The sequence below is a fragment of the Sparus aurata genome, chromosome 4 (assembly GCF_900880675.1).
Source record: "Sparus aurata chromosome 4, fSpaAur1.1, whole genome shotgun sequence".
Lineage (NCBI taxonomy): Eukaryota > Metazoa > Chordata > Actinopteri > Spariformes > Sparidae > Sparus > Sparus aurata.
Window position 1 is genome coordinate 38002241 of NC_044190.1, and position 141484 is coordinate 38143724.

General features: G+C 41.8%; 12 protein-coding genes and 1 long non-coding RNA gene across 19 annotated transcripts in view; 9 read left to right on the forward strand and 4 right to left on the reverse strand.

Annotated features, from left to right (window-relative positions):
- drd4b (dopamine receptor D4b) overlaps positions 1 to 499 on the forward strand; it is a 14924-nt gene extending 14425 nt beyond the window's left edge. The window contains exon 4 of the mRNA XM_030414732.1: positions 286 to 499. Within this exon, the coding sequence (XP_030270592.1) occupies positions 286 to 488 (203 nt within the window). The 3' untranslated portion in view covers positions 489 to 499. The remainder of the gene's footprint in view (positions 1 to 285) is intronic.
- Positions 500 to 7979: 7480 nt separating this feature from the next.
- LOC115580425 (NAD-dependent protein deacetylase sirtuin-3-like) lies at positions 7980 to 13030 on the reverse strand. Its single transcript, XM_030414735.1, has 8 exons — positions 12548 to 13030; positions 12417 to 12468; positions 11375 to 11557; positions 11052 to 11284; positions 10863 to 10963; positions 9693 to 9854; positions 9125 to 9334; positions 7980 to 8901 (listed from the first exon to the last, which is right to left on the reverse strand). Exons 1-8 carry the CDS (start codon positions 12645 to 12647, stop codon positions 8878 to 8880), a joined length of 1065 nt encoding a protein of 354 aa, XP_030270595.1. The 5' UTR covers positions 12648 to 13030; the 3' UTR covers positions 7980 to 8877.
- Positions 13031 to 13034: 4 nt separating this feature from the next.
- LOC115580423 (26S proteasome non-ATPase regulatory subunit 13-like) lies at positions 13035 to 18692 on the forward strand. Its single transcript, XM_030414733.1, has 13 exons — positions 13035 to 13261; positions 14105 to 14183; positions 14916 to 14950; positions 15048 to 15103; positions 15199 to 15242; positions 15733 to 15819; positions 16214 to 16385; positions 16498 to 16577; positions 16666 to 16791; positions 17102 to 17164; positions 17388 to 17468; positions 17675 to 17791; positions 18360 to 18692. Exons 1-13 carry the CDS (start codon positions 13161 to 13163, stop codon positions 18453 to 18455), a joined length of 1137 nt encoding a protein of 378 aa, XP_030270593.1. The 5' UTR covers positions 13035 to 13160; the 3' UTR covers positions 18456 to 18692.
- Positions 18693 to 19520: 828 nt separating this feature from the next.
- LOC115580427 (uncharacterized) lies at positions 19521 to 23621 on the reverse strand. Its single transcript, XR_003983859.1, has 2 exons — positions 23492 to 23621; positions 19521 to 19680 (listed from the first exon to the last, which is right to left on the reverse strand). It is a non-coding gene; the product is annotated as an uncharacterized LOC115580427 (long non-coding RNA).
- Positions 23622 to 30563: 6942 nt separating this feature from the next.
- On the forward strand, positions 30564 to 47448 carry jph3a (junctophilin 3a). Its single transcript, XM_030414728.1, has 5 exons — positions 30564 to 32380; positions 40295 to 41075; positions 41420 to 41544; positions 43696 to 44939; positions 45624 to 47448. Exons 1-5 carry the CDS (start codon positions 31999 to 32001, stop codon positions 45702 to 45704), a joined length of 2613 nt encoding a protein of 870 aa, XP_030270588.1. The 5' UTR covers positions 30564 to 31998; the 3' UTR covers positions 45705 to 47448.
- A 4086-nt stretch (positions 47449 to 51534) lies between these two features.
- znf319a (zinc finger protein 319a) lies at positions 51535 to 56524 on the forward strand. Its single transcript, XM_030415147.1, has 2 exons — positions 51535 to 51907; positions 52980 to 56524. Exon 2 carries the CDS (start codon positions 53127 to 53129, stop codon positions 54903 to 54905), a length of 1779 nt encoding a protein of 592 aa, XP_030271007.1. The 5' UTR covers positions 51535 to 51907; positions 52980 to 53126; the 3' UTR covers positions 54906 to 56524.
- Positions 56525 to 57936: 1412 nt separating this feature from the next.
- Positions 57937 to 68699, forward strand: LOC115580160 (casein kinase II subunit alpha'-like). 3 transcript variants are annotated; one of them, XM_030414146.1, is made up of 13 exons: positions 57937 to 58214; positions 60450 to 60856; positions 61625 to 61736; positions 63269 to 63370; positions 63573 to 63623; positions 63822 to 63881; positions 64693 to 64776; positions 65035 to 65145; positions 65247 to 65348; positions 66186 to 66286; positions 66446 to 66594; positions 66782 to 66869; positions 68244 to 68699. In XM_030414146.1, the coding sequence occupies exons 2-12, from the start codon at positions 60750 to 60752 to the stop codon at positions 66853 to 66855; spliced, it is 1053 nt and encodes a 350-aa protein (XP_030270006.1). In that variant the 5' UTR covers positions 57937 to 58214; positions 60450 to 60749; the 3' UTR covers positions 66856 to 66869; positions 68244 to 68699. The 3 variants fall into 3 exon arrangements, with proteins under 3 accessions (XP_030270006.1, XP_030270007.1, XP_030270005.1); XM_030414145.1 differs by having other exon boundaries at positions 57938 to 58214; positions 60477 to 60856; XM_030414147.1 differs by lacking the exon at positions 63573 to 63623 and having other exon boundaries at positions 60477 to 60856.
- Positions 68700 to 70235: 1536 nt separating this feature from the next.
- Positions 70236 to 81030, reverse strand: kiaa0895l. 3 transcript variants are annotated; one of them, XM_030414142.1, is made up of 7 exons: positions 80808 to 81030; positions 79687 to 80470; positions 78745 to 78888; positions 77274 to 77406; positions 74783 to 75088; positions 74319 to 74416; positions 70236 to 73045 (listed from the first exon to the last, which is right to left on the reverse strand). In XM_030414142.1, exons 2-7 carry the CDS (start codon positions 80422 to 80424, stop codon positions 72884 to 72886), a joined length of 1581 nt encoding a protein of 526 aa, XP_030270002.1. In that variant the 5' UTR covers positions 80425 to 80470; positions 80808 to 81030; the 3' UTR covers positions 70236 to 72883. The 3 variants fall into 3 exon arrangements, with proteins under 3 accessions (XP_030270002.1, XP_030270003.1, XP_030270004.1); XM_030414143.1 differs by having other exon boundaries at positions 79687 to 80473; XM_030414144.1 differs by lacking the exon at positions 80808 to 81030 and adding an exon at positions 80600 to 80697.
- Positions 81031 to 83539: 2509 nt separating this feature from the next.
- On the forward strand, positions 83540 to 87183 carry LOC115579927 (beta-1,3-galactosyltransferase 2). The gene is made up of 3 exons (XM_030413662.1): positions 83540 to 83642; positions 85341 to 85391; positions 85604 to 87183. Exons 1-3 carry the CDS (start codon positions 83626 to 83628, stop codon positions 86751 to 86753), a joined length of 1218 nt encoding a protein of 405 aa, XP_030269522.1. The 5' UTR covers positions 83540 to 83625; the 3' UTR covers positions 86754 to 87183.
- A 2408-nt stretch (positions 87184 to 89591) lies between these two features.
- Positions 89592 to 93049, forward strand: LOC115579774 (beta-1,3-galactosyltransferase 2-like). The gene is made up of 2 exons (XM_030413442.1): positions 89592 to 90190; positions 90389 to 93049. Exons 1-2 carry the CDS (start codon positions 90156 to 90158, stop codon positions 91536 to 91538), a joined length of 1185 nt encoding a protein of 394 aa, XP_030269302.1. The 5' UTR covers positions 89592 to 90155; the 3' UTR covers positions 91539 to 93049.
- Positions 93050 to 97475: 4426 nt separating this feature from the next.
- Positions 97476 to 111883, reverse strand: LOC115579637 (interleukin-17C-like). 2 transcript variants are annotated; one of them, XM_030413188.1, is made up of 3 exons: positions 111745 to 111883; positions 101081 to 101292; positions 97476 to 100312 (listed from the first exon to the last, which is right to left on the reverse strand). In XM_030413188.1, exons 2-3 carry the CDS (start codon positions 101269 to 101271, stop codon positions 100078 to 100080), a joined length of 426 nt encoding a protein of 141 aa, XP_030269048.1. In that variant the 5' UTR covers positions 101272 to 101292; positions 111745 to 111883; the 3' UTR covers positions 97476 to 100077. The 2 variants fall into 2 exon arrangements, with proteins under 2 accessions (XP_030269048.1, XP_030269047.1); XM_030413187.1 differs by lacking the exon at positions 111745 to 111883 and adding an exon at positions 101384 to 101562.
- Positions 111884 to 123308: 11425 nt separating this feature from the next.
- nqo1 (NAD(P)H dehydrogenase, quinone 1) lies at positions 123309 to 129057 on the forward strand. Of its 2 annotated transcripts, XM_030413569.1 has the most exons (7): positions 123309 to 123324; positions 123916 to 124007; positions 126347 to 126514; positions 126782 to 126912; positions 127659 to 127772; positions 128393 to 128494; positions 128604 to 129019. In XM_030413569.1, exons 2-7 carry the CDS (start codon positions 124004 to 124006, stop codon positions 128928 to 128930), a joined length of 846 nt encoding a protein of 281 aa, XP_030269429.1. In that variant the 5' UTR covers positions 123309 to 123324; positions 123916 to 124003; the 3' UTR covers positions 128931 to 129019. The 2 variants fall into 2 exon arrangements, with proteins under 2 accessions (XP_030269429.1, XP_030269430.1); XM_030413570.1 differs by lacking the exon at positions 123309 to 123324 and having other exon boundaries at positions 123833 to 124007; positions 128604 to 129057.
- Positions 129058 to 130209: 1152 nt separating this feature from the next.
- On the forward strand, positions 130210 to 135633 carry LOC115580716 (gamma-aminobutyric acid receptor-associated protein-like 2). Its single transcript, XM_030415321.1, has 4 exons — positions 130210 to 130494; positions 132756 to 132811; positions 132907 to 133079; positions 135083 to 135633. The coding sequence occupies exons 1-4, from the start codon at positions 130461 to 130463 to the stop codon at positions 135171 to 135173; spliced, it is 354 nt and encodes a 117-aa protein (XP_030271181.1). The 5' UTR covers positions 130210 to 130460; the 3' UTR covers positions 135174 to 135633.
- The last annotated feature ends 5851 nt before the right edge of the window (positions 135634 to 141484 follow it).

Sequence of the window (141484 nt, forward strand, 5' to 3'; positions counted from 1 at the left end):
CGTCTTTGTCTCGTCTCGCTGCGTCTGCCGTGCGTGATGTGCTCTGATTGGTCCACATCAGTCTGCTGATGCTGGGAAATAACAAGAATCCAGAATTCACCTCAGATGCATCAAACTAAAGTAACGAGGCTGTTCTGAAGCTGTGAGGAGGAGAAAGTTCAGATGTTTTATTTGTACTTGCAGGATCGATAGAAGCAAGTCACAAGAACCAGAATCTTTCACTTTGTGTTAAAAACAAAGTCTGAGTCTAAAGTTCTGAATCTCCGTCTCCATATTTTCTTGCAGGCTGCTTCTTGTTCTGCTGGACTCCGTTCTTCGTGGTCCACACGACGCGAGCCTTGTGTCTGACCTGCTACATCCCTCCCGGGCTGATGAGCACCGTCACCTGGCTGGGCTACGTCAACAGCGCCCTCAACCCCATCATCTACACCATCTTCAACACGGAGTTCAAGAAGTTCTTCAAGAAATGTTTCCGCAGCTGCTGCTGACACCAGGTTTCCCTCCGCAGACATTGAAGCAACACGAGGCTCAGCTGATCCAGGATGAGTCTGACAGGATATACGCTGCAGAAGAAGAAGTCACTGGTGATACTTGTTGCATTTCTGGGTTTACCGACTCGATCCTCTGGGGTGACGACCCAAATAAAATGACGATATTTGTGTGGAAAGCTGCAGAAAACAGCTCGACACTGACACAAACTCCTCAGACTGAGAGGAGATTTCCACCATTTTCAGTTTTTCTGTACAGCACAGTGTTTTTTGTCAGGATTGTACATCAGCCGCGGTTCATGTTACGGTCTGCCAGCTCCGGTGACGACGAGGGATTTGTCCAGAGCTCGCTGCTCTGCCTGAAAGGATGCAGAAGAGAGAAGAAGCTTCAGCAGAGCCGAACGTCAAACAGCTGAAAGCAGCTTCACGACTAAAAGAAAATCCTGTAAATCAGACGTTTTCCTTCCGTTTCTCAGGTCAGCTGAAAGGAGCAGTTTGAGAAAATACTCACTCGCTTTCCTGCAGAGTTAGATGAGAAGATCGATACCACTCTTCTGTCGGCACGTTAAAATATGAAGCTGCAGGCTGAAGATAAGCAGCACATTTAGTTTTTAATTTGTAAAAGAATTGAAGTTTAAAATGCAGTTTCATGTTTTGTAAGAGGGTTATAGATCGAAACACAAGGTTTGTTAATTATAACTTCCAGCTAGAAAACTCCTGCATCACTCATCATCTTCAGTACAACTTAAAGGGATATTCCGGTGTAAGTTTAATCCATGGTCTAACACACCGTGAAACTGTGTTAGACTCCCTCTCGAGAGATCAAGTTAGCAGACCGCTAATTTACAGAGTTTTATCAACCTCAGAAACGACCGCACGACAACAATACACTGCAGTAAATGGATCCAAATATAAACCGCCACCAAAAAGCCACAAATAATGCTCAGAACAGCACCAAACTTCAGCAACAGTACAAATAGGGTCTCAGCACATAGTCCGGGGCATCTAACCTCCGCTAGCTTAGCTGGATTTCTACTGAAAAGCTGACTAAATTTACCACTCTTCTGCAGCAGCTTCCTGTTGACGGGAAGTCCCGACGAGTCGATTACCGAGTGCAGTAGAGTTCCGCAGCTCATGGATGAAAATGTATGATTATGACTCCATGGAAAAGCAATCAAAGTTCATATGTGTCTTACCTGCCAGTTTATAACAGTTATTATCGAGAGCGGACAGGGAAAAGAACGGAATTGAGCATTTCTAACCGCACTCGGTAATCGTCACGTCGGGACTTCCCCGACCCGGAAGCTGATGGAGGAGAGTTGAAATCTGTTTTTAGCTTCACAATAGAAATCCAGCTAAGCTAGCGGAGGTTAGATGCCCCGGACTATGTGCTGAGACCCTATTTGTACTGTTGCTAAAGTTTGGTGCTGTTCTGAGCATTATTTGTGGCTTTTTGGTGGCGGTTTATATTTGGATCCATTTACTGCAGTGTATTGTTGTCGTGCGGTCGTTTCTGAGGTTGATAAAACTTCGTAAATTAGCGGTCTGCTAACTTGATCTCTCGAGAGGGAGTCTAACACAGTTTCACGGTGTGTTAGACCATGGATTAAACTTACACCGGAATATCCCTTTAACTGTCATTTGTCATGATGTTACTCCAAAGTTTATGTTTATAATTCAGCTTAAATGCAGGTTTGATGCAGTCATCAGATCTGATATTCTGACAGCCCTAATATAAAGATTCTTTGAACGTACATTTACGGCACAAATAAACAAGTTATCTGACTTCATGTTCCTCCACCAACAGCACATTTTTCTACCCAGAAGTAAACTCTCACTCTCACCGCGGCGTCGTGGTCATGATTCAATCCACGGCGGGCATTTGTGAGCTGTGTTGCTATGGATACGTGCACTATACGCTTCCTGTCTGCTTGAAAGCATCGCAAACGTCATCAGACGCGGACAAACAAAAGACTCAACATGTTGAATCTGACCAAACATCTCCAGACAGCCGTGACACCAGACAAACAGCCGAGTTTGTCCGTGTTTGTTGGAGGATGTTTGCTCGGTGTTTCCACAGATCTTAGTGTCTAATACAGCGAGTATAATCGTCTCTTCCTCGTCTCTTTGAAGAAGATGCAACATTGCAACTGTTACTCAGGATTTGAGTTTAAGATTAGACTTGTTACTCATGCCTACACGGGAACAAATTTCAGCTGGTGCAACCTTTAAAATGTAAAAAAGTTGGAATTTACGTTCCAAACCATGTGCACGCTAGCTGATTCCATACGTTTCCAGTCTTTATGCTAAGCTAAGCTAAGGTGTGAGAGTGGTATCCATCTCTTCATCTCGATTTTTAGCAAGTAAGCGAGTGCAAATATTTCCTTAAAGGTGCCCTGTGAGCAGTGTTTATAATCGTGGGTCCACATTGTGATTTGCAAACGATCCTTCTGCTGGTTTAATGTTATTTTACTGAAGCTACAACGCTGAAGAACAAACCAGTGCCCTCAAAAAAGGGCAGTGAAGAAGAAGGACACCAAACACACCACAGGGCACCTTTAAATGTGGAATTATCCCTTTAATACGTCATGTCATGCTCACATCTGTCCTTGAAAGTCAAAAAGCTTGAAATGGGGAAATTGAAGGAAACCTGAAAATATCAAAACGCCTCAGGAATCTGAAGCAGGATGTGAAGAAGTGTGTCGGCTGGATTTACTCCTCCAGAGGAGCTGAAGGATTTGCTGCCAAAGCAACTTGAAGATCAGAAACATGAACTGACGAACCGACTCCTTCTACAAACTGTGTGTGAATCAGTATCAAGGTTCACAGAACAGATTCGGCTCATTTTAACATGTGTACTGATAAAAAAATCAACACTACCGAGTAGCAATATGCCTTAAATTCAAAGGATGTCTGAAGTGACAGAAGTGAAACATGAACAGCAGCACTGAGTCGAACAGATCATCAGGAACACGTCTGCTTTCAGATTTCATATTTAAAAACTTTGTCACTTTGTCGTGTTTGCATCGACTTCACACAACAGACGACCAGTTTGTTGCTTTCTCTGCTTTTTCCCTGAGTGACATGATTCATTCTAGCACTGAGAGGACGACGACGACATCTACGTTACAATAAATAATATAATAAATACAGCCAGAGACGAGGAGAAGCTTAATGTGATTGACGAATATATATTCACTTTCTTGTTAAGAGTAAGATAATTTTTTTTACTGCCACATACCAAATTATTGTTTACTTTGTTACGTCTTGTTATATGAAGAGTTTTCTCATTATTACCCATAATCAACATATTCTTCCACATGTCAACTTTCTAAACTTTTGCTGCAGACATTTAAGTTTCTCAGTAAGAAGTCAGTGAGACAAACACTGTTTACACATTTTATGTAAAAAGAAATGAGCAAATGTGCGTGATATGATAACGTAAAGTGAGATATTATTATAACAGAATGATTTAAGATATGATTTTTTAAGTAATAATGCAAAATATAGGTCCTTATAACGTGAAATATTTCCTGTTATATCATCACAGTAACACATCTGTCGGTTACAAGAATTTCCAGCTGTGAATTTTGTGATTTGTATTATTTTTGATACTTGAAACGCTCGTTATGATATTACCTGTTTGTCATTTTATTTTGGAAAAACTTACTTTCATGAGTGTTTATGATGTTGAATAATAGGAAACTGCATTGAAGTGAAGCATCTCCAGATTGTGTCTTGGTAACAACATTAGTTATTTTCCTCCTGTCGAGTTTTGTGTAAAAGTTGTTTTTATGTTTTGAAGCAGAAAGTATTCTGGACTGCAGGATGGCTTAAATTTGAGTGATATTGTCCTTTAAGCCTTTACTGCCTGTCACCACAGTGTGTATGTTTGGTTACTGACTGTGCCTACTGTTCGCCATATCCACGTTTTATGTGGAAACCTTTCTAATAAAGTGTCTCATGTATCTCAATGTTCTCGTGGCCTTCAGCTCAGTTTGTCGAACTGTTTTATTCAGCGATGACTTCATGTTCTTCAGACGCCGCAGCAGACAGACGGGATGTCAGGTGTGAGTTTAGTTTTCTAAATTCAGTCTCCATTTCCACACGGAGAGACTGCGAGACGCCGTGAGCTCCTGAGCACGAGCGTGTGAAAGGCCGACACCTCGACGACACGACGCAGGCAGCGGCTGCGCTGCCGTTTTGTGCGTTAATATAATTTATGCTTCTCTGTGTTTTCATTTTGTGTCTCCTTATGTTTATTTATCTGTCTATGTAGTTTCTTTGCGTCTCTTTGTGGTTGTTTTGTCTCTCTTGTTTATTGTGTCTTATTTCATGTCTCTGTGGTTGCTTTGTCTCTTTGTAGTTGTTCCATGTCTCTGTGGTTGCTTTGTCTCTTTGTAGTTGTTCCATGTCTCTGTGGTTGCTTTGTCTCTTTGTAGTTGTTCCATGTCTCTGTGGTTGCTTTGTCTCTTTGTAGTTGTTCCATGTCTCTGTGGTTGCTTTGTCTCTTTGTAGTTGTTCCATGTCTCTGTGGTTGCTTTGTCTCTTTGTAGTTGTTCCATTTCTCTGTTGTTGCTTTAAGTCTCTTTGTAGTTGTTCCATGTCTCTATGGTTGCTTTGTCACTTTGTAGTTGTTCCATGTCTCTGTAGTTGCTTTAAGTCTCTTTGTAGTTCTTCCATGTCTCTGTGGTTGCTTTGTCTCTTTGTAGTTGTTCCATGTCTCTGTGGTTGCTTTGTCTCTTTGTAGTTGTTCCATGTCTCTGTGGTTGCTTTGTCTCTTTGTAGTTGTTCCATTTCTCTGTAGTTGCTTTAAGTCTCTTTGTAGTTGTTCCATGTCTCTATGGTTGCTTTGTCTCTTTGTAGTTGTTCCATGTCTCTGTAGTTGCTTTAAGTCTCTTTGTAGTTCTTCCATGTCTCTGTGGTTGCTTTGTCTCTTTGTAGTTGTTCCATGTCTCTGTGGTTGCTTTGTCTCTTTGTAGTTGTTCCATGTCTCTGTGGTTGCTTTGTCTCTTTGTAGTTGTTCCATGTCTCTGTGGTTGCTTTGTCTCTTTGTAGTTGTTCCATGTCTCTGTGGTTGCTTTGTCTCTTTGTAGTTGTTTCATGTCTCTGTGGTTGCTTTGTCTCTTTGTAGTTGTTTCATGTCTCTGTGGTTGCTTTGTCTCTTTGTAGTACTTTTGCCTCTCTAAAGTTGTTTTGGGTCTCTTTTTGCATAAATTATGTCCCTTCATTGTCACTTTTTGTAGTCACTGGCCATGGCTTTGTTGTCATTTTGTGTCTCTGAAGTCATTTTGTGTCTCTTTGAAGTCATTTTGTGTCTCTGAAGTCATTTTGTGTCTCTGAAGTCATTTTGTGTCTCTTTGAAGTCATTTTGTGTCTCTGAAGTCATTTTGTGTCTCTTTGAAGTCATTTTGTGTCTCTTTGTTGTCTATTTGTCTTTTTTATAGTCCTTCTAAAGCAGTTTTGTCTTCTGTTTCGTGCTCCAGGTGTAGCAGGACTCTCAGGTGCTGCTGAACTGCACATTTTGTCCCAGACTTCAGAACTGACTCCTGTCTAAAGTTTCCTCCCACAGGAGCTCCACACTGACAGTCCTCACTGTAGATATCAGACTGAACTCTATGGTAAATAATGCACAGCCTGGTCCCCGCGGGGCCCCCCAGGGGTCTTCAGACCCCTCAGACGTGTGCCTGATAGACCTGTTAGTCATCCATTCATGCCTTTCAGAAGCCATGTAGTGCAGGGCTTCTGTCTCCCTCAGATAGTCAGCGACAAAGGACCAACATCAATGCTGCCGCATTAAAATGGGATTGATGAAGCTGAAAAAACTTTCTACCACAGTGAGACGATACACACTGAACAGGCCCCCGACTGAGATGTGCAAATTGGACATTAACACAGTCTGCTGCCTTCTCAACATCTTTTTCATCCGCTGTCTGTCTGTCTACTCTTGTATAGAGTCTCTTGTTCAGCTTCTTGTCCTTGATGACAAAAGACTGGTTTTGTCATATGAACGAACTATTTCTGATCAGAACAAGAAAACTGTCTCGGTGAACAGCGTCAGTATATCAAGAAATAACACGATCAGTGCTTCGTGATCTGCCATGTTGGAGTTTCGGTTGGATTTAACCAAAGTCCCCCGTGAAATGAGTTGTTCAGGAGAGAACTGCAGCACTGTGTTACTGTGAAATGTTTTCTGGATTACAAACTTCACCAGAGTGTCTCTGTACAGTTTTTGTGTGTGTCTCCTTTTTATGTAATTTATGTCCCTCTGTTGTCATGTTGCATGTGTTTGAGATGTTGTGTTCTTTGTAGTCATTTTGTGTCTCTTTGTCATCATTTTGTGTCTTTGTCATTTTGTGTCTTTTTACAGTCATTTTGTGTCTCTTTGTAGTCATTTTGTGTCTCATTGTAGTCATTTTGTGTCTCTTTGTAGTCATTTTGTGTCTCATTGTAGTCATTTTGTGTCTTTTAACAGTCATTTTGTGTCTCTTTGTAGTCATGTTGTGTCTTTACAGTCATTTTGTGTCTCTTTGTAGTCATTTTGTGTCTTTACAGTCATTTTGTGTCTCTTTGTAGTCATTTTGTGTCTCATTGTAGTCATTTTGTGTCTTTTAACAGTCATTTTGTGTCTCTTTGTAGTCATGTTTTGTCTTTACAGTCATTTTGTGTCTTTTAACAGTCATTTTGTGTCTCTTTGTAGTCATTTTGTGTCTCTTTATAGTCATTTTGTGTCTTTTTACAGTCATTTTGTGTCTCTTTGTTGTCATTTTGTGTCTCTTTGTAGTCATTTTGTGTCTTTGTTCACATTCTGTGTCTCTTTGTCATTTTGTATCTCTTTGTAGTCATTTTGTGTCTTTGTTCACATTTTGCGTCTTTGTTGTCATTTTGTGTCTCTTAACAGTCATTCTGTGTCTCTTTTTAGTCATTCTGTGTCTCTTTGTGGTCATTTTGTGTCTTCCACCCATGCTGATGACATTCCATCAGCATGGGTGTAATTAGACAACTAACTAAAACCTAATTTTTGGGTGAACTGTTAAGAATTGTTGTCCTTTAAGAGGCACCTTCATAAAAAGTGTCAAAACAGACGGATCTCGTATTTATTGCAAAAACAAACGTGTGTCAGCTGGAAGTCGTCGTCAGCGTCGCCTTCATGAGAGTGAAGCTGTAGATGATATTAACAAGATGTGATGAAACCATCTCTTGGTACAGAGACGTCAGCAGCTCTCTGAAAACACTTCTTTTTTTTTCTTTTTACAGAAGGGAGAGGAGGGAGAGGTGAAAATTGGAGCTGGGTGTGAGAGTTTAAAATACTGATGAAGGTGCTGAATATGATAAAAACCTGTAATAAGCTGCAGAACTCTGAACACCACGAGGCACGATGACGTCACTCGCTCTCAGCTGGAAATACTGATAGAACTTGCGAGGATACCGACACAAGTAGTACAACTTTTGCCTCCAACATGCAGTAGAGTGGAAGACTGAAGACTGAAGTAATGAAACATATTAGTGATTGACTTTATTGATCACTGAGATTTCTTTCTCCTCAACAACATCCTGAACTCTGCTTCAGCTTCAAGCATCCTAAAACCTCTCAGAGGACTCAGTCACGCTACACGTTGTCCTCTGGCTCCCTCTGCTGACCAAAGACGTGACATGATGCTGTCGCCAAATCTCATGTAAGAACAACACTGAACATGAACACACACACACACACACACACACACACACACACAGTCCTGCTGCCACAAATACTCACAACAGCACCAAATGTTGATAAATCCGCTGCTGAAAATAGTCCCTGACAGAGACACTATTTACTAAATCATCACCTGTGCAAATTCACCAACAGTTTTATTGCAGCACTCCTGACATTCAGCATCAGACTTCAGCTTGTATTACACATTATAATAATAAAGATATTAAATTCCACTGAAACCAGTGATTCTTCAGTGAATCTCAGTGGGATTCATTTCTGAATCGTCATTAGAAAACAAAGGCCATCATGAAGGTCGTTGTTGCATTTCTTTCATACAGATTTGACACATTTGAGAAAATTAGAGGCTCATAAATAAAATATAATATTCAAAATCTTTCTTTTTGGCTCAAGTTAGTCGACCAGCTGCACAAGAACATCTACTGTTCAACTATTTTTACCACTAAAAGCTTCTGTCGTTTGATTTTCCCCCCACTTCATCACTCACCGGCAATTTAGTGATATTTTACTGACAAAAAGTTCTGTTTTACTGTATTTCCAGTGGAGCAGTTCCCTTTTCTGGCCTCAGCTAGCAACCTCAGTAAAACCTTGTGCACAAAAGTCTCACATTGTTGGTGTTTTCATTACTGGGTGCAGTGAATAAAGTCAAACTTCCAGCGTGATGCAGTGAAATGTTCACTCTTCTGTCTTTGTGGCAGCCTGCAGATGAAAGTACAAACAACAACATAAGTGACGAAGCTCCACAGTTAGATCACAGACACTGAGGACAAGTTAATACAGTTAGAAATCAGGAAATCTAAATTAAACACATGCATGTAGTTACATAGTTTTGATGGGAACCACTAAGAGTTTTTCTTGTGTGTACTGTCGCCCTGATGAATACTGAAACCTAAGAACAGAACAGATGAGAACACAAACCCACTTTCTCAGCACCGGCCGCCATCAGAGCGTCCAGCTCCTGAGTCCAGCCGAGAGCGTCGACCAGAGCCTGCACGCCGCCCACCACGTCCCCCAGCTGCACGACGTCCTGAGGCCGGCGGCGCCAGGCGAACGGCCCCACCAGGTCCCTGTTGATGAGCAGACGAGGGACGGAGCCGCGAACAGCTCCTGCCAGGCTGGCGAAGGGCTCCACCTGCAGAGCAGAGAGTCGACGACAGCGGCTGATTTATAAACAATTCTCTTTTTGGTTTGTTGCCATTATTAAAGAGTTTACAGCTTAAACTCTGTTGATCATGAGTTCAACACTATTAGGAACTTCAGGGGTTTTAGGTGGGACTCAGAATAGTTTCATAACAACTTATGAATAGAGGTGACAGAATCTCATCCAGCTGTAATAAACATTCATATCGTAGCTAAATATCAACATTATAAAGTACAACTTTTTGACTATAAATACAAATAAGTATAAAGTTAAAAACATTGACTTTAAAAATTAAATCTTCACACATTGTTTCATGTTTCAGGGACATGATGAAGTCTGAAGCGCTCACCTCCAGCGACGTTCCCATGACGATCAGCAGGTCGGCCAGCGGGAAGTCTGTCAGGTACTTGAAGAAGTGACGTGGAAGCTCCTCTCCGAAAAACACGATGTCGGGCTTGACGACGCCCGTACAGGTGGGACACTTCGGGACCGTCCCGCTCATCACATCTGGCTGATGACACGCGGAAATTAGACGAATAAGACTTTTTAGATTCATATTAAAAGTGAGCCAGTAAAGTTTTAACCGAAGTGAAGTTTTATCTGACTTTTAACTACAAATTCAAACAGTCTTCAGCAGAACAACGAGATACAACGAGGGACAGCAAGCAAATCATATATCTGACATAGGAAACTTGGAGCTTAATATATAAAAATATTTTTGTATGAATGACAAATACTTTCAATAAGCACATACGGAGCAAAGAAATATAAGTAAATGTGTAGAGTTACAAATGCTGGGCTCAAAAATATCACTTAAAACGAGGAGATGCAGCGTTTCCTATAAAGATTCACAGGAGTCGTTGCATCGCAGTCGGACAAAACAACATTCACAAACTCATCTGATGTGAAACTCGTTTCTTATGTTCACAGGGGATCAGTGGAGTGAGGAATTACTTTACTTTTAACAAGACAATCAGTGAATCTCGTCACAATAAAGACAAATGGCTAAAATCTGACAATCTGCCAGTGAAAATTAATTATTCAACTTGTTCCTGCAGTCGAATCTTTTAGCGGATGATGTGCAGAGTTTGACACTAAAAGGCTGTTTTCACATTTATTGATAAAAGTGTCAGTTTTCTCTTTAAATCTGGAGTGGAGCCACGATTTGTGACAAGTGTTGTGTAGAAAAAGTGATGCCAAATGAACAAGGAGGCTCAGCTAATTAAGAGTTTGTCACAGACAGTGTTTCCAGAAGTTTACCAAGTTCCTTCTAACTCAACAACTCACAAAATCGAGTGATTTTATAATGAAGTCTGGGGAAGTTGCAAACCTTCTCATACTGAAATTACGTACTTGAAATTGTTGTTAATAAATATAATATATAAAATGACTTGTCACTCACGATTCATAATGACGTCATTATACAGACTGACTCCTGCGTCCCTGATAAGAGACGTCTTGTGTCCAGCAGTTAAACTTGTGATATTTAAAATATTTGCATATTCATATATAAACTCACTCGCAGCTCCTCTCCCTTGTAGTTCTTCCGGCAGACGGTGCAGGTGGCCGTGGCAAATGTACCGTGAGCCTCCACCAACATCTCAGGAGGAATTCCTGCCACTTACCACACACACAGACAATAAAGTATGATGACAGTAACATTTTTAGAAAGGCTGCCAAAAGAAGCTAGAAGATATAAAACACATACATCTTTCCAGCCCGTCGATGTTCTGCGTGTACATCCTGAGCAGCTGCTTCTTCTCGTGCAGCAGTCGCACAAAATAATGAGTCAGGTTGGGCTGATAGTTCCCCGGGTACAGCTCTTTGGCCAGCGCGAAGAACGGATTAGGGTTGTGACGGAAAAAGCCGATCTCGAATATGGCCTCGGCGTACGGCAGGTCGTACTGCTGCAGGTTGTCATAGAGACCGCTGCCTGGAGACCTGTGAGAGGAGATGACGTGCTGACAGATCCTCAGGACGCACCTGATAGTTCATAACACACGTTAATAAAATCATATCTGACCTTTGTACCTGAAATCTGGGATGCCACTCGGCGTGCTGATCCCGGCTCCAGCCATCACCACCACCCTCTTAAACTGCCGCTCTCTGATGTTCTTGGCGACGTCCTCCAGAGTCTGCTGCTCCTCGTCTGCACCGCCACCGCCACGGGAGAAAAGCCCCCGAGCCCCGATCCACCGGGGAGAGTGTGTTTGTCTGAGAGGGTGCAAAACAGACATGAAGATATTTCTGAGCAAGAAGAGTTCGTTCTGAGATGAGCATACATATTTGTTTTGTTTTAGTTTCAGTAAAAGTGTCACAGCCTCACTCCAATCACCTGTATCTCTACTACTCCACATCAAGTCTTACTGCTGCTTGACTTATTCATTTACAGATGCTACAGGTATAAAAATGTACTGAACTCTATTAAGCTAATGATCAATTAAAAGAAAAGTAGCTGGCAACAGTTTTGATAATTGTTTTCATTCCTTTTCTTTAGAAGAAAAATGCCCAAACTCTGGTTTCTGCCTCTCAAATGTGAATGTTTTGTGCATTTTCGAGACTTCTGCAATCGTAAAAGAATATCTTTGGACAGCTGGTCACCTTTGGAGGTTTTGTGGAACTGTGATAACCATCTTTCAAATGCTGATATAAAGTCAGGTGAAGTGTCGCAGTCCACAAAACATTTCTGGAGCTTCGCAGCAAAACAGAGCTGTGAGCTTTCTGCTATACAACTGAGACCGAAGAGCATGAATGTATTTGAAAAGATGTTATACACTGTGTGCTCCCATTACAGACTGGAATCAGATATCTCATTCCTCAAGTATGCACAGCTTAACTGATTGTGAAGTGCAATTAAAAGTGCAGGATTGCAAGTTTCCACTGGGATACATGACAGATGAATATCACAAAGTAGGTGACGTGTGCCCTTAAAATCCATGTTGGATTAATCTGCATGTAAAATACACTGCTGCTTACAGACAATGAACATTAGCTTGATTTAAGCCATTTTTATGTGACCCAAATGTTCAGTGACATTGATGCATGAGCAAGTGTGTCTCTGATGGTGGAGTACCTGCACAGAGCTGCTGCACCTGGAGCTGGACACACACTCCTTTGACTCAAGCCTAAAAAAAAAAACAAGGCACAATTACTCACTTCTTCTCACTGTCCCTTCTTTATTTCCGCTCTCTAATGTTCACTAACCGTTCACAGAGAGCGTCCTGCTGGCTGTCCAACACACACTGCGGTACACACAGCCCAGTCTGACAGGTGACATGACAGAGGAGCTCACTGAAGGAGCCATTTCACAGCTGTGACCTCAAAATAAAGCACCTGCAGCAGATTCCTGAACACAGACTGGAGCTGTTAACACATTTTATCCACATTAAATCAGATAAACTGATGTCTGCCTGCCTGCTCAGATGTGTTGTTGTCGTCCTTTGACCTCCTTATGACGAGGACAGCAGTACCGTAATGTACGATGTAGCCCGACTTTAGCTACACAGAAATAGCCCTATTGTTAGCTACCAAGCCTGGTTCCATAATGAGTTTAATTTAATTAATGTATTAATGAAAAACAAACCACAGGGTCTAACACACAGAGCGTGTAGCAGTCAAGAAATCAACATTCCTGAGCAAGAAAATTTTAGCTAACATTAGCTAGAAGTTTTAGAAACGCCCCCTTTATTTCCCATCATCCTTTGCGCTCAGCAGCCGAAGCAGCAGACTCACAACACTGAAGGCGACTTGACGTTAGCTGAAAATTCAACAACACTCATCAGTTCCGAATAAAACTCCACTTCAGTTCGTCGCCACAATGAAAGATGTTACCGGGTACCTCAAACAACAGCAGAGCAACAGCTCCACGCCGGAGATGGCGGCGGAGTGGCACATGTTGGAGGAATTTTACAACAAAAGGTGAGAAGCCGTGCATGTCTGCTAGCTTAGCTGCTAACGCTAGGCTAGCTGACGTTAGCTAGCTCATTCATTGGAAGTGCACGCTGAGTCATGGCCGGAGCTAGCGTTAGCTGAGGGTTGGCTAATGTTAGCCGCAAGTTTCTTCTTTAAGATCAGAGCGGATACTTGGTTTCTTTTATCAGTTTTAACATGTAAATACTTCATACTTCAGGAGACTAATTTAATTGGGTTGATGTCTTGAACCCAGCACCAGAAATGTGCTTGTGGAAGACAAAGTTTAGAAATCTGTCACAAGTTTTCCTAGCTGTTGGTGCTAGCTTGGATGCTATGGATGAGTCAGTGCACGGCAAGAACAGTTAAATGTAGTATAGTGCTGCTTTGTAAGTGCACATCACGATTTAGGTTAACTGTAAATAAGGCACTTTAAAGAATAATGTGTGAAAGTTCCTCTGTAATAAAGTTGTCTGTCATTAATTAGCATGACTTAATGGAAAAAGAAAGTGCTTATATGGCTCAACAAACAGCACAGAGACCCAGAGTATTCAGTAAAACTAGGGTTGGACATATTAACATGAACACCTTTTAGGATCAACAGTTACTAATGAATATATTTTATTCCATTTGGACCTTTTGTCTGTTTTTGTTTTACAACATTGGCACAAATTAGGTGTTACAGTTTGGATATCAGCTGATCAAATCATCACCGGACACCCACCAGCCATCACTGTCCATTTGGAGCATTTGTTTACCTTCATCATGTAGTTTTCTAGCAGACAGCTGTAGTGATGTACCGTGTTGTTGAGATGAGCTGTGACTATAACAAACACTGTTTTGTATCGACAGATTGTGGCATCAGTTGACTCTGAAGCTGACAGACTTTGTCAAAGATCCTTGCTTCAAAACAGGAGATGGCCTCATACAGGTAACTGCATGACAGGAACACCTTACGTACTTCCACCACAAAGTATGGGAGACCATAAAATACTCATGTATGTATTCGTGTCATCCCAAAGTTTTTTAGCATTATGATCCTGTTCAAAATATTTTCTGATATGTATTTATCACGATGAGGCAAATGCATGAACATTTAAACATAAAATGACGATGAAGCAAAGCACTGTGTTAAATTGGAACAATTGTTCTGTGTGTCATCAGAAACATTGATACTAGTTTGGTTTGTTTTGCAATGACAGCTCACTGTAAACATTCATTTGGGGGCCGTAGTTTGTAGAATGTAAAATTATGTCTGTCTCGTCATTTTTTATCTTTTTTTACATGGTTATAAACGGGGTTGTGACAATACAAAACAATGAACAACACATGCGTAATGCATTGTTGCCAGGCCAAACATCTCTGTATCTCATGCTGGTATAATTATATTTTGATTATCTATGTTCATAAAGCTGCATATTAGCCACTGTGATTGTCTGTTTTGGTCTGTAACAGAAGAAGACATTCAGAAAAGGCGCAACATGAATCCTCTGATGTTAAAGGATCAGTGTCATGTTCACAAAACTAAACTATGTACTGATATAAGAGGCTTTGTGGGATGTAAACTATAAACAATATCAAAATGCTATTTGTTTCCATTGAGATGAAAGTTAAACATTTTGGTATTTTCTGTGATCTAACATAACTTTTTGTTTTCTTAAAGCTTTATGACAATTTCCTCAGCGACTTTGAACACAGGTGAGATAAAAGTCTGACGTCGTAACACCTGCCGGTTCAGTATTTTCTGCTTGTTTGCCTGTTTTAATCATAATTTATTGTTTCTGCTCTCTGTCAGAATCAACCCGTTGTCCCTCATGGAGATTATACTGTATGTCGCCAGACAGATGACAGGTGAGAACAACATAAAGCAGCAAGGAGTGATTCTCAGCAGGAGACAGTTTAGGAGAATATATCACAGTATTTACAAAAAAGTTTTCTGTTTCTAGATCCTAAAGATGCCATCACTTTTCTGGAGAAGACCAAGGAGAAGGTACTTTAACTGATACCACACAGGCTGTGAAATATACACTCAGTAGTTTATTTATTACACCTCATCAAAGTTACTCTGGGCTAACACATGAATTATACCTTTTTATACCATTTTAAATTGAGCCCGTTTAGTTTCTGGTGCTGTTAAATTCTGTTGTATCAGACTGAGATGTGTCTTCAGCACATTTACCTCCCTGTTTATATCAGCATCAGTATATCAGGGTTGGCTCAATATCAAGAATACGTCTCTGTATAACACAAAACAATTAATTAACATTTAAACAAAATATAGCCTTTAATTATCCTAGTAAATTATATTAAACTAAAATTGAAGATGTTAACCTTCATGAAGGGAGAATTATCTGCAGGGTTGTTTTATTGGACTGCTTTAGTTTTAGGTAGGTGTGCATAATAAACTGGCACTTGAGTGTAAATAATGGACTTTTCTAAACTGTATTTCTGATGAAACTTTGTGTCTCTGTCTGTTTCAGGTGAAAAGCAGTGATGAAGCCGTCATTCTCTGCAAGACGTCCATCGGCAGTCTGAAACTGGAGATCAACGACCTTCCTGCCACAAAGGTAAAAGCTCCTAAACTCTTCAATCTGCTGTGACAAAAATAACTCATTCAGTCATAACCAGTTATAACACCTTCTGAGCATCAAGCTGCAGGCAGTGTTCACACTCGACGTGTCTGTGATGCAGAGCTGCAAACACCCACAGCTGTTTGAAAAAAAAAAACAAGAATAGTGAACTTCATCTCACACTTGTGAAATTCCTTTTCCTACTGAAATAACTCAATGGTTGCATCCAAACTCAGGAGAAGAAAACACAACAAGCATTTAAACACCCAGCAGAGATCTCGGCTCTCCCTGATTTGATGAAGCAACTCAAAAACTAGATTGCATCCAAGCATGTAAAGAGTTAAAGCAGTATAAGTAATCATGTATCTCCTTTTTGTCTGTACGCTTTCAGAAACTCATTGAAGACGTCGAGGAAATGCTGAATAACTTGCCCGGCGTGACGTCGGTCCACGGCCGGTTTTACGACCTCTCTAGCAAATATTACCGCATCATCGGGAACCACGCCTCCTACTACAAGGACGCTCTGCGCTACCTCGGCTGTGTGGACATCAAAGATCTTCCAGGTGAGCAGAGGCATGATGGGAAACGACTTCTGGACTTGATTCCAGGCGGATGGAGCTCAGAACATCACCCACTTTAATGTTTCAGTGATTTAACCTGTCGTTTCCTCCACAGAGACGGAGAAGCAGGAGAGGGCGTTCACACTGGGACTGGCTGGACTCTTAGGAGAGGGAGTTTACAACTTCGGAGAGCTGGTGGGATTTTAACTGAAATACACTTTGGTCATCGTGTGTTGTGTAACGTGGTCTGTCAGTGACGACGTCTGCTGTTGTGTCTCTGCAGCTGATGCATCCTGTGCTGGAGTCCCTGAGGAACACAGACAAACAGTGGCTCATTGACACACTATACGCCTTCAATGGAGGCAATGTGGAGAAATTCCAGGGCTTCAAGTCTGCCTGGGGCCAACAGGTGATTAACAACAATTAATAAATCAACTGTAATCAGCATGTGAGGACTAAATCGATGCTACCTGAGGGATTAATGCATCTTTAAATCTCTTCAACAATGGATTTCTGCCCTAAAACAACCCGTTTATGATAAATACAGAAATATCTATAATGCTCACTCTTTTTTATGTGTTCCCATGATGTAATGATTTAGTATTTTGAGTGTAGCAATGTCAGTAACATCAGTATCTGGGACCTGGTCAGAGGATTGTCACCTGGTTCTGTTCTGTTTTTTGGTTGCTGTCTGATGAATCTTTCTCTGTTGGTTGTAGCCGGATCTTGCAACACATGAAGCTAAACTGATGCAGAAGATCCAGCTGCTCTGTGTGATGGAGGTGAGTGAGATCAGCTCACTTTATATCTCTGTACACAGAACACCTTCAGCCCAGTTGTAAATGGATAAATCTCACTGCATATCAACGTATCGTAGACTTTATTGACACCTACTGGCCTGAGATGCATGTTTAAAAGTTCGGGATCTGCCTCATGTTGACTGACGATGTTGTCATGAAGGTTAAAAACAAGAATATTAACTCACTCACTCTCCTTTCCTTCCAGATGACTTTCACTCGGCCTGCAAACCACAGACAGCTCACCTTCACTGAGATCGCTCAGAGTGCCAAAATCCCTGTTAATGAGGTCGGTTGGATTTAATCAGCTCATCAATAAACGTCATTTAAAATCTATGGACTGTGATTAAAATGACTTTAATTACAAGAGAGATTCTTGAATTGAACTTCCTGTTGTAACGTCTGCACAGAGCAGATCTTTGAGCAGTTTTTTACATTTTACTTATCGAAGGTTTTGTTTATGAATCTGAACTGATGTGTGTTTGTCTCCTGCAGGTGGAGCTGCTGGTGATGAAGGCTCTGTCTGTGGGCCTGATCAAAGGTAACATTGATGAGGTGGACCAGAAGGTGCAGATGACCTGGGTGCAGCCCAGAGTGCTGGACCTGCAGCAGGTCAGTCCTCCTTTTGTTTTTACACATTTCAACGGAAGTGATTTTATCTGTTTCTGAAGAGATTTTATCAGCATATTGTTGAAATTGAATCTTTTTACAACTGCTAAATGTCTCATGGATTATGTTGTTACTCCTAACTGGTCTGTTTAAAGCGAGAGCTGCCGTTTCTCACTGTTCAATAATCAAGTAAAGGTATATTTGATCAAATCCCCCGAAACCAAACCAGTTTCTTCACCAACAGCAGCAGGAAATGGATTAAGATTTCTTAATTAAGGAGTGAGACTGTCAGTTTTTCTTCTCTTTGTTGTGAGACCTTAATCTGATCAGAACAGAGTTACACTCTCTTCTCTTGTGGTCGTCCAAGAGTGTGACAGAAGTAAGAAATCACAAACTAACACGGATCACACGTGTGAAAACAAAGCAGACTAAGACAGGTGAAATCTGCTAAACGAGCAAAAAAGAACATTTTGTCCCCTGCTGATCTTCACTCTACCTGCTGATCTTCACTCTACCTGCTGAACTTCACTCTACCTGCTGATCTTCACTCACCTGTCGTTTTCTGTCTCAGATCAAAGGTATGAAGGAGCGTTTGGACTTCTGGTGCGGCGACGTGAAGAACATGGCCATGCTGGTGGAGCAGCAGGCCCACGACATCCTCACCTGAACCAGCTCGCCTTCAGTCCACAGAGGGAAACCTCACTGCTTTACACCTACGTCTGTTTTTGTATTGTTTCTCTTTCTATCCGATGTTCATTCTTCTGTTACCGCCACCGTTTATTACCAACCTGTAAATCACACTGTGGTATTTTACAAATAAGCAATCGGTTGTAACATTTATCCTCAACGTATGGACAGAAAATATTGTCTAAAACATGAATAAAAATAACCAGAAAAAACATCATCATCGTCCTTGACAGTTATTATGTGTACAACTGTTTTGTTTAAAGTGTTCAACTCCAGGCTGTAAATTAAGATTCGTTATGTTGGTTTTAACTCCTCAGCTCACTTCTGGCTCCAGGTCTCTTCTGACAGCATTTACTAGATTTTTCAGAATTTTCATAATCCCCAAAATAATATAATTTATTTATAATATAATAAATAATGAACAATAAATATAAAAATGAGCCTCACCTCAACTAAAGCTGAAAAATAATGTTTTTATATGAATGCATGAGTCATCACAATGTTGTAGTGTTAGCAGAAGTCATACTTAAAAAGTATAGATATGTGTAAAGAATGAAAGAAAGAAGAAAGTCGCCCACACAAATAGTGCTTAAGTAAATTTAAATGTTCTGATGGATCAAAAGTAATTTTCTGGCAATAATGAAGGAAAATATTCAAAATTAAAGCTGCCAGCCACATACAGCGGGCTGTCCACTATGTGGCGCTAGATATCTATCAATTATATGTCATGTTGTTGTGTATGATGTGGAGAAAACAACCTGTAAATCGGATGATGCTAATGGCTGAGTAAGATAGTGCGTCAGTTGCCTTCTTTCAAAAATGTATTATGTGTGAGCAGAGGAACATTTTGAACTTACAGAAACAATAAAGCCCAAACACTATCAGTGCGAGGACCCTAATTATAATATTATCATATGTTTGTGTCTATAAATGTTTATCAAATGTAGTTAAAGCTTTGACACTGAGCGGATGCATTGGACTTCATCACAAGACTCGACACATTCTTTAAAAATCGGGTGAGAAGGATTAAAACCACAACAGAGTGTAATTTATAAAAATAGGTTTATTAAGTAAAGTCAACAGTAATCACTGTCTGAGCAGGTGAAACATGTTGTCATCAGAAGACACTCAGATACTCAGTTTTCCTGTTTCAGGCTCCTGTTGTTGCTCGTCTTGGTGATTCTTTCTTTGGACTCATTCATCACCTGCAGGAAGATAAAGAAGAGCAATGGTAGTTTGATGTCTATGTGGAGGTTTTGTGTGTTTGTGGAGGTTTTGTGTTTGTGGAGGTTTTATATTTTAAGAGGTTTTGTGTTTGTGGAAGTTTTGTGTGTTTGTGGAGGTTTTATATTTTAAGAGGTTTTGTGTTTGTGGAGGTTTAATGTTTTTTGAAGTTTTATGTTTGTGGAGGTTTTGTGTGTTTGTGGAGGTTTTGTGTATATTTGTGGAAGTTTTGTGTGAATTTGTGGAGGTTTGTAGAGATTTTGTGTGTCATTGTGGAGGTTGTATGTATATTTATAGAAATTTTGTTGAGTTTTTGTGCGTATTTATGGTTATTTTGTGTGTCATTATGAAGATTTTTAGTCTTTTTGGGGAGATTTTGAGTGTATTTGTGGAAGTTTTGTGTGTTTTTGTGGAAGTTTTGTGTTTATTTGTGGAGGTTTTGAGTGTATCTGTAAAAAGCATTGAACATGTGTATACACTGAGAGCCTCAACATTAGAACGAGTCACAGGTGAAATAAATAACATGGATCATTGTGTTCCAATGCCATGTTCGGCTGTGAAACCATGAGTCCTAGCATTCATGTGGATGTCTCTTTGACAAACACCAGTCACCCAAACACGGCTGCAGACCGAGTACACCCCCTCATGGCAGCAGCACTCCTTGATGGCAGTGCCCCCCCAGCAGGACAACACACCTGCAACGCTGCAAAAACTGCTCAGGAACGACCCGAGGAACGTGGGAAAGAGCTCAAGGTGTCAACCTGGCCTCCAGATCCCCCAGATCTCAATCCAGCTGAGCTTCCACTGGATGCAGTCAGAGCCAAGAACGATCCACGGGGGCCCCAACATGGATGGGAGTTGGTTCTGACTCATCCCATAGATGCTCAGCTGGATTGGAATCTGGAGAATGAGGAGGCCAGTTTGACACCTTGGGTTCTTTGCCATGAGGGGGTGTAGTTGGTCTGAACGGTGTTTGGGTGGGTGGTGTTTGTCAAAGAGGCTCCACAGAAATGACAGAACTCAAAGTTTCCCAGCAGAACATTTGATTGTAACAAGATGATCAATGCTCACTTCACTTGTTTTAATGTTTCGGCTGAACAGTGGAGATATACATGTTAAATACTTTTCATATTTTGCATAATTTGAGTTTTTATTGATTTTTATTTGAAGCTTATAAAATCAGTCAGCAACATAAATAAATGTTTGAACATTTACATTGATGTAAAATTATTCTGAACCCTCATTAAGGTAGTTTACTTGAGTTCAGTTTTGAGCTACTAACTGTCCCTGAGTATTTACATTTACTGCAACTTCAAACTAATTAAACTATAATAAACTATATTATTCATACTTTCACTGCACTTTGTCTAACAGCTTTAGTTACTAGTTACTTTGCTGATTTTGAGCCTCATTCTCAAGTTGTCAAATAACGCACTTTGTGGGCTATTAACAGGACTCATAGAGAGTCGAGTTGTTAACAGTGAGAAGACTATTATTATTATCATTATACATTTTATTTCAAGATATATTTTATATATATATTTTTGTGTTTATCCAGTAGCTGTAAAAACACTCCTTGAATCCTGTGGGTTTGAGGTGGGGCCTAAGTCTGCTCTGGTTGGTCGGTTCAAACAAGCCTGATAACCAGATTTCCCTGGCAGACCACTTACAACTGGATTGCTGTTTCTGAACTTTAGTGTCTAGAACTCTACAGAGGTGAACTGGTTGTTGTAGCTTACTGCGCTTAACATTGTTTAGCTAACACTGTTAGCCTGAAAAACTTTATACCCCGATGTTTCTTCAGCCAAGCAACAACTCCAAAAGCTTCATAATGCTTATCAAGCACTCTCTGAACACATTTGTACACTCGAGGGGAGATGTGCCTGAACTGAAAACAAATCTTCAATACACTCAGAAGGACGCAGACGAACTAACAACCGCTTGTAGCTATCAGTTCTCTGCACTTCTACTATGAACATGACCACAACAACTGCTTCCAAACAAAAAACATCACCACAGCACAATCGGATCGTTATTAGTGGCCTGCTTGGCAGTGAGGCCGAGGGCCCTGTAACAGCTTTATAATGATCTCTGCTTGGTGTTATCAAGCAGGATGCTGTTGTACACAGTTGCAAAGAAAATTAATTCCTGCAATTGTTTTCATTTTGTTTTCTCACAGAGGTTCAACATTATCTTCAAGCAAAGGCATCGCGTCCATGCTCACTGAACTCAGGTGGAATCGTCATGGACAGATGAGGGCAGAGACCTGAACCGCTTTGTTGGCGTCAACGTTGTTTCTGCAGCAAGACAGCAGCTTCAAAAGTGTATCAAGCAGTCTCTGAACACACAATTGAACACTCAAGTGGGGTGTACATCAACCGAAAGCCTTCAATTCAATCAGAAGGACAAAGACAAACTAACAACCGCTCAAGCAGAACCTAGAGGGGCAACCAAGGGCTGACCTCACTGTGACATCATGGTGGTGTCTGCCAACCACAAGTGTCAGTGTTCAACAACCTGTGAATGAGACTTAACTATCCTCCAGAATCATACTCATATTTATTATTTATTATTCATTAATAACAATACACTGTTTATAATTACATTGTTTATATTTGTACATATTATGTTAATACAATTATATATTCTATTTCTGCTCTGGTTCTTTCTCTTACCATTTTTTATTATATTGGTTTTTTTTTATTATTATTACTGTTTATAGTTATGTTGCACTGATTCTGATTCTGATCACTTACTGATCTCATCTATAAAATATTTAACATGTGTACATGCAACGATCCACCACAAGATTAAAATCAAAGACAGGTAAACTGAATAACATTGATCATCTTGTGACAATGTCACAGTCTGCTGGGAAACCTTGAGTCCCAGCATTCACATGGGCGCCTCTTTGAGAGGCACCACTCACCCAAACATTGTTGCAGACCAAGTGCAGCCGCTCATGTCAAAGACATTCCTCAATGGCAGTGGCCCCTCAGCAGGACAGTGCAGCTGCATCACTGTAAAAAGTGCTCAGGAACCACCCGAGGAACATGACAAAGAGCTCAAAGTGTCAACCTGGCCTCTGAATTCTCCAGATGTCAATCCAACTGGGCGTCCATAGGATGCATCATGAGCCCAGAACGATCCATGGGGGCCCCAACATGGATGGTAATTGGCTCTGGCGCATCCCACAGATGCTCAACTGGTTTGGGATCTGAGGAATTCAAAGTCCAGTTCAACGCCTTGAGTTCTTTGTCAGGTTCATCAGACCATTCCTGAGCTGTTTCTGCAGTGTTGCAGCTGCATTGTCCTGCAGGGGGGGCACTGCTATCAAGGAGTGCTGTTGCCATGAGGGGGGGTACTTGGTCTGCAACGATGTTTGAGTGGATGATACTCGTCAAAGAGGCGTCCACATGAATGCCAGGACTCAAAGGTTCCCAGCAGAACAATTGATTGTAGCAAGATGATCAATGCTCACTTCATCTGTCAGTGTTTCAATGTTTGGCTGATGGTGTATATACATGTTAAATACTTCATATAAAGAGATCAATAACATGCATTTAGTTGTTGTTAACAGCCTTACTGTTTTCCTTGTTATTTCTCCTATTGAAGTTACTTATAAATCACTTGTTTGGCAATTTGGAATCAGAGAGGAACATAAATTAAAGGCAAAGTACATTAGAAAATCTGATAAAAAGGCCTACTGTGACCTTGTTAAAAAGTGTCCCCATTTGTGGGACTAATAAAGGAATTTCTGATTCTGACAGAACCTCCATTGCAGGCACTGACCTTTGTTTGCTCTCTGAGAGACCTCAGAGGTCGCTCCACTTGAAGCTGCTTCTTCGTCAACTTCCTGCACAGTTCTGAACACTGAACTCAGCGCAGGGCTCACGGGAACACAGCAGACAAGTCCCACGTTTCACTGAGGGAGAGGAGGAGGAGGCACTTTAATATCACACCATGACCACATGAAGGTTTGAGAAGAGGACTCCTGTCCTGCTTCCACAACAGATTGCTGGAGTTTCTCTCACTTCACATGCACACACTTTGCAGTAAGATCCTAGACTTTATGTATGTTAGCAAGGTTTTCTTTGTTGTTTAAAACAGTGGTCCCCAACCACCATACTAGTTTGGTACCAGGCGCAGGGAACGAATAAATACGTTATTTTATTTCCGTTATATTGACGATCATACTCGGAAAATTGTTTTATTTTGAAAAACGGATTCTCTTATAACAACATCCGTCTGTTCCTCTTGGCGCGCTTGACACGTACCTGTTTCAGTCACGGACCGGTGTACCCTAAAAAATCAAGCTAGCTGAGATTAGTGGAAAACAAACGTCAAAACAAAAAAGGAAAAGGCCCAAAGATGAGACGGAAGAAGAGGGAGATGGACAACTGTACTGAAGTTGTTTGTTAAAGTGGCTGAACTGCAGCTGCTGGACGGTGAGTGGACAACTGCTATAATTTTATTACCGCGAATCACACGCGCGCAAAAAAAAGAAAGAAACAAAAACAAAAACGTTTTCCTTTGCTGTGATCACATAAAACATGTACACTAATATTCAAAGTTCACAGAGCATATTAAAGCTTGGATTGAATTAGCTGAAACCAAACAGGTGACGTGAAAGTGGAAAAAAGCATTCAGAGAAAAATCTGACAATTACTAGTGAAAGCTGAGGAGGAGCCTGTAAACTGTCCTGATTAAAACGCCTTTTGGATTTATTTCAGGTCCCGTTTTCTATTGTAATTTTATATTAATAAGTACTTAGTTTAAAAAAAAGGGGGTGCAGAGATCTAAAGTTTGAGATCTAAAAATCTTCAGTCAAATAAACCTTAGCTAACTGTGCTGTATTCAGAGCTGTTCCACATATTCAGCTCTACAGTGGTAATGTTAACTTCTCACATCAGAATCATGCTACATGCTAACACTCTCCTCGGCAGACACAAGGTTAGCTAACCTGTAAAGCTGTCTGTAAAAACACAACGACAAAATGACTCAGGTGTCTTTAAATGCTCATTATACTGTCAGTACCTGGTTCAGGTGTCGTGACCGGTTGATAAAGGAAGCTGAGCTGCTGATTTCTCAAACCCTGCAGTGCATCTGTGACAACTTTAAGTCAGCTAGCTAACAGCGATCATAGCCACCCAACTCTACCTTAACAGACAATGTTTGATTCTGTCTTTAAAAATCAATACATTAATCGAAGTTTCATGCCGACTTTACCAAAACTAGCGACTTGTATTAAGATAGAGTCCCAAACTGAACTTACTGTGGTATTATTCTGGTTATAAACACGACAGAGTAAAACCTTCAAAATCCCAATGAGGTTTGGTGCACCGAACAAAACATAGCGCTCATAATGGATTTATTTCGATGTAATGCGATGATTATGTCAATTAATTACAAAAGCTTACATGCCGAATTTGCCGAAAATATTCACTTGTTTCAAAATAGTGTCCCTAATTGAATTTACTGCGCATTGTTCTGCTTATAAACACGACAGAGAAAAACCCTTCAAAATCCCAGTGAGGTTTGGTGCACCGAACAAAACCTAACGCTCATAATGCATTTAATTCGATGTGGTTGAAGGATTATGTTCCGGCCGAATTTACCTCCACACTTTTCAGTGTAATGAGATGTCTCCAGCTTCGTGTTCAGAGTTAGTTCAGACACATTTAAGACAGAAACAAACTTCACAGACGCTGGTTCTCTGACTGTGCTGAGACAACACATGAAGGTTATAACTAGCTTAAACTCACTGATACATGACGGTAAGTAACATCAGTTAATTTCACCTGGAGAGAGACAAATAATAACTGATCCATACACACCTGAGTCCACATCCCACACAGATTAAACACACCTTTACTGAGCAGGTAACTGTATAAAACAAATACAGCAGATTAACACAGAATAGTTTACGCACCTTGTTAACGTCCTCTGAGCAGCTGTTCTGATCAGAGTGACATCAGACAGCCACATTTAAACTTTAGGAGGGAAAGGGGCTACCTGAGTCGTGGGCGGGTCTTATTTTGCGCGCCAAAATGAACGATACAGCACATTTTGGCGCGCACCATCTCCATTCGTCAACGAGTCTGTGGGCGGGACTTATAGACAGGAAATGAGTGGAACTGCACCTGAGTGACTGTTACCTGAATGATTGTTACCTGGGATGACACCTGAGAAATTTACATTTTTAAGTGATAAAAAGAGAAAATCCCTCCTGATTGCAGCTCCTAGCTTGTGACTGAAAGGTTGTGTCTGCATTTAAATGACTTGATTTCACTCCTGATGGTTATATTGGACAGATTATAACAAATCTACTAATTTTTACCTGTTGAAATACCTTTAAAGGGCCAATATAACTCATAAAGGGCAGTATTCCACCTATGAAAAGGTGATTACAGCTCCTACCTTGTGACTGAAAGGTTGTTTCTGCATTTAAATGACTTGATTTCACTCTTGGTGGTTTTATCGGACAGATTATACTCCACTCATTCCTTTTTAACTGCATCATATTCTTCTACATTAATGCGTCGGCTTCCATCAGTGGCCACTTTGCATAAGAGGATTTTTGGATGTAAAAACACACGTATAGCCGATGTTAAGCTTATTAAATATGGAACTACTCTATAATGTATGAAAAGCACTCTGAGATTATGAGAACAATCCACTCACAGGGAGGAAAGTTCAGTGAATTTAAACCGCTTGTGACAGGAAGTCGAGACAAAGACTTCACTGAGACTCACATTAAATCTTTTACGTGTTCTGGGACGAATGATAAAAACAGTTCTGTGAATTAAACTTTACTTTCCTGTGACGTGCACTAAAGAGCCAAGTTCAGTGTTGGAGTGCAGCTAAGTACATTTACTCGAGTACTGTGCTGTAGTACAGATTTGAGATACTGGATACTACATTTAACAGCTTTATTTGATTGTTACTTTCCAAATTAAATGTGTATTTTTTGCAGAATAAAACAACTAAAACTAAAAACACACAGCTGAAACAATTAGTCAATTAATCAACTGACAAAAAAGATAATTGGCAAGTATTTTAACAATCTTTAAGTCATTTTTCATGTAAAATGTTTCTTGGTTTCAGCCTCACGTGAAAATTTGCTGCTTTTAATCATTTTATTGTTGCTTTACTTTGAATACTTTCGTACATTTTCCTGATTACACCTTCACAGTATTTTTAGTGTGTTATTACTGCGCCTCTACTTAAGTAACACATCTGAATATTTCATCCACCTCCGCTGTAATTTACAGCACAAATCTAATTTTAGGCTTCAGCTCAGGTGTGATGTCACACTGCGTGTGTGTGTTGTGTGTCTTCATGTTGTCTTCACTCTCTTCACAAAGAGAGTTGTGCAGCTCGTTTAAGACTTCACCGTTATCACACAGGTGAAGAGCTCCTTTCATTGATGCATTAATGTGTTGATCACTTTAATGTTGACGCTGGTCGATGTGGAGCTCATTCAAATTTTGTTACATACTTTATCTGCAGGGTAGATTATCAGTTTCTCCCTCTATAATAATACATCCTAAATATCTTTTGTTGCTTAGTATTAATATGAATTTGTGAAGTAACTCAAATAAACATAGTGGAGTATGAAGAACAATGTTTTCCCTCTATTTTTTAATTATCGCTGCATTAAATGTACAATGGAAAAACTTGAGTGGAGCACAAATACCTGAGAGAAGTACTTAAAGGTACAGACCACCCAAAAATATAAATCTACTCATCTTCTCCCTCCACGCTGATGGAAAGTCAGTTTTATCGTCCACGAAACATTTCTGGAGCTTCAGCAACAAAAAAACACAAACGTGAAAACACAGAATGTCTCCATTCATCTTTCCAGATGTAATCAAAGACATTATTTACACCCTCAACCTGTTGTTAAGCTTCAGACGGGGTCCATTGATGTTTTTAGCGTACAGTGAAGGTTTCTGCTTACATCAGAGTGCAAATAACGTCTTTCCAAATCAATCTGAGAGACTTGGATTAATTCAGAGTAGGTTATGTTTTAAAACAAGTCCACAGCTACTTCAGATGTTTAGGAGATTTGTTGTCCAGCCCTGATTTGCTCACCAGAAGGTGATTTTAGCGTTCGTGTTTCCCTCACGTTGATCTTTTACTTGTTCTGTGTATTGATGTCTGCATGGAGCTGTCCGTGGTGCTGAAGCCACAGACCGTCTCGTCATTGTGCCTCTTTCTCTTGGACTCCACAGGTGATATAAATGATCTATGATGATTGGATCAACAGTTCAGTGTTGTTTTTTGTCGTCTACTTTTGTCGACTTCCTCAGCTTGACTTTCTCCTGTGGCTTTCTGCAGGTTCATGTTGGACAAATTCAATTAACTCAACAAAAAGATCCCTCTACAGTGCTTCAACGATTAACAGCAACAGATGGAAATTCAGTTTGCTACACGGTTTGGTTTCTTAAGTTTGTCCCAGCAGCTTCCTTCTGTGCAGCTGCAGGCTAATGCTAAGCTAGCTGCAGGCTAATGCTAAGCTAGCTGCGTCGTCTTTAAGGCGTTGTTCTTTAGGCGAGCAAGTTGGTGCTGAAGTGCTCATCTTGGTTGATTTTTTTATTTTAAAGTGAAATCATGACACCACTCTGTATCCTGTAACCTTCTAAACCGTCATGATCGAGGTGACGCGTGGCAGCGTGAGGTCGCAGAGACAAACTGCTGCCTGGAGAAATATATACAATATAATATTGCTACGGTCAGTTGAGACCAAGCTGCCTCTGTAATTAAATATTTCAGAGGAGACGTCTCCTGCTGTCCACCACAGGATGCAAAGAAGTGCAGGAAACATCAGACACAGATATTAAATATGAAGAGTTGAATCACGTCTGCTTGAATCTGCTCTTTATCTTTATTTCATCACGTAGTGGTGAACAGAGGAGGATCTCAGAGATCTGTTCTGCCTCATTACAGTCTTTCTGACATGAAGTCTCGCAGACTGTGTTTGTGGATCAATAGAAAACAACCTCACTGAGGACGGTTATGGTCTTTTGTGGGTAATTGTGACGCTCCAGTGAATTCTTTGGTCGTGTTTAAGTGTTTAACCCTGTCAGAGAATTACTGGTGCATTGAATATATCCAGCAGCGGCTCCTACGGGCTTTATAGAAATCAATTGATGCAGTGAATGCAGGTCAATCTTTCTGAGAGACTTTAATCTGGAGTAAAAGAGAACAATCCCGCGCTGGAACACAGGTAGTGATGAGGTCAACCAGCAGAGATTAGAGAGCAGCGACTCTTCTGTCGTCTTCTGTCAGGCGGCAGCAGTGAATAACAGTTTGTTCTTAACGATTCATCTGGTTAAATAAAGGTTAAATAAAACTGTAACAACTATGGAGGCAAAAATCACCAGCATGCCTCAGCAGCAGTGTTGTGTAATCACTGTCAGGACCAGAAGGGGGCGACAAAACGTCGACACTGCAGGTTTATAAAGAAAAGATGGGGCAGAAAAAACACACAAATTAAATATTAGATGGAAAAATAGACAAATTACAGAATATTTCTATACATACATAAAAATCTCAAAAATCTCAAAAATATTCTAATTAACAAATTTATGTTTCAAAACATAAATAAATTGACCTTTAATGCTTTTTAATAAAAGAAAACGTTTTTATTCCTTTTATTTGTTCTAAATATTTTTAATAAAATATATTGCAAATAAAGCACCATCATATAAATAGCAAACAGGAAAAAACAATAATTAAAATTAATAAACAATCTTTAAATAAATGAAATAAACGACAAACCCTTTAAAAAATAAAATATTATGAATAAATAAAAAAGTAATAATAGTCAAACCTTGTCTAAGACAAGAAAAAAGGGTAAATAATTACATTGATAAATAATATAATAACTATGAATAATAGTATTTAACATTGTGTGTTTTTTAAAGTAATCTCTTTTATTTGTTCTAAATATTCTAAATATTTGTAATAACATGTATTAAAATCAAGCAGTGTCATACAAGTAGGAAACTGAAAAAGTTCAAGAAACAGCAAACCTTTAAAAAATATTAATAATAAATAAAATGAGAACAGAAATCTGATTTCTAAACTCTTTTTTTCAAATTTGTTTAGAAAATTGTCAAACTCTTTCAGAGGCAAGGAAAGAGGAGTAAATAATTAAATACATACATATAAATAATTATTTTAATGAATACAGGGATAGTAATAAATAGAAGTAGAGAAGTGAAGTAAATCAATTTTAACAAAGAAATATTTATTTGATTCCGTAGTGTTTCTTCATTATTTTATATGGAGTTATTCTGTATTTTAAGTTCATATTATTTATTTTATTTTATTTTATTTTATTCTATTCTATGTCATCGACCTTCTTACACATCATGCAATCAGCTCATATTATATTTATATATTCTGACTCAACATAAAGTCACTCCTTTCTTTTGAACCTGCCTCTGACCGTCAGCGATGAAATGTTTGTTATAAATAAATAAATAAATAAAACATATAAATCAGCTTAAATTCAGTTGGTTTATCTTTCAGTCATTAAACAGATTATAAATAATACAGGTTTATCTCAGCGGGCCGGCGTTCGTCCTTGTGTGACACCATTTTCTGGTCACCATACGAACCAGCAGATGGTGTGTTCAGTGACAGAAAGATTTCCGATACCTTCATGCTCCAGTTATTGATCAGAATCATATTTTACCATATGACCGATCTGGAAGTAACGGTGACTGTTCGGTGTGTCAGATTGTGATGAAGCGCCTTTAATTTTTTAGCAGCACTCAGACGGACAGATTATTTGTCGCTTTTAAGGAAAAAAAAGGTCAGTCTGGGTCTCGGTGAAGCTTTTTTTCAGCTGACAGCTCCGGTCCACTGGTTCGCCTACGAGACGACAGGGGGAAGAAGAAAAAAAAAGACTGACAACAATTAGCCTGGGAGACGGCGGCACGGGATCAATGAGCTCGCAAACGTCCGGTTATCAGGAAAACAGATTGCTGACTGACCAGATTTCAGTGTGAGAGCGAGAGAGAGAGACAAGAGAGAGAGAGCGACAGAGACAGAGAGAGAGAGAGAGCGAAATGAGGCTGGATAATTAGGAAAAAGCAGGCTGTATCCCCACAGGGAAAAGAGCAGCGAGCGCCGTGCATGCAGCTATTCGCACCATCCCTCCGTCTCTATCTCTTTAAGAGCCCAGAGAAGGAGTGTGTGTTCAGAGTGTGTGTGTGTGTGTGTGTGAGTGGGGGAGGGGTATTGGCTGGGGTGGAACAGTCCTGTAATGAGCAGATTTTAGAGAGAGAGAGAGAGAGATAGAAAGAGAAAAGAGCAAGGCCGAAAAACAAGAGAGGACAGATGACTTGGTGGAATTGGGATACAACAACAATCCGCGTTTCGACGTGCGCTGAGATGGAGAGGACAAAAGGAAGAGGAGAGGAATAATTTATTTTTCTTCTTCTGCTGGTTTCCCTCCAGGAGAGGAGAGAGCCTCATCTTCAGATCACAGCAGAGAGGAGAAGGAGAGGGAGAAGGAGAAGGAGGGGAAGCGATACGAGGAGATATTCGCTCTCCGTTATGTCTGCCGAGGTGTGTGTGCGAGGCTGAGGCTACGTTTGTGTGATGTGGATGTGTGTCTCTGAGCGTTAGCCCGGATCGCTCGTTTCCAGGCCATGCTATCGAGAATTATCTCCAACTTCCCTGATTTTTGGTAGATGGTGTACGAGCGCAGCAGCATCCCTGTCCTGTATCCCTCTCTGTGTGCGGCAGGGACGTGGGGATGCTCTAATGTCTGATTGAGCTGAGCTCGCTCGCTCGCTCGCTCGCTCGCTGCCACCGCCGCCGCTCTGTGGGCCTCTGGGACTGCTGGTAAAAGCCTAGGCCTCGCTTGTCTGGAGCGCCCCGCTGCACGGCTGAGGCGACGGGCCGGCGAGCTCCCCGGCTGCGAGGCTGCGTGGAGCAGGAAGGTGGAGGAGGAGGAGGATGAGAAGCACTCTGAGCCTGCATGCCCATGGGAAGCAGCATGCACAGCAGCTGCGTTCGTCACTCCAGACCCGTCGCTGAGGCTTGGACTGCTTCTCCATCGTGAGGTGATGCTCTTCGGGCCACGTCTTGTTGATTTCAAAATGAGGAGCCGGTGTTTTACATCCTGAACTAACCGGAGAAGGAGCGTCGAGGCCCTGCACCTCCATGCTACCAGGTTCAAACGAGGCCTCCTCCCTCTTTGCTCCTTCTGAGTGAACCAGGCCCTTGTTTGTTCTTTTTCTTGACGTTCTAAGGATTTGCCTAAACCTGTTTCATGCATGTCCACTGGAGGCAGGTTTGACTTTGATGACGGGGGGTCGTACTGCGGGGGGTGGGAGCAGGGTAAGGCCCATGGCCGAGGGGTCTGCACGGGGCCCCAGGGTCAGGGCGAGTACGCCGGCGCCTGGAGTCACGGCTTCGAGGTCCTGGGCGTGTACACGTGGCCCAGCGGGAACAGCTACCAGGGCACCTGGGCGCAGGGCAAGCGGCATGGCATCGGCGTGGAGAGCAAGGGCCGCTGGGAGTACAGAGGGGAGTGGACGCAGGGGTTCAAAGGTCGCTACGGGCAGCTGGAGAGCACGGCCAGCGGGGCCCGGTACGAGGGGACGTGGAGCAACGGGCTGCAGGATGGATACGGCACTGAAACCTACTCCGACGGAGGTAAGACAGCTAAAACTGAACCACAGCCGCTGTGGCATCCATGTTTCCTCCCACAGCTTCTGTCTCAGAGCAGATTCAGCCCAGTTTGATTCTCTGCTGGTGGAAGTGGAACGACTTGCTTACTGCTAAAATCAACTGTAACACATCTCCAATGTAGGCTACATAAATAACATGTAGGTCACATCCACACGCGTTGATGGATTACTGAGCAGGCCTGCCAGGCACAGGCCCCGGGGCCCGAGGGTTCAGGGGCCCCCAGGGGGTAATATCTGTATAATGCTCTGTAGTATTAGTGTAACATCTATCCAGAGGAGTGTCAGCGTGGATCTGCTGTGGCAGGAAGTTTAACAGGAGTCAGGCAGCTTCTGAGAGCTCCGCTTCACCTGCAGAACCACCTGAAGGAGACACACATTAACCAGAAAGAGACATAAAATGATTAAAATGACATCCAGAAGCTGTCGGTCTCAAAGTATACCACAACAGGTTTAAATTCCAACTTCATCAGTGCATTGAAGGCGCAGAAATCTCAGGTTTCTATCAAGTTTCGTGTTTGTCGGGACAAAATATTCTGTGAAATTATAATGAAACATTTGTTCTTCAGTAAAACCCTCCTGTTCTCAATTATTTGGGGGTCGTTGTAAATGTTAAACTACGAATCAAAGGTGACTAGAAGGAGGTGCAAAACTAAAAGGAGACGTACGATGACGACAAAGAAATCTGAAATAAATACAACGAAACACAAAGTGACAATACAGAAATGCAAAACAACTATTATAACTGCTACCAGACGTAAAAGTGACTCAAAAAAGACAAACAGATCCAAAATGATTACAAAGATACACTGAGTCAAGCAGTACGACTACAAAGATACAAGTGGTGACTACGAAAAGACTTAAAATGACTACAAAGGCGTGTATGGTGACTACAAAGACACAAAACTAAGAGATGTAAGATGACTACAATGTCCATAACAAAGAAATACATCATGACTACAGAGAGACGCAATCACTAGAAGAGACTTAATAGAATTAACAACAGATCCGACATGATAACAAAGATACACCGAGTCACTACAAAGACGCAATACGACTACAAACACATATGAAATGACTACATAGGCATGTAAGGTGACTACAAAGAGACAAGAAGTGACTACAAGGAGGCACAAAACTAAAGAGCTGTCAGATGACGACATAGATATTCAAAACAACTAGAGAGATGACGATAAAGAGATGCTCAATGACTACAAAGACACACAAAACGACTAAAAAGACACAAAATGTGACTACAAAGAGACACATAACTACAAAGAGATGAAAGATGACAACATGGAGATCCAACACAACTACAAAGAAACACAACGTGACTACAAGTAAATGGAAAATTTCAGAAAAATGCTTAATGGCTACAAATATATGAGAGACGACTACAAAGAGACACAGGATGACTACAAACATGGCTGCCATGTCTGTTGCAGCCTGGGGTCTTGCTCCAGCGTTGAGGGCTGGGGGGCCCCTCATGTCTGTGCTGCCCCGGTGTCTCCTGGTCCGCCCGTGTCCTCGAGCAGACATTATGAGTCCCACTGACTCATGAGACGATCAGAACACAAGTGAGACAGAACCAGAACCAGAACCAGGCTGCGGACCATGAAAAGAGGACGAGGGTCTAATATTAGAAATTAAACCGTGCTGAGGTGTCGTCGCTGTGTTCGTGTTTAGACACACGCTGATTTATAAAAACACACCTTCACCCCTCTCCCCTCTGCATCACCCGCTGTCGCCATGGTAACGGGAGGCAGCGGGTCAGCGTGTCACTGGAGACCAGCTCGCGGCTCTGCTGCTCTCTGATTGGCTCTCCGCTGCCGTCAGTCTCGTTTGTAATCTAGGCCGTCTGATCATGCCGGCCCCGCACCGCGCGCGGGACCCGGATGATGGAAGCCAGGTCAATAAGTGATGCAGGTGGAGTGAAGGCACGGCGTGTGTGTGTGTGTGTGTGTGTGTGTGTGTGTCGGTGCTGCATTGAAGGTGGAGGTTGTTTACCGCGCACACCTGCTGTGTGCACGCGGACTGTGAGCTGAAACAAAGATGGTGAAGAAGAAGAGCAACAGAAAAAAACACTGCGTCACGCGACTGCTCCGCTCCCCTCTTCCGCTCACGTGTCACACCGCCGACAGATGAATATAGCACGCACGAGCTGACACATTTTCCACAACCCAATAAATGTGCAGGACTCACACACACACACACACACGGACACACACACACGGACACACGGGAGACTCACTGACAGGCCTGTCAACACAGAAGTGCTTATTAAAATTAATAACGCCGTGTTATAGGCCACATCGTCCTCGTGCACCTACAGGCAGATCTGCCGAGCGCGAGGCGGTCCGGATCTGTGTTCAGCACCGCGGACAGCTCCTGGTGCACGAGGGCTGAAGCTGGTTTTTAATTGGAGGAGATTTTTTAAAAGCTTCAGAGAAGAAAACGAAACTAAATAATTCAGAGAGGCAACAGGAGGAAATACTGACCGAGCAAAAAGACAGAGAATAAGAAGAAAATCTAAATTAGTCATTTTTTGACTGGAGTTTGGTTCATGAGTAGACCAACAGGACTCATTTGTAAACAGTGGATGTGTCCAAAATAAAGACCAAGATCTAATTGTTTTCAGTTAAAATACTCACATTCATAGTATACTGTTGTCGTTAGTAAATAAGACAAGTTAATATATAAATATATATATATATATATATATATATATATATATATATATATATATATATATATATAATAAGCAGAACTAAATTAGTCATTTTTTGACTGGAGTTTGGTTCATCAAGACAGACTTAAAACTAATGGTATTCAGTTTATATCCTAGTATTTACAGCCTGATTGTATTAAGAAAGTTAAATGTAAAGAAACTTCATGTCCTGTTACAACATGGAAAAATAATGAGTATTTTAATCTGTGTTTTTATTTAGATCAATATTAAATTGTTCTCATCGATACCGGCAAAAATAGGGCAAAAATCTATCTATCAAAGATCTATCAACACCGCTGCATTGTTCTACTGTTAGGACACGGAGGAATAATTCCTGGATCTGTCCCTCTAACCGGATCGGCACCAGAAGCTAACAGGATCTATTCTGGGCTGAGACTCATCCTCCCTCTAAGTTTGGTGGAAATCTGTTCAGTACTTTTTGTGTAATCCTGCTGACAATTAAACAAACCAACAAACAAACATGGGCGAAGACAAAACATGCAGCAGCCTGAATGTTGCTCAGCGGCCTGCAGACAGAAAGAAGATAAGAATTAAGTACACTGACACGTGCTGTTAAAGGTGCTTAATGTAATTTCAAAAAATTAAGAAATGTATTTAAATTATCAACACAATGTGAAGAAATAATAGCTCTGACGTTATATTCCAGCACCTCTTCCTACATTCCCTCCTGGTTCCTTCCTGCTCCCGGCAGTCCAAAGCTCTCCTGCTAACAGTGTAAACGACCGCAACACTCCCCGAGTGCTTCGAGCTCCCAGTCTGGACCGCTAGCTGCACGGCTAACTGAGCTAACCAGCTAATGGCAGCTACAGTTAATTAACAGCAGTTAGCGGTTACTCTGGTGATACGCTCCATAAGTGTGCGGTGGTGGATGAATTCAGGTGTTGCTAATTCTGACGTATTGCACCTTTAACAGTGAGCTGTGGAGATAAGAGATCCACAGCCTGTAAACTTTCATATTATTGACATTTAAATTAATCAATAAATGTGTTGAAGCTCCGTCTTCATGTCAGCCACATTTCATTGACCAGTGCAATACGACGATAACGATAATATAAAGAGAATCAATGTTGTTTCTCTGTTCAATATCTTTGTTGGTTAAAGTAATCAGACTGGAACGACACGCTGGAGGATTGAAAGTCTTTTATATTTTAAATTCTTTAAGATCCAGTCGTCACTAAAACTTCTGTCATGATACGATCGAAGATGTTATATTTATATTTAAAAGAGCATCCAGCTGAAAATGTTAATGAGCATTATGGGATGAAAAGGATTTAATTAAAAGATACAAAATATCTATGAGATCAAAAGTTGAAATCATCAGAAATGGTTTTGCGATCACTACTGAAAGTCACGGCATGAAAGAAGAACAATAGCTCGAATTAATGAATAAGTATGTTGAATAACAGATGTGTGATGAACTGTGTACCTCAGTTAAACTAAATCAAACTCACTTGATAGTAAAGTTAAGTAACGTGGAGTCAGTTGGACTCTGAGTCGTGTTGGAGGAGGATCTCTGTCTGAGTCGCCTCTCTTGAGGTTTCTTCCATTTCCTGTTTAAGATCTTTGGGAGCTTTTCAAAATGTCTCTCTCAAGAGTTCAGCTCTGTGTTTTCTGCTCGCCGCTCATACGAGTTCTCTGTTTTTATGAGCTATTAGTCTGTAAACAAACAACGCAGCGATGACACTGTGGCGTCGGTCGTTTCGCAGCGTGATGAGGAAACAAGCAGCAATTAAACTGTTAGAAAGCTCCAACAGAGCAGAGCGACTGTAAACATCCGAGATGTCGCCGACGTTTAACCTGCAGTCACCTCAGGATGAAGCAAGAGAATGAAAATGTGCCGATTATTTCCAGAGATGAAGCTTCTGTCTAACAATTATATTCACTTGTCCTGATAAAATGTCTCTCATGAGGACGTGTGACCGGCTCACAGAGGATTATCACCAGACGGAGGACTTTAGCGTCCATTAGCTTCTGTGGCTATGATGGGTGGGGACGCTTTTGTGGAGTAAAAGTAAAACATATTCATGACGGCCATTTTCCTCTGATGTCACACTCAGACGTTGTCATGTAATCGGAGGGAATCTGACAAATCATAATCAGTCACAGAACAATTACAGTGACAATCTGGAAGGACATCAGGCTGTATTTTAAGTTAATCATATATGCTAACAGCTAACAGCTAGCTAATTCCGCCATTTTGATAATGTCTCCAGCCTTCAGTCAATGTGTCCAAGTTGTGGTTTGATATATCAGAGTTAATTTACGTCCTGTTGTGTCTGAAACACCATCAAACTGTAATGTTAGCTAGGAAGAGGTTGAATGCTAACATTAGCTTGTCTAACAGGAGCTAACGAGCTATCAATCCAGGTGTTCTACCTTTAAATATGTCCCAACGTCCCTCCAGATTTTCACCAACTGTTGTCTTTACGACTGCCAAAACTTGTTAGATTTTAGTTTTATATTTGTCCCTCCCTCAGAGGAAGACGGCCACCATGTCAGTGTTTTAATACTGATTTGTACCATTGAGAGGAACTTTTTGACCTAATTTAATGATCAGCAGGTCAACTTCCTGTTCATGTTCAGAGGTTTTCAAGCTTTATTATCAAGACTTTCTTTTGATGAACTGTAGAAACTGTTAACTACTAAATGAAGTCAGTTAATATCTTTGCGTTTTAAACTGTCAATCAGACTCTGATGGACATGATTTCTCTGCTCTCTGAGACTGAACGATACGATCGATCGATGGAGAATCGTTAGACGCAGCTTTAGTTCCAGTCACCTTGCGTGATCGATCACTTCTTCCTGTGTCGTGTCAGGATGTTCTGAGGCCCGGACGGGTTGAAGGACAGCTGTTAAAATGAGTTTGATGACAGAAAGCTCCTCGGCCTCGTGGGCAGGAGGAGCACAGCGCTCCATGAAATCAAACTGAAAAGCTGCGAGTCGAGCACGAGGCCGCCGAGTGTCCCGTCCAGAAACATGAGACTCTGGATCAGCTTCACCTTTTGTTCTGACCACCTCAGAGATGTGAGATGTTAAACAGCTGACCGGCTTTGTTTTAAACTCTCTCCAGAGGGCTCTCCTCCTCCTCCCCCTCCTCCTCCTCCTCCTCCTCCCCCTCCCCCTCCTCTTCCTCCTCCTCCTCCTCCTCCTCATCGGGGATCTCGGGAGGTGTAGATGGGGAGGAGGACGACGCCTCTGTGGTTTAAACATTAATAGGTGGATTTAAACATCAGTATAGAAAAAAATATTTTACCTGTGATCAATTTTTCATACGTTATTGTAACTATGCAAAATGTCACGTACATATACTTTAATAAAATATGATGTTGTTCATATTTATGACATCCTGACAATGTTTTTTACTTTATATTAAAAATGACAAATAAAACCTAAAACTTCTGTTACAAACAAAATAAATCAGAGGCAAACTTTTCTTCTGTTTTCTAGAAAATAATTCACTTGTTTAACTTTGTAACTAAATACATTTACTCAAGTATTGTACTTTTCATGCCACTTTCTACTTCGACTCCACTTTTTTACAGATAAAACATTTGAAAGTTTATAAAATATGATGTTTTGTTTTTAAATGAAACAACCCAACAGTTTATACGAGTGCAGCAGGAACAGCTAGTCGATGAATCGGTCTGTGGAGAATTATTATTATTATTATTCATTTATCACATTTTGTAAGGAGGTTTTGTTTCCGCCTCTTTGTTTGTTGGTTTTTCAGCAGGATTAAACACAAACCAGTGAACAGATTTCCACCAAACTTGGATGGACGATGAGTCTCAGCCCAGAATAGATCCCAAGAAGTTCTGGTGCAGATCCGATTGAAGGGACGGATCCAAGAATCGTTTCTCACTTTCTTTAACATCGTGCGAAAGGGCGTTTTTTCAACACATGTATTTAGGGTGCCGTTAACTGAGAGTACAACTTGATACGGATCCAAATAAAAATCCAGATGTAGCAACTTTAAATCTGTTTGGTAGAGTCCAGTCAGTCTGGTGTGTAGTTTTGGATTAGGCTTGTTTAAAATGTTTAAATTGGGACATTTAAATACAGAACGAGTACTCCTTGTTCCTGATTATACTTTGTATACTGCCAAATCTTAAACCGGCACAAAGACGTCAAGTTCACTCGATGAATACTCACATTTGGCCAGATTTTATAAAGTACATATGTATTTTTCTGGAGTGGAGGAGAAGCCAAATACGTGGTTTTATTCTGTGTTTATTTCAAGTGTTTGGTTTATTTCCACAGCTTTCATGTCGTGCCAACAAGCTTCAGTTTGGCACCGAATGATTTCAAAGATCTTTATTCCTGGTGGTGCAGCAGGAATAAAACCTTTACACACACGAATGATAGATGCATATGGTGGATCTGTTGCATGTCACAATACAGCTTTTATTTTGTTTTATTTAGCCTTTCTTTAACCAGGTTAGTCTCTTTTACAGGTAAGGAGAGTGGCAGCAACACAAGGTTACAACAATGGTTACAGAAAAACAAATCACAAAATGTCAGAGAGTCGTCTCCTTCACACTTCAGTCAGTCCACACCAGGAAACACTGATGGTGCTTTCAGGTTGATTAGGACTGGATGTTAGTTCAGACTGAAAAATCTCAACAACTATCAGATGGATCACCACCAGATTTTATGCAAACGATCCTCAGAGGATGGATCTTGCTGCAGTACAGGCTGATGTGGATGTCATTAGTTTTGCAAGTTTGTATGTTTGCAAAAATTCAACATTTAGACGTGACCGTCCACAGTGAGCGTGTTCCCAGCGACTATTTAAAGACATTGATTAACTGTTCAGACTGAGACCATATTTCAGAGGGATTTGTCAAACTGGCTTCCAACTGAGAATTCTGGATTTGGTTTCTTCATCAGGCTCCAAAATGACGATCAGCTGTTATCATTTGCACTCGGTAGACATGTGTCTTTAAAGCAAATCCTGCTTTATTAAAAAAAAACTTAAAGGGGCAATATGTAAGAAATTTAGTTGGAAACGTAACATCTTCCAGTGTTCAGCAGTCCATCTAACAGTTGTTGAGATATTTCGTGCAGCTGTCATGAATAAAACATGAGAAGTTTCCTGTCCTGACTCTCGCCGTGTCCCTGTTTGTCTCTCAGGAACCTACCAGGGCCAGTGGCTCGGTGGGATGCGTCATGGCTATGGCGTGCGGCAGAGTGTCCCGTACGGCATGGCGGCCGTCATCCTCTTCCCTCTGCGAACATCCATAAACTCGCTCCGCTCCGAGCACAGCCACGGCCCTCCGGCTGTGCTGGAGGACGGCAGTGCCACCACGCCCACAGACGGGGTGGTGGCCGGGCTGGCGGGGAGCCCTGTGGGGCGAGGAGGGTTCGCTCTGACAGCTCCGAGTGAAGCCGAACGCCAAAGGAAGAGAAAAGGCCGCTTCCGGCAGTCCATCCTGAGCGGCCTGAAGCTGCGACGCTCCGAGTCTAAAAGCTCTCTGGCCAGTCAGCTCAGCAAGCAGAGCTCCTTCTGCAGCGAGGCCGGCATGAGCACCGTCAGCTCTGCTGCGTCCGACATCCACTCCAACGCCAGTGAAAGCGAGCAGGGCGCTCCTGTGGACGCCACTGTCACGGAAATGTACGCTGGCGAGTGGCGGAGCGACCAGCGGGCCGGCTGGGGCGTGAGCCGGCGCTCGGACGGCCTGCATTACGAAGGTGAGTGGGCGGGGAACAAGAGGCACGGGTACGGATGCACCACCTTCCCCGACGGCACCAAGGAGGAAGGAAAGTACAAGCAGAACGTGTTGGTGAGCGGCAAACGCAAGAACCTGATCCCGCTGAGGGCGAGTAAAATCAGAGAGAAGGTGGACCGGGCGGTGGAAGCTGCTGAGAAGGCCGCAGACATCGCCAAGCAGAAGGCAGAGATCGCCATGTCAAGGTCAGCAAAACAAACGTAGAGTCACCAAAGATCCACAGAAACATCTTCTGTTTATGGTTCGAGCTTCTGTGGTTGAATTTTGGCCCTGACAGCCTTCCATACATCAGGGTTCCATTACTACAGCTGTTGATTTCAGAATAGACGATAAAATGAGAAAGTCGCCGACACACTGAGTTTAACTTCTTTACATCCATGTCAGTTTATGAAACCTGGATATTTAGATTCACAGAGCAGGTGTAGCTCAAATCTCCCTATTGATTCTGTATCTTCATGGATACAGAATCAATGCTCACCTTTACATCTCCAGCGTGTGTGACTGCAGTGTTTCCACCTGTGCTGTGCAGGATGAGCCACGCTCGTGGGAAGGCGGAGGCAGCGGAAGGAGTCGCTCAGAAGGCCACAGAGGAGTGCCGACTGGCCCGGATAGCCGCCAAAGAGCTTTCTCCCTCCTTCCACATCTACGGAAACGGTGAGCGGACGAAACACGAAGAAGAAGAGTGTCCGACACACACACACACACACACACACACACACACACACACACACACACGGCCTCTGATGTCATCAGTCAGGTTAATCTGAGATAATTTACTAAAACCTCTCGTACGGTGGCTTTAAGTACATTTTGAGAATCACTTTAAACCTGCAAGTGTCTGCTGAATATTAAAATATTGATACTCTAATAATATACTGATAATGTTGTAACATCCAGCTGATTCACTGATTAGTTGATTTTGACAATTATTAATTATTTTACTTCACTTTGCTGGTTCGAGCTTCTTAAACGGGAGAATTTACACTTTTTCTTTTACCAGCCGGACATTTTTCACTTCGCTTTGACGTTTTATAAACAAAGCGAATAATCGATGAATCGAGAAAAACAACCAGCAGATGAATCAACAACTAAAATCATTGGGTGTCGTCAGTAAAACGTTTTGGATTTCAGCCGAATTTTGAGTTTAAAGTTGCATTGATAGCTGCAAATAATGTATTGATCCTGTTTGAGTTGTGTCATGAATCACACGGATGATGTTTGTCAGTTAAAACATAATTTTCCAGGTCAATAAAGTCTCAGTTTGTTGTGATTAAAGTTTAAACCTCATGTAGTTTTGTGTTAAAGCGCTCAGTGAGCTACATCGTCTCATCAACACCAACATGGAGCCGACTGCGCTCAGAAATAACTCTGCTCATGTTGACGACTGCAGTTCCTTGACAGGAGAGCTGGTTCTGGTTCAGTTCTGTGACAGGAGAGCTGGTTCTGGTTCAGTTCTGTGACAGGAGAGCTGGTTCTTGTTATTAGCAGTTTAAGTCAGGAGACGACGTCACTGACGACATCAGCTGTGTCGTCTTTGTAATGACGTGTTTTCAGTCTGATGTTTCATTAGTTTGATGACGAACATCATCTGTGTGATTCATGACACAGTTCAAACCGGATCAATACTTCATCTGTCTCTCTTTGTTCACAAAGGTTTTATGAAATAAGATCCACTGGAGTCTTCACCTCTCCTCCATCTCCCCAGAAAGAGTTGTTAGCAAATAATAATCTGATTTTAAACATCCAGCAGTCACAGAGCAACATCAGCTTCATTTGGAGTTTTATTTTCAACCACTTGATCAATTCATGGGAAATATTTGGCAGCTAACGTCAGAATGTGTCTGTCTGCTGTACGATGATCCATCACAGCTGCCAGATCAGAGACGGCCAGAAAGACAAAAACAAGAGAAGTGAAATATGTTGAAAATCCTCAAAATACACCTAAAATACCAAAAGTAAAAGTACTCACGACGTACCGATACATTCATCACTTTAACGTTGAAGCTGTTAAAGCTGGAGCTCATTTAATTTAACTTTATATTGTTTATCTGCCTGTTGATTTCCCTGTGAGGATCAATAACGTTTCATCTTAATCTATAATAATGATAATAATAATAAAACGTCATCATTTATTTGTGTATTTTATTTTCTATTAGTTATCTGAGACTGCAATATAATCTGAGTTGTCAGACAAACAAAGTAAAGTACAAGTATGAGTACAAATACTTCTTGAGTAAATATACTTCAGTTACATTCCACCACTGATATAAACTCTTAGCTTTATAAACACGCTGGCTTTATACACATTTAGAAACATTAATTCTGTCTTTTTCTTTCCCTTTGGCTCAGTTTGAGTTTCCTGAGGAGCAACAATAACATTAAATTATTTTATTGGCAAATATTTTGCCCACTTTTTGTTGCTTCTGTTCCCTCGAGAGGTCCGGACGGTAACAATTAGTCACAAGTCGTGACTGAAGGGAAAAAAGGCAGCAAATTACGGAGATGACTGAGCTGTACTCAGTGTTTTCATCTAAAACCTGCATAAAAACGTTTTAAGACTCAATAAAAAGTATATTAAATATGTGAATTTACAGCACGTGAGTTTTCACCTCCGTGATCGTCTCTGAGCCAACAGTGATTGTCAGCACAGGATCCAGTTTGTACGCAGCTTCTCTCTCCTTTTGTCACCCTGCATGCTAATAACACACACACACACACACACACACACACACACACACACACTGTAGGTCTGATGGACCGCCGCCAAATCACCTCACTGGTGCTATTCTCTGACTGTTTTCATAGGGCTCGAATGTCAGAGGCCTAAGCACCAGGACGCCAAGGACAAAGACCACGAGGTGATCTCCACAGGAACAGACAGTCCGGAGCTGTGCACGCCGGACACCACGCCACCTGTAATCACACCTGATCTCAGCCCCGTGCTGAGCGTGCCCACCTCGCCGCCCCACACTCCGCCCAAGCACGGCCACCGTCCCAGAAATGCTTGCTTCATGCGCCAGAGCGCCGTGGACGATCAGGGCGGGGCCGAGATCCAGGTGCTGGTGGAGGGGCGGGGCATGGATCTGCCGAGGGGCGGGGCTAACAACTGGACTGATGACATGTATCCGGACCGAGGAGGCAGCAGCCGCTCCACCACGCCCTCCCTGCTGGAGGAGCAGGAGGGTCAGATTAACGGCCACGAGCAGGCCCCTCTGTCCAACCACAAACCACGGGAGAAATCCTCGTCCAATCACAAGTCCCGGGAGCACGCTTCCTCCTACAGAGCGTGGGAGCACTCCCTGTCCAACCAAAAGCCCTCCAAGCATGCCTCTTCCAATCACAAGTCGAGGGAGTACTCGTCGTCCAATCACAAAACATGGGATCATTCTTCCACCAATCACAAGGCCTGCGAGCATGCCTCTTCCAACTACAAGCCGCAGGTGCACATTTTGTCCAATCACAAGGCCTTGGAACATAACATGTCCAATCACAAGACTTCTGAGCATGCTTCTTCCAATCACAAGTCCCAAGATTATATCTCCTCCAATCACAATGCAAAGGACCACGTCTGTTCTAGCTACAACCCTCGAGAGCATGTCTACTCCAACCACCATCCAAAGCAGCACAACCCGTCCAACCACAAGCTTAACGAGCATGCTGTAATCGACCAAAGGCTAGACGGCCTCACCGGGGGCTGGACTGCTGAAAGCACCCTTAGGTGGAGCCCCGCCCACTCGCGCCTCACGGAGCAGGACGAGGAGCGGATGAACGACTACACGGTGGACATGAGGCTGTGTCCGGACTCGCAGACGTCTCGGGGGCTCGGCCCGGAGTCCCCGGCCCCCAAAAACAACAGGCTGCGATCCCGAGGCCTTCGGCCGGTCAGAGAAGGATCCATGGACTCTGTACAGATGCTGGACAACCTGAATGTGGGGGCGGAGCTGGAGGAGTGGCCGCTGCACAGGGACCTCACCCTCTCCCCACCCCTAAAGTCTCAGCCCATCACTCTGGAGCAGGAAGGAGAGCATCTCACCCTCAAATCAAACTCAGTGAGTCGTCACAGATACTTCCTGTCGTCTGGTCGACCCGAAAGTCGAGTTAAAGTAAAGATGTGTTCAGATGTTACTCTGGTAAAAGTAAAAGTTGCCCACACAGATAGAAGTCGAGTAAAAGTCTTGAAGTGTCTGATAACAAATGCACTTAAGTATCAGAAGTACATGTGAAAGATAAATATACATATATCACGTGTACAGTATGTAAATAATGTAAACGGTCAATGACTGATTATTACAGTCGATATTCAGCTTTCTTCTGATTATCAGCCGTCAGATTTAATTTATTTTAAAAAGTTCTACTTTGGCTTTAGATGTAATCTACAAAGTAACTAGCAACTAAAGTAATCAAATGAAAGTAGTGGAGTAAACAATACTTTTCTTCTTCTTCTTCTTCTGCTTCTATTTAGTCTTTTTCTTCTTCTTTGTCGTCTTCTGCTTTTTTCTTCTGCTCCTTCCTTTTCTACTTCTTCTCAGTTTCTTCTTCCTCTTCTTTTGTTCCTCTTCTTCTTTTTTCTTCCTCTACTTCTTCTTTAGATTATTATTATTATCGGTATCATCACAGTTGAGGAGTCTCCGGCTCTCCTTCCTCTTCAGTCTGACTCCATGTTGTTCTCTTCTTTCTGCCTCCAGTGTTTTTTGCTCTAACGTCACTTCTTCTCTCCTCTCTTTGTCTTTCAGGGCTCCAGCTCTATTCTGGTGGTTATGGTCATTTTACTCAATATTGGAGTAGCCATTCTTTTCATTCACTTCTTTATTTAAGCTTATACAGGTATGATCTACTAAGACTTATTGATAACTACGGTATATTATATTATTACTTACTGAGACGGACATTCTGCCTATTCGACTGGAGCCCGCAGCCCGAGTGACGGACACAGCAGAGCCTTTCTATTGTTGCTACTGGTCTTTTCTCCTCTGTTGAAGCCCATCTGAGTTTCTACGAAAGCACCGTTTCCTTTTTCAAAAAATGCTTCCTTTGAGCTTGCAACCATAGAAAAAGAAAAGTAAGAAAGTCGAGAGTGCAGCTTTAAACTAGCGTGGTGTACCGGGACACACGTGCACGAGCGTCCATCAGCGATGGACTGGAGATGGCACAGGCAGTCTGGCCCATTTTTCCATCATCCTAGACAAGAATATAGCAACCCTGTGTGTCCTGGTTATCATGAGAAACATGCTAACCAAGAGCATCAGACAATAACCCCTTTTTGCCTTCTAACCCTTTCCCCCTGTCGGCCCCCTCCACCGGTCTCTAACCCCTGTTCGCACTATGCGCTACATACAGAACTATGCTGCAAGAGTAGATCCATTTTAAAGGGCTCCGTCATTATTCTTTTCTTTTCTTTTTCCACTACGAACTACACGAACGCACACAACCATTGCATGAGGCTGTGTGGGGTTTTAAAAAGTGCATTTTCTAATCCCTTTAACATCACTTGTTTCTGTCCTCATTTGTACGCACGCCATCCCGGTTTATCACTTCCTGTCGGCGGACGTTCGCGTCCGAAAATTTCGAAAAATGAAAATCACAGAATCGGATCGAAAAACGTCGACGGCCGACACGCTCCGAGACCCACGAGTCTAAAAACCCCCTCGAGGAACTTCCTGAATTTATTGTTAAGTGACACATTCGCACGCCAAACACACACACACACACACACACACACACACACTTTACATTAAACTGCTGACAAACTGAGGAGGATTCAGCCTTGCCCCTTTGTACAGCCTTGAGACTGTTATGTTATAACCACTAATTCTACTATATATGTGTATGTGTCATTATTATTCAAGTTTGTTACTTTTTGCAGTTTGCAAGACAGAGAGAATGCTGAGTGCCTCGTATTTATTCATTTTCCGTCTCTAATTTATTTAAACCCGACCCGACCCGCCCCCAGAACAAAACCCCTCCCCACGTGGGCAGGCTGAGAGGAGACGAATAACCTTCAACATTAAGAAAGGTGACCCTCCACCCCACCCGGCCCCACCTCCTCCTCCCCACCACCTCCTCCTCCTCCTCCACCCTCCCCACAAACCTCTCTCTCATCCCTGAAATGGCATGCACTGTTTTGTCTCTCTCTCCCCTGTCCCCCTTTTGGACCAGTCAAAAAGGGAAAAATGGGGTTTCTACGGTGTCATTTCCAGACACTTTTTGGGCCGGATGAGATTTTTTTCAGCATGTTTGTTCAGCCTGCTCAATCTGGTGTCAGTTTGTGAGTTTCTCCCTCTCGTCTCTCTTTTATCCAGCAACACAAGGCTACGTGAGACCTGGAGAGCAGTGTAAAATACAACGCTAGCTTTTAACTCTCAGTGGATACCGACATGTCCTGAGTTTATGAATGATATAAAAAGAAACTCTCTGCTACTGTATGTTTTATACTTCGCACCCAGTGGCATCATCATGTTGTGACATCATTGCATGCCCGAGCATGCTCTTTCTTACTCTTTGGTTTATGAGGTTGTTTCCAAGTTAATGTGGAGAAAATAATGAAATGTTTGAAATTAACGAGTTTGGTGTCGTTATTACTGCCGTCTCCGAGCCGACCGCCAGAATAAATGGTGGCATTTCCGTCTCTGCAGGCCGCGGACATGTTGAAACTTTACTCTGTTTTCAATTTCACAATTTCAGTTTTATGTTGTGACATCACGGTGCTTGTGTTCGAGGTTAGGCACAAAAACCACTGAGTTAGAGGTCAGAACAGATCATGTTCTGGTTAAACAAAAACACAACGGGAGACACCTCGACTAAATATCCAGGCCAGAAAACGTCTCACGACCAGTTCATCAAAAATTCAGAAGCGCTGAGATCGAAAAGTGGCCAAAGGTATATCAGTATATACCGATCCATGGACTGGTATACCGATCCTTGAACTGGTATACTGATTCTTGGACTGGTATACCGATCCCGAGACTGGTATACCGATCCCTCGACTGGTATACTGATTCCTCGACTGGTATACCAATCCCTCGACTGGTATACCAATCCCTCGCTTGGTATACCGATCCCTAGACTAATATACCGATCCTTGGACTGGTATACTGATTCTTGGACTGGTATACTGATTCTTGGACTGGTATACCGATCCCTCGACTGGTAGACCAATCCCGAGACTGGTATACTGATCCCTAGACTAATACACCGATCCTTGGACTGGTAGACCTATCCCTAGACTAATATACCGATCCTTGGAGTGGTATACTGAAGCTTGGACTGGTATACCACTGTTATTCTGCTTGTATTCCACCGACACATGACGGTATGTGTAGCTTGAGACTCTTATGCCATTGAAAGACTGTTGGATCGGTACCGTTGACCAACTGACAGCAGAAACTTTGAGTCAACCAACCAAACAATACTTACTGACAGGTTTACTTTATCAGGGAAACAAAATGACACAGTACTTCAAATAAATGTTGCGGGACATTAACCATCGTGGCATATTATGCATCACGTTGACTGCACTCTGAATGACCGGAATAAGCCGCTAATACAGAAAAAGATGACTGGCGTAGACATTGGGATATTTTCTGTTTGGTTGGTTGACTCAAAGTTTCTATCAATTGGTCAACGGTACCGATCCAACAGTCTCAAGCAGCATATACGTCATGTGTTGGTGGAATACCAGTGAACAGTGGTAGACCAGTCCAAACATTGGTATATGCTGCTGAGCAGATGCTGACATACCTTTGGCCACTTTTCGATCTCGGCGTCACTCCAAAAAATTGTTGCTTTGGGATTGTAGGACGGTCATTCGACAACTTTCCTTACAAATAGGACCTTTAATAGAGACAAGGCATTTTATCATAGGTCCAATACACACAATGTAACCGCTGTTGATCTTGGTTTGTATCATAAAACCACAATATAATACAACACACATACAACACTACATTAACACACATCAATATACATACAGTGGTGGTTTAGCCTTCAGGCAGCACTTAACCTCTGTGGTTAAAGATTTTATATCTGGGATTATCTGGATCTCAGTTGGTTGATGTGTTCCAGAGTCAACTGCCTTTTGATGATGACAATGTCGTGTTTACAGTTTCCGTTCACTGTGTTACTGTCTCGTCTCGATGTATCCAGAAAGAGACTGTAAAACAGCTGCTTCAAGGTTTTCCTGGTTGGCAAACAAGACTCACAAATATATACAATAGGATAAAAACCGTATTTTCAGTTTAATCTAAAATTATTTGATGGTTTGATGACACTTATTCTCAGATCCAGATGTCAGTCATCTAACAGCACAGAGAAGAAGTGTTGATGAGACAAGCCAGGCTAGCTGTTTCCCTCTGTTTCCAGTCTTTACGCTAAGCTAAGCTAACTGTCTAATGTCTGCAGCCTTATATTCAATTCAGTTCAACTGTCTTTACTGGAATGACATTGTACACGTGTTGCCAAATTACAATTATAATTAATAAAGAATTATTAAACATTACAGAATATAGATGAAGAATAGAAGAAGAATATAGTACAAGTATGTTTTTATAAATGTACATATCAACCTTATATACACAGAAACAGCTCGAAGATTAAAAGACGTAACTTATATTTTTTTAAGTTATGAATGAAAGGTCGAAAGGTTGAAGCCAACATGTGAAAGAAGAAGACAAACGTGCCATTAAAACAAATGAATCTGGCATGTTTTAATCTCTCTGTGATGAACGTGTGGCGAGCAGGTAAGTTTAATTAATAAAGTATCTGGACGCTGAGTTTCAGGATTATTATTGGTACAGAAGTGAATCTTAAACACTTGTGATGTTTTTCTGCTGTTAATATAAACGTGTTGTTGCTGTTATATACTTTTATTACCTTTAATGTTCACAGCAACATTAAATCAGAACATTAAGGTGAGTGAACGCAGCACAGTCGGCAGCAGAGAGGACGTTGTCTGAAAGGAAGAATTACTTCCTCTTTAATCTGAAGCCACAACATTTCTGTATGAACATCTGAGAGATTAAATGTCTTTATATTCATCTAGAATAACTCAAGTTCATTCAAGTTGACAGGGACAGAAGTATGTGGACACTCAAATGTTCATGAATGGTAGGATGGGGATAACAGCCTCCAGTGTTTATCTGTCTACACCACATGAGCTTAATGAGGTCCAACTTTCATAATTGTTAATGAGGTCAGAAAAGCAGAAGTCTCTTTGAAAAGACAATATTTACACACTTTTTTAAGACAGTTTGAAGCCATTTTAGGGTTTTTTTGGTTGTTTATTCCGTTTTAAATCAAGTCTTCTTCAGTTGTTTAGCAGAACGCTGCTTTCTGTTTTTCTGTGAAGATGTTTGTGGACGACGAGGCTTCACCTGATTTTACATCATCATGGAGGGAGGAGATATACATAATTAAGAGTATCTCTTCATCCTTCATGACTGCAGATCAGATCAACTTTATTCATTCCACTGATGACAAATATTAAATGAGGTGATAAACAAACGTAGTTTTGACTCCAGAGCCCATCAAACTTTTGTTTTCCAGTCAGGCTGAAAGCTCAGAAATCATTCAGCCATTTCCTTCTACTGCAGAAACAAACTGCAGAAGAAGGAGAAGAAGCAGAAGAACAACAACAATAAGGAGAAGAATGAGGAGAAAACGAAGAAGAAGATAAAGAAGAAGAAGAGTTGTAACTATAGAAATTATTATTTATTTGATTTATACAAGATTTAATATAATTATGAGGCCAAGAAACACATTTTTGTTTGGTTTCCATGTGACTGGTAAGTACATTTACTCAAGTACTACACACAGGTACAAAATCAAGGTATTTTTACTTGAGTATCTCCTCTCCAATATTTTTATCTGATAGCATTTGTTACTAGTTACTTTTCAGATCAATATTCTTTACATCAAACATATGATCAGTTTATAGCATATACTGTATGTATATTAAGAGCATATTTATATTTCTTTACAACATTTGTATTATATATCAGCAGCTGTGTGATGTTACTACGGTACATTTCCTCAATTTATGGTATTTTCTTTTAATCCTACTTTTTACATTCACTCCATTACATTTAATTAGCTGTAGTTACTTTTCAGATCAATATTTTAACTGTCCAGTCAGTTTAAAACCAAACAGTACATACAGTTTATACACAGTAAATACAGTTTAAATATAGTGTATACAGTTTATATATCGTTTATACACAGTAAATACAGTTTATATACCGTTTATACACAGTAAATACAGTTTATATAAAGTAAATACAGTTTGAATATAGTGTATACAGTTTATATACAGTTTATACACAGTAAATACAGTTTAAATATAGTGTATACAGTTTATATACCGTTTATACACAGTAAATACAGTTTAAATATAGTATATTCAGTTTATATACAGTTTATATACAGTTTATATATAGTTTATACACAGTAAATACAGTTTATACACAGTAAATACAGTTTATATATAGTTTATACACAGTAAATACAGTTTTTTATATTATACAGTACATACAGTTTATGAGTCGTAAATAAAATGAATTAGTAACAATAAACAGGAGCACTTCTTCACAGCTGTTGTTCTGTTACCGGTAATAACCCGGTATATTGCCGGCTGCAGGTGGGCTCGGTGTTTACACGGGCTGCCGGAGGGAAACAGCGCCCCCTGCTGTCACACTGAGGGAACACACGAGCTAATGTGTTCAGGCTCCTATTGGCCTTTGTGTTTGTTTGAATGCTGTTGGAACAAACTCGGGCAGCGGTTCTTCTCCTCATCCGGTTGTTCTTGGCTCCCGGGTCGAAGCTCCGGTAGCAGCGGGTGTAGCGGCAGCAGCTCCGCGGCGACAGCTCACTGCGTGGCGGCTTCCGGTGTCCGTCCGTCTGCAGGAGGATGGCGTCCGGCTTCAACCGCATCCCCTCAACCGCCGGTCCTCCGAGTCCCAAATACACCGAAGGTTGTCGACCTCAGGCTGCAGACAGGACTGAAAACCACCGATAAGCCGCTCGGGTGAGTTTTCCTGCGTGTGTTTTGTGTGGAGGGTGTTTATTTTGGCGGCTCGGCTCCAGAAGGTGATTTTCCCCCCGCAGCTCCGCGGAGGCCTGGTCTGATCCGGGGTCGGTTTTCAGTGGAGGCTCGTATCAAACGGTTATTGTGGCCTTTCATAAAGCGGCGTCCCGACGGGAGCCTGCGAGCCGCCGCGCTCCGCTCGCTTTTATCTGCGTCGCGTTTGTGTTAAAATCTGCTGTTTACGCCTTCGCAAAACCCCCGCGATTCACAAGTTATCGATCTGGAGATTATGCGGTTGATTATCTGATCGGAAGTCCAGTTGTTTAGTAGCGTTAGCTCGCAGCTAGCTGTTATCCGTTAGCAAGCTAGCTACGCTGAGGGGCTAACGTCGGGGAGCTACATCCTGGAAGAGAAACACTATCGTGAAAATCTCTCCAGGAAATGTAATTTATGTCCAGCAAAACCAGCTGAGCAGAACAGACTTGATGTGGAAAACACACTCGCGTCATAAACAATTAAAATGCACGTTTATTTAACAAATTGGAGCTTTACGTTCACCGATTTCCGTTTCAGGAAATAGACCGAGCCCCACTCTGGTTCTGCTGAAGCTATGTTAACTGTTATTTTTGTGGGTTTCCTGTGAGGGAAGTCCCGCAGATGTGTCACCGCACCATCAGCCGAGCAGATAACAGCATCTGCACGGTTCTTCTCACATTCACACAGCACTTTTTAAATATATGTTTGCCAATGATCGATGAACTAGTTTCAGGCCTCCACAGATATTGAAGTGGTTTGTTTCAGTTCTGTCTGACAACACACAGGACCTGACTGACACACACACACACACACACACACACTATCTCTCTCCCTCTGTTTTAATCTGACACTGGTGCACAACCTTCCCTCTCTGGAATGTAAACAGCTCTTATCAGTCTGTTTCTGTCTCCTCCTCTGGTTTGTATGATGGATCATGTCAAACGCTGACAGCTCACATGCCCTGGATTGTAATTCTCTCGTTTTATGTGTTTGAAGCAGATTAAGTGATATTTTGTTTGTGTTTTTTCACCTCCAGGTTTTCTCGCCTATCTCACAGGACGTGTGTAAACTCAGATAAAGCGCTCGGCTACTCTCCATTGCCGGTCGACGTTTCTTCAACCACATCCACCCTCTCAGTTCTGCACTGAAACCCCCCTTCATCTCCTGAGTGCTGAGTCCCTATATGCGAAGTGGAAGGATGACAGAGGCGTGGCAGCAGCAGCAGCAACATGCAGTGGCTCCACCCTCCGTTGTGCACACGCTCCCCCAGGGAACTGACAACCCCCTGGGCTGCACTGTGTACGGAGTCGTCCTGCAGCCAGATACCTCCCTGCAGCAGCCCCAGCACGGCCAGCAGCTCACAGTTCAAGCCCAGCAGCCCTCCTTACAGGTAGGGGGCGAGAGAGGGCACAAGTGCGGAGCCTGTGGTCATGACATCTCTCACCTGGCCAACCCTCATGAACACCAGTGCATGGTGAACCAAGACCGCTCCTTCCAGTGTACTCAGTGTATGAAGATCTTCAGCCAGGCGACGGACCTGCTGGAGCATCAATGTGTGCAGGTGGAGCAGAAGCCGTTTGTGTGTGGTGTGTGTAAGATGGGCTTCTCTCTGCTCACCTCGCTGGCCCAGCATCACAACTCGCACGGCAACGGCAACAACCCGATGAAGTGCTCCATCTGCGAGAAAACGTACCGGCCCGGTTCTGGAAACGTCACCCCGACCTCGTCAGCTGCCAACCCTCAGCAGCCCTCCACTGGAGAGACGTCCAGTGGCGGTGCAGCGATCAGTGCCTCGTCTCCTCCTGCGTTTGAGGCCTCAGCACCAGACCGGCCATATAAGTGCTCAGTGTGCCATAAGGCCTTCCGGCATTTGTCAGAGCTGACCCGCCACGAGAGAGTACACACTGGTGAAAAGCCATACAAATGTGACACGTGTGATAAAAGCTTCAGCCAGTCTTCACATCTGGCACACCACCAGCGCACACACAGCTCTGAGCGGCCGTATAAATGTGCCGTCTGCGAGAAGAGCTTTAAGCACCGCTCTCACCTCGTGCGGCACATGTACGCTCATTCGGGCGAGCACCTCTTCAAGTGCAATTTGTGTGAGATGCACTTTAAGGAGTCGTCGGAGCTCCTGCACCATCAGTGCCAGCCAGAGGGGGAGAGACCTTTCCGCTGCGGTTCGTGTGGAAAGAGCTTCAAGCGCCCGTCCGACCTGCGGCAGCACGAACGCACCCACTCGGAGGAGCGGCCTTTCCAGTGCGAGGAGTGCCAGATGAGCTTCAAACAGCAGTATGCTCTCGTACGCCACCGTCGCACTCACAAAAACCCAGCTGATCGCCCTTTCAAGTGTAACCTCTGTGATAAGGGCTTCCTCCAGCCGTCTCACCTGCTCTACCACCAGCAGGTTCACGGGATGGAAAGTCTGTTTAAGTGCGCGTCCTGCCAGAAGTCTTTCAGCCAATCGGGAGAACTGCTGAGGCACAAATGTGGCGGTGAAGTGGAGAAGCCCTACAAGTGCGACGTGTGCGGCAAAGGTTACAAAAAGAATTCAACGCTGCAGCGCCACCAGAACTCTCACTGCACGGAGAAGCCGCTGAAATGCTCCCTGTGCGACAAGCGCTTCGTGTCGTCCTCTGAGTTTGTTCAGCACCGCTGCGACCCGACCCGCGAGAAGCCGCTGAAATGTCCCGACTGTGAAAAGCGCTTCAGGTACTCGTCTGAGCTGCAGCGCCATCGGCGAGTCCACACCGGGGAGAAGCCTTTCAAGTGTGCCAGCTGCGACAAGAGCTTCAAGCAGCGCGAGCACCTGGCCAAGCACCAGAGTGTGCATTCGCGGGAGACACAGTTTAAGTGCGTGTGGTGCGGAGAGCGTTTTGTTGACCTCACAGCTCTGCAGGAGCACACAGTCCAGCACACCGCCGAGGGTGAGAGTTTCCCCGAAGCTCCCTGCATCCCATGAACTGAGCTGCTCTTCAGTCCTGGGTAGCAAATGTGACATTCACCCAGAAAGCAGCGTGTGCCAGCCTCCGCTCTCCCATTGGTAGTTTATAACATTCACTCGTTAATTCTGTTTAATGGTTTTTAGAATCAGTAAGACTCGACTCATCCTCATCCTTCATTCAGTAAAAGATTTAGGATCCCTCGACTTATTTTGGAACACGTGGAGAAAAACTTGACCAGAATGAAAAAAAGGCGTGTGGTGTAAAATGTGGGAAGATCTTGGTTTTGTTTCGAGTGCGGGACCTTATTCTGTGGTTGCATGTGATTGTCTGTTTTTGTAAACTTGTTGATTGTGTTGTTGAGAACGATGACAAGAACTTCCAGGCAGTTGTCAGACGTGTGTGTGCTCGTGTGTGTGTGTGCTTGAGTGTGTGTGTGTGTGCTTGTGTGTGTGTGTGTGTGTGCACGCGCTCCTCTCAGATCCATGTGCCTTTTTTTACCGATCACTCATTTTGTGTTTTTGTTAAGTTTTCACGTCCAGTTTAGCCGAAAACCTCCCACCAGTTCACAGCGGCTGGCTTGAGCAGCAGTATCTTTTCACATACTAGATCTTAGGTAGTATCATCTGTTTGTGCATGAATATTTATCACACTTTAATATCACTGTTGTATTATAGGTTTGGTTTAATTAGGAAAAACATCCTAAGAAGAAGAAGAAGAAGAAGAAAAAAAGTGGATTTGTGAAAATGTATAGCCTGTGTCCTATGAAATCTGTGTTGTTGCATCTTTGTATTAAAACAAATGACGTCTAGGTAACTAACCCATACCTACCATGTCATACAAACACTTGACATGTGCAATAGAACATGCACAATGTAATATTTATGACTACTGATTCATGGCATAGTCTACTCTGTTATATTATAGATTGTGTGTATACGCTTATGTAAACATTGAAAACTGTATAGTGCTTATGTTACCTGCTTTTGTATTCACCATGAATGAGCTTGCAGTATTTTGCAAGCGTTTTAGTTTCAGTTCCAGATGGATGATCACGAGGTTTTAACCCTACGAGACTTCAAAATCATTGTATTTGCTCACTTGCCACAAACTAGCAGCATTTAGTTACCGTGCGATAGATCTAACAAAAGTAATATTTTTTATTTTATTTTGGAAGAATTGGCCTTGTTAACATCCTCACGGGATTCGAGCCTCCTCCTGGTTCCACGCCAGACGTTCAGCAGATTAATCCGAGTAGCCTCAAAGTCGCAATTTATGTGTTGGTTTATGCCGGGCATAAAGTTAAAAAAAAAAATATTTGTGTACTTTTAGTTTACTGTGTGGGTTTCTATATTCTGTACAATCTTTGCAGTATATTTAAAAAAAGAAGGTTTTTGGAGTTTAGAGATCATGGGGGGGGAAAGGAGGGCGGGATGGGACGGGGATGTGTGGTTGTGCCGGGGTTTAAGTCCTGGTGAGTCTGCTTCAAGACCTCCTGTTGGAGGGTGAGCGAGTGTAATGAAGCGTTGGATTTACACATATGGATATCAATATAGACTCCTGTTCATACTGTATACAGACAATTAAAATAAACCACCCTTATGAAAATAAAGGTGTACATTGTTTTTATCACCTGTAATTTATTCATTGTAATTTGATTCTTTTTTTGTCTGTAAAATGTCGACTGATGGGTTCAAACTGAACACTTAATAGATTAAGTGATGAATGACTTGTGTTTACTGTCTACGTGGGACAATAAGTGGTTTAGAGTCTTTTGCGGCTCCAGAGGAAGCTGTCTGTAATCTGGTCAATGACCGATAGTAGCTTCACTTAAAGGCGAGTTGGATTGTGGGTAATGTAGGCAGCAGGTTTTGAGAGCAGTCAACTGTTCTAGCATTGCACTCCTGTGACACTGACGCACTCATGGACAGTTTTAAGATATCACCGTTTTAATTCTACACATTCTTCCTTTTCAAAAACCTGGCGCCTACACTACCCACAATGCAACTTAGCCACTGAGTGACATCACTGGAGGCAATTTATTAGAGTTCATGCAGCTTCTTCTGGGGCTTTATGTTTGATACTTTGTTTTATAATTTAATTGAATTTTTTACATTCCAGAAGTGTAAAATACCACAAATGAACATGTTGGTTGGTCAGATAAAGGATCAATAAGTGAACGACCTCTCTGTCGTCACGCTCTGCCTCTGGTGACGGGGAGGAGGGAGGGAGGTCATTTTGCCAACAAGGGGGATAAAATCTGTATGGAAACCCATTTCTGCCATTAAGAGAAAAAAAATGATAACGCGGTGAATTATAATTATGAGTAAACATCAGAATTATGGGTTAAAGAATGGTGATTATAAGGAAAGTCATAAAAAGATGATAAAAAGTCAACAGTTATCTTATAATAGTGACTTTACATGTCATAATTATGATTTAATCTGATGGTTTTGTGTTTTTGTCTCATAATTGTGACGTTACATCTAAAATTTAGGCTTTTAGCTCATAATTTTGGCTGTTTTTTTTTTAATTTTGCCTTATTTCTGCACAATTATGACTTTTTATCTCATAATTAAGATGTTATCTCCCTTTTATATGAACCTTTTATCACCTTATTGACTTTTGATCTGGATTATGATTTTCCTTGTCAAAATTCTGCTTTTTGTATCATGATAATGACTTACCATGGGATTTTTATTTTTATGTATTTATTTTTATTCAAGGTTGTTTTAATTATTTTTCCACTTATGTTGGCAGTAATGAGCTTCCATACATCCCCTAAAAAATATGTTAACTTTGAGAATATTTTGATGCTCATACTTTAGTACTTTTACACTACATGTTCATGTTATTAATACTTTTATTGAGTATTATAAGACTTCCACTTCAGGTTTTGTAACGTGACGCACAATCAGGTCCAATCAATATTGAAATTACAATAATTTATTTTTTGATTAATCGCCTAAATATATTCATACCGATATCAGACATATGTTATATTTAATGTTTAGATTTTAAGTACGAAGCGTTTTTCGGGTCACTGATCCTCTTGATTCACTTCCGGGTGATGTTTACCGCAAAGGGAAGACCATCCTGGCTCTGCTAACGAACCGCCGCTAGATGTACCAGCACCAGCAGCACCACCCATCTGATCATATTATTGAGTCGCTGTTGCTGCCGGTATTACACACATTATTGATCACTTTAAACCCGGTGGTGCTGCGTCGTTTCACGGAGACTAACGGGGTGCTAACGAGGTGCTAACGAGCTACGTTAACGTTGATGTCGCGCGGACTTCCTCTGAGCTCGGAGATCTCTACGACGAGGTTAGCCGGCTAACTTTAGCCCCCTTATTGATTCTAACATTTCACAATTGTCGATACTAATAAATAGCCTGTAGTCCATTAATGTTTCTTGTGTAACTCTATATAAATGTACGATCTTTTTAAACATATATAGTTTCATTTAATGTTTTATATTTTGTGATTTTATGTGTCGCTAAGTTAGCTAGGTCACCGTAACTAGCTAGTTAGCTAGTTAGTTGAAATTGACGGAAGCTAAAAGATGCTAGCGCAGCCGGATTTGTTTTAAATGTTCAGATAACGTGATGGCAGCCGGCGGGATTAATGTTGATCATCTGTTATGGTTGTGTGAATACCCATCTGTGGGTGATAAAGGCCCCGGAGAGCCCGTGTCGTGACGAACCCCACGTACAGTTTTGGGTTATTAATAAAAATGGGCTGTGGGCTTTGAGGAAACCATCGTTTGCTGTGAGTGGGATACAGAAAAGATGGTCTCCATGTTCATCTGGATCTGGTTGGACTGGTTTAAGAACCCTGGCTTTTGAGTCAGGCCTGGTCTGATGTGGGCCACACAGAGGAAATGCTGTGAAAATACTATTTTTTCCCCTCATTTTACGTATAAAAAAATAAATTATAAAACCAGGTGAATTAATGTATATCTGGTCCAGGTCTAACAGGGTTTTACAGTGGTCTTTGGTCTACACCTGGTCTGTTGTGGTCTGGATTATGGATTACTGGTCGAGGATGATATTCAGCATTTTCTGATTTTCTGTATTTGTGATTTTTCTGTCAGATTGCTGATAAACTATTTTAAAAATGTGCTACTTTGACTGTGCTGCAGCATCCTCTCACACAACTCTATCTGATCGGTAACACCTCACAATTAATTGTGCTCGAACATTGATCAACCAGTAATGAGTCACTACATTAACAAACAGTTGTAATGGAGAGGAAGTGTCAAGTAGCAGGAAATGGAAGTACTCCAATTTTGATACAGAGTTTCAATGTATTGCAAATGAATATTGATCCTAAATATCAGTTTTCAGTCTCATTGATTTCTAATAATCAGCGTCAGCCCTTAAAAAGCCACATTAGTCGACCCCTAGCGTGGATGGAGGGACTGCAGTAATAAGGCCTTCTAAATAAAGGTTGTACAAATCTGGAAAGAGGATTGTAAACAGCCTGTGGACTGTAGTTGTTCACCATGTCCAAGCTGAACACAGTGGTCATTTGATTTAGGAGGTGAAAAACTGTGAAATTGGTGTTTTGGCTCATTTCACAAATGGAAAACATGAGAGTTTGTTTTGTAATCCAGCTATGATAGTTTGGGGATTTTATTTTGGTTGGAAATCTGATAAAAACTAGAATAAAAGTGTTACAAATCTGGAACTGTGTCCGTGTTTCTCAATCTCTGGTTTGTCCAAGGACGATGTGATGATGATGATGATGATGATGTTGTTGTTGTTGAACTACATGTAGTCCAGAGTGTTCTCAGTGGTGATAAAGTCCCTTTTTTGTTATCACAAACATGAAAAAGGTTGCTGAAGTCTTAGAAACGGATCATGATAAACTGTTCTGTGGTTCTGTAGGTGTTCACGTATCTCAAACTGACTGACTGTCTGTTTTGTGTGACGAGCGATCTTTCAACAGAGTTTCCATGTTGATTTATGTTTGACGAGTTTAAGCACAGTAGTAGTTTTTCCAGTCGACCTGGTCTCGTGTGGGCGTGTGGGCTTCACAAATGCAGTCAGTTTCATGATTCTGGTAAAATGTTTTTTAACATTTAGAGTGAAAGGAACACTTCAGCCAAAAATGAAAATTATAAATGACTTTTTTTGGCACCCAGAGTCGACTATGACTGACTGAATTTTCATTTTTGGGTGAACTGTTCCTTTTGTGGTCTCTTCTGTGTGACACCAGAGTCGCACGAGGAGAACTGCAACAACTAGTTAATCATTTAATTAGTCAGTTGACAGGAAATTAATTGGCAACTATTTTGTTATTAAGCCAAAATGAAATGGAAAAAAGTTCCTCTTGTTTCTGCTCACAGATGTGAGGATGGATGCTTCTCTTTTTAAATATATTTGGTTATTAGATTTGAATAAAAACAGCAACCTGATTACATCACATCCAGACAAAGAAAACTGTATTCTTAAAAACGATAAAATGGACCAAACAGTATAATAATCAGGAGTGAAATTCATCTGTAGTTGCAGCCAGACATCAGAAGTGACCTCAATTCTCTGTCCTCTTCTTCAGCCTCTTCTCTCTCCTGTCGTCCTGCAGCTGGCGGGTCTTCATCCCATCCTGTCCATCAACATCCTGCTCAGGGGCTTCACGCACTCCGTCATTGTAGCTCTGTCAGTCTGCACGACAGCTGCGTCAGACCGGCCTGACGCTTTTCATCACAGGGCGCAAGCAGCCAAAGCCCATGGTAAGCACAGCGTAGGGATCATAGAGCCGCGTATTCTGGAGAGTCGCTGCGCTGCCTTCCAGTATCGAGCCAAAAAGTATTCAGAGGGAGGTGAAGGTCCTCGACACGGAGCCTCAAAGCTAGCGATGCCCGGATCCACGCCGGCCAGCAGCAAGGCTCGGGTGTACACCGATGTCAACACACAGAAGAACAGAGAGTACTGGGACTACGACGCACACGTGCCAAACTGGAGGTACAGCGACACGATCCAGTGCAAAAACACTGAATACGTGACAAAGCACACAACATGAAAACATCGTATCAAACTGTATAATACGTCAGGCAGTGAGTTCATCCGAGCACAACAACAGATGTGTTCACCATTAAATTCAGTAAATGTAGTAATGCTTTAAATTAATTGAATATGTAACAGTCTTTTCCCCAAAATACACAAGTATTATATATATATGTTGACTTAAAATGACTTATTATTTATTAAAACAGAAATGACAAACATCTGCCGGTTTCAGCTTCTCTACTGTAAAGATTAACTGGTTTTCTTTGTTTTATGTTATTATACTTTTTAAAAATCTACTGTCAGACACAAAAGGCAGTTGGAAGAGCTCATCGTGGTCTCCTGGAAGCTGCGACGGGCCTCTTTCACCGCCGTCTGACATTTCACCTCCTAGAAATGAAATCAATCGATTTAATCATGAAAAGAATCAAAAGATCGCGTTTAAGAAGTTAAAGCCTTGAAATGCGTCTGAAAAATACATCTGACTCTGGTAATTGTTTTTATTACCCACTAATCTCTCAGTATAATTAGAATATCTTGACAAGAGTCTGTAATAATCTCCAGGTGACGTCTTCAAATTCTTGATTCGGGAACTGAGGGATGTTTCTGCTGTGCTTCATAAATGTTCTAAATCATAAATGATTGTTGAGCAACCTCCGAGGAAGCGACTAATTGTCACGATCAGCGTATCGTAATCTCATTTCCTTTGTTTCGTCTCTTTCTCAGCAATCAAGACAACTATCAGCTGGTGCGTAAACTGGGCAGAGGGAAGTACAGCGAAGTATTTGAGGCCATAAATGTGACCAACAATGAGAAAGTGGTGGTGAAAATCCTCAAGGTGAGCTCCAGATGTCTTTTGTTTCTGTAATATTTGAGCTTTTCTTCTTTCCTCCAGTCGTCTTTTGTGTTTCTGTTGTTAGCGACTGTCATGTATGAGTCATGGAGTCGATCTCCAGATGTGATATCAGCGGTGAAGCTGCTCTGTGTTATTTTCCTCTCACAGTTGGTTTAACTTGAACTCTTGAGCTCTTATGATTAAATTTAGCACCAACATGATCCCGTCAGGCCGGGCAGGCGCCGCTCAGAGCTCATCAGAGAAGTTAGTTTCACCAGATTCTGTTGACTCACTTTAAAAATATAAACACATATTTCTGTGGTATAAACATCCTTATTTCCAGCACAGCATTCTTCTGTGACAACACTGATTAAAGTCTGTTTGTTTCATAGTTTGATAAGTACACATGATGCAGGTCGCTGTCCAAGACAAACTGCCGTCAGTGGTCCGATTTGTTTTAAATATCGCTCTGAAGCTTCACATCACGCTGTGGCGACATCTGCTGGTTACAAGCATAAAGAAGGATACGAGGCACCAAACGATTTAACTGGCTTCACACGTTTCAGTGTGTATAAAATTAGACTGCTTGTTCTATTTTTTCCGAAATCAACAGAATGGTAAGAGCAGATGTCTTTTCTGTATTCACAACATGAAAACCCAGTTCTGTTATAAATACTGACTGGGCTGCATGAGGTGATCTGCAGGAAGCCACCAATCATAATTCTATCAACATATTTTATATGCATTTTGAAAAGACTGGCGAAAAATGGCAAAATGTAAGAAAAATAAAATAACTTAATTAAACCCTGAATTTAGTCAAAATGTTTTTAGTGCTTCTTTGAGGTCGTTTTTTGTCTTCTAATGTTCTCAACGGGAGCTGGAAACACCTTTCCTGATGAATATTGATGTAGCAACATTTAGCTCATGACTGATTAGCTGCTTCAGCTCCAGGAGGAGGAGGAGGAGGAGGAGGAGGAGGAGAAGGAGAAGGAGAAGGAGAAGGAGAAGGAGAAGAAGAAGAAGAAGAAGAAGAAGAAGAAGAAGAAGAAACTCTGTCCACTGACGACAGCTTCCTGAATATAAACAGTCCCAGATTAATGCCCACTTTTCCTCGTAGACGTCAGAGCTGCTGGTTTTGTTTCTTCTTCTTCAGGGTTTATTAACATCAGCAAACAAGGTTTTTTTCTCCACGTCGCATCCTCGACTCCTTCTGATCTGTTGCGGCCTTTCTTAATGAACTCTTTACTGCTCTAACTTCTCGGTGCAAGACGAGTGTTGATGTTTGGAGCTTTGGACAGGGATGGGCCAGGGCTAGCTTATTAGCATGCTAACTTCAGTAGATATCAGCAAGACTATGTAGTAAAAAATGTATTTCTTCAGTTTGTCGATAGTTTTCAACTAAAATTATTTCCTTTTGCACTTTTTAGATGTTTAAGTTATTTGTTAGGGTATCAACAGATTGCTTCTCCCTGCAGTGCCTTCTGTTCTGGTTTATTCTAGTTATATTGAGTGTGTGTCTTTATTTCGACCAACAGCCCGTCAAGAAGAAGAAGATCAAACGGGAAATCAAAATTCTTGAAAACCTGCGTGGAGGAACCAACATCATCCGCCTGGTGGACACGGTCAAAGACCCGGTGGTGAGTCAGACTCCCGCCGTCACTGAGCTGCATGTCGGCATGCCAGCTGTGGTAATCCAGTCTTGCGTGTAACTGTGTGTGTGTGTATGTGAGTGTTTGGTGTTTGTGTGTGTGTGTGTGTGTGTGTGTCCATGCAGTGATAATGATCGCCACCTACCTGCTGTTCTCCTCAGTTAAGCCTTGTGTTGTCCTCTCTTTGCAGTCCAGAACACCAGCGCTTGTCTTTGAGTGCATCAATAACACAGATTTTAAGGTACTTGAGTTTGGCCGACTTCATACATGCTGAACTAGCAGCACAGTTACCATTCATGCCGAGGCATTGATGTCCATTATTAATAACACGCTTAACCCTCCAGTTAATGTTGTTCATGTGGCTCATAACCTGCTGACATCATGTGGTCAAGGAGTTTTTTTTTTTTTTAAACACAAACGTCTTCATGTGCTTCCACAGGAGCTTTACCAGAAGCTGACAGATTATGATATCCGTTACTACATGTATGAGCTGCTCAAGGTAATTTATTTATTTATTTATTTACATACTGCTTAAAGATGAGAACATTATTGTGCCTCATCTATATGCAAACATGCAGGATGACATTGTTCTGAAGAGTTAAAGGACGTGTCCACAGAATCTGTGTTTTTCACGCTTCCCATTCATTGTCTTTGTTGAAAGCCGTGCAATGCATTCTGGTAGTGGAGCGCCACTTTGACCGCTCCTCATTTGGATTAAATTGTGGCTACTTCATGGACTACCAGAGTCTGTGTGTTTCACAAGTTTCCCACTGAAGTATTTCCTGTCTAAAATGTCTCTAGAAACACATTTCGCTGAGCTGTTCTTGTTATATACGAGAAAGATTCCAGACGAGCTGCCATGTTAGTCCACTTTTAAATCCTGAAGTAGCCCAACGAGTGACGTGTGACTAATCGTGTGAAGCCAGTAATTATTTGCATAGTTGCTGGAGAGTGTAGCCTGTTTTAGTTTAAGTGTGTGAACTGGGAGGTGTCGCGTGGCCTCGAGTCAGACGACGCCTGTGGACACGTAAAACTGAGAATAGACAGGAGATGGAATGTTTGTTCATCATTTACATTATTTGTCAAACAAATCATTTGCTGTAAAATGAGGATTAGCTGCTCTGTTAGCATCGCTGTAAATTAAGTTTTCAAAGTTGGTGAGAAAATAAAGATTATTAAACACGATTATCAAATCAAAAAACAAGTCTGGAGGATTAGTAGACTGGAGTTGAGGTTGTTTTCTTGTTAGAGTTCTGGTATGTGGGTCGGTGGTCCAGATGATGGTGCTGAGTGTCTGTCTGTGGTTTCAGGCTCTGGACTACTGTCACAGTATGGGGATCATGCACCGGGACGTGAAGCCCCACAACGTGATGATCGACCACCAGCTGAGGAAGGTACTCCTAAAAACCTGATGATGAATCTGCTTCATCTTTAAGTAAAGTTTGAGATTATGTGTTTTTACTAAAGCAGTTCTTCTTCTAGCTGCTTTATTTGATGATTAAACTAAATCAAGTTAAACTAACAAAGGACACTGGAGGAGAAAACTGTCTTTTTTTGTTTGATTTTCATGTATCGTCTCCGGGTTGTTCCATCCTGGAGCTGCTGCACTCTCAACCAGATTAATGATAACACTCTCTCTCTCTCTGTCACAGCTTCGTCTTATAGATTGGGGTTTGGCAGAGTTTTACCATCCCGCTCAGGAATACAACGTCAGGGTGGCCTCCCGCTATTTCAAAGGCCCTGAGCTGCTAGTGGACTATCAGGTACCTGCTGCTGACCTGCTGCTGAATGTGTTAACAGATTTGTTTTCCTCTACAGTCTCTGTGTCCTTATAACCAACTCTTACCGGTGGCTTTGTTCCCAGATGTATGACTATAGTTTGGACATGTGGAGTCTAGGCTGCATGTTGGCCAGCATGATCTTTCTGAAGGAGCCGTTTTTTCATGGCCAGGACAACTACGACCAGGTAAAGTGCCGCATCGACATCCAGGTAACACCTCTAACAGCTGAGATCAAGGACCGCAGACGAGGACAGAATGTATTTGGTTTTGACATATTGACTGTGATTATTTTCACTGCCTTATACTGTTAATACCAATTCAACACTTCCTGTATGTTTCAAAGCCCTTTACGACCTCATTTGGGCCCTTTGATAGATTTATTAGCAGGCTAATTGGCCCATAATGTTCATTAGCAAGCTCAAAAATACCTCTTCATTAAACAGTTATAACCCAGGCTTTTAGAGCGGAGGGAATTCAGGAGAGTCAAAGCCTATATGTAAGATTAAAAAGGTGCATTGACTGTTTTTTCTTTTTTCCACTTTAACTGTGAAAACTAAAAGCAGAGAAATAAATAAAAGACATTCAAAGTCTTGGATTCGTCGACACAATCAGGACTTTTTAAATCTCGCTCTTCTAAAAGAGGAGCTGAGGAGGCCTGTTGCACACAAGAGCCACAAGATGGCAGCAGCTACATTTGAAGTCCTGTAGTGTGATTTTCTACAACCTGTCCTGCAAATGTCTCAATAAAAGCCTCGTTAGAAAATGAATGTAACTGGGAGATATAGTTAAAAACACACAAACACCTCACAGTGACGGAGAGGACGATGACACTTTGATAAAGCAATCTAGAAAAAAAAGTGTTGAGTTCCATGATTATCACACGAACACTGAGTTTATCCACTCTCGTTATTTGGGAAAAATGCACGACACTCTGATTATTTGAGACCCTGAATTTGTTTGACCACGACTCTAATTTGAGAAAATAATAACCAATGTGTTAAATGTGCCTGTATGTTCTCCAGCTGGTCCGCATTGCTAAGGTTCTTGGCACCGATGAGCTCTTCGGTTACCTGCACAAATATCACATAGAACTGGACACTCGCTTCAAAGACCTGCTGGGACAGTGAGTATCACTCTCACACTCACATTTAAAACTGAGTCGCTGCGATGTGTCGTCCAGGTTTCACAAGCAGCAGCTGCCGTTTTTTATTCTAGTGGTTGTCGCAGAAATATTCTTCTGTCTGTGTCCAGTCAGATTAAAATGCCGGTTGTTTGTTTCCAGGCAAACACGGAAGCGCTGGGAGCAGTTCATCCAGTCAGAGAATCAGCACCTGGTGAGTCCGGAGGCTCTGGACCTGCTGGACAAGCTGCTGCGCTACGACCACCAGCAGAGGCTGACGGCAGCTGAGGCCATGCAGCACCCATACTTCTGTTAGTACACCCACACACTCCTGTGAAACATCGCGTGTATGAACCGAGAAGAAAAGCAGTCTGATATTACAAGTTAGATCATAACAACCAAAACTGTTTTTGATTCAGAATGGTGTCGGCTCCTTCAGACGCCTGTATCTGTTTCATACCTGACTCCATTGTGAGATAAAGTGTCTTTGTCCTTCAGATCCTGTGGTGAAGGAACACGCAAACGCCAACACAGACGGCACAAAGGCCATAAGCAGCTCCAATGCAACATGATAACCAGAGAGCAGGTAGTTCTCACAGCACAGCAGCATCTGATATCTCCAGTCGCTCCCGGAGCATCGTAATTAATGTCCTGGGACGGCCAATGAAACTGATCAGTCACGTCTTTGTCTTTGAGTGTCGCACATGAGAGAAGTTATCCGCTGTAACACGAGGTTAATGTTGTGAAGAGGATTATTTTTAACCTAAACCACGTTTTCCTAAACCTAACCAAGTATTTTTAATGCTTAAATAAATAGTAATTGAACTCAATGTAAACATTAAAATCAAACGATGTTCCAACTGGGAATAATTATTCTATTTGATAAGGTTAAAGGGATATTGCGGTGTAAGTTTAATCCATGTTCTAACACACCGTGACACCGAGTAAGACCCCCCCTCGAGAGATCAAGTTAGCAGACCGCTAATTTACGGAGTTTTATCAACCTCAGAAACGACCGCACGACAACAATACACTGCAGTAAATGGATCCAAATATAAACCGCCACCAAAAAGCCACAAATAATGCTCAGAACAGCACCAAACTTCAGCAACAGTACAAATAGGGTCTCAGCACATAGTCCGCAGCATCTAACCTCCGCTAGCTTAGCTGGATTTCTATTGTGAAGCTAAAAACAGATTTCAACTCTCCTCCATCAGCTTCCGGGTCGGGGAAGTCCCGACGCGACGATTACCGAGTGCGGTTAGAAATGCTCAATTCCGTTCTTTTCCCTGTCCGCTCTCGATAATAACTGTTATAAACTGGCAGGTAAGACACATATGAACTTTGATTGCTTTTCCATGGAGTCATAATCATACATTTTCATCCATGAGCCGCGGAACTCTACTGCACTCGGTAATCGACTCGTCGGGACTTCCCGTCAACAGGAAGCTGCTGCAGAAGAGTGGTAAATTTAGTCAGCTTTTCAGTAGAAATCCAGCTAAGCTAGCGGAGGTTAGATGCCCCGGACTATGTGCTGAGACCCTATTTGTACTGTTGCTGAAGTTTGGTGCTGTTCTGAGCATTATTTTTGGCTTTTTGGTGGCGGTTTATATTTGGATCCATTTACTGCAGTGTATTGTTGTCGTGCGGTCGTTTCTGAGGTTGAGAAAACTCTGTAAATTAGCGGTCTGCTAACTTGATCTCTCGAGAGGGAGTCTAACACAGTTTCACGGTGATTTAGACCATGGATTAAACTTACACCGGAATATCCCTTTAAAGCAATCAACATACTTTGGTTACGTTTAGGAATGAATGGTCTGATTTAAACGACACACGTTCATAACGAGCTGCCGTCCTGTAGCAACATTAATCATGACGTTCCATCAGATTGTGCTAACGACAGAAAGATCAGTGTTCAGTGTTTGACTGATTCTTCTGTTTGTCTCTTTTTTCCGACCAGGAAGAATCTTTGTTACCTCAACTTGTGACCTTTTCGTGGCAGAAACTTCTGCCTCCACACCAACAGCCATACTGGAGCAAGATGTCAATTTTGCAGCATACACAAACACGCACGGATTAAACTTCTCCCAACAAAAGCCGGAGAATCTGCGCTGCTTGGTCTGTGTCACAGATAAATCAGATCTGAAACCAGACCTGACCCCCCTCCTCCCCTCCTCCTCCCCTCCTCCTGCCTCCCGACACTCCCCCTCTACCCGTTTTTAAAAAGAGCAAAATGACTGTTGTTGGATCAGTATCAAGCCGGTGTTGTGCTGTACAGACGTTTGTCCGTCATTACGATGCTGTGGTGACCTGAGATCCGGTTCCAGGTTTTAGCACTGAGTGGCATGGAGGCTCTTTTCTGCTATGATAGAACAAAAGCTATATTGAAAGAGAATAAACCATTTTTATTTAAACACCCGTGTTGATGTTTATTGTCTCAGGAACAAATTCAGGAGGTGAAACTTCCCCTCGGATCTGTTTGAAATACTTCTAACTGGGGCTGTTACACACTGATACTGACGATAACTGTGATGTTTAAAGATGAATATTGATATATGTGAATACATCTGACCGTATTCTATTTCCGTTTCGTTCTTACTTTATTCTCAGGTGGCTCCCTTTCTGATTGGTTGTGCTCTCTATGCTTGACTGAAACTGTAAACTAGGGCGGTTTGCTAGCTATAGTTTTCCTGGTAAACACACCAACCTAGGGTGGTGAAAAAAATCGATTATTGATTAATCGCGATTATAATATTGACGATTATGATTCGATTATTACATTTCCAAAAATCGATTTAAAAAAACAAACAAATGTTGTTTTTTTAAATAGTAATACAAACTGGAGTCCTCCTCTTACTGGCTTCGCTACATGGTCCACAGTCTGGAGCCAAGATATGTTATTCCATCCCGGAGATTTTTCACACTTAAATCGATTCCAAATCTTTACAAGGAGACAAACCTTTCCGTGCAAGAGTCCCTCAACTCTACTCACAGGGTAGCAATAACCTGCGATGCCTGGACATCCAGAGCTACAGTCTCATATGTGACCGTTACAGCTCATTATGTCAGCAGTTAATGGAAGCTAATGTCCTACGTACTTCAGACGAAAGCTATGGATGATAGCCACACAAGCGCAAATATGTGTGAGTTTCTCAAAGCAATGGCAGACGAGTGGGGAACAGAGAAACACGCCCTGGTTCTCGTCACCAACAATGCTTCTAACATGAGTCCAACTTTCTTTTAACAGTGAAACACTACATTTAAAACAAAGTAAACAATAATAATTTGGATATTACAGTTACTCTATACAATATTGAAGGTGCTGTGAGGTGTTACTTAAAAGAGAAGTGAAATAATTCAGCAGCTGACTGATGTTAAATGGAAGATCAATAATCGTTAATAATCGAAAATTGATTTGTAATCGAATCGAGACTTCAATAATCCGAATTCAATCGGGATATTGGGCCGATTAACCACCCCTACTATTCATCCTGCTTCCGAGTCGTCTGCTGCTCCATTCAGCTCTTCGCTTTCAGTGTCTCGGGCTCGTTAGGCGGAGCGAGCAGGTCGGATATCTGCAGGACGAGCGGCTGCTGGTTTTCTAACTGCAGCCGCCGAAGAGGTCAGAGTGTTTACCGGGGAAACTACAGCTCAGAATCTACTGTATCAGCCAACCGACACAACCCATTAACACCAGACAACCACTGAACATACAGTTAGGGAACAGCACACCAGCTAACTTATTAGCTAGCTTACATCCCTCCCTTCTTCTGGTTGTCCAGCTTCAGACTGCAGGGACACAAACATCTCAGAGTTATTAGCTCAAAATGACGACAGTAAAAAAGATTTCACCCTGACAGCGGGATGTTGGCCTGGATTAGTGAAACCACATTTTAAAGAACACGAACGTGGTGCTCGTTTCGGCGCCTCAAGAAACAGACCGGAGAGCTCGTCAAGTGTGTGTACTTTTTAATAAATAAACTGGAAATTCAAGGTGTTTCCCAGAACATAAAACACTTGTGCAACATTCGTGCGTTACAAAGAGGTGCATTCTTTTTGCGAATCCAGGCCGAGGTTGGTGAGGTCAGCAGACGACAACCTGCTCAAATTTAAAACGTGTCTGCTTACCAAATGGCTGAAATTGTAAACACAGCAGAGTAAATTTAAATAACATCTTCAAATCCAAGTATTTAAAATGCATCACAGAAGTAGAATTCACATTTTGGTCAAGTGGTTATTTTAGGTTAAAAACCGGGACTGCGGACGCCGTTTAGTCCGCATCGTCTCTGTTGTGACCTGGTTTAAATTCTGCTCACAGACGGCTTGGCCCAAAATGAATGCCCTGACTGACATCTGAAGTTTTTAAGTGTCAAACACGGTAAAAAGCAGCCTACAAACACACGGCTAGCTACAGCGGATGAGCTCTACACCCATCGAAGGCACGCCCACAACACCCCGGCTTCCTCCTCAGCCAGCGACTCGAGTCCGGACGAGGAGCTACGATGACGGGCCGCGTCTCAGAACAACCCAACAGTGTTCTCAAAATGCCACTTTGGCACTTTATCTACATGTTAAAGGAATAGTTCTACATTTTGGTACAGTGGCTCGTTTGCTTTCTTGCAGAGAGTTGGATACAGATCAACACCGCCCTCGTTTCTGTCCGTCACAGGGCTGCAACGATTGTTTTTACTGTCGATTAATCAATTTGCTCCTGATAAAATAAGTGCTTTGTTCAGATTCAAATCGAGGGCTCGGCAATATATCGATATTACACCGTTATCGTGATATGAGACAGATACGTCTTAGATTTCTGGTGTTGTCATGAAGTGATGTCATAAGTGTCTTTTCCTGCTTTTAAAAGGCAACATTACAGTGAAGTGATGTCATTACTGAACCTTCCAGACTCTTCTTTGTGTTCATATCGTCACAATATCGTGATATTTTGTCACCGAGTCGTTTATGAAGAGATTTACAGGAGATTTAAAAAGAGAAATCAAGATAGACATCGTGTCTCGTAGCCTTAAACATAGTGATATTATTTTAAAGCCACATCGCTGAATGCAAGTGATTAAATTTACAGTCACTGAGGAAAGAAACCAGAAAATCTTCACATTTAAGAAGCTGCAATCTGAGAATTCAGAATGTTTTTTCTATAAAATTACTCAAACCGAATTAATCGATCTGCATAATAACTGGCAATTAATGTAACAGTTGATAGCTAATCGTTGCAGCCTGTTAATTATGAAGTTAACTTTAGCATCAAGACTGAAAACAGGCTAAATGGCTCCCTGGAATCTGTCATGGAGGTAAAAACATTACGTTACGATCATTTCGTGGCTGGTAAACAATCGAGTGGCAGGACGACTGTGTGCTAACGGCCACCTCCATTTTTTATTGTTGCTTTGTCGGTCGAGCTTTACATTCTGACGGCAGGTCGGTAAAACAGAGGAACACAACTTCATCTCTAACCTGTGAACTGAAAGACGACTGCTGCTCTAACTTCTTGTTGTGATGCTAACAGCCCACAAAAGAACATCATCCCTGTGTTTCTCTGTCAGAGCACCATTCGTGTGGCTTCATCATAGACGTGAAGTTTCTGAGCTTGGACCGGACCGTCGCTGATCCAGGGAGGTGAGCGAACTTTCTGTCTGGCTTCAGCGACGTATTGAAAGTTCAGTAAAATGACATTGGCGTCAGTTTTCTCATTTAACTTCCTGCAAGAAAGCGAATTAGCTTCGAACTACTCCTTTAACGTTGCAAAAGAAAATTTGGTTGCTGCAGAGGGGGCGCTTGGGGACGGTCACATCACAGTAGCATACTGATATCAAAAGACCACCAAGGACTCTGTTAAGACAGAACCAACAGCTGATAGCTCGTTAATAATACTGATATTTTAAAAACCACCCTGCGGAGATTTTAATACTTGACCGAGTCCAGTGGCACTTGATATCTTACAGATTCGTGGACTCGTTGCGTCTTCCTCAGGGTTTTTGTTTTTGTTCTTGTCCTTGGTGATCTTTTCTGAAATGCAAACAACCTAAGGCATAAAACAATGTTGTCTAAAAAAGGTATAAAGCTAATACCAGAGACATTCAGTCTGTTCTCTCAAAGTAAAAAACTTAAATAATTGCATAAATAAAGCGTGTGATTATGAATGTTTCCGTCTGTACGCGACATGTTAGCGGTGTGTCCTGTACAGGCGCTGGATGTGGTGATTATGTACGAGTCTACATATATAATGTTGGTTACATCGTAGAGTTGCAGTATTGAGGTAACTTCATAGTAGGAGTAAAGGCGAGGGGGGCGGGGGGGCACTTGAACTGTACTCGGCTCCGTGAAAAAGCCACATTAACATGCAATCGGACAAAAGTGAGGATGTAGATCGAGGTGTTCGTGTGTACGTCCCTTTTGTTCGCGTCATTCAAGTTTTACAAAAAAATCGCCCAAATAAAGCATCGATAATACTGGATGTTTATGATGTTCACACACCACCTGACACAGTCTGTGTACCTGCATCCTCCTCCTCCTCCTCCTCCTCCTCTTCTTCCTCCTCTGGGACTCAGGTGGTGAAGGTCGGGTTGGTCGGGGGAGGCAGGACGGTCACGGCAGCAGGTGTTGCAGCGCCGAGTCGTCCAGTTCGTTGACGGCGACGATGTGGTCCAGATGTTGCAGGTACCGCTCCTGGTCTCGCATGAAGTGCGGAATTCTGGTCCGGTGGAAGACCGCCAGCTGCCTCAGCCTCTCCACGTCTTCAAAAGACACCTGCACAGGTGAGGAGGAGGGTTCATCGGTGGAAACGAGGACGGAAACTTCTCCAGGGAGAGACAGAAGTTATTGTGTGTGTCTCTGAGGTGAACCGCCTCTTTATATTCAACATATTTTATAAAGAACTGATTCTGACACACGTGGCGTCTTTCTGCAATATTCTACTTCGCCCCCTGGTGGCTCAGTGGTGAAGTACAGTCAGTCATTAACGAAAGAGTCATCTCCACCAAATCTTTTTTCTCCACTTGAAATCTTTTATCTTCATGATTTTTCCCCACTTGAAATTTTTCTCCTCCTGAATTTGATTTTAACCTGAAGTTTAAATATTTTTTCTTCATGATTTTTTTTTCACCTGAATTTCTTTTGACCACCAAATTGTTTTCATCCAACATTTTTTTTCCATCTGAATTTTGGTTCACCTCAATTTATGGCATCCTGAATTTTTTTTCCCCACTTGAGATTTTTTTTTTTTGTCATACTGAATGTTTTTCATCTTCATTCAGGTGAATTTAGGGAAACCAAAATTCCAAACCAAAACCAAAAAAATTAAAAGTAAAATTTCAGTAAAAATAAAAATTCAGGAAAAAAATGTCATAAATTCAGGTTGAACCAAAATTCGGATGAAAAAAATATCAGGTGGAAAAAATGAGAAGTTTTAGTAAATAAACAAACAAATTCAGGATGAAGACATTATTTTACCACCACATGTTTTTTTCCGACTTGAAATTATTTTATATTCCTGAATTTTTTTTAACCCCCAAATTTTTTACTCCTGAAATTCTTTATCAACTTGAAAATGATTTAATAAATTTTTTTCCACCTCAATTTTTTTCCATCTGAATTTTGGTTCACCTGTATTTATGGCATCCTCCACCATTATTTTTTCCTCATCTTGATTTTTTCCACCTGTATTTTTTTTTACCCTGATTTTCTGAAATTCTTTTTCATTGTAAAATATTTTCCCACTTGAAATTTTTCTTACCCCTACATTTTTTACTTTTTTCTTTTAGTTCCGTACGTGTTCTACGCAGGATTTTCACCTACAGAGTCGTATCTGTACTTTTATATAAATAAAAGGATCTGACTGCTTCCTCCACCACTTGTTTCATTATATTTTCCACTTCTCCATTCAACTTACTTTGTTTTATTATTCCCAGTTGTATTTCGCTGTTAACCTGTGAGACACTCTGTCACCTTTGGTTTTAAATGTAAACACACTGAAAGCTTTACACCGGTAATAAATCACTGAAGGTGTCGTGTGGACTCTGACCTTTCCTAAAGAAGTCAACGTCTTGAAGTCGATGTTCCGCCGGTGCCGAAGGATTCGGAGGATCCCGTCCAGATAAACCTGATCTTTACTGAAGCAGCCTGAGACAGAAACAGACGACATGCAGAGAGAATAAAATCAATCTTTCTTCAGTTTGTTATCGCTCCCTCTGAGTGGTGGAGGTCGTACCTGCAGACTCTCCTCAGGGATAGAAACATACTGACCACCCCCCCCCCCTCTGTATGTGTTCAGGTAAAAGAAAAATCATTTTATTTAATTTACAGTCAATATTCTCCTGAAAAGCCTCGAGAATTAAACATCAAGTAAAGATTAAGAACAAAACCCCCCAAAAAACACATGCAGTAGGAAGTTGGCAGTTCTCAACCAATCAGAGGGCAGGAGTGTGTGTGTGTGTGTGTGTGTGTGTGTGTGTGTGTGTGTGTGTGTGTGTGTGTGTGTGTGTGTACCGGGCTGCGAGGTGTCCGTCTGGCCCCTCTTGGCTCTCAGGCAGTACTCCCAGCGGACGTCCGGGTCCTGGACGAAGCGAGCGATGTGGCTGAAGAGCTGGCTGAAGCTCATGCTGGTGGCGTGGTACACCGTGTAGTAGAGCAGAGCGGCGCGCCACAGGTAGGGCTGTTTCCGTAGCAACACGCTGTGCAGGCTGGCCAGGCCCTCCTCCGTGGGATTGGCCGGTTTCAGGCCGTACTGCTTCCTGCCCTCGGAGGTGGACCACGGCTGCAGGTTGTTGTTCACGCCTCGCAGATAATGAGTACCTGAGGAGAGGACGACGCCTCAGTGTCTCAGTTATTTATTCATTTATTGTCCCGTCACTTTATCTGATCATGAAACATAAGACTGCACTTTGTTTTAAAGGTTTCTCTCTTTTAACTTTTCTTAATTTTTTATTTCATCATTGTGGTTTTTATTGTCTTTACATTTCATGGCTGTCAGCTGTGATCTCATCAGGCGTATGTAGTCTTTGTTTTTATTTTAAAAAGTCAATAAAAACATTTGAATAAAAACTTTGTCTGATATTATTATTCCTCTTTTCCCTTTTGTTTCATTTTAATTTGATTATTTTAACTTCCATCTTTCATTGTTTGCTGGTTTTGTCTGTTTCCACAGTGTGTTACTTGTTTGTTTTTCTGTTTTTTATGCCTTTTATTGCAATATAAGTTAATTGTACAGTATTTCTAAACACTGCTGTATCGATGTTAAGGTGTTGACAACATTTCCAGCATTCAGTTACAGAGTAATGGTCCATTTTTTTAGTTTTTAATCCATTATCTAATAAAAAAACATCACGTATATGAACTTGCACACTGAGTCTGACACTTTAATTATTCTCTTTGTTGTGAAAATTCACAACACGAGAGAAGATCAAGTCGTCGAGCAGTGAAGATGTGAATACTGAGTCCATCTGATCTGAGAGGAGCGTCATGGTGCTGAAACAGGACAGAGAACTGTTGACACAAAGTCAAAAAGGATGACGACGCTTCAGCTGAAACTCCAGCTGTGTGACGTCCGACTGAAGCGACACAGCAGCTCGTTGTCCAGAGAGTTTACAGCGAGCGGTGTCAGAAGGAGCACGTATACTGTTTCCACTGATCTGCAGACGGTGCAGATACGTCCAAATGCACGTCGTGTTAATACATGTGACTCTCGCGCCTGATGATCATTTTAAAGTTCCTCATAAGCAAAGAGAAGTAACTTCTTTCCACCGTCATCCAGCAATATTAATAACCTCACAGGAAGTTAAAAGAGGAAACACAAGCAGACCGACTGTGTTGCACATCAGAACATCCGTAGTGTCTGAGGGTGGAGGCTTTATGCTGAACAAATATCCATTCAGCTTCTGTGAGTGCTGCTTCCATGTAAGATCCTGCCACACTCTGAATCAATATTTGTGCTCCTTACAGGGACAATACGGTGCAACAGTTGTGCAGTGAGGAAAATGTAAAACAGTTACAGATTATTAATAACACAACTGCTGACAGAAGAGCAGGAACGCAAACACACCTGCTGCACCGACTGAACACGGCGCGCAGCAACAAGTTCAGGTAACGAAGCGAGAGACGCCGAGGAACTCCTCGACTGGTTCAACCAACGATTCATTTAATACAACATTAGTTCTGATCACAGTTTAATAAAACTGGATTCTAAATAAAGCAGAGCTCTGCTGCACCATTAAAAATTAACCTTAACGATAGATGAAAACTAAAATACAATCAAAAATGTCGGATTGTTTGTTAACGAGCTTATAAGTTAGTTGGGTCGTGATCCTTTCAGTCCCCGCTGATGAAAACATCTCCCGACTTTGCTGCTTCATAATAAAAGCTTTTAAATGTCTAAACAACGGGGGACTTTTATTGTGAAGACTTTAGAGGAAATCAAACGCGTGTTTTAGTGAGTTAGTGGAGTTTTGTGAGCGCCGATTCTCCGAGAGAGGAAGTGTTTGATGTTAAAGTTCTGAGTTTTACAAGCAGCAGCTCTACTCGTTTAAAATCGGAGGGAAATTAAAGTCGTCGTCGCTCGTTCATTATTTAAAGACGCGCCTCCGAGCAGGAAGCAGGTGATCCAGATGTGAGTCTCTGCTGTGACAGTCAAGCAAAGCTCGCACATGTGGAAGAGCCGTGTTAGTTAGCAAGCTGCATTTGTTAAGACGTTTTTTAAATTGTGTTTCGTCTTTATGCAACAGAGGAAAAGTTAACAGATCCAGATTTCTAATAAATGTTTGTAGATCACACTGTTGTTCTGTGTGTAGCTGACCTGTGAGCAGCCGTCAGGTGTTTGCTGAGCATTTTTTATGTCTCCTTTCCTGTCTGGGATCAGTTGATAACTATAAAAACTATAAAAACTAAACACCGTCTTTCAACAGGAAGATGACTCACTGTGGAAAAACTCTGTTGTTGTTCTGGAAGATGAGTTTAATATCTGACACTGTGAGGTGATCGTTACCTATCTCGTGTCTCAGCATCCCCTCCAGCCAGTGCTGTCGAGCTCCGGCCAGGTTGATGGTCAGAGTGGGACGACAGCTCTCCACCACCATCACCGCCTGAGACAGCAGCTCGTCAGACAGACGCACCACAACCTGTAGACACACCATCATCATCATCATCATCATCATCATCATCATCATGACCTTCCTTTTGGTTTCGTTTCTCCTGATCTGATCGAGGTTGTGAGGTCAGAGGGTGTCGTGTGCTCTACAGACTGTGAAGCATCTAAAGACAAACAGAACAGTCTCGGCTCGACCTCGCAGAGTTTAACCATTAATGTTTCCTCCTTCCTCAATATGTCTTCAGTTGACTGAGCTTGTTATTCATTAATAAAGACGATAATTATTCAACAGAGCCGAGAGTTTCTTCAGCGGATGTGTTTTACTGGGACTGTTTACTGCTGCTGAGCAAATTAAAGTTAAAGGGATATTCCGGTGTAAGTTTAATCCATGGTCTAACACACCGTGACACCGAGTAGGGCCCCCCCCTCAAGAGATCAAGTTAGCAGACCGCTAGCTAACGTAGCTTTAGCATCCTCAGAAACGACCGCACGACAACAATACACTGCAGTAAATGGATCCAAATATAAACCGCCACCAAAAACCAACAAATAATGCTCAGAACAGCACCAAACTTCAGCAACAGTACAAATAGGGTCTCAGCACATAGTCCGGGGCATCTAACCTCCGCTAGCTTAGCTGGATTTCTATTGGGAAGCTAAAAACAGATTTCAACTCTCCTCCATCAGCTTCCGGGTCGGGGAAGTCCCGACGCGACGATTACCGAGTGCGGTTAGAAATGCTCAATTCCGTTCTTTTCCCTGTCCGCTCTCGATAATAACTGTTATAAACTGGCAGGTAAGACACATATGAACTTTGATTGCTTTTCCATGGAGTCATAATCAGACATTTTCATCCATGAGCCGCGGAACTCTACTGCACTCGGTAATCGACTCGTCGGGACTTCCCGTCAACAGGAAGCTGCTGCAGAAGAGAGGTAAATTTAGTCAGCTTTTCAGTAGAAATCCAGCTAAGCTAGCGGAGGTTAGATGCCCCGGACTATGTGCTGAGACCCTATTTGTACTGTTGCTGAAGTTTGGTGCTGTTCTGAGCATTATTTGTGGCTTTTTGGTGGCGGTTTATATTTGGATCCATTTACTGCAGTGTATTGTTGTCGTGCGGTCGTTTCTGAGGTTGATAAAACTCCGTAAATTAGCGGTCTGCTAACTTGATCTCTCGAGAGGGAGTCTAACACAGTTTCACGGTGATTTAGACCATGGATTAAACTTACACCGGAATATCCCTTTAATTTCATGTCTTTAATTCTTTTAGTTCTCGTTCAGATCAGCTGCTTTTGTTTGAGCCGGTCGGTCTGAATGTCCGCTGTGATTGGACGGTTGTTACGCAGGTGAGGTGACTCTGTACACTCACCTCTCCCACACAGCCTTCTTTCTGCAGATATTTGCGTACGGCGGCCCAGACTTGACTTTTAGGGAGGATGTTTCCACCCGTCACCTCCTCGAAGTTCTCGTAGGAGCCGAACTTCTTCAGGACGCACTCCATGATTCCAACAGCCTGCAGGTCAACACACAAGTCATCGTCATAAGAAGAAAAAAATCTCATCATCGAAATCAACAGCAGGAATTATTAGTTTTCTCTTCATCTCTGTCTGCTTGCATTCAGATGACACAGCTAGCTTAGCATTAGCCTGCAGCTACTGTGCACTGAGGCTCACTCTGAACAGATTTACTGTCACCGTTATAAAAAACAATCACCTGCCGATCTTTACAAATCCAGATGTGATAAACTAACAATGGCAGAGAGAAAACTTTAGATTGAAAATCGACTCTTTGATTTGGAGAATCTTTACATGTAGAGCTGCACGACATTGGAAGAAACTGACACTGAAATACTTTCAGAGATAAACAGAAGTTTCACAATGAATAATGCAGGATTTCCCTCCAGGTAATTTGATCGACTAATTGGGAAGAATTAATCATTATACAGTGATTAGGGTGATTCTGTAACAGAGCCGGCCGCGCTTTGTCTGATTAATATAATCCAGAATGATTCGGAGGTTCAGTCTGCGTATTGCTCATCAGTGATGAACCAACAACCCTTAAATCAGACGGAACCAGGTGATATCAGACGGAACCAGGTGATATCAGACGGAACCAGGTGATATCAGATGGATCTCGTCACAAACAATGAGAACATCCAAGTTCTTCATTTGTATCAAACACTTGTTCCGTGTTTGAGTTCTCTTGTTTACTTGACATTGAACCTCCTGTGATGTGACTGTTGGGATGTGAAGACTGAAACCATCTACGGTTCAGCCTTCACCCCCATCAGGACGTGACCTACATACTGTACCTGCTCCAGGAAGAGGCCCGACCCGTCCCGGTACTTCTCCAACACGCTCCTCGGTTCAGGCTGCATGTACTCAAACTGAGGCTCGTACTTGTAGTCGGACTGGAAGAAGGTCTGCTTCTCCTGCTCCAGGTTGAGCGGCCTGAGTGCGACCAGCAGACAGGGCCTGGAGGACGCAGGCGCCGTGGTGCCGCCCAACCCCTTCGCTATATGTGGCAGGGAGGTGGCGGGTCTCATTTGGCCCCTGCCGGCCCGGAGCCCCAGGGAGTAGTTGACCGAGCAGGTGCTCTCGCTGCGACGCATCCAGCTGCCCCCGCCCAGGCTGGGGCTGGTCAGGCTGCGGGCCGGCGGCGAGGGGGCAGCAGAACCGCTGCGCCATGGAGGCTGCACGATCCTCCTGTCAGACATCTGCTCCTGGGACCCTCGCAGGCGCTGGGGCGTCATCTCCAGGCTGAGGGGACGGCGGAGCGGCGGTCTAGGCGTGGCCCCACTTCTCAATGATGATGAGCGCCTCTCTACCTGGCTGCTGCTGGTCTGGGCTGGAAGTCCGTTGTGGGACACCTTCCCCTTCTTGGCGACATTGCTCTTTTTGGCCGGCGTTCTGGGCGCCCCGGCAGAACTGCTGACGGAGGTTTTAGGTGGATCTGCTCGGACATCCGACTCCAACAGGTCCCTGCTGCTCCTCCCAACACTTTCACCCTCAACCTGATCCATGAAGACTTCACCTGAGTCCAACACCATCACCACGGCCGCTCCGCCTCAGGTCCAGCCCGCTCCAGCCCAGACTCTGCTGACAGAACACACAGATTCATGTTTAGCTCTGGAGGTCGATGCTGCTTAAATGAAAGTTGAGAGCAGAAGCAGCAGGTGAGGAACACGTCAGTCCGTCTCTAACAAAGAGAGTCTGGACACTGACCGGTCCAGATCGTCCTGAGAACAAAGCTGCTGAGCCGCTTTCAGAGCCGAGCTAACTTCCCTGGTGACGGAGGAAACAAACCACCGGTTTATTTTTAAATCCTCCGTGAAGTCACAAGAACAGAGAAGTGTCCTGAGAGTTCACTGAGATTCATTCTGAAGGAAGACAAAACAAATCAGTGGAGCATCAACGTTCCACTTTCACTCACCGAGCAGCGAGTCCCGGGACTTCTGCCGAGGATTTGTTGATTCCCGCCGGTTCACCCGCTCATACCGGCCGCAGCTCCTCACACACCGGGCCGAGGAGCCGTGACTTCTGTCGGAGGATGATGACAGTGTGCGGGTAGCGGATCAGTGTGGAGCGGGGCCTGAGGCGCCTGCCTGGGCCGGCCAGGAAGCGGCGGATGTGTTGGAAGATATGACGCGTTACGCCGGGAACGACGTGGAGGTCGCTCCCGGCGTACGTCATTACGTACGACCAGAAAGGAGACGGAAAAAATGGATGTTTTTTTTTTCTTTTGTGATTTTTTTGTTGTTGAATATTTTCAGTTTATGATTTTGTCAAAGAGAACAGTGAAGTTTAAACACGAGGCATAATTAATAAAATGTTTTTATGTTTTCAACGTGTTTTTTATTTCTACAATTGAATATTTTTTTTTATTAATTATGTTTGTCAAACAGAACAGTATGTTTATATGTATTTTAAGTAGTTGTGGAAAATAGGAAGCGAACAACTTCTGTCAGTGACTCTTTGACTGCGTTTTTCAGCCGTTTATTCACACAAAAGAAAGCGACAACAGCGGGAAACCAGCTAACTCTACAAGCCCCGCCCAACTCCGTTACCATGGTTACTCACAATTCTTCGTTGCCATGGTTACTCACTGACGCTTACTAGAGGGCCTTGCCCAACAGTCAGTTAGATAGATAGAATTACTTTAATGATCCCAGACTGGGAAATTATTTAATTTAATTTATTTTATTTAGTTATCAGAGAAACTAACCAGATTATGGTGAATTATGTCCTTTCACTACATATTAATATATATTATTTTTTATTTTATTTTTGTTTATTTAATTATGTGTTGTCTCGTTTTCTGGCGACTTACAGTAATTCATACATTCAGACACTGATGGCGGTGGCTACTGACCAGCACATCAGGAGCAGTTTGGGGACACTTCCACATGCAGACCAGGGGAATCAAACCTGCGACCTTCTGATAACAAGACACTGGCTCTGCCTCTGAGCCACAGCTGCCCCTTTTAAAGTTTTTAAATTCTTTTAGAATTGAATATTTCTATGTTTGTAATTAATAATCGTAATCTTAAAAATATTAAACGTTTTTGTGTTGTTGTCTTTAATCTTTACATTTTAAATGTAAGATTTTCTGTTTTTATATTTTGTTACAGAGAACACAATGGTTTCAACAAAATATGATAAATGTTTTTAAAAAGGATTTTTTTATGTTGATGTTTTCTCAGGTTTTTTATTTACTTTGGTTTTATTTTTAGAATTGAATATTTCCATGTTATCATTTTTGTTTTAGAAAACGGTCTCAACATAACATAATACAAAATATTCTTAAACGTTTTTGTGTTGTTTAGTTGTTCTTCTGTTGTTGTGTCCTCCAATTTTGTGTTGTTATTGATAACCTAATTTATTGTTTGCATTTTCTTTTACATTTAAAATCGAATATATTCAGTTTGTAATTTCTTCGTAACAAGAACTGTAACATTTCAACACAAAACATGTGTGTATCAGGAAGCTAATGGGTTGACCGTGTTGGAGTTTGTTAGCTTTTAACTTTTAACCATTTAATTTATGCTTCAAAAATCCTAAAAGTGGTGTTCATGTGTCCAGATTAACTTGTAGAACAAAACATGTAAGTATAATAAAATAATAAATCCAATTGGCCGAATCCAACTGAAACATCAGACAGGAATCAGATTTCTTGGTTAATCCACGAATAAGTCGAAGAATAATTCAGTTGTTTGAGATATTTCGAGATCTGGAATGGAAAAAGTTGACCTTCTCTATGTGGATGATGATGCAGCGATGTTGCACCAATATAAACTAAACAAAGGTACTTCTGCTTGATTTTGTTGTACTTCCATCACATTAGTTTTGTCAGATCAACTGGTAAATGTGTCTCGCACAGCTACAAACACATTTCCTACACCACAGATTCTTCTATGCCAGAATATGTGTAAATACTAATATCAATATGGTTTAATGAAGACAGTCATCCATGTTGTGAAAAACTTTGTGGCATAGTTTACTGGTTTTCCTGTAATTAATTTTAAAACAGTTTTCATTTAATTGAATTGCATTTGGTAAGTCATGACTACATTATCGCTTGCAACAGAGCAGCAGATTAAAAATGTAAATGTTTAGAAACATGATGGTTCACATATTCAAATGTCCATGAAGAACCATGCAAAACAGAGTTCATGGTTACAGCAATTAGAGACACATTTATCTCACTAAATAGAATGTATACCTCCGCCAAGGCCCAACAGTCAGCTTTTGTACCCACTCACAGGTATCAGCCGCCCACATATGCCTGATTATTTTCCTCGAGAAATTAGCAAAGATGTTGACAAACCAAAGACTCCTGGATCCGTCCATTTTCCCGGGTCAGCACCAGAAGTAAACAGGGTCTGTTCTGGGCCGAGACTCATCCTCCAGTGAAGTTTCACGTAAACCTGATCAGTAGTTTTTGTTTGTTCCTGCTGTCACGGTTCAGGACATAACATCCGCAGACAGGTTCTCCGTGTTTTCTCTGGATGAGGATGCAGCTCGACGGTTGTTGACTGTTGGCTGTTGAAGCACCTGTAGACGACTGTGTTTCATGCTGATGGCATTTGATTAAATTCAAATCTCCAGTCTGAATAACGCGTGTGGATTTCATTCTCCTTGGACACCACAACCTGGAAGTAGAGGCTGACAGACCGGTTCTGCCAGCTTCAGTTTGTGGTATAGATTTAATTCACCATCAAGGAAAGCTGTGACTCATCCGACGTGCAGCGATGGAGGAAAGACACAAGTAAGCCCTTAATCTTACTATTTGTTTTGACTGTCGGGTCGAACTGTCACATAATAAAACAGAAGAGAAAACAGTTAGACTATTGTCAGTACACACATGTACAATTATATTGTTTTCTCTTCAGGTCAGTAGAAACAAATAGTGCAAAGTAAGGAGAAGTAGCAGCTTTAACACCAGGGAATCAACACAGTGCACGTTGATTTGCCTTCAAGCTGAAAGTGACACCAGATCAGAAACACAGATTAACACACCGACACCGACACGCATCACAATCACACACCAAGTTCAGCTTTAACCAGAAACATCACACACAATTTCAGAACAAAAGACGCGAGTGGTTCTGAGTCTTCTGTTGTTGATACTAGACGACACTTTCCACATTAGATCACTCGAGAACACAAACAGTCTGGAGGCGCGACCGCAGATACCACATCAGCAGGTGTCGACTTTTAGTATCCTCTCCGGGTTCGTTGATGTTCTGTAGATGGTACCAGTGAGGTTCTGGTGGTTCTAATCACCCGCTGTAGAGCCTTTCTGTCCTGGTTCTGTCCTGGTTTCCATTTTTCCTATTTAATGCTTCTGGCTTGCCTTCATAAACATGTTTGGTGTCTTTGTTTAGTCACTTCTTATTTTATCTTTTTATAATACTACATCACTTTACTAGTGTATTCGACCCAAAAACACACAAAAAACATACAATTGGATTTACAGTAGTATTAGAGTTACAGTAGTGTGACGAAGGGAATAAAGTAGCGAGGTGGTTTTTCTTCCTCACCGAGCTAACGGCGGCTAACATTACATTTGGCAGCATTTAGCGTACTTTACAAACAAAGCCACAGGTATCTGTGTATTGGCATGTAATTAGCCTCAGTCGTCGCAGGAGGAAGAGTTCATTAAGTAGCTGCAGATTATCAGTTTGTTAGCGATTAGCAATCTGACCAGAGTTTCTCCAGGCAGAGCAGCATGAGGGCAACAACACGACCCAGTTTCACCCAAAACAAGTTGTGAAGTTGTGTTTATTGTAGAGTCGTCTGTGAGGGCCGTACCCGAGCAACACACTCCTCTGGAGACTGTCCTCTTTAATACATACATGGCAGCATCATGGAATACAGAAAGTGTGCCCTCGAGTGCAGGATGAGTCATTAATATTTATAATGAGTTTCCAGGAAGAAACAAACTCCAAAATACCTACAAAAGGGTTTTTTTTTGCCATGGTGGTGCAGATACTGCCATGTGGGCGAGATGTGAGGCAAGACACACATCTGATATCTGATCTTGTGGGAAGTTCAATTCAATGTATGCACTGTTAAACACACAGTCCGACACAATACTAAAAGGTAAACCATTTCTCATTAGCTTAAACACACCCCACCTCTTTAAACAGGTGTGACCACAGAGCAGCAGCTCAGCACGACCAGCTTTTCAGCTTTACTAAAGGCTAAAACCAACACTCGCAAATGAATGGGCGTGGTAAACAAAGGCGAGGCTCTCCCGCAGGTAATGATAAACCTGACAAAGTGCCATGGTGACTTAATGAATCCAGGGACTTCACTCTGATGACACAGTCGGGCACAGAGATGGTAGGATCCAGGACTCGGGCTCGTCATGGTTTTTCTAGCTGACGGCACGAGTCGCTCTTATTCATGGGAAGTTTTATCTCTGCTTCACATCTAAAAGAACTCAAATCCTCTTCTACAGACAGGAGCATGACAATATGCTGGAAAGTGGCCTTGCTAAGGAAACACAATGGTATGTACGCTTTTTTTTTATAAATGTGTTTCCTGTATTCTTGTAGCTGTTTCTGAGGACGGGAGGCGCCAAGAAAAGATTCATGAATGTGAAAACTTTCTTTTATCTGAACCTGTGTTTTCACTGTAAAAGAGCATTTTTACTTTTGTGAATTTAAGGGCAAAAAAAAGTAGAAAAATACGATTAAAGTGTTGTTTTTGTTCTCCTCTCAGCCCGGACACAGTGGACGGTGTGACACCGGCAGACAGCAGCAGAGGGTGTATCTGCTCACGGCGTCACTGCCTCTTCTTCATCCTGGTGTTGGGAGCAGTTCTGTTTTTTTACAGCACAGACTTAAAGGAGATGAAACCTGACTGGAACCCTAAATGGTTGACTTCTTTTAAAAAACAAAATGTCATCGCGCCCTCGACGGATTCAATCAACAGCACAACCAGTTCCTCCACATTCCCTGGTTCTAACAACATCACATCAACAAAGGTGACCCGGCAGGAACCTGAGCCACCAACACCAGTTCCTTATAAATCTCCAGGACCGTATTTAGTGGAATACCCCTACGAGTACTACTTTGTTATAAACGAGCCAAAGACCTGCGAGCAGCAGAAGCCTTTCCTGGTTCTGATGGTTCCTGTGGCGCCCCACAACAGGGCTCACCGGGACGTCATCCGCAGCACCTGGGGCGGTGAGAGCCTGGTTCTGGACAAAGTGGTGAAGCTGTTCTTCCTGCTGGGGCTGCAGACCGGAGAGGGAGCAGAGCAGATCCAAGATCAGCTGCTGCAGGAGAGCAAAGAGCACCGAGACCTGATCCAGAGCGACTTCCTGGACTGCTACAAGAACCTCACCATCAAGACCATGGTGATGCTGGAGTGGCTGGACTCCTACTGCTCCAGCGCCTCTTATGCCATGAAGATTGACTCAGACATGTTTTTGAATTTGTCCAACCTCGTCAGGATGTTGTTAAACGCTCCAAAGACAAACTACATGACCGGACTTGTAGCGAGAGGCGGTGCAGTCCTCAGAGATAAAAGTTCTAAGTGGTACGTACCTGAGGAGCTTTACTCTAACCCAACATACCCACCTTATGCTTTGGGTCTGGGCTACGTTCTGTCTTTAGATCTCCCTAAGAAGCTGGTGGAGGCCTCCAGACACGTCAAACCTATTTACATTGAAGACGTGTTTTTGGGGTTTTGTATGCAGCACTTGGGCATGGAGCCCACCGACCCCCCGAGCGGAGGTTTGTACCATGTGTTTCCTGTGGATTACAGTCGCTGTGCGTACTCCAGGCTGGTAGCCACCACCACACATGAACACACTGATCGTGTGAAGGACTGGAACGACTTTATAAAACCGGGTGCATACTGCTGATCAGTCAGAAAGGACTTCAGCTACCAGTGAGGACTGAGCTGTCTTTGCTCCTCACCCACCCTCTCATGATGTTGTCTGAGCGGTGACTCATTTCTGTTTAGTATTGAAACATGTTGTGCTTTAAGCTGAGATAACTCAGGCACCATATAGTCGAAGCAGAAGGATTTATGGAACAACTTGGAGATAAGGAAACGCCTCCAGAGGTCGAAACCCCTGCAACACATTTGAGCAGTACGTAATTAGTTAATTTTTAACAGTGTTGTCAGAACTATGGCAGCATCCACCTACACACACACACACACACACACACACACACAGACACAATCATGTACACCTCCATGATAATGTTGTATTACAAATTCTATAATTCCATTTTATTCAGTTATCATCCGTCCGACTACGAGCTGTGTAATAAATGACTGAGAACTGACCTGATCGGTTTCCTCATGTGTTTACAGTTTTCACCTAAACTCAGCACACACAATGCTAAACGCATAAAAACCAGGGCACAAGATCCCCGGTTAGACAGTTGTAGTTAATATTTAACATCGTATGGTTTCAGTCTTGAATCTGTGAAGAAAGAACAAGAAAGAATGTGACGCTCATCTGAGTCAGAGTCCGTGTTGCCAGGTTGGTTTCATGTTTTTCGCCCCATATCTATAACAGAAAATAAAAATTATTTTGGAAATTAAAGCAACAAAGGACAAAATGTACATGTTGGCCATTTTACCTTCAGCTTAAGTTAGCATTTAACCACTTCCTAGCTATCATGGCTCTTTGATAGTGTTATCAATATCAACGCACATCTTAGACACAGTTAAATAAACCTGAAAGTGAACTGCACTGCATGTAATCAAAGAGTAACGTTAGCTGATGTCTAATGTTAGCTAACCTGTACTACATATGTTGATTTACCTTGAAATGTGGCTGGATGTCACTCCAGACTTTCATTATTCATCTTGTTAGTTGCTGATCAATCCAGAAGTGCTGAAATTAAAACTGTAGTCTACTTCAGTGCAGGACTAATTGTAAAGGTGTTACGCACAATTGTAGCAAATGTTAGCATGCTAACATGGGACATCAGGCCATATTTCAAGCTAAAACAATATATTTGATTTCTGTTGGCCAACAGCTAACATTAGCATTCAACCTCCACTGCTGACAAAAACAGCATAGACCAGCACCAAAACACAACATATGCTGGACCAGCATATGTTGTGTTTGGTGCTGGTCTATGCTGTTTTTGTCAGCAGTGTCTTCCTCACTAACATTACTGTTCAACATATTTTGGACACATTATTTAATGTGCTTCAAAGTGAACAGCACTGAGTTTAGCCAAAGAAGTGGCTGGATAAATTAGCTATAAAACATCAACATATATTTTGAACCATTTGATTTAAACCTGGTAGTAAAATTCACTGGATATAATCAATCGGTGACGTTAACTTGGAAGTGAAACAGTAGTTTATCGGTCATCAGCTGTGTTATTGTACTTTGAATTATCGCCTCATTTACCTCCATATTTCCATTAACCACCCTGAGCCTGACATCAGAGGATTATATATTATTATTATTATTATATTGTGGTTCATCACAATGTTTCAATCTGACATAATAATAAAACTTTACACAGTACACACATAGGAGGCTACATCGAACAATGCATCTGTAAAACTGTTTTACTTGCCCCGAGAAACAAGAAAAATAACATTAAAGTGCAGCTGAATAAATATTAACAAAAGGTTTTATCAAACTAAGTCAACAGGACCTGAAGAGTCCACCTAGAAACACAGGATGCACAGATACAATGCTATCAAATAGCCAAACAAATATTGTTGTTTCAACATTTAAAGCATGAAGGTGTCCTTTACAGAAGATCTGCAAAGACGTCTTGTGTGTTTACAGGGCGAGCTGCTGTCAGGTGGTGATGGATCATGTTCACAAAGCGGCTTTTTTTACATCAGATGTCGCTCAGTTTTAATGTCGGTTTGCATTTACAATAACAGCTTGTTCGGGTTCCACAACAGCTGTGAGTTTGGCTTAATAGGTTCAGATGAAGGAACTTGATTCTGCAACATCCAGGGACGTTTGAGACAACAGGGTGTTTCTTAACTTTGTGTCAACAGTTCCTTCTCCTGTTTGAACATCCTCATGTCTCTGCACATGAAGCTGTTTAAAAGAAAAATACCAGTTTGACGAGGGAGAACTCGACTGCTCTGTGCCATTCCTGACCTGGAAATTAACTGGAACGGCAAAACAACATTCACTTGGCATCATCTTCTGATAACACAATCATGAACAGTTAGAAACGGAAATGGGGCAAAACTTTTTTTAAAAGCAAACTCAGTGAGTTTGTACGATTTGACTCGCAAATGACACGTCCAGCAGTAAATCTGAGGACGTGGTTGTTATTGCAGCTGATGTGAAAGGAGAGTTAATGAGGCGACACCTCTGACGAGACCGTCGAGTGTTTGGTCTTTGTAAATACGCAGGACGGATGTCTGTTTGAGACACACATGCACGAACACGCACACACATCCAGACTGAACACCAAAACAGAGAAAGCTCGTATTACAACACAGTGACTGAATTTAACTAAGTACATTTACTCAAAGGAAATCTGAACTTTACTGCTTTACTTTACACTTCAAATCCACTCAAATTTGGAGGCAAATATTTAACTTTTTACTGCTACACTTATTTGACAGTAAATCTGTGTGTGTTGGTAGTTTGACCCGACCTGCTCCAACTGGAAAGTGACGTGAGATAAACTGGAAAAGTGAGTATATATAGAGAGAAAAGCACATTTAGCAGATTGTTCATAATCGTTAATAATTGAAGGATCTGGATAATTATTGTGACTGCACAAAAAATACACAGCAACAATTCTGCAAGTTCAACAAAATATCAACAGGTTCATGCGCCAAAGTCCATATAATTCTTTCTCATTGGCTGTTACACACACTCATCTCCGTCAGCACACACACACACACACCCATGCTGTGATTCATTGTGATAACAGAGCTCCTGCTCAGCTTGTCACAGCTGTGTAGAAAGCCTCCGGAGGATTTCTAGTTTTTCATTGGCTTTGAGGCAAAAAACAACACTCGTGCAAACTCAAGGGGTGGTGCAAACAGAGGTGTGGCTCCACTGCAGGTAAAGGAGGGACACAGTGCCATGGTGACTGGACTGAAGGAGGAACCAGAGTCGCACAAATGGCAGAGCATGTTATAGAGACAGGTAGACTCAGGACTAACATAATGTTCTTGTGTCGGGTCGTGACAGAGCGGTGAGAGTCTCACGTGTCTGTTACTGAACAGCTGACATGAATTTTTCTGTGGAGCAATAAGTTTGTATAATACCTAAAAGGACGACAACCCAAATCTAGACGGGTGTGTCAACATGCTGAAAACTGGCGTTGCTAAAGGAAGACAATGGTAAGTAAACCTTTTAAATATTATTCTCTGTATTCGTGAATCAATTCTGTCGAGCGAGGAAGCAGAGAACAAGGAAGGAAGGAAGGAAGGAAGGCACTGTTAATCATCAGCAAAGCATCATCCTCTTATTTAAAGTTTAAATTACTACTAATAATAACACGATGACTGTGTTACTGATTTGTGTCCTTCTCCTCTCAGCCCGGACACAGTGGACGGTGTGACACCGGCAGACAGCAGCAGAGGGTGTATCTGCTCACGGCGTCACTGCTTCTTCTTCATCCTGGTGTTGGGAGCAGTTCTGTTTTTTTACAGCACAGACTTAAAGGAGATGAAACCTGACTGGAACCCTAAATGGTTGACTTCATTTAAAAAACAAAATGTCATCGCGCCCTCGACGGATTCACTCAACAGCACAACCAGTTCCTCCACATTCCCTGGTTCTAACAACATCACATCAACAAAGGTGACCCGGCAGAAACCTGAGCCACCAGCACCAGTTCCTTATAAATCTCCAGGACCGTATTTAGTGGAATACCCCTACGAGTACCACTTTGTTATAAACGAGCCAAAGACCTGCGAGCAGCAGAAGCCTTTCCTGGTTCTGATGGTTCCTGTGGCGCCCCACAACAGGGCTCACCGGGACGTCATCCGCAGCACCTGGGGAGGTGAGAGCCTGGTTCTGGACAAAGTGGTGAAGCTGTTCTTCCTGCTGGGGCTGCAGACCGGAGAGGGAGCAGAGCAGATCCAAGATCAGCTGCTGCAGGAGAGCAAAGAGCACCGAGACCTGATCCAGAGCGACTTCCTGGACTGCTACAAGAACCTCACCATCAAGACCATGGTGATGCTGGAGTGGCTGGACTCCTACTGCTCCAGCGCCTCTTATGCCATGAAGATTGACTCAGACATGTTTTTGAATTTGTCCAACCTCGTCAGGATGTTGTTAAACGCTCCAAAGACAAACTACATGACCGGACTTGTAGCGAGAGAAGCTGCAGTCCTCAGAGATAAAAGTTCTAAGTGGTACGTACCTGAGGAGCTTTACTCTAACCCAACGTACCCACCTTATGCTTTGGGTCTGGGCTACGTTCTGTCTTTAGATCTCCCTAAGAAGCTGGTGGAGGCCTCCAGACACATCAAACCTATTTACATTGAGGACGTGTCTTTGGGGTTGTCTTTGAAGTACTTGGGCATCGACCCCACCGACCCCCCGAACGGGGGATATTTTAACGTCTTTCCTGTGCCGTACAGTCGCTGTGCGTACTCCAGGCTGGTAGCCACCACCACACATGAACACACTGATCGTGTGAAGGACTGGAAAGACTTTATAAAACCGGGTGCATACTGCTGATCGAAGACATGACAGCTAATATATTGACGCCAGGACTCCTGTCAGATTTCTGAAGTGGTATACAGAACAGAAGACAAACATAAGACTTCACCGCAGCCAATTAACACTTGAGAAGCTCTGTCCTTGAAGGCTGCGGAGGTAAAAGGAGTGACCGCAGGGTTAATATTTGTCCAAGGCAGTCGAATCACTTGGCTTAAAACAATGAGACTGGATGTGTGCCGGGCTTTATATTCTTAATGAAACAGGCGGTTGTATGAGCCCACATGGCTCCGTGCCATTCATGTTTTCTACAGGTTTGTTCTGGGGCAGTTATAATGCCGCAGGAGAGAAACTCCTCACACTCTGAGACGCGTTCAGACACGTCACAGACCGGCAGTGTTGCTCTGCAGGACTAAAGTAAAGGCAGGAGTAAAGTAAACATGGTAACAATATGTTTTTCAGGATGCTGACTGATTGGTGCCTTATCTCTGTTTAGTATTCAAACATTTGATGCCTTTAACCTATTACAGGGTGTGTTGATCTGAACATAATGTAGAAGCTGAGGACTAAAGCTGCTCATAGAGACAAGACGTCAACACTCCGGCGACACTTGTAGTACAAAGAGCAACTTTATCTACAAGCCGACATGTTTCAGCTTGTGGCCTCGATGCTGCACAGAACTGCTTTCTCAGTTGTTACAGAGTTACAGAGTTTTTTTTCTCAGACTTTAATTTTGAGATTAAAGACATAATTCTGAAAAAACATAATATTGAAAGGAGTCATAATTTTGAGAAAACAAACCACATAATTCTGAGAAAATAATCAGAATTATATTAATAAGTCACAATTCTGAAAAAAAGTCATACTTTTGAAAAACGTAATTCTGAAACATTTTATAATTCTGAGAAAAAAAAAAAAGTCATAATTATAAGGAAATGTCACAATTCAAATTTATAATGTATTTTTTCTCAATTCTAAGAAGTCAAAATTCCCCAGAGTGCCCAGTGGCTTTACTCCTCTCCCGAACAGATCTGACTCTGGGTCTGTGTCAGTGGCTTTACTCCTCACCTGAACAGATCTGACCCTGGGTCTGCGTCAGTGGCTTCACTCCTCACCTGAACAGATCTGACTCTGGGTCTGTGTCAGTGGCTTTACTCCTCACCTGAACAGATCTGACTCTGGGTCTGCGTCAGTGGCTTCACTCCTCACCTGAACAGATCTGACCCTGGGTCTGCGTCAGTGGCTTCACTCCTCACCTGAACAGATCTGACCCTGGGTCTGTGTCAGTGGCTTTACTCCTGTCCTGAACAGATCTGACCCTGGGTCTGTGTCAGTGGCTTTACTCCTGTCCTGAACAGATCTGACCCTGGGTCTGTGTCAGTGGCTTTACTCCTGTCCTGAACAGATCTGACTCTGGGTCTGTGTCAGTGGCTTTACTCCTGTCCTGAACAGATCTGACCCTGGGTCTGTGTCAGTGGCTTTACTCCTGTCCCGAACAGATCTGACCCTGGGTCTGTGTCAGTGGCTTTACTCCTGTCACTGAACAGATCTGACTCTGGTCTTGTCAGTGGCTTACTCTGTCGAAATCTGACTCTGGGTCTGTGTCAGTGGCTTTACTCCTGTCCTGAACAGATCTGACCCTGGGTCCGTGTCAGTGGCTTTACTCCTGTCCTGAACAGATCTGACCCTGGGTCCGTGTCAGTGGCTTTACTCCTCACCTGAACAGATCTGACTCTGGGTCTGTGTCAGTGGCTTTACTCCTCACGTGAACAGATCTGACTCTGGGTCTGTGTCAGTGGCTTTACTCCTCACCTGAACAGATCTGACTCTGGGTCTGTGTCAGTGGCTTTACTCCTCACGTGAACAGATCTGACTCTGGGTCTGCGTCAGTGGCTTTACTCCTGTCCTGAACAGATCTGACCCTGGGTCTGTGTCAGTGGCTTTACTCCTGTCCTGAACAGATCTGACCCTGGGTCTGTGTCTGTAAAGATGCTGGGGGCCCCAGTTTGAGTCCGAAAGAGGATTTTCACTTAATATTTGCATTGGGACTACACAGCAGCCAGATGTTAGCGAGTGTCGTGGGGTTATTTGGCCAGAGTGAAAGAGCTATGAGATTACATGACATCAGCTGGTTTAGCTAACATACGGTTGCTATGGTTACTTTTTACACTCAGTGTTTGAAGGAGCTGCCAAAGATCTGAAACACTTTATACTTCCATGAGAGCTGCTTCTTCTTCTATATGTAATTTGGTTCCATTTAATTTGATGGTAAATACAATAAATTCATGTACAAAGAGACTGAGCAGAAAGATTAATTTCCTGATGATCTATTAACTGTAATCACATGTTGACTTTACCATTTCGTAATCATTGAACAGATTAATTAAATCCTTCCATTTGTTATGCATTTACTTAAACATGTGTTTGCAACCTTTCTATAAAGTGTAAATTATTTATTTTTGTTTTGTGTCTTGTATATTTTTCACCTGAGAGTACTGTTGTGTATCCCCTCATTGCAGATAAACAAGATTTGGAAAAATTAGATTAACAGAGGAGTATTTTATCCACATGGTATTTTTAGTGTTGAATGTCTTTTTAAATCAGAACTTGTACAACTTCTATCACTTATCTTCCTGACTCGGTTCTGTCTCTGCATTGTCTTTGATGGTTTAATGAAGTCATCTATGTCTTAATGTATGAAGGACTTTACACCACTGAACTGGTAAATGAGGTTACGCCTCAACAATGGGATTTTCATGCTGAATCCAGTCTCTAGCGGGCATTTTCCCCAAAATATAAGAATGGGTTGAAAATCTCAGATTTCTGAGTCAATCGAGGACAGAACACTCGCATTTCCTTTTTTATTCGGCTCACATGACAAAAGATCAACGTTCATCCATTGTTATCTATTGTGATGTGAGCCAAATAAAAAAAAGACAGTGAAACACAAGCATTTTTTGTCTCCCGGACACAGAAATCTAGACACGCAACCTTTTTTGTTAAGGAAAGCACTGCATATAAATTAAGTTTATTTTTTGTGTAGTGAAGATGAAGACAGTAAGAAGAATCAGCTTTTAATAATCTTAATCACACATTCAAGATGAAGTAACTTTGTCATCTAACCCACCATCCTGCGCCACACAGTGTTTGTATATCAGAGATAACCACAGACTGATAGTTCAACAACTTTGTTTTCCGTCTCATTGACCTCAGCCGACTCCTGCTGATCTTCTCACCCACGTTTCCTTCCTGCTGTCATGCAGAGACACCAAGTGGCCATTCTATACACTGCAACTGTTCAATGAGAGAAATCCGACTTGGTGAAGACCTCACAGTGTTCTGACAAACGAATGAATGCATCCGTTCTAAATTAGTGCTGTTTTATGTTACTTGTCAAGGTTGTTACAGGTAAAACATACAATGTTTCGTATTGTACCCAATGTAAAAATGTCAGCGCCTTTGATTAGAAATTTGATTAAACACTTGGATGTGTTGTTGGTGCGACTGTTAAAATATTGTTTGGCAGGTTTGTGGGGTGATTCAGATGCTTCAGAAACAGGTTTGTCAGAGGTAATTTGTGGCGACACAAACAAGTGACGTCCTGCCGAGATGAGCGTCAAATCAGAAGTTATGTTGGAAATGTCTGGGTGATCAGACATGTCGGGGCCCTCAGGGAGTTTAATTCCTTTGGTCGATGACATGTACGTTATAGGGCTGGGTATCATCAGGTACCTCGCGATACGATACTATCACGATATTTTGCCCACGATAACGATAATATCACGATACAGCGATTCTGCGATAATCGATATATTGCAAGGAATTTCATCCACGATACATCACTATATCTGTGTCACTGAAGAAATTCAGAATTTATTGACTGCACTGAATCCATTTCACAGGAATTACAAAACATTGTCAATCAATCAATTTCACATGAATGACAGCCAAGTAAACAAAGAGTATATTGCACAGTGTCTCTTCTTAACACACAAACTGAGTACAACTATCATTAAATATCTATATGTGTGGGTTTCAGAGCTACTTAAACCATTTTTTAAAATTTTATTTGGTTGTATACCTATGTTTGAATAAAGATAAAGCTGTCCTCTGAAGAGGGGTGGTGGTGGTTGGCCAAAAATAAAAAAAATAAAAAAAATAGTTTTTTTTTTTTTTAACATTTTTAAATATCGATATTTGGCACCAGTGTATCGATAACGTACCTCAAGACGAAATATCGCGATATATCGTAGTATCGATATTTTGGCACACCCCTAGTACGTTATAGACCTCGCCAATGTACCTGTGTTCACGCTGCTCACTATAATAATCGTGACTGTAAACATTATTGTCTGCTACACTTGGGTTTTATCTTTCTTTAACTGTGTAGAAATTTCCTGTGCAGATTTCTATACTCATGTGAAACAAAGGTTCATCAGGCTACAATCATCCAGGCTAATATTTGTGAATAAAAACCCATTAATCTAATTTTTGGAAGTCAAAGAATAAAAAGATGCTCCATGAGTCCAGAACTGAGTCCAGAAATCATCACATTTTTAAGTTTTCGTTACATATCAGTAAGGGGGGGCGGCAATAGCTCAGTCCGTAGGGACTTAGCTTGGGGACTTGAAGGTCGCCGGTTCAAGTCCCACCCGGACCAAAAAAGAATGATGTGGACCGGCAGTTGGAGAGTGCTGGTTCACATCCTGGGCATTGCCGAGGTGCCCCTGAGCAAGGCACCGGCCCCTAACACTGCTCATTGGGCGCCGTAGCATGTGTGGCTGCCCCTTCGCTCATCTCCTCTACACTGCATGTGTGTGTTTGTGTGTGCGCACCTGTGTGTAATGTGAGTGGAAAAAAGAATTTCCCAATTTGGGATTATAATAGTACATCAAAAAAAAAAAAAAAATCAGTTACAGCTCTGTGTAAACCCATGAGTACAGTCCAAACCTGAAAAACTAAAACCTTATTCGGCTGACTTTAAATGCCAAAATGTTAACAAAAGCTGAACTTAATAATATTGGTCCAGTTGTAACCTACAGTAAATATTGTACAAAATTACATGACATAATTCATAGTTTACATCCCCCAAATTATCGGAGTGATAGTTAAAAAACTTTGAGCTCAATTATCCAAATTGAAGTAAGACAAAGAACTAGAATGGCACTCAATAGAGTGCATACCTCCACCAAGGCCCCAACAGTTCACTTCTGTACTCACTTATAGATACATAGATACCAGCCACCTAAGTACTACCACCTATGATTAAAATGTTAAAGTTGGACTCAACGCTTTATCTGGATCCACACCCAAAGTTAAGCAGGGTTTATACTGGATCGAGACCAGTCCTCCATCCAAGTCTCGGGAAAATCCATTGAGTAGTTTTTGTGCGATCCTGCTAAGAATCCATCCGACAATCAAACAAACAGCTAAAATGAACAGGGCTCAAGTTACAACCTTAGACTTTTATTTCACACTCTATGGCACAACTGCCTGTTTACATCTCAAGTAAGACAGATATAATCAAAGGTATAATGCGTGGATCATGTTACTATCAGTACTCTGGAGGTTATCTATTTATCATTTCAGTGATTTAATTGACCACGAGGATCTTCTAGCTGCTTCTGAAACAGTCTCAATTTAACACTGATGCTTCAATATGACCCACATAAGCAGACGAAGCCATCAATGAGAACACTGACTGTCGTTTTAAGTTAAAGGGTTATTCTTAACGCCGGTCACTGGGTCGGTTCAGACTTATCCAGTTGAATTCGGCCAGCTGCTCAGCTGTCTAGTGGTTTGTCCCCTTTTGTCCACAAGGTGCCGCCAGAATCAATCAAAAAATTAAAGTTTGAATATAATTTCTATGAATCCCTTTATTTCTGATTGTTTTTCTAAATATTAGAGAATGAAATGAGAAAAAAGCTGCTGTACAAAAAAAAAAAGAATGAGACAAAAGACTCAAACACACTGTTTTATTTTGTATGTAAATAGTTAAAAAAGTGCTTAGTTGCAAACGAATAAGAACAGGACAGAGTTGAACAAATATGAGACAAGCAGCAGCACATGAGAACAAAACAAAGAACCTGGGTTCAATTACTTCAGTGGGGAAGTTGAGGGCCATGTTATTACAAATCTGAGTGTTTAACTGTCTCATGTCAGAGGATTTATTCCTCCTGATTCTCTTCAGCATCAAAGGTTACAAAACAAAACTAAACTAAAAAACCTTTAATGGCACAAAATATCCTACAGTAAAAGACAATCATAATAAAACATCTAAACTAGTAGATGAACTAGTCACATCTTGTTCCCCTGAGGTGTATTACACCTTTTATCCAGCAGAGGTCAACATTCACATCATTAGTGTTGTCTCATAGGCAACTGGACCGATTTCAGTTTGTTGAAGACGTCTCACCTCTCAGCCAAGAAGCTCCTTCAGTTCGAACTAACTGGAGGGGGGTGGCAGGCTTTTAAACTCTGTGTGGGGGTGTCCTTCCAGTGTATGGGAGTGTCCATAATTTGTGCGGGAGTGTCCTACATAGTGTGGGAGTGTCCATACAGAGTGTTGGAGTGTCCTTACAGAGTTAGAGGCCACCCCCACTGTCCAAAAACAGTCATTCCAGTTTTGCCAAATGAGTTTTAAAACTTACACAAACTTCATTCACTGGCCCCTTCAGTGATCAATTACACATTAACTTTGATCACAATAAAAATACCATATAAATAAAATAAAATAATAAAAAATCTATAAAAAAAAAAACTGTAGGGATCTTCACGTTTAGCCTTAAAAGGCTTATTTCACATTAAAAACAGAGAACAAAACTTCAACTAGCTTTAATACTTTGATGCTTTAGAGTTTTAACTTCATCACAGTTGAGGTTTAAGAATAAATGTAACCCTGTGTAAGTTGTACAAAATAAGCATTTGTGCCTAATACTGTCCATGTTGTTATAGTTTTTGTAAATAGTTTGACATTTTGAGAAATACACTTGTTCACTTGCTTTCAGAATGTTAGATGAGGTGATCGATAGCACTCTCATGTTTATCAGTTAAATGTAGCGCTGGGCGGTATGGCTTTAAAATTATATCGTAATATCGTAACTGTTGCCAGGCTGCACTGCCACTGAGTCCAGAGACAATACAGCTGCCACAGCCAAAGAGGTCGGTGTGTTTTCTGAGGAAACTAAAGATGACAATCTGCTGTATCATCTCCACCACTGGCCGTCTGTTGAACATAAATTTAGAAAAATCTCGCAAGCAAATCCCTGTGGTCTGATTAAACAGTAAATTCATTGCATCTCTCCCTCCCTCCGTTTTTCGAGTGAAAAACGTCCTTATTCAGTTTATCAACGATAAGTCAGCGTTTATCAGTTAAACTCTTCCACGTCCCTTGTGCAAAAAACATGTTAGATGTATTTAACATGGAATACCAGGATAACAAAACTGTCAAGGCTTTTGTCATATGAAACTGACAAGCCAATCAGAGGCAGCGTAGGGCGGGTCTTACAAGAAAAACAGTGAGAGTGATTATAACACTTTCCACTGGATTGTTTACCGAAACTACTGCCAAAATTTTTTTTATGGATTAAACCATTTAATTAATATTTAGCAAGCTAACTAAGAACATTTACTCAGCCTGAGAACTCCACCACTACACTAACCTTTACCCCTTGGAAAATATGCTAAGCTAAGACAAATGTCGGTTGGCTGCACAAACATGATAATTAATCTTCTCATCTAACTCTCCACAAATAAATATTCAAAATGTCAGACTATTCCTTTAACTGTTCACTTCTTGCTGCTTGTCATTGTGACGTTTCTGAACATATAAAGATATAAACATCATTTCACATTAATCAGTACGTGCAAACTACTGCTCTCAAAGTAAAAAAGTGCAGCATTTTGTTGCTTATAAGTGAAAGCTTCTGCTCACTGAGGTTACATGGTTTCAGTTGTGCTGAAATGATAAGCTGAGAAGCATTTCTTTTTTTTTATAAATACATTGTGTCATCAGATTTCTGCCGGAGCTTTGGAACTTTGGTCAGACATTTTTACACAAGATGAAGTGATCAACCAAATCTTGCTGCAATCTTTTAAACAATTTACAGGATTGATAAAATCAGCAGGTTTTTTTCATGTCTTTGCATAATTTCAGAGCAATCAGTTTACCATTTCTTTCTTTATATTTCTGTCTGGACCAAAGTGTTCCATCGTCCGACATCATCCTTCACTGCGATCATGGCTGAAAATCAGCTGTGTAAATAAGTGCAACATGATCGTAAATTAGGTTTTTCTTCTGGAACTCAAAAGTTTTGGTTCACTTCAGCTGTCTATGGAGCAGCTTTTTAACATACATTTAAAAAATATATAAAATCAGTGATTAGCAGAATGTTTTGATCCGTTTTCCCCAAAGAAACCATAAACTGTGATAGATCACATAGAAACAGATCAATTTAAGTTATGCAAGCTAAACTAGCAGGCTACAAGATGGGTTATTTTGCTAACTTGGTTAATTACGAGAAAAATGTAAAATGTCAGCACCAGCACGTTTACATTGAGATCATTTTGTGTAATTTGGGACAACACAAGTGCAGCCAACAGGGACTTTGATAAAGTCCTTTCTCACTTTGTATTTGTTTTCAGAGCACTTTCCTGTCTTCCTGTAGATCCTCAGCCAGGCATCCACAGATCTGGAGTTGTAGCTCATGTTTTCCCGCTTGTCGATGATACAGCCCTGACAAATGCACTCTGCAAAGGCGATTTTGGAAGGGATCCTGTTGACGTCCTCATCTAATCTGATGGGAGACAGACAGAACACAAAGCGATCAATACACAACCTACTGACTTATCAGTGAATCTGTCACCTTTAGATATTAAAAGGATAAATCTCCTCTATGTGACAACAAAACTGAACCCAGATAATAAACAAGTGGAGCTGATGAGTTTAACACCGGCTCAGTTATAATTAAAGGATAAATCCAAAGCTTTAATCTTTTTAAGTTTAGATACTATAAATCACATATCCAAATGGTATTTACATTCAAAGAGCTGTGATGTATTTGAACACTGGACGGATGAACAAAGACTGCAAAAAACCTCCAGTAGAAGTTACTTGTGTGAAAAAATACTCTGATAGAAGTAAAAGTACTGATTCAGCTTGTTTACTCCAGTAAAGTAATCGAGTACAGGCTCTGACATGTACTCAGAGTATCAGAGTAAAAAGTCTCCCTCTGAAGGACATTTGTGGTCAAAGCTAACTGAAGCTCACGTCATATTAATAGACTTCAAAGACTATTAAAGTTAAAGGTAGAAGCAGTAGGATTTGTCCCAGCTGTTCCTGAACGCACCACAGATATTGTTGATTGTTGAGTTACAGTTACTTTAAGTCTTTTACTCAAGTACTATTCGTGCTGGTGACTTTCACTTGTATCAAAGTAATGTATTACTAGTTTAAGTACTCCTTCCTCCTCCACTGCTGTAACAGACAGTGATTTCTGCTCACTCATGATATCGGAGCGCCTCTTTGTCCCATCGCGCTCTCCGTAGCAGGTGTGGTTACTTACCTGTACCTCCACGGGGAAACGGAGCGGTTGTTTTCGGCCCCTTGCATCTCTTCGGCGGCCTGCATGCAGGTCCTGGTGTCCGGCACGTTGACAGAAACCTTCTTGTCCAGGTACCTCGTCTGAAACTCCTCGATCAGTTTATTCAGGCCATCCTCGGTGATGCATTTGGGGGCCGTGGGGTCGCTGAGCATCAGCAGCGAGCCGACAAAGAGCTGCAAAACAAACGGAGACAAAACACGTGAGACGACGTGCAGACTCGAACAGGACACCAGAGAGCTGTGTGAGAGTCAGGGCCACAATTACCTGCACACTGACCAGCTTCATGTTGCACCCGGACAGATTTGCGTGTGACCAGCAGCTCCATTAGACCCGTATATATATACTACACTATCTATATCGGTGTTAGTTGTGGCGGCTACAGGTGGAAAATCCTCGTACCAGTATTTCCTCCTACTGCTGATTCACCGAGAGTGTGCGCATGAGCCGACTCCGCCCCTCTTACGTCAGTCCTTAGAGAACTCAATACTGCGTCACCTCATACGTGCTCCTCATTAAAAGGTGCAATCTGTAGTTTTGGTGAGGAATTTTAATTAGGAGCTCTTTTTATACCTAAATAAGGAATCTGTATTTGTTTTCATGACTGAATAAACAAACTGGTCTGAAAGGACAGCACAGAGTCATACTTTGTTTACATATGGCGGACCCTGCCACCTCTCTAGCTTCAAACTTTTATTTAAGTATGACTTTTGGGTATTTGAGTTACTTTGCATATTAGCTTACATATTCCTGCTGCATCAGAAACAAAGTCATTTTTTATTGATTAATTTGACCAACAATCAAATAAAAATAACAAACACAGATTCTGAACATTAGAAAAATGCTGCATATCAGATCCAATTACAGTATATACATACATGTAAATATATTTGTAATCTACTTGTACTTTTGACAGTCAAATATCAGAACCTAATTTCTCCAATAAATGTACTTAAGCTCATTTAATATAAAATACTTAAACTGTGCACTGTGTATCTTGGGGAAGAATCATAAGAGAAAGATCTTTTTCTGCCTCAACAAATTAAATAAAGAAACTCTCTTTGTTTTAATGACTGAATAAACAAACTGATCTTAAAGGACAGCATAGATTCATACTTTGTTTATATGTGGTGGACCCTGCCACCTTTCTAGCTTCAAACTTTAACCCAACTATGACTTTTAGGTACTTAGTTAATTTGCATATTAAATGCTGCATCGGAGACAAAGTAAAACATTTTTAAATTCCATCATTTTACAATCAGATTAAAACAAACGAGAAAACAATGGGTCTGATAATCAGAGAAATGATCAATATCAGATCCAGAATTGAATGTAAGTTGTAGTCCCTTTTTGCTTAACAAGAAAAAGTATTTTTATGATGGAGTGTTGATGAGTTCAGGAGTCTCACAGTCTGAGGAGTGAAGCTGCTCTGTAGTCTGGTGGAGTCTCACAGCTTGAGGAATGAAGCTGCTGTGTAGTCTGGTGGAGTCTCACAGCTTGAGGAGTGAAGCTGCTGTGTAGTCTGGTGGAGTCTCACAGTCTGAGGAGTGAAGCTGCTCTGTAGTCTGGTGGAGTCTCACAGCTTGAGGAGTGAAACTGCAGTGTAGTCTGGTGGAGTCTCACAGCTTGAGGAGTGAAGCTGCTGTGTAGTCTGGTGGAGTCTCACAGCTTGAGGAGTGAAGCTGCTGTGTAGTCTGGTGGAGTCTCACAGCTTGAGGAGTGAAGCTGCTGTGTAGTCTGGTGGAGTCTCACAGCTTGAGGAGTGAAGCTGCTGTGTAGTCTGGTGGAGTCTCACAGTCTGAGGAGTGAAGCTGCTCTGTAGTCTGGTGGAGTCTCACAGCTTGAGGCGTGAAACTGCAGTGTAGTCTGGTGGAGTCTCACAGCTTGAGGAGTGAAGCTGCTGTGTAGTCTGGTGGAGTCTCCCAACCTGAGAAGTGAAGCTGCTGTGTAGTCTGGTGGTACAGCAGCAGATACTTCTGTATCTTTTGTCAGATGGCAGCATGAACAGACTGTGTCTGGGTGGGTGTTGTCTTTAAGGGCTCGTGTCAACAGGTGCAATGAAATTATTGGAAATTAGACCAAATTCACACATTAATAGTTGAGCTACTGACTGAATTTCCCCCACACAGTCTATCCATTTCCATTCCTGTTCCAGGTGTCTCAGTATTCCTCAATAACAGGCAGCACACTCATCAACCTTGTAGGTCTGTTTGAAGGTGTAACCTCTCACATTTACATTGCTCTGCTTCCTTGAAATGATTTTATTCAAAACCAATTAGAAATAAAAAAAGTGTTAGGTGCTGTAAAAATAGTGAGGACCCAAATGCAAGTCACTCAGGAGGCAGGCAGGAACAAAAAATGGTGCTCTATTTAACCAAAGCTTGGAAAAAAAAAATCAAATATAACATGAAGTGTGAATCCAAAGAAATCAGGAAACAGAGGAAGGGGAATAACAGAGGATGAACATCAGGGAGCGCACAGACTATAAACTACAAGACTGTAAATAAACCAGGGCTAATAAAATGAGGGGAAATGGTGAAGGAAATCACACAAAAGGAGGAAACGTAAAGAGACCTGACACATACGGGAATGCAACTAAAAAGCAGAATAAATCAGTTGAGACAGAATCACAAGTGATAAGTACAATTACATAAAATATATAAAATACACATGTAATTATCTCACATCACATTAAACTGATGAGTCCTGCCTTGAGATTTCTCCTCATGTAAAGACGACCAACATGAGGATTGAGGAAGTGTAAGGTTAATGTTTTTTTTATTCCAGAGAACAATAAAGTGTCAGTTCAAGTCCATTTATGCTACTCAAGAAAAACTATTTTTTTATGAGGTTTTATGAGTGTTCGGAGGCGGGGCACTCTTAAAAAAGACTGTGGGGGGGCTTTGCTCTGTGGACAACTGACTTCACCGACATCAATAATTCTTCTTTCCTGATTATTTAGCGGACAGTAGCATTTAAATTTAGCTTTACACTTATTCATACAAATTTTCAGAAAGATGAAGATGGAAATCATGGAAATGGATTAATTGTATAATACCAGGTCATATCACCGAAACCAAATGTTGAAATCAATACGATATCTGAAGTGGTAGCAGATGGTCAGCTGGATTACCCAAAAAATTCTGTAAGAGTTCACGTGTGTGTGTGTGTGTGTGTGTGTGTGTGTGTGTGTGTGTGTGTGTGTGTGTGTGTGTGTGTGTGTGTGTGTGTGGCCTCCCTGCCGGCCTTTCAGCACCTGGGTGTACGCCTGCCTTGCATCAGCCTTATCAGCCCGGCCCATCAGTTCCTCTGCTGCTCTCCTGTTTCATCACCTCATTCTCCTCACCTGAGCGTCTCCTCACCTGAGTCTCTGCCTGCACTTCCTCCCCTCCTCATGTTAGTTTGAGTTCAGTCTTGGTTGTCTGCTCAGTTTGACATTTTCTGTGTCACAGTTTCTGTGAGTGTCAATAAATAATTCTGCTTTCCTGATTATTTAGCAGACAGTAGCATTTAAGTGCTGTATCACACAATAGGAAGAAAATGGATGAATTGTATAATACCAGGTCATATCTTAGACACATTTGTTTAAACCTGGAAGAATGTCATGAAACTAAGGAAGTGGTCGAATGCTAACGTCAGCTCGAACAGCAGTACAACAGTTGAACTTCCAACATGACATAAGAGGAAACTGGCCGTCGTGTGAATATGGTCTATTGGTGTTTCTGCATCATTACATTACAATGTATTATTCAGAATAATGGATACTTTTACTTATGATCCTTTAAGTATATTTCTGAGATGATAATAATAAAATAAGCAAACTATAACAGGTGGTGAAGAAGTTCCTCCATGTTTTTAATTGTTCTGGGCTTGGGAATATGACGTTTGACATATTACAAGCCCAGAACAATCAGTTGTACTTGTTTAACTTGTTACCTTCGCTTCAGCAGAAAAGAAATCATAACCTTTGTGGACTTTGGTCCTCTGCCAGAGCAGTTTATACATTACGACGCAGCTGCCAAATCCCACTGTGACGAAATATCATACTGTAATCATCTCCTCCCCCTCTGAGCCTGGAGAATATAAGTGTTGCAGCCTATACTTAGAAACACAAGAGGAAGCTCAGTGATATTCAGATTGGGCTCTTTCACTTCCTCATGTCTAGTTCGGCTAAGTGACCGAAACCCAAACATGACCCCAGTGCACATGAGATCAGCTTGTCAAACAAAGTCTGTTAGACAAGTTCAGTTGTCAGATATGTTGTGTATAAGTTCACCCATCTCCTGCATAAAAAATGAATGAAGGAAGTCTGAAGGAGCTCGGATTGTGATCAACAATCAAACCAAACTTCTCCTGAATTAAAAGCATCTCAGGTTAAAGTCAGGCTGTGGGATTTATCCTCTGGGGACCATGAATGTCTGATATTTTAATAAATCACAATAATGTTGAAGAATTAATCCGAAAAATAGCCCTTTAAGAAGACAACACAGATTCATTGCGCTCTGTGACTCAGCAGCTTTGTTTACATGGAGGCAGATGATGCCAGCCAGCATTTCTAACTGTTAACATTCTTTCTTAAACCAAGAACGGGATGTGGTTTATTTATTAATCTATCCGCATGTTGCAGGGCTTGCAAGGGATCTGCAAGTAATCCTCCGGTGCTTACAGCGTGTGTGTGTGTTTGAAGGGCAAAGTATAGCTGGCAATCTGCTCACCAGTGGCAGCGATGCAGATGCACCAGTTCACACGTGTAGATGTAGATAGCTGTTGAGATATTTTACTGGATAAATGGAAACTTGGACCTGTTGGTGGTGTGAGATGAAAGGCCAAGGTACCATTGATGTCAGATTCCTCCACTGGGGACCATGAATATCTCTATCACTAGCCCTTTTCACAAAGAGACGCCGTGTTATCGCCGCAGCGGCGGTTCACCAATTCTCCGCCGTTGGTTGTTTACACAGAGTGAAGCATCTCCGCTTTAAAGGCGAACCGCTGTGTAATTCACACAGAAAGACGCTGCTGCCGCTCCTAAAGAGGTGTGACGGTACACGTCATGATGATGACGTCTCTGTGTCTTCAAGGTGTGAACTGTTTATAATCATATTGATGCTGTTATGATGTTGAGTGATTGAGATCCTGATCCACCAAACTGGAAGCTGTCTGACTCGCTCGCGGGGACGGAGGCAGTTTTATGGGGGAAAGTTCACTGAAGTCTCGGTCTGGAGGGCTGACGGTCACAGTGATTTATTTTCGTCACAAACACTCGGTAAGTTAAAGTATTTTGCCAGTGACAGATGCTGTTTTTCTGGCAGGAATGTGACGAAGAGTCGATAGGACAGACAGGAGGACAGACAGGAGGACGGATGCTTCTCTGCTTACAACTGCAGTATTTTACAGTTACAGTTAATAAGTTACTATTGTTTGGTCATGTAATGTTGCTTTGTCAGACATTTCATGTTTCGGTCCAGATCAAAGTTGGAACGACCTTGCAGTCCATAATTACACGCTCATAAAAAAAATAAGGCATCCACATGAGCCAACGTCCAAGTGAGCCACCTTCCTGTTATTTTGTTTACGTCCATCTTTGAGCAGCTTCAGATCAGGAAGCTTGGCAGGTGAACATCGGGTTTTTGGAGGGGACTTTCCGGCTTGTTTTGCAACTTTGAACACAAGCTGCTGTGAAAACTCTCTGTGGGCATCTTCATGAATGATTCAGCATCTCAGATGTTTTCATTTAAGTTTTGTTTCAGCTCACGCTTGCTTTGGTTTTTGGATTTCATTTTTTCTGATGACGAGACCAATTCGGCCTTGGAACCGAGCGTCTCTTTTACAGCAATACTACCACTGCAAGGTTTCAAATTCAGACATGTTTAAAACACACAGAGACTTTCAAATCTTTGAGCGTTAGAAATAAATAGGACAAACGACCGATACCTGTATTTCACACCAATTTTCACATTATTGGGCTTTAATTTCACATTATTATTGGGCTGATACCCAGCATGAGATGAGCCAGTGTTGAGATATTCATGTTCTCCAGAGGATGAGTTCAACTGATACAACTGGCTTTCCCTCTTTTATCACAATTAGGTTGATATTTGTGTTACAGATGTTCGTCGCTGAGTGGTTCAGACGGTAAATATCTGAAGAACTATGGGGTGAATTTACATGAACTATGATAGAGAACATGTTAAACATTACACCTCCTGAGCATTAGCATGTTAGCATCCTGGCATTAGCATTTAGCATTCATGGTTGGGTAATTATCCGTCAGAGAAACGGGTACTTAAAAAGTGTAAATAATGTCTTTTGAAATCAGTTTGGCATCTTGAGGCTTCCGTAGACTTGGATTACACTGAATGAGCTGTATGGAACCTTTTTAAAACAAGTCTCCAGCTACTTCAGTTGTCTTGGAGAATGCTTCCCAATGTTGTTTTGCTGTGAAGCTCCAGAAATGTTTTGTGAACTGAGAAACTTCACCTGACTTTCCATCAGCATGGGGGAAGAAGATGACGACTTCAGTCCCTCTCATTTGCAGCAGCAGTGGCTGTTCTGCGGACTTGATTTCTTTTTCGTAATGTGCACACACAGACCTTTTATCTAGATTGATTTGTTACACTGATACAAACCTGGAACACAAACTCCCATTAGTTCAAACACAAGTCACGGTAACTTCTAGATGCTTGTTCTCTAACGTGGGACTTTTTGTCAAATATCCAGACAGGCTGCAAAGACTTTAGGTAAATTCCCAGTGAACCTGCTCTCCAGGATGCCTCCAGGTGCAGAGGAAACATCCTGCAGCTACATGATCATCAGCAGCACTGGAGGCTTTTTCTTTATGCCTAACAATAAGAATGAATCCCAACGTATGCAGCTGGCCACCACAAAGACTGATGACGTATATGTACAGTAAAGGGTGTAACAAATAATAACTGAGGCCAGTTAAAGACAAAGACTGGTTATCTCTATATGTATAAATGTTATATATGTTTTGATGGAGACTTTATGGTAGAAAATGTTCTTATCTAAAAAAAATTACAAACAATTTAAACCAACCCACCAATATCACATAATAAATCGTTGTTATTAGAGGTGTAACAGCAGAGATGTGATTTAAGAGAGATGAGAAATTCAACTTATTCACCACGAAAGCCAAAGTTTTCTCACAGCCTTCGCGTCACACAACATTGACAAAAAGGCTTTGATTATCGGTCAGGCCAATAATCCGTATACCCCAAGGACGGACCTTTGATAGGACCCGGCCAACGCCGAATGGCTGTGATTATGTGAAGAGATCTAGTAAAACTTTAACAAACTATGTCTTTGTCACCTTCTACTGTTGTGCTGTTGTGGTTACTGTCTCTGGCAACATGTTTAGAAACAAAAAGCACCAGGGCAGTCAGTTCTTCCTCAAAGAGACTCCAGTGAACTTTCCCCCAGAGAACAGAGCTGATCTCATCTGATATTTATCATTAAATCAACACTGAACGTTAGAGAGGCGTTTGGAACTGTTTTACCTCAAACGCGTCGAGGCTCTCTGCAGCTACCGGACCACAAACCATGAACACTAACAAACCTGTGATCTGCTCTGACTCCCTCCTGACATAGCACACATTCTCCAAGGTGCCTCTGGGAAGTGTGGTGATGCAATGGCCCAGCAGACTCCTCCCTGGCAGTATAAATGTTAGTCACCTGGATTTAGAAGCACAGAGCGACTGTGTCTTCACGGGATGACTCAACCATTTAACATGATGCAACAGCTGTGCAACTCCAACTTCTCTCGCTTCATTTAGCAGCGATACGAGCTCAGGAAGGGAATTCCCGCTGCAGTGTTGTGCTCACTGAAGTCTTTGTTTCAGTTGTCATTGTTGAATTCTTCATGTTTATGTTGACCTTCTATTGTACGAATACTATCAGAACCCAGGCTCCGGTTTAAAGTAACAGCAACACAAGATTTAAAGTAATTTAACCTCATCTTAATCCTTGACATGTAAATTATCCTTGCACTCCTGTCGAGCCCCAGGTGAGCACTTCCGAAAAGTTATATGCTGATTTTTATTTTCCAAGCTATCAGCAGCTCCATAAATGCTCCTGTTATTAATCTACAGGACTTTGAACACACTTAATTATTTAATGATGACCTGTAACTGCCCCTGTCATACAGTCTTACATGATATTAGTTCAAAATGTTGTTGTGACAGAATGTTTGTAAAATTTTGCGAGCCCAGAATGGCTCTGCCTGAGAGTAACAGGAGCAAAACTCCTTATAGTTCTTTATTTTCTCATTTGCATTAATTTTGTGCAAATAAAATAATCAAAACGAGGTGGAAAAACAGCCTGTTTATAGAGCAAAATGCTTCAAAACTACATAAAGTTTAAAATATATTTACATTTATGGATTTGGAATCTCTTTGGCTGCATGAGGTATTAATAATCTGGAGGCTGGTCTAGGGCGGGCAAATGAGCTGTCAATCAAATGGCTGCCATCTCAGGACCTCCAGCTTAGAAAAATAATGGCATCTGCCGTGAAATGAGAGGTTTTCTGCTTGATGATTGTGACTTGCTGATGTGGTTTTATCTATGAATACCGTAGATGTACGGCTGCACACTTAAATTGTGTTCTTAAGTGTTCCTCTTGGCGGGGTTTGTTACAATATCTTGTTTGAAACTCGACAAAATCAACATAACAAATCAATATTTAGTCTGGAGTGATAATAGTCGCACAGCTGAATGTATGCGTGGTGTTGTCGAGGCCAAACGACGAGGAAAAGCTGAATTAAAGGTTAAAAGATATAATGCAAGAAGTTAAAGTTAGTGCAATGAAAGTGAAAGATGTTCAGAAACGCGTCCCTTTACCTCACTGACATGTTGTCACAAGAAGCACAAGTACCAAGAGACCCAAGAAAAAGTCCACAGAAACGTTCAGAATCGTCCAAATGACAGAAAGACTTCATGTTAACTCGACACAATTAACACAAATCTTGAGCACCTCATAGTTTAAGAAAAATGTGAAAATGTGAAGATGTGAAGATGTATACCACTTTCTTTAACGTTCTTATGACATGTTGTCATTTTCTTCTTTTAATGAAATGAAAACTTTGGGTTCACAAAAATAAATTAGACAAGAACTCATCATAAGATTGGCTACGATACGGCGCCCAGATTTACCTCCTTCACCTGGATGACTGAGAACTTTCATTGTCAGATTTTTTTGCAGTGACGCCTGCAAGAAACCTGCAAAAGAAAGACGAAGGAGACAGCAGGAGGAGAGAGAGCTGTCGAACGACATCATCTGTTTGCTGCGATCACTTTTTAATGGCCAGTTTAAAGTTGGTTTTCATGGTTACTGGTTTATTTAGGAAACAATCTTGACAATCTGCTTGAAACGCACAAGAAAAAAAGGACCTGCGTACACCACCCTCCCTCCTTCCTGTGTAACAACCCCGATCCTGATCCATATCTTCTCTCCTAATGTGTCGGTTTGTTAGAATAATAATCCACCGCGGCGGCAGCAGCAGCAGCAGCTGCCAGCTCAGCTTCCCTGCTCTGACTCACTCCATGTTCACTTTAACAATGAAGCGGTCTCTTTCCTCTGTTTGAGTGATGCTGCTACAAAATCACTGTTTCTATTGGAAACAACCTCCAAGCTAAGAAAGTCACATGTTATCTAAACCCTGAGTCCAACTTCCTGCAGGCGTCTGTGATTTTCATCCAATGCGCTACGTTGTCACGTTTCACATCATAGAAACCGTTGTAACAGGAAAGAGACTTATTGTGAAAGAATGTTAAACTTCAGCCATTCAGTCTGAAAGTTTAGGAGAGCTGCACGGTTAAATTGTTCCATTCTCTCTTCAAGTTAGCCGGCTCGGTCGGCGATCCAGGTGTTTTTATAGCCGGAAAGTTGAGTTTTATTGGCTTCAAAACACGACTGAGCAGCTTTCATAGGAATGAACAGGGATCACCTCCAACACTGTGTCCAGAAATAAATCGTCCTTAATAGACTGTATCCTTAAATCCTTCTTTATTCAAGTGTCTGAATGAAGTGGTGATGATTATGGGTTAAAGACTTGTTTGGCTGAACAGCTCTATGGTCCACTGTGTTTCCCTCCTCCCTCTTGAGGTATTTCCCTCTCATATAATTTTTGGAAGCACGACAAGATAAACTGAGCAACACTGGAACATGACAATTTGTTTTATGGAAGCCAGGAAGATGGCTGTTTCTCACCCACAGCCCTGCTATGTCTCACCTCCTCCTGTCTCTTCAAAGTTCAGTTCACAAAAATAAGTAGCAAAACAAAAGCAACACGTTCCGCCCTCCTTTAATCTCTTTTTATCTGCTGACATTCAGGCATGCAGGAGAAGAAGATGGCTGACAGACCTGCAGCTCTCAGACTACATAAACAATCAGAAAGCAGGTCAGCAGGAGGGAGAAAGATCCACGGTTAATGAGCATCTACACCGGCTGACTGGATTTAGCTAATTGCTATTTGTTATCTAGCCTGCTAAATAAAGTTAGCTAGTGGAGAAACGAATGAGAAATCCCGCGACATGATCTCAGCCGGTGAATTCCTGCACTCAATCACAGACCGGGACAGTTCAGTAATTCATTGAAAAGGTGGAAACCTTACTGTGACAGGTAGAAAGTCCAAACAGAAGTAACTGAGGATTGATTATCGGCTGTTCAACATGCCGTCGTTACTTCCCCTCGTCACCCGGCCTCGGGGGGAATCCCAGCCGCCCGTCGATAAATGTTGTTTTATTTGTCCGACAAACTGAAGTGAAGGCGATGAGGTCGACGCTTGGAGGGCTGAGAGAGCGAGTACGCCCACAATGCATTGCTGTTATGGGTCATAAGCATATGCGGAAGTACCAAAAACTGCAGTTCCTCTAACAACCACTCGGGGCGCCAAAAGCGAATCAATCAATTAATGCATAATTAGGGGTGTGGCCTTGTTGAGTGACAGCTGTCTGCTCAGCTCAGATAATTCAGTCTTGAACTAGATCTCTCGGCTGTATTCTGTGGAGTTTGTGCCTTTGAGGATTTTAATTCAGTCATTGGACACATTATATGTTTCTGTGCAGTTAACTGGACTAAAAGATGGCATGGAGGGACAGAGGCCAACGTTTTAGTACCGTAATGTACTATAACGCTCTTATTTTACTGCTGAATGGAGGGAAAAATGTAACTTAACTTCATGAAGATATAGAGAAGAGACGGGAGAAGAAAAGATGCAGGATAACAGAAAGAAACCAGTCTGGTGAGTGTAACGATGCTCAGATCAACAGCGGCTACGTTAGCAGCTAACTATTCTGCCGCTAACGTATCATGCTTTGCGTAAACACAGATAGCTTGTTAGCTTTAAGCTGCTTTTCCACCAAAATCAGAAGGTCTGCACAGATTCTGTATCGCCTGTTGACCCCATTCCCACTTCCTGCAGGCAAGACAGCCCGTCTGTGATGTTTATCTGAAGCGTCACTTTTCACGTCACAAATGCATCGCAAACAGTTGCAACAGGAGAGAAATTAAAAATCCACCCACTGTGAAAGAACCAACTGTAAAACGGTGGTAAATTATTTTAAAGGGACAGTGTGTAATATATCAAGTATTTAGCGCCATCTAGCTGTGAGGTTCTACACTGCAACACTGCAACGCTCACCCCTCCCGTTCTGAAGACGTTGGAGACGTTCCGGAAGCTACGGTGGCCCTGACGGACAAGAAACTCATTTTCAAAATATGGACTCTTTCCCAACAGCGTCGAGTATTTCTACTGATTCAAGTAATGAGGTAAAGATGTAGTTAGTTATTTTTATTGTTAGTGACGAGCGCTTTCGCTGAGCTCCCTCTCAGTTCCGCAGTCAAGCTAGCTCTGAGCGAAAACGCGTTTAGCCTCACTACGTAGTACCACGTAGTGCTTTGTGTCCCTCTCGGCACTCCATAGTTTTTTTAAAACCAGAAAGACATGGCGGCCTCCATAGAGCTTGCCCGTGCTGTGTATATTCAGATAGGTAATTCTTCACTCAGGAGGATAAGTCAGAGGTAATTGTACACCAATGAGGACTTACTTATGAACGAAGACGTTGATTTGAGTTAACAAATTACTTAAATCGTTGCACACTGTCCCTTTGAGCGTCACAACCCCCCCGAGACACGACTCGTTTAACTGTCTTGATTTGAGGCATTCGGTCCAATAACATTCCGAAAGTCTAGAAGAGCCGCACGATTGAATTATTTTATCCCCCTTCATGCTAGCCAGAGTCAGGCGCTGCCGAGGGACCGACGGCCTGCACCATCCACTCCAGCTTCATTCTGATCTGACGATTTTCTTGACAAAATTAATGTCAAACTTAATTTCATGGGGTCTTACAACGCCTGTAGCTGCAGTCCAAACACTTGCACCTGCACCGAGGAGGGTGTGTGTTCGTCCGTGTCCGTTTGGTGGGGTTGGTATTTTTTTGGGAACTTTTTCAGGTTTTTCCTGTTTTACTGAAAGAAGTTTATATTCATTTTATAAGTTTGTCATTAACACCCACGTCTCACAATAGTTCAAAAACGTACATCCGAGTGCAACTTCCTGTTGGCAGACCTTGATGCCGGCACTCCTCCCAGCTGCAGAGTGACTCATGTAAGGGGGTCTCTGTGTCTCTCCCTGGCAACCATCCTCAAGTGCTTTTACTCCAGGAAACTGAGGCTGAGACACAACATCTTATCCTTGAGACTTTCTCCAGACCCGGATCAGCTGGGCTCGATCCAGAGGCTCAAAGCGGATGACTCCATGTCGAGCCTTTACGCAAACCCTGTTGGAAGTCTCCCAGCGCTGTGTTTATGCAGACCGAGCTGGCTTAACTTTTGCTCTTTCCAAACATTACGTTATTGGACTGAATGGCTCAATTCACCTGCGTTTAAACAACCTGTGTAGAACCGCCAATTCATGTTTCCCACCCAGTCAGTCAGATCAGCATAGCAGAAGCAATACTCACATCCTGTGTTTAGGTGTGACATGTGGTTCTGCCTATTGCATGTGTGACCCTTCCCACGTTTGAGGTTTCCTGCACCACTGTGTCCTCTTTTCCTGTTTTAGTGGGTTTAGAGGTCCATCTGACTGAGAGTCTGCGTTGTGTTTCTGTGAGCGACTCTTTTTGTGATTCTGCATTACAGCTTTCACTTTCATCCCGGCTGTAACATTCACTGGCAGAGTAGAACCCAAAAGCATGACAACGGGATAGTCGAAGTGGCAGGGAAAGTTCTGTTTACTGATCAAAAACAAATCCGACGAGGGGCAGAAACAGAAGATGGTACGCTGGAGAGCTTGGCAAAAACACACAGGACAATCTGGCAGGGAACAGGAGGAAGTCAACCTGTAATATACTGAGGCACTAATGAGGGAATGGCCTGCAGGTGAGGAGATGGGAGGGGAAGCCCAGGTGAGGGGAATGAGGCGATTGCATGGCAGGAGGAAGTGGCAGGATCTGAAATGACGATGAGGGGAGAAAATACGGCATGTAAAATAAAACCAGATGACAACAATCTAAGAGACAGTTGGACTCGTGACACCTCCCAAGTCCGGCATGAAGGAAGTTCCGGTTTCTATTAAGGCAAGAACTAAATATTTGTTTTCTCTCGACCAAAATATTCCATTTTGGGGAAATTTCAGAGAGCCGTCATCTGCACTATATTACACCATGTTGCAACATATTTAACATTATCAGTACCATACTCATCCTGCGTGGACTTCACAGGACCGGCAGAATCTTTTTCTGACCTTCTATGAAAGTTACTTCTCATTTTCAGTCTCAACCATCCCTCCAACTAAACACTTTCATTTCCTCTTGCTTTTACCGACAATTCTCTTTCTAATTCTTTCAATCAGCATCCTGCGAGTCGCATTCCTACAAACAATGAGTGACATTGCTAAGTATTGAGAGAGCATGTAATTCCTAGGAGATCGAGTTGTCCTTATGTTCTCACTACCGGTCCTGTATAGGCCTCTACATCCCAGTTCAAACACTGTCGACCTGTTCTGATGTAGAAGAGGTAACCGTGTTCAGGTCCACGAGGAGGGACCACAGTACCGAGCAACTGGGCCGAGTTGGGAAGGTAATGCTAAATCAAAGGAGCCGAAGCATCTGCGACAAATCTTGGATGGACGTGACGTATCTCTAATCAATCTTTATTTATTTCATCTGTCACTTTATTTAAAGGTGCATTCTGTGATTTTGTGAAAAGAATTTTAATAAGAGGAGAAACATCTTCACTGGCTGATTTTCTTTCTGCCTAAAAAGACAAAAGAAATCAAACTCTCTGTTTTCATGATTGAATAAACAAACTGACCTTAAAGGACGACACAGTTTTTACTGTTTACTTGTCTCGTGCATCTGTATTGAAGAAGAATGTAACCGTGGATATCTGAAATGTTCTTTTGCACGAGGAAGAAGTGAATTGCGGATATCGTCAATACATACAAAGTCATCGAGGGGAATCGTTTATGAAACAGACTTATGATCCACTAAAACATTGAGGTGTAGACCAATTAAACCACAGCAACTAATTTTGGGTACTGTATGGTTAACGGATTTAGGGAAAAATAGTGTGTTTATGCTCAGGGTTCTTTTATTGATCGCACATAAAATGATCACAGTAAATTGGCTTAAGCCCCGTCCACCCACACTGGACCAGCGGTCTCAAAGGCTTAAGGATGTAAATTGCATGGAACACATAACGGCAAACCTTCGACTCCAGACGGACTTGTATCTTAAAAAATGTTCACCTGTTATAATGTATTTGGAAAGGTGAGAATACTGTCTCTGTTCAACTGGGCTAGATGGTGTTTTTATTTATTTATTTATTTTTTATTATTACTATTACTAATTAGACCTACAAAGAATATTCTTTTACCTCTATGCTATTTGATTGTCCTTGTATTTTGTCAGTTTGATACCAATATGAGTATTGATACTTGTCATAATGTGTGAGACTCTGTCAAGGAACTTGTTCTAATAATTGTTTAAAAAAAATAAAAAAAAACATTGAGGTGATTTTCCTGTTGGTTCTGGACTCAAATGCATCCAAGTCTGTGGTAGAGTTTGCATGAATACGTTGAAGGTTGTGCAGCGATGAAACTCGTCCAGCTTTGTTTGTTCAACCACAATTCAGACCGCAGGATAACAGTGTGTCCTGGCTTGATCGGTAAGTTAATCCTGACAAAACAGGCCATGAATAATTTCTCTCTTCATTCGCTACCAGAAAAAGTTCTTATGACTTGAGTTCACATAGAGCTCCACCAGCAGGGACGTGACTCAGCATGCAGTTGCATTTTTGCTGTTTTGGTAACCGAATGATGAAAAGTTCACTTCCCCTTCTTCCCTTTTCAGCATATTTTCAATATTTCCTCCCCGCAGCCACGCTGGTCCGGAGTGTGAGTCATTCAAGGGATTTCTATTTTTGTGAGGATAAATACACACACACACACACCTACACACACACACTGTGTGTGACCTCATCAGACCCACACCTTCACAACCAGGATGCCTGTTTCGAGGTTCCCTAACAACCAGCGTGAAAACCTTTTATATCAGGAAGTACGCTGTGACCTCATGCACGACCTCGTGCCAGAGAGTTTGAGTCAGAAGAATATCACTGAACTTCCACTCACTTACGAATCGATCAGATATGATTGTGAAAATGTCTGAGCCTCTCCAACTCATGATACAATGTAACTGAGTACATTTACTCGAGTACTGTATTTAAGCACAATTTTGAGGTACTTTACTTGAGTATTTCAATGTTCTTGCTACTCTTTTCTTCCGCTCCACCACATCTGGAAGCAAATATTGTACTTTTTTTACTCCACTGCAATTTTTTGACAACTTCAGTTACTAATTACTTTTTCAGATTACTCTGCTGCATAAGTACAGAGCATCCAAGTCTGTGGTCGAGTTCGCATGAATTTGATGAAGGTTGTGCAACGGTGAAATTTCTAGGCTTCACGCCCAGCTTTGTTTGTTCAACCATGATTCAGACACTATGCGACGACAATGCTGGCTGTGCAGTCTTTATAATGACCTGTTCTTACAGTCTGGGCTCCCGAGGGTCAACCGGTGGGGTTGTGACAATGGCACACAATTGGCTTTTTGTTGTGGACACCAGGACAATGCCCACAGCAAAAAGCCACACTTCAGGCACTCCTTCCTGCTGTCCCGGTCGCCCAGAAGGTGAGTCAGCACCTAAATTAGTTGACCCGCAGTGCAAAGACGGTCGGTCCAGTTGGACATGTGCTGATTCCATCATTCTTTGTACAAAAAAACTAAAACTAGTCAAGTTGCCTATGATACAGCATTTGTTGACAAAGTCTCCTGGGAGCTTTCTTCTGAAATTCTCTCAGATCAGTGGAATGTCCAGCCGAGTCTTCTTGCTCTGCTTCTATTTATGGAAAGAGTATTTTTTACTGAATTGTAACTTCGGCTCATACGGAGATTCTGAGAGGACAAAATAGCAAAGGGTGCTGCAACTGGAGATTCATCACATGAGGAGTGAGATCATTTCTTTCTTTTCACTGCAAGCATATTTTGTAGTAGTGTCAGTGTATTTTTTAAGGTTTCCAATGTTTATATGGAGTTGTCATAACTGAGGTTCAGGAACTGGACCACACCGCTCCTCTCGCAGACCTGCTGCCCACGTCCAGCCAATCAAAACGACTGCGCCTCATCAACCCAACCACCTCCACCGCCCTGATCCCATCACCTGTGAAACCTACATAGGCAAGCCCAACCATCTCTCTCCAGTTCGTCTCAAGTTCTTATGACCCACCTGCCCCCCAGACTCTCTCTTTCTCCACCATCCTTTCTCACAGGATCTCCATCCGCCCAGCCTTCAACGCCACCATCCCCCAGCAAGAAGACACCACAGAACAGGGACCCGGGCCATCCAGCACTGGAACCACGGGGGGGAAGGTGAAGCCTGCCCCCATCAAGACGTACCCCCACTCTGAGTCTCAATCACTCCTGCGGTTCCGAGATGGTCCAGCAAACCTGCAGCCCCTCTCAAACCCCCCTCTTCATCCACCAACCTCGACCCCTCTTTCCAATCCTCTCCAAATGTTCCCAACAATTTAAATAAATTACTTTAAACAGTAAAACTTGGCTTGGTTTTGTTAGTGAACTATTTTTTATTCTTTTTGTTCTCATGATGAGATCAATGATGGCAGTGATTGAAAGATGTCAAATAAAATGTAAATGTTGGATTTGAAGCTGAAGTAGTTTGTAGTTTTTACAGATCACAGTGAAATCTCAGTCTCGTCAGCTGAGATCAGTCGGACCGGCACCGTTCGATCTCAACACTGTCGGCCCGGTCAGTTAACCTCCTCGCTGACGTGTGTCCCTTCATCTCCTGGAGGCATTTTGTCATCACAAGTCAGACCAAAGACCAAAGACAAGGTTCAGGGTCCGTTCTGAATCACACGCTTTTTCTTTTTACTGTTCGTACAGACTGTGGCTGCCTGATAAAAGTTTGTTTTTTTTGTTTGAGGCTCTTCTGCTTTCTTTCTGAAGTGAATTAGTAGCTTGTCTTGACCTACGCCTGGTTAAATAGGAGCCATGAATGGTCTGAGATGATGAGTGATTGGATGATGTGCAATTACAAAACTAATACAGCAGCCAGCAGAAATCCCTCCGTCCCTCTGGTTGTGCTGCAGGAGAAGAAGATCAGATCAGCATAGTCCTGATTTTGAGATACCTTGGTCGAACTCTCCTCTGACATCTTCCTGTGTGAACTTGATGTTGTTTTCCACAGAATGTACAAGTTCTGTGAGGGACCTTGCACAAATTTTTAAAAATGTGTTTTATTTAGTGGAAGCCCTCACAGACAGATAAATGTCTTCCTGATTTTGACGACACCTGGGCTCACCTGGGCTCAGCCAACCACTGGGCCTAGCAACCCACATGAAAGCCCGTTCTATCAACCCACATGTGTCTTTAACATATAAGGACACTCCCACACTCTGTAAGGACACTCCCACACCCTGTAAGAACACCCCCACACTCTGTAAGGACACTCTTGCATTATGTAAGGACACTCCTACACCATGTAAAGACACTCCCATACTCTGTAAGGACACTCCCACTATATGTAAGGACACTCCCACACCATGTACGGACACTTCCGCAATATGTAAGGACACTCCTACACCATATAAAGACACTCCCATACTCTGTAAGGACACTCCTGCAATATGTAAGGTCACTCCCACACTCTGTAAGAGCACCCCCACACTCTGTAAGGACACTCTCGCATTTTGTAAGGACACTCCTACACCATGTAAAGACACTCCCATACTCTGTAAGAACACCCCCACACTCTGTAAGGACACTTCCACAATATGTAAGGACACTCCTACACCATATAAGGGCACTCCCACACTCCGTAAAGACACTCTCGCATTATGTAAGGACACTCCTACACCATGTAAGGGCACTCCCAAACTCTGTAAAGACACTCCCACACTCTGTAAGGACACTCCCACATTCTGTAAAGACTTAAAATATAACGACCTTCACCAACAAAGAGATCGTAACGCAATCATCAGGATTTTACGGCTGTAACATTTACAACAAGCCCAACACATTTAATAACAAAACAACTTCTCTTTGACTAAAACTGGACAAATAAGTTTTGATTTGTCATCGACTGAAACTATGAAGGATAAAAATGACAACTGTGACTGAAACTAAAAACATTTTTGTTTAAAGACTATGATTAAATCTAAAATATCCAAAGTTTACGCAATTTTAAGCCAAAAACATGATCTTTTCCTCACTCTGACTACAAGAAGGATTGAAGGACCAGCAGTATCAAGAGGGCTTAAATGCTGAAAACATCAAATATCCGACCCGAGGCCTTCGTCTCTGCTGATTCTTTGCAGGACCTCGAGTGGACCACCAGGATCTTTCTGCAGGCATTTAGTGATGATTTGCAATTAAATGTGTTAATGTGTTATTTCCTTGATGTGCAGTCGACCAGAAGTCTGTTCTACAGCAGACAACAGGTGACAGGTTCTGAGAAGCACACGGACTGTGAGGTCGGCACTGTGAATGCGAGCTAATGATGCTGGAGGGAACTAATGAGATCCAGTTACACGACAGGATCAGACTCTCTGCTGGGTCCTCGGGGATAAATTTGTCTTAATCCCTCCAGCATGTCTGTCAGGCTGCTGCACCGCTGGATTACCTGCTGGGCCCGAAAAACAGAACTGTCACAACCGAGGTGCATGAAGTGGAAACAGGCAGGAAGGAGATCCAGCCCAGAGTCGCTCAAACTCTCCAGAAAACAGAGTACATCTGATTTTATATTTGTGCAACCAGGTGAAAGCCACATAACAGTTAAACAAGACTTTCCTTCCCATGACAAGGTGCTTTCTGGGTAAATATTACAGGTGGACGGCTCTACGTACGTCAGTTCACACCTGGCATCTCAACGCATGTCGTAAAAGGTCCTCCAAAAGTCAAATACTCGAGTAAAAGTAAAGATATCATGGTAGAATATTAATTAAAGTCAAAGTCACCAAAACAAATAATACTTCAATAAAAAATCTGATATTAAATGTAATAGCTTCACCTTTAACTGAAAGTCTTCTTATTGATTTGTCGTCTTTATTTGCATACATTTGGTGTTCTAGTTCATCAGATCAGATTACATGACTTTATATTATCATACATAGATTATGTTACTAACTACATTTTCTAACAGGTAATTAGTAACTGTATTGTATCTGTGCTGTGACATCAGTTTGAATTTAAATAGTGAACATGGATTAATCTGCCTCCTGTCGGCAAAAACATGTATGTACAATAAAAAGCTCCCCGTGTGTTTTTATCTTCACTGCAGGATCTCCACAAACCTGCCATCCTCCGTCCGTCCACCAGGCGTCCTCAGTGTTCAGAGTCCTGTCTCTGTCCTTGCAGCCACATTCACACTGTGACACCTTTTAATCACCTGTCAGCCTCTCAGGTGTGCGTCAGGAGGGACTCCAAACATTTCACTGGGGTTTTAGGGAGAAGCGGCTCCTCGTTGAGTGATTTCAAGCATCGATGCAGTTTAATAAATTGCTGAAAATGTCAGAAACAGGAGAGATTTTACTGCAGCATGAGTATTAATTGTACATTTTGCTGACATAATTATACTTTTATAAACTTCCACCACTGGCTGCAAGAATTAAAGGTGCACTCTGTAGTTTTGGTGAATACATTTTAATCAGAAGTGAAATATCTTTTTCTGCCAAACAATCAAACTCTTCTTGATTTCATGAAGACAACACAACTCATACAGGTTAACTCTGTTTATATGTGGCGGACCCTGCCACCATTCTAGCTTCAGACATTGATCTGGGACCTTATTTTCCTCAGAGAACAGCTTGTTTTTTCACTTATGGACAATGTTATTTATTATTACCTCACTAATATTCAGAGTTTTCATTTCTTCTCCAACACTACGTAGTGTCCCTTTAAGCCGCCTGACTTTGCCTGTTGATGCCTCCTGCACACGGTCACATAACGACCTCTGACCTCTGACCTCTGAAGCGTTTCCCCTCAGACAGGTGATCCCAGCAGGTCTCGTCGCTGAGGCTCAGCCAGGTGATCTGCAGCCGACAGAAAGTGTTCAGGTAACATTCCTGTCACATTCCAGCCCGTCGGCCGTCATCGAGCTGATCCACCGCGGGATAACTGACAGCGTCAGAGAGTTAGTGATGGATGTGATCAATCACACACGCTGCACGTTCAGTAAAAAGAGAAGTCATGTGGCCGGTTTCTCAAACACTGTGAGATCTCATCAGACTGAAGCTCTGAACGACACATTAGAGACGTTCTGCAGCTCTCAGATCACATCAGCAGAAATCTGATCTGAGGGTTTTATGGATCTTTCTCTTATTGATCTTGTGGTTCAGTTAAAAGCTCCTGACTGCATATTAAACATGTAGTGAGAAAAAAGTCTTTGTCATCTTCTCACAAGCTGATTTAGGTCGTTTGCCTTTTGCTGAAATTAATTATTAACAGAATGTAAATAAATAACAGTATTTCTCATTATGACGCCAGTTTATCAGGAAGAGATACAGTATGTTCTGAAGTTAGCATGCTAACAACCTAGCCTAGGTACCTAGGTACAAAGATCCCGTGTTAGCATCATAAGAGGCAACACTCCTCTGGTGCTACTAGCTCACAGTCCGTGCGGCTAGCTTACACAAATGCTAACGTGACGTGACGTTGCCAGTGAGCAAACCGCCTTGAATCAATAGAGTTTAAACAAATCTTATCTTATCTTATTCAAGGTGCACTTACACCAACACTGAGCCAAAACATGTCTGATCAAAGTGTCACCATGATGAAACAAACATTGTGTCTGTGGAGGAAAGTGTGCTGCGTCACCTGCTGCAGCGAAGGAGCTTCGTCAGACTCGTCAGCCGTGGAACCGAACAGAAACATTCAGCTGCCTCGGCGCCTGCAGGCCGAGCCACCGACCTCAGTTTGAGACTGAGTTTCAACATTTGTAAGAGTCAAACTGGATCTATTGTACGACAATACCGGTGTCTTTAACAAGACAAGGCATCTCCCTTCCATGGTGATCAGATGATGTACAGAAAGCCAAATCAGGATGTTTTCTAACTCTGACTGAGTGTTTTTGTGCCTAAACCGAATCAGAGCAGAACCAAAGTGTTCTGACGAGAGAGGAATAAACAAACGTTCAGTTTTAGCTTATCTGTGGTTTTGCAGAAACGTAACTTAGCTAACATTAATTCTGGAGATTGGGTTGTGAAAGATCTCTCGTCCAGTCCAAATTCTGTCGTCTAACTCATCCGACCCCCTCCCCACCGGTGCCGACGTCAGACAGTTGCTCCCTCATGATGTCGGGGTTTGGTCGAGGAGGAGGTTCGGATCTTTTCGAGTTCGGAGTCGTCTGGAGCGCATCATCAGAAGTGAAGATTGCCCCTTTACAGGGCTGTAAATAAAGTTTTCTCAGATCGGTTCAGGATCTCGGAGCTCCCAGAGATCACGTTGGACGAGCTGCACGAGTCTTTTTACGATTTTTCTTTTTATGCCTGATGTTTTTTGTAAAGACGAGCGTCCAGCGACTCTCTGTTGTTAAAGAACACGCTGCGACGCCGTTTCACCGTGAAGCTCCAGAAATGTTTTGTGGACTACAAAAACTTTCCATCAACATGAGGGTGAGTAGATGATGACCGAACTGTCATTTTTTGGGTAAACTGTTCCTTTAAGACAAATAAAAAAACAACTGAAAGAAGTGAGAAAGGTTCTCTGGCTGCAAAATTTCACTTTTATTATATTATATTAGAGTTAAAATCTGGTCTGTGAAGTGTGTGAAAGTCTGCAGAGAAGCTGGTGACAGGTGACATTAAACTCGAGGACTCGAGCGAACAGCTCCGGCTTTACTAAACCGACGCCTTCCTCCACTTCTCTCCTAACGAGGTGAAATTAAGCCGGATTAAAGAGTTTATTAAGCCACATGACCCGGTCGGATAATCCCTTGAAAGTGACCCAAACATTCTTTTCCAGGCCAAATGAAACCAATCTGATTCGCCCACAGCCTGACTGACTCACACTCACACACACACACACACACACACACACACACACACACACACACACACACACACTAACTCCCTTTACAAACACTGAACTAAACCGGTCCTACAGTTTGACAGCAGACGTTTTTTTCTTCACTTCCTGCAGTGTGTCGTTGTGCCTTACAGACACTTTGCTCTCCATCTGATATCCAACATGCTTCTCACGCACAGAAATCCACTCCGTCTATAAGAGCCGCGGCGCCGCCCGGAGCCGGGTCCACACCTCAGACGGGTCCATCAGACACACAGCAACAACAACATGGGTAAGACTCATTTACCGTTTTCACCTCCAATAAATCTGTTTTTTTTTATCTGCTTTTTATCCAGAACCAAAGTCCAGACGGATTTGGAGCCATTATCTATTTTATTTATGTTTTTTTTAAAACCACATACTTTGATCAGGAGCTTTGTGTCTGAGTTAATCATTTAAAAAATGGGAGTAAATCAGACCAACAGATAAAAAACACAGCTGAATGGCAGAGAAACAGAAACACTATTTGTCACAGACTATAAGCTGAAAGACTTTGTGTGTATTGGTGACAGATATATTAAATATTGACCATAAATCTCTGAACAACAGTTGAGAATGTGAGGATCTGCAGCCCTGTCTGGTTTTTGCTGCTGACGCCCGGCGTGTCGTCTCGTCAGACATGTTCTGCAGCTCTTTGAATGTTGTCATCAGATATTCACACAGGACACTTTTGTCTCTGCTGCTTTATTGTCTCAAGACTTTAAACTCTAGCATACCGCTGATTGTTTTAACGACCGGCTTGTTTTCGTCTTGTTGTTGTTTATTCTTAATGAAAATAAAGTTGATTTCACGTTGAGCTTCTGACTGTAAGAAAAAAGTATCTTATTCTTAATGCGTCTTTCTTGACAAGGTTCCAAATAAAATACAATGCTGTGATTAAATCAACATGATGCAGATCCACAGATACAGATTCAAAACACAAAACCAGTCCAGCAAAGACAGAAAACGTTTACAGCATCGATCGACACAGAAACCAGCTCATCAAAACTCTCATCTCACGTCTAAACTCACTGAAACACTTGTGGTGTCTGAGAATCAGCTCGACCTCGTTACACACTGACGACGGCGAGCGTTACAGAAATGATTAACTTTTCTTTATCTCTGACGTTTGAATGATTCACACGGCTGCCGACTGCTCGCTCTGAACACAGCAACACATTCTATTTCTTTACAGTAAAAACCAGCCATACGTTTTCTAAATGCAAATCAAAACACGACTCAATATCAAATCAGATCAGTTTTATTTATACAGCCCACAATCACAATCACAATCACATCTGTGGGCTTCAGGACCTGTCAGACGTCACAGTACATGTTTCTGTTCTGCCTGGTAACAACAGACGATACGACACGTTTTTTACAATCCAGTCTGTCACTTTGAGCCAAATACAACAAATATAAGTTGTGTTTAATTTATGAAAGGTACAGTAGAATAAAATATGACGTACGTGTGTTTGTATCACTGCAGTATCACAGGAAGAGTTTGATATTTGAGCTGAAGGAGGCAAAACATGCACGAGTCTCTGCTGTCAACAGCAACAATTGTGTCTGAGCACTGAAGCAGACAGGAGGATTGTTTCTTTGTCCCCTGATTCCCCTCCAGTGATCATTAATAAAGAATCCATCAACATGTGCAGTTATGGAGATATCTATCGTTACTGCATCACACAGTTTTGATCCGTTGTAAAAAGTTTGTTAGCATTTATACAGTTTTCTGCAGATGTTAGAGGATGAATGAGAAAAGACTTCATGGATTCTGGAAGAAGACTTTTGTGTGGAGCTCGTCGAGGAGGCGAGACGAGCTTTAAAAGTTCACAATGAATCTGAAAATGTTTCTAGATTGAACTGATATCCAGCTGAGTGATGGGATCAAATCTCCTTGTAGCAGCTGCAGCTGATGAACTGTGACTTGTATTAAAGCAGAAGTCTAATTTTATTAACGACATTTGAAAGTGGATCTGAAAGACTGCAGACGGACCTGTTGTCTTATCAGACGGTGAAACTCTTTATCAGTGGCTTTGTTCTCGTTTGAAACGACAGATTAGAAACTTAGAACATCAGTCGTCATCAGAAACCATGTTTTTACAACCTGGCAACCCAAATCGTTCTACGTCATAACTGATCTGTAAAATGTTGGTTAGTGATTTTAACATCTCAACAACTATTTAAAAGATGGTCGTGACATTTTGTCCAGAACTCATTTCTGTGTTCAGGCTGATTCTTCTGTTCCTCCAGCGCCGGCTTCGGGTCCGCTGTCTGATCCGTCTGACGGGCTGGACCTGCTGTTTGGGCTGATCGAAGGTTCAGACTCAGTTTTAAGTGTCAGGTCGGACTGAGGATTAGTTTCATGTTCAGTGTTCCTCATAGAAATGAGAACAGAGAGGTATTTTGGTTGAACAAACGCTTGATAAACAACTACGAATATTCTATTGTTATCAACAATAACATATTTGAATTCATCGATTTTCAAACCACAGTTTAACTTTGAAACAACGCTGCAACCCTCGTCCTCACAGGTATGGACCTGCTAACTAGTGTGTGTGTGTGTGTGTGTGTGTGTGTGTGTGACAGCTCAGAAGACGGTCCTGATCGTTTACGCCCACCAGAGTCCGGGGTCGTTCAACGCGGCGGTACGTGAGGTGGCGATGGAGGAGCTGAAGGAGCAGGGCTACCGGGTCGTCGTGTCCGACCTGTACGCCATGAACTTCAGAGCCAACGCCACGCAGGACGACATCATCGGTGACCTCACTGTTGATGACTGTGTTATTCAGAGATCCAAATACGTTTTCCGTGTAAAGTCTGAAACTCAAAACTGTTTACTGTTAACTTTTGCATTATTAGAGGGTCAGGCTCTTTTCTTTAGACATCTGAAACAACGAAGTACATATCAAACTTTATTTCTTTGTTTTCAGGTAAAATTCCCCCAAAAATACAACAAAAAAAAGACAGAAAACTTAGATTATCACCAGTTTCCTCTGAAGTCCTGACCGAGTGTGTCGTGTTCAGGTGATCTGAAGAATCCAGAACTCTTCCAGTACGGCGAGGAGACGATGCACGCCTGGATGGAGGGTCGCCTTAGTGACGACATCGTTGCCGAGCAGCGCAAAGTGTTGGAGGCGGAGCTCATCATCTTCCAGGTCAGAGGTCGCTCCTGTCGCTAGCTCCTGTTAGCTGCTGAGACTTCACTTTTTCTCACGTTAGTTTACTTTGGCTATTAAATAATAACGCACTGCAAGCCTGGATGTTTTTTATGCCTCTATCTGTCACAAAACTCGACTATTTAAAAGCAAAACATCATTAAACTGCAACGTAAAGTTACCCAAGATGGCTGCCAACCTCTGACCTTATTGATTGACAGCTCATCTGACCAGTTAGGAGAATTTTTAGCAATTTCTCTGTATTTTTAATAATTCATAAATTTTTAATAATTTTAAGGAAAATGTCACTAGTTAAGTTCTTAACAGCAAATAATTGATTAATCATTAACCTCCACATTGAGGAGCTTGAGGAGAAATTTGAATAAACAACTCAACATATTCAAACTTCTTTAGATCAGTGACAGAAGCATTTACACAGCCACACAAAGCTTGATGAGAAGTTCAGTTTAGAATCCAAAACCAGACCAGAACCATCTGTTCTCCAGATGGTTCAACAGCAGCTTTGAATTTACGACGTTGAGAATCATTTATCATTTTACATTAATCAGCCTGAAAGATGTTTTCTCACAAGGTCTTTTATTTTTCCATGTGCTTTTAATTCTGTCCAGGGAAACAGATTAATAAATTGAGCGTGACAAAAGTAACAGAATGACGTAATTGAAAGGAAATAAAACAATAAATAATCTCACTGATGTCTGCGTGACGTGTTGTGTCTCTTGTTGCAGTTTCCTTTGTACTGGTTCAGTGTGCCGGCCATCATGAAGGGCTGGATGGACCGAGTGCTGACACAAGGTTTCGCCTTCTCCCTGCAGAACATGTACAATAACGGGATATTCAAGGTCCGTCCGTCTCCGCTGGACGACACGTCTCTGTGATAAGAACTGATAATAATGAGATGAAGTAAACATGATGATACAGACGCAGGAAACTGTTCACTGGTCTGTTTAATCCTCCTTTAACATTCTCAACATGGAAACCTGCAACATGTTTCTGACGTTCATTAACAGAATCTCAAAATTATGAGTCAAAACAAACAATCTATCATAACTTTCAGCTCCTCTGATTAGTATTTATGAGCAGGAAACAAACTTTTAATATAATATGCATCAAATATAAGAACATTTTTCATTTTGTATTGATGTAAAGTGTTTGGCAGCAGTCATATTTCTTCTGTGGAGATATATTTTATGTCATTACAACAATTTATTTTAACCTATTGTCCTTCACTTTCTGTCTGTGTACAGCGGCCTCCACATATGAGCGCCCACAGAAAGAGTAGAGAAAGAGAATATAATATATATATTCTATTAACATTTTCAGAGGTGGCACACATTGTGCTCACGTGTGACATCACACACTGATTCTCTCCACACGTCAGCAGCTGTGTGAACACGTCGTCATGTTGTTCTGGTTCAGCTCGACACGTCTGATGAAAAGAGTATTTCTTTGTTTCTTGCAGGAAAAGAAAGCGATGTTGTCGTTCACAACTGGAGCAACACAGACGATGTTCAGACCTGACGGCATCAACGGAGACATCAACGTCACACTGTGGCCTCTACAGGTGAGACACACACACACACACACACACACACAGCCACACACACACACACGATTCTCTCTGTGCTGCTGGATGGTTGTTGACGTCTCTCGTCTCGTCTTGTTTCTTTCAGAACGGCACTCTTCACTTCTGTGGCTTTCAGGTTCTTCCTCCTCAGGTATTCTGGAGTCCAGCTCACTGCCCCCCTCCTGTGAGGACCGCCATGTTAGACGGGTGGCGAGCCCGACTTAAAGGACTGTTGGCAGAAAAGCCTTTGACCTTTGCCCCCTGCGAGCTCTTCGACCTCACGTTTCAGGGCGGCTTCATGATGTTTCCGAAGGTGAAGGAGGAGCGAGAGTCGCAGCCCTTCGGTCTCACCACAGGACACCATCTGGGGAAACCGCTGCCACCCGACAACCAGATCAGAGCTCAGTGTGCCGAACCGGACTGTAGGAAGTAGAACCTGCTCTTCACTCGTGTGCCTTTAAACCCATTCAGATGTGTTGAGTTCACTTTGATGTCAAAATGTGTGATTTATAAATGTGTTTCATTTACTGAAACTGCAATAAAAACATTTAAATAACAAAGACTGGAGCTTTCTAAGTTGACAATATCAATACTCGTGTCAGTTATGTTGACATATATGTACTTGTGCAGGATGCATTATTCTACGATCTAGTATACTGTACGTTAATACTTCTTTGATTTAGGATGTATAAATTAAGTTGACTTGATTAGTTAATTAATAAATAAGTCAAAATCTGCAACAATTGAAGCCCAACAGTGACTGGCACAAGGTGAATTACTGTCTAAACCTTTTATCTGCATTTTTGAAGCCAATAAGACTTAATGATCACAACAAATGGACGAAAACAAACAAACCATGCAGCAGGATCTAATAATCAAATTAAAACAATAAAGTACTACAAGCAATAAAATGCTTAAATAGTTACAAAATAGAATAAAATGCGAGATATTAATGAGTAAAGGTAAGTGGAACATAAGGTGTAAGAGGATAAGGTGCAGTTTTATGTATAAGTCTGAATTAATTTAACGTATTCTCATTGACACAACATTATAGAAAAACTTTGCATTAAATGTGACCCTTCACAATGAATGTATGTGCTGGAATTAGATATAAAATTGAGATGTAATTAAAACACTTTAAGTCGATTAGCTGCAGCATTTAACTGAAAGTTCCCTGACAAAGTTGCAATTCATTAAATTATCACTGCAGCTGTCAATCAGTAAACCTGGGACACTTGGGAAAGTTGTCACACTTGCTGCAGTCCATACTTGTATGTTTTATATCACTGTAAACTGAATATTTAATATATATTTATAATTCTTTATAGTTGTTTTAGTTGAACTGATATAATACAAAGATGTCTGAAAAGCGCTGATATGTTGTGACAACAAATTCACCATATTTGTTATTAAATGATCATATATATCGATTGATTAATCGATCATGAAGACATCGTCAGCTGCAGCCTGCGTGCTTCATCACGACATGGTTATGTTTATGTTTTATCACAGAGCAGAAACCAAACTTGACTCCACAGGGAACCGTGTCAAAAGGAAATTGTTTAAAAAGCAAATAACTATCATCAATGTTGAAATATAAGCAATAAAACGTCAATAATTAGTGTAAGAAAGAAATCAGCGCTTTTAATTTGAACACTTTAACCGTGAGAAGTAAAAGCGTCCCGTGTTTTTCCCGCCGGTCACCCCTCCGCTCTGCGCTGGGATGGAACAGTCCTGTGTGACGTCAGAGCGGGGCGGAGCTGGCAGCAGGCTGCTAGTGAAGAGCAGACTGTTGTTTGTTGTTTTGCTGAAGTGTTGAGAGCCGCCGCGTCTCCAACGGTCACACACCGAGTCCGAGCCGAGAGGAGGTTAACACACACACGGACATCTTCAGCCGTTAGTTCACCTCCGGTCCAGTTTGTAACCTGCCGCATCGAGCGAACCGAGCCCGGAAACGGCAAACATGAAATGGATGTTCAAAGAGGATCACTCGTTGGGTGAGGAGGGAGGAGGGAGGTGTTACTTACATGGAGGTGTCATAAAAATGTCTACGCAGATTCATTTTTTGAGTGAAATCTTTGTGTTTTGTCCGTTGGGGGAACAAACTGTGGTGTCGTGTTGAGAAAATGCTTCTCCAGAACCCGCCGGGCTCACTCAGTGGCCTGTCCTTCAGGCTTTTGTCTGGAGAGGAGGCTCTGGTTTTAAGCTAGCTGCACCGACATCACACACACGTTAAATATGGCTGTAAAACATCAATGTCAGCTGATGTAAAGGTGAATTACGTCTTCTTGGGTTTTAATTTGACCTAATGGATCTGTGTGTTTAGTCAGATCATCGTCTCTTTGTTCTAAATCACCGGGCGACGACCTGGTTTCAGGCTGCTGGTGGATGTTGACACGGTGGAGACACATTAAGCTGCTAAACCTCGTTTTCTCCGTTTAGTTACAGTTACACAGCTGGATTACACACCTGTAATCAGTTAGTTTCTACACCTGAACATCATGTTTTCTACATTAATCCAGCCGTCAGGTGCTGGAGGCCTGCGAGGCGTCAGCAGGGTGATGAAGTTGTGTCAGTTGGAGGCCCAACGGCTGGTTTACATCCCCTCTCTGAGGCTTTTATACGAATAAATCTGTAAATAAATCATTTAAAATCAAATGATTGTCAAACACTAAGACGTGAGGAATAAATACCAGCTGCCTGGCAGGTTATTTCGAGGCCTAAGTGGTTTCTGAAACGACTCACTTTGTTTGACCAGCAGCCAAAAACACAATAAATGTATTTATGGTAAAATATGAGACCCAGGATGTTAAAATCTCTCCATATTGATGCATTTAAACCAAAACACATCAGCTGTTTACAACTGTAGCTGACAAGTTGCTCCAACTATAAATACATAATCCAGCATAACTTCCTGTTGAGGCCGGCTGATGTTATCAACTTGTTGTTGAGACTTGAATCGAGGCGTCAGAGCTCACAGAGTCTGAACACACAGCGACGTGCTGCTGACGAGCTCTGTAAGTCTGTGGCACCTTTTTTAAACATTAAAAGTCCAAAACAAACACGACTGTGACAGATGACTGACCTCATTCCAACTCAGTGTTATTGTTGCTGTCAAGTCTTCAGACTACATTACCCATCACCCCCCTCTGCTTCCTGTGAAAAGGAGGATGTGCCTCTTCCAGTTTCCTAAAGTGTGTAGACTCCAGCTAATGGTTATTTTATCACCAAATACTGTGTGGAGGGCTTTTTAGATTTATTGTTTGGAAAATGTAATTCCTTTATTGAATTTATTTGATTTAATGTGGTTGTAATTTATGTTAAAGTGCAACTCATACAACGTATTACAGCTGACCGACGCTGTTTTATTGGGCTAAAGCTGATTTATTGTTACACACATGCACTATATTATATATATTTATAACACTTGTGACAAAGATATTTATGTAATGGTAGCAGGAAATTTAACACAAGTGAAACTGTGACAACTGTGAAATTAATAAGTAACAGAACATGTTTTCTGTAAAAAAGTGTCATAAAGGCCAAAGTATATGTCCACACTAATAAACCTGGGAAAGGACAATAATATCAGATCTGTAGTGTTCTGTACTTCTAGCTGCTTTTAATTATTTATTATAAGACCGTGTCTTTTGTCAGGGTTTTATCATCATAAACACAAAAAGTCGAACAGATTGTGACAAAGTTCAGAGCAACAAAAATAATTAAGACCAGTGACTGAAAATAATGATTAAGAACAGAAAGAAGTAAAATAAAGAAAAATGTTTACGCAGACTTAGAAATACATTTTATAAATGAGATTTATAAAATTCTTAAAGCTAAAGTCGATTTACAGTCAAAGAAAACAAGAAAATCAGCAAATCCTCACATTGAAGCAGCTGAAACCTTTTGACTTAAAATCAGTTATCAGAATAGTTTGCGATTAATTTCCTTTAGAATGCTAATTGATATTTGCGTATTGTTGCAGCTCTACTGTCTGTTGATGTTTTAGTCATGATTACACGCGGCTCGTTCCCCTTTAAGAAACCGGATTGACGGGTTTAGTGGTTCAGTCGGCGTCAGTGTGTTTTAATCCACAGCAGCTGTTGATCTCACAGTTCAGATATCGATCTCGTCCATCACCGCTCCTCGTCTCGTGTCGGTACAGAAGAGGAAGTCTGACCTCAGAAACCTCTTTTTCTGTTGACACACGGGGGAATAACACATGATTAACGTGACTGTTGTTTTTTCTGTCCACCAGAACATCGATGCATAGAGTCCGCCAAAATCCGCAACAAGTACCCTGACAGGGTCCCGGTGAGTGACGTCTCAGAGGCATCGCAGCAGGTTTACAGGAGATCTGTTTAGTGGCGTGTCGGCTGTAATCGTTGTCTCTCCGTGTTTCCTGCCAGGTGATTGTGGAGAAAGTGTCCGGATCGCAGATAGTCGACATCGATAAGAGGAAGTACCTGGTGCCCTCCGACATCACAGTGGCTCAGTTCATGTGGATCATCAGGAAACGCATCCAGCTGCCCTCGGAGAAGGCCATCTTCTTGTTCGTGGACAAGACCGTGCCTCAGTCCAGGTGAGGGCCGCGACACCGGAGCGGTTGAGTCACCTCAGAACAGATCAGTAGAGATCAACAGTTCATTGGTTTGATGCTCCAACAGCTGTTTTTTACATTGTCAAACTCTTCTTTGCAAAGTTGGGGGTATTTCAGCACAACAGCGTGACTTTATCCTGGTGGCTTTTTGACCACTTCAAATAAAATTCACCTAAAATAAAGATTCCAGAGTTCAACAAGAAATGCCAGCCTTCAGTGACTCAACAAGAAACGACAAAAGATAGAAGTCCAGTTCTGTTACAAGACTTGGTTCCTTAAATCTGTCCAGAGTGAACCCTCCTCACAAATAAATCAATAAAGGATCTCTGAGAAAGAAAATAAACCCAGCATCTCTGTGAGTGTTGCTAAGCTAAGCTAGCGTGTCCTCCTGTTTTTGGACATGTTGAGCTAGTTTTGGATTGATTTTCAAATTAGAATGGAGATTGCTACATCCTGACATGTTATAAATACAAAGATGGATCGATTAATTGCAAAAATAATTAGTAAATTCACGGATAAGCAAAAGTCGGTGATGTAAAAAGACTGTATTTGATTTATTCACGTGGTTCGCTGCTTCGGCTGTGACGTTAGATTTGAACCACCTTTTGGTATCTTTGTTTAATTTGTTGAGTTTGTTAAACATTTCAGCAACTTTCAACTCATTTTAACAAAAAGTACATTGTGTGTGTGTGACTGGATGAGCTCAGTGAAACATTTAAACAAATATAAAACTTGAGTCCAATGACATTTATGACTTTTATCAGCAGGAACTTGTATAATTAAAGATGCTGTCTCCGTCTGAACAGAGCGACTCTGTCCCTGTTTAACTTCCTGTGTTGCGTCTTATCAAGTTTTTAATTTTAATGTGGACTGAAGTTGTGTTGTCAGAGGTCAAACTGGATGAAGTGCTTTTGTTGGGGACTATTTTCAGCGGTGGATTAATATTTGACTCACAGAGGAGAAGGAGAAGGAAAATGCAGGAACTGTTTATTCAGTTTTAACATCTGGAAAACATTAACAAGAGAATAACACCAAACGGAGTTAGTGTGTCATCAGGGCTGATTCAACTGTGGGACTGTCGCTGCAACACTGCTGCTCTGTCAGTCGGTCATTACTCAGCACTTTCAGTCTGTGTTTATAACCCGTCACAGACAGCAGGTCAGTCAGAGCGGTGAGCACCGCGGCCTCTGAGGGCTTTCAGACTGTAGTTCTCTGATGGAGAGTCAGATTTATGAAAGTAATCAGTTTGTATTTAAGTTTTAGTTCCAGTTTCTCACCAAACTATCTGAGCTTTGAGTTTTACCTTGGTCAGACCAGTAAACTCCTTTAAATCTCACAAAGTGGTCATTAAAAATCACGCAGTGCAAAGAAACAAGAATCTTAAAGCCAGAAGATTGTTTTTAAAGTTTTGTGGAGAGCCAAATGTCCACATTCAGTCTGCTAATATTTGGAAAGTCATGATGAACCGCATGATTAAATCATTTCATCACCATTCAAGTTGGCCGGGTGCTAAACCAGGAGATCCGGGTGATTTTATATCTGGGAAGTGGAGTTTGGGAATCGAGGCGCCACTGAGCAGCTTTATATGAATGGATGAAGCTCCGCCTTTAACGCTGTGTCCAGGTGTCTTTACACTTCCATTGTTAGTTCAAGTGAAGAGAGACTTGTTTGCCCTGAATATATTCTGACAGGTAATCTAGCAAACTAACTGATGACTGAATGCTAATAAGTCTCAAATAGGAGGACATACTGTATTTGTTAGGGACTATTTTCAGTGGCGGATTAATCTGTGGCAGGTGTGAGTGTGTTCATGCTAATGAAGCAACAACAGGAGGCTCATTGATGTGTTTGTGATAGATGTTGGACAACAATGGAGCTCTGTGGCTCAGAGGAAGAAGACGAGTCGGGCTGTGACAGACGGTAACTGTTGATGTGTGAACAGCTGTCATTGATCTTCTGATCGGTAACTTTGTGTCTCCGTCCAGCATCACGATGGGGCAGCTGTACGAGAAGGAGAAGGACGAGGACGGCTTTTTATACGTGGCTTACAGCGGCGAGAACACCTTTGGTTTTTAAAACAGGAAGCCATGATCGCGCCCGGCCTGAACCGCGGCGCCTCCCTGACACCCACCCACATCTAATCACGCCCTAGCTCCGCCCCCTGGAGAAGCGTCGGGAAGCCCCGGAGAGATTGAGCGACACGAACGCAACAGAGAGACGGACAGACTGCTCACCTGACTGGCTGAACATCAAAGAGTGCGTTTGTTTTGTTGCACCAGTTCTTTAAAGAATCGTAGATTCAGTTGTGTATAGTGTGTTACATTTCAACATTTGTTTGTTTGACGTTGTGATTTGAGTGTTTTTAGGAGGAAACTTTGATTTGTTTTTATTTTCACATTTTAAATGAAATGAGTGAATGAGTTTTGCTTTTAGTTGTGCTTTGTTCCTCTTTGAAGACGATATTTAAAAGAAGTTTTAATTTAATTATTTGAATTGAATTAGGATGACCTAACCAATAAAAAAGATTAAAATTAAACCTGGTGGTGTTTTTTTTTTATGTCAGCGATGTTTATATGAACTTTTGGTTTAATGGTTTAATCTCATTAAATGTTCTCAGTTTGAGGTCCAAAGTAACAAAGTTCAACATATTTTTACTGTACTTTTCCCTTTTCTGCTACTTTATATGTCGACTTCACTACATTTATCACATATTATTTCTCAGATTCAGTTTAAACCACCATCTCACCAACTCGATTGTATGATGATGTAGAGTTGATTTTTGAATCCAGTGATCCAGTAATAAATCCTCCTTACATGAAGTTTGTGATGTTCAGTCATAAAAGTTGATATTTTTAGCCATGTTAGCATGTTAGTGACGTGGGTCTGTGGTTAGCAATGTCTACTTTCTAGACAGAAATATCTGGACTAAATTTGGAATAATAACCTCCAGATATTCAAAACACGTTGAGGGTTAATTGTAAAAAATGTCCTGTAGCACCATCATCAGGCCAAAACCATCGACTAATACCCAGACAGATAACTTCATAACAACATTCGTGTTAGCCTCAGCTGCACTTTGCATTAAGTGCTTCTTAGCAAACAACATGCTAACACACTGAGGAAACATCATACCTGTTCAACATCAACATGTTAGCATTAGCACGTTATCTCGAAGTCACTGAATCACACCTGAGCAGAGGAGTTTCACAGGAGACAGCAGGCAGGTGGTGACACGGATGAAGATTTTTTTTGGAACAAGAAAACACAAATAGATGAATCTACAAAAACTAAACACTTAAATATAAACTGAACTAACGAGGAGATCAGCTGCAGGTCAAAGGTTTTGATTGTGATATTGACAGGTGTTTCTATTATTTTGTCTACCCCATTAACACGAGTAAATGCAGGCTACATAAAGGAAACTGTCTGTAAAACACAATAAAGTTCAACAGCCTCACAAATCTTTCTAAAGTCTGTTACAGCAGCAGATTAGTGCTCATGGTTTAATGTTCAGGCGTCCACAAACTTTTGGCCACACAGTCATCAGTGAGTTCAGCCAGCAGGTGGCGATGAAAACTCTGAAGAACAAACAGCATCAGGCGGCTCCTGATCAACACGTGTCCACGGAAATGAGATTAAAACAATCATTATAATCATTAATAATCCGCCTGATGAGGGAATGTTTCAAAGTCTCATTCTCGTACGTCCTCCTGAAAGTTACAGCAGCCGGAGACCAAATGAAACATCGTTAAATTTAATAAAATAAAAGATTTTTCTGGTTTGAACATTATTAGAAACATTTGGGACGACGTCAGTTCACAACTCAACAAAATATATGACAGGTTTTTTGTTTTTTAGACATTTTAATGCAGAAATGATTCGTCTTTGTATCTTTAAGTAGGAGGATTTATAAAGGAACGCTCAGATAATAAAGTATCATTGGGAAGGACTGACATGTCGGTGGCAGGTAACATTATGAAAACATTAAAGTTTAAACAAATTATTAAATAACTGAATTCATAATAGATGTATGCAAAACTGTAAATATGGAAATAAATGAAATAAAGACATTAATTAATTTAACTATATACAGTCGTCCTCAAAATTATTCATACCCTTGCTAATTGTTGTGATTTTTTATTTTTGTGACGGAATGACTGCAGTTTTTCAAGTTTGTTTATGAGTTATATGTGACCAACGAGTGAAAGAATGACAACAATACTCAATTTAAGAAATTCTTCATTTCAGGGGTACTTTATTCATGGATTCTCAAAAAATGCCATGTTCAAAATTATTCATACCCTAATCCAGTGTCTTTCTTAATAGTCGATTGCATAGCCTTTGTTTTTTATGACTGCTTCCAGACGATTTTTATATGTGTCCACAAGCTTCTTGCATGTCTCCTGTGGGATGTTTGCCCACTCTTCCTTTGTGAAAGCCTCAAGCTGGGTCAGGTTGGTCGGTTTCCTCGCCATCAACCTGGTCTTCAAGTGATGCCATAAATTCTCGATGGGATTCAGGTCAGGACTCTGACTTGGCCATTCTAGGACGTTGACATCATTGTCCTCGAACCATTTCTTCACTACTTTGGCAGTGTGTTTAGGATCATTGTCTTGCTGGTACGTCCAGTTGAGACCAAGCTGGAGTTTCTGAGCAGATTCCTTCACATTTTCGTCAAGGATCCTGATGTAATCCTCGTTTTTCATGAGTCCTTGGACCTTGATGAGGTTCCCTGTGCCACTGGAAGAGAAGCATCCCCACAGCATTATGCTTCCACCACCGTACTTGACTGTGGGCACAGTGTTCTTTGGTTTGTATGCTTCTCCTTTCTTCCTTCAGACATATTGAGCATCCATATGGCCAAATAACTCCAACTTGGTCTCATCAGACCACAGGATGGTCGACCAAAAGCTGGGATCTTGCTTCAAATGACCTTTAGCAAAGGCCAGACGAGCCCCCACATGTTTCTTCCTGAGCAGCTTTCGAGGCCTGCGTCCATGGAGACCTCCTCTGTGCAAGACTCAATGGTGGACCGTGAAACCTTTATCCCCGCCTGGCCAAGTGTTTCAATTAGGGCCTTGGTTGTGGTCTGGGGGTTGTTGTTGACCTCTCGGCAGATTTTCCTGGCAAGTTTGGGGGACACCTTACGTTTCCTGCCACGCCCGCTGAGGTTTTTAACAGTATGGAACCTCTTGTGCTTATTGATGATGCTCTGGACGGTTGACGCAGGGACATCATACTGCTTTGAAATGGCCTTGTAACCCTTTCCTTCACTGTGGGCACGCACAAGACGTTGACGTAGGTCCTCACTGAGCTCCTTCTTCTTGACCATGACTATAACACTTCTGCTCTTTTTATACTCCTCTGAAAAGATGCTATTTTTTCAGTGTTTAACATTTGTTCAGCAATGTAAACTGTATTTAACATTGTAAAACATCTTAAAATGACCACATGACAAAGATGAACACATTTGGTTACATTTTTGTTGAGACATTGTTCGGGGTATGAATAATCTTGAACATGGCATTTTTGAGAATCCATGAATAAAGTACCCCTGAAATTAAGAATTTCTTGAATTGAGTATCGTTGTCATTCTTTCACTCGTTGGTCACATATAACTCATAAACAAACTTTAAAAACTGCAGTCATTCCGTCACAAAAATAAAAAATCACAACAATTAGCAAGGGTATGAATAATTTTGAGGACGACTGTATATTAAATGTGTGATCTATTTATTTAAATTGGGAATTTAGCATTAAATCAAATAGTTATTGTCAGTTATCAAGAATTATATTAGATATGTATCTCTTTATTCAAGCAACTAATTATGTCATTATTTATGTATCTATGTGTTTAGTTTTGGCCCTTACAGCCCTCCGTACAGGCTCGTTCAACCACGTTTAGATTTACTCGTCATTCTGATCAAATTACTTTCTTTAACTGTTAAATGTTGTGTGAAAACTTCAAAATATTAGTTGTCAATCAGTCATATTGATTACTGAACAACATATTAAAATCGTTAATGAAGAAATGTTCGGGGTAGTTACATGTCAACACCTCCACCTGGACCCCCAAGCTGATTTTACAGTATTTAATTGTTTATTAGTATTTATTTTCTTGCATTTGGCTAATTTCGTATTATTAAATCATATTTTGTTCAAATTGAGTCACAGCTGATTTTTGTTTTTTTCAGAACTACTTTTCTCGCAGCGTTTCGTGAACTAAACCAGATTTCTCCGTGCACGTTCACCTTCTTCCTCTTCACAGAAACTTCCCGACTCTGAGAATCAAATAAAATAAAAAAGTTTTGCAGCACCATCGACAGTTTCTTTGTAAAACCACTGAAGAAAATACTTCGACAGGGTGAGATCGTATTTTAGGTCTTTCAAGGAAGAAGTGTTTTAATATAACACCAACATAAAGAGGAACTGATGTGACCTTTTAACAACCACTGGAACCACAGTAATATAAAACAGTACTCACTTATTTACTTACAAAGTTAATATTCAAACATTTATACTCTATTTTTTGCGTACAGCATAAAGTAAAAATGTTTAATACACACTGAACTTAACAGGAGTTAGAGGTGAATGAGAATCATTGTGGTCGTGTGTCGTTCACATGAAAACATCAAGTTTTATTATATTGTTGTACTGAACAATACAATGTTTATTATATTCTATGTCACACACTTTCACGCTACAACTTTATCTTGTACTTGTGTTGCTGTAACAACCAAATTTCTCCACTTGGGATCAAAAAAAGCTTTTCTTAACTTGTTGAAAAGTTGTTTTTGCAACTTTGTGCATGCCTTTGGATCGAAGGACAGGTCGGCCCAAGTCAGCTTTTCTTACAAATAGCATCTTTAGATAAAATGTTGTGCACTGAATAACCATTTAAAACCAAAATATATTCAAGACTGTTGCACAAAATGGGAAAAAAGAAGATTTTTCCAGGCTGTGTGACTCAGATATCGTCTGTTTGAAACTGCTCGGCGGTTTTCTTCTTCTCACTTCCTCGTCGCTGGTCGGACGTCTTTCTATGAAAGCTTTGTTTACTCAATTGTGAACAGACAGAATTTCCCCCGTATCAGATTCAGAAGAAGACATGAGGAAGCTCGTTTTTGTCTTCAAACACACTTTTCTTCTTCCTCATCCTCAAAGCTGAGTCAGACTTCTTGAGCACCGGTCCTCCTACAGACGCTCGTCACTTTCTTCTTGATAATTCTTTGTCATTTGAACTTTACTGTTTTTGTTTTTCTTCTTCATATTTGCAGATCTCAGTCAGATTCCTCAGCCAGGAAGTACTCACACATTTTACGGAAGTAAAAATACTTTAATGTAATGCAATCAAAAGTAGAAGTATTCACCTATTTACACAAAGTTAGCTGTGCTTTTCCTCCAAACACGTCTCTAACCAATTGTCGCATTAATACTGAAATATCTATAGACAGGCTAAATTAACTGACTAAGTTAAAATGCATTATAATTTATTAATAATAATAATAATAATAATAATAATAATAATAGCAGTTTAATCACCAAAATAAGTGTTGAGAGTAAACTAGAACCTCCACATGTTGGTTAAAATGCTTCAAAGAAGGGAAAGCTCCTCAGAAGCTACACTATGATACAAGGTGACCTCACAATATGCAAGGTAGCAGTGACCTTTGACCTCCAAAATCTAATCACTTCTCCCTCGAGTCCAAGTGCAGGTTTGTACTTAATTTGGTGAATTTGAAATATTGTCCTCACAAGATTTAAAGTCAAGGTGACCTTTGACCTCCAAAGTGTAAATCAGAGATCTTGAGGCATTTGTGAGATATTGCGCTCACAAGACTGACCCGTAAACATGAAGCCTGGACATAATTATAAAACAAACAATCTAAAACTAATTAATTAATAAATAAATACTAAATAAAAACTAAATTCTGCAGATCCTCATTCTCTGGATCAGTTTGTGTTTATTAGTGTTAGATCTAACACGTCATCATCGTGTCCGTCTGTCTCAGAGGATTTGGAGACGACCTTCATGTTGTCTGGAAGATGAAACCCGACACCTTCAGCGACCTCGTGACTTTTCTTCAGCACCACCAGCCGGTCCAGCGGGACATCTGTGTGACAAGTAACACCTTCATACAAGACTTGTGAGGAACAAGTACAGACGTCCTGGTTCTTCTTCAGGTCGTGGAGGGAACGACGGACAAGGACAAAGATGAGACTGCACTAATACTTCATTACTGTACTTCAGTACATGTTTCATGTATCTGTACTCTATCTATGTGACTCCTCCTCGCTATATCAAAACTTTCTCCTCCTCACAGCCTCAGAGCAGCCTTGTTACTTCAGTTTGATGCATTTGAGGGGAATTATGGATTATTGTTATT

Bases quoted from the DNA above. Each gene is read 5' to 3' on its own strand.
- LOC115580160 (XM_030414146.1), top strand. From the start codon at position 60,750: ATGCCCGGATCCACGCCGGCCAGCAGCAAGGCTCGGGTGTACACCGAT. The intron at 64,777-65,034 runs GTACTCCTAAAA...TCTCTGTCACAG, and splicing joins TCGACCACCAGCTGAGGAAG to CTTCGTCTTATAGATTGGGG. The intron at 66,595-66,781 runs GTTAGTACACCC...TTTGTCCTTCAG, and splicing joins CATGCAGCACCCATACTTCT to ATCCTGTGGTGAAGGAACAC.
- nqo1 (XM_030413569.1), top strand. The intron at 127,773-128,392 runs GTCCGTCCGTCT...TGTTTCTTGCAG, and splicing joins ACAATAACGGGATATTCAAG to GAAAAGAAAGCGATGTTGTC. The intron at 128,495-128,603 runs GTGAGACACACA...TGTTTCTTTCAG, and splicing joins TCACACTGTGGCCTCTACAG to AACGGCACTCTTCACTTCTG.
- LOC115579774 (XM_030413442.1), top strand. From the start codon at position 90,156: ATGCTGAAAACTGGCGTTGCTAAAGGAAGACAATG. The intron at 90,191-90,388 runs GTAAGTAAACCT...TTCTCCTCTCAG, and splicing joins GTTGCTAAAGGAAGACAATG to CCCGGACACAGTGGACGGTG.
- LOC115580716 (XM_030415321.1), top strand. From the start codon at position 130,461: ATGAAATGGATGTTCAAAGAGGATCACTCGTTGG. The intron at 130,495-132,755 runs GTGAGGAGGGAG...TCTGTCCACCAG, and splicing joins CAAAGAGGATCACTCGTTGG to AACATCGATGCATAGAGTCC. The intron at 133,080-135,082 runs GTGAGGGCCGCG...GTCTCCGTCCAG, and splicing joins AAGACCGTGCCTCAGTCCAG to CATCACGATGGGGCAGCTGT.
- LOC115580425 (XM_030414735.1), bottom strand. From the start codon at position 12,647: ATGGCTCCTTCAGTGAGCTCCTCTGTCATGTCACCTGTCAGACTGGGC. The intron at 11,558-12,416 runs GTACTCCACCAT...GCACCCTCTCAG, and splicing joins GGTGCAGCAGCTCTGTGCAG to ACAAACACACTCTCCCCGGT. The intron at 8,902-9,124 runs GTGGGTTTGTGT...TTTCATCTGCAG, and splicing joins TGGCGGCCGGTGCTGAGAAA to GCTGCCACAAAGACAGAAGA.
- kiaa0895l (XM_030414142.1), bottom strand. From the start codon at position 80,424: ATGGTGTTGGACTCAGGTGAAGTCTTCATGGATCAGGTTGAGGGTGAA. The intron at 78,889-79,686 runs GTACAGTATGTA...GTTGACCTGCAG, and splicing joins CGGGCCTCTTCCTGGAGCAG to GCTGTTGGAATCATGGAGTG. The intron at 73,046-74,318 runs GTCAGAGTCCAC...TCACCTGTGCAG, and splicing joins CGTTGACTTCTTTAGGAAAG to GTGTCTTTTGAAGACGTGGA.
- jph3a (XM_030414728.1), top strand. From the start codon at position 31,999: ATGTCCACTGGAGGCAGGTTTGACTTTGATGACGGGGGGTCGTACTGC. The intron at 32,381-40,294 runs GTAAGACAGCTA...TTTGTCTCTCAG, and splicing joins TGAAACCTACTCCGACGGAG to GAACCTACCAGGGCCAGTGG. The intron at 44,940-45,623 runs GTGAGTCGTCAC...TTTGTCTTTCAG, and splicing joins TCACCCTCAAATCAAACTCA to GGCTCCAGCTCTATTCTGGT.
- LOC115579927 (XM_030413662.1), top strand. The intron at 85,392-85,603 runs GTATGTACGCTT...TTCTCCTCTCAG, and splicing joins CTTGCTAAGGAAACACAATG to CCCGGACACAGTGGACGGTG.
- LOC115580423 (XM_030414733.1), top strand. From the start codon at position 13,161: ATGAAAGATGTTACCGGGTACCTCAAACAACAGCAGAGCAACAGCTCC. The intron at 16,792-17,101 runs GTGATTAACAAC...TGTTGGTTGTAG, and splicing joins AGTCTGCCTGGGGCCAACAG to CCGGATCTTGCAACACATGA. The intron at 17,469-17,674 runs GTCGGTTGGATT...TGTCTCCTGCAG, and splicing joins CCAAAATCCCTGTTAATGAG to GTGGAGCTGCTGGTGATGAA.
- znf319a (XM_030415147.1), top strand. From the start codon at position 53,127: ATGCGAAGTGGAAGGATGACAGAGGCGTGGCAGCAGCAGCAGCAACAT.
- LOC115579637 (XM_030413187.1), bottom strand. From the start codon at position 101,404: ATGAAGCTGGTCAGTGTGCAG. The intron at 101,293-101,383 runs GTAATTGTGGCC...TTTGTTTTGCAG, and splicing joins TGAAGCTGGTCAGTGTGCAG to CTCTTTGTCGGCTCGCTGCT. The intron at 100,313-101,080 runs GTAAGTAACCAC...GTCTCCCATCAG, and splicing joins GTTTCCCCGTGGAGGTACAG to ATTAGATGAGGACGTCAACA.